The following is a 110287-nucleotide window of genomic DNA, read 5'->3' as shown; positions in this document are numbered from 1 at the left end:
TGTAGGGTCATACAAATTAAAGTATAACGTTTATAGACAATTGAATGCATTGTCAGACTGGATATTTGCCAAACAGAAACATAGAAAAAGGAGTACCTCAAGGATCCCATGGCCAAAGCTGCTTTCTCTGAAAGCACTGTAATCCGGTTGCCGATCCTAACAAAATTTACCTGCTGCTGGGCCGGAGGTAAAGTTCTCTGCACAAAAGGCACCATCACCTAGGTGTTGATCAGAAGTAATTGATGGCTCTGGGCAATGACCAGGTTCGTCAGCATCTTGAACTGCCATCTTCTCCCGATTACCCTCGTCTCCAACGGTGAGATATACAGGACCACAGTGATCTAAGTTGTAATCATAAACTCGATTCGATCGCTCGTAGGCATGAACCTATTGTTTTATTCAAGAAAACAGAAGAACATTCAGTGCACTTTAAAGCGAGAAGATATTTAGTTACAATGAGGAAAATTGTCATCATTCATAGACACTAAGGACAACTTAATAAAATCATGCTTGGGATCGGAACCAAATGGTAGTGCTGTGATAAGAGTTTCAAGATAAGGTCATTGTTTCTGATAGCGTTTCAAATAAGTTTGTGTTATGTGTTTTAGCAATAAGGGAACCAAGTACCAATTAATTTCATATTAAATTTGTTTTCTCAAAAGTTTAAAGCATAAACTGCAGTTCCTTCTAGCTTTCTATCACTATCTGGTTACTGGTATGAAAGAAAGCCTCAGTCGAATGACCCTTATACCACTTCTTCCACATAGTTTCTGGCTATAAGAAAGAAACCTGTTACCTATCAAAGATTGTGACAATCATTGGTGGTTATCGTTACTTACATGTCCATTGAACACTATATCAACGCCATAAGAGTACAGTAGCTCTTCCATTTCCAACCTCATACATTCTGCCTCTCTGTAATGGACCTCATAGGTACTATACCAGGGATGATGCCAAGTATCTAGCAACCAGGGAGTTGTGGATCTTGTTGGTATTTAGACAATCTTTCATCATTAATAAAACTTGAATAAAATGATAAAGATTGAAAATCAAAGAAACAGAGTGCAAAGAGTTTTTTGGAAACAGATGGCTGATGCTTTTTACTTAAAATAGAGATCTGATATTTTCATTCAGATATTTCTGATATATATGGCTCAATACATAAGCCGACTGAAGTAATTGGGTCGACTGATAAAGAGAATGGGTCGACTGATAAAGGCAACAGTCAGCCTTTTTACACAGAATCAGTTTCAGTAAAGCAGAATCAGTTTAAGTAAAGCATTAACTTTTAACACTCCCTCTTAATGCTTTGCTGCTTCACTCCCAAAAGTTCTCTTAGGTAGATGAATCTGTCCTTTGGTAATGCCTTGGTGAAGATATCAGCAACTTGATCTTCTGTCTTGCAGTAGACCACATCCACTTCCTTGTCTTCCACAGCACCTCTGATGTAGTGATGCTTCAGAGCAATATGCTTTGATTTACCATGACAGACAAGATTCTTGCTCATGGCAATAGCTGACTTATTGTCACAAAGGATATGAGTTGCTGATTCTTGTTTCTCACCAAAATCTTGCATAATTCTTCTCAGCCACACTACTTGAGAAGTTGCAATTGAAGCCGACACATACTCAGCCTCTGCCGTTGATAGTGCAACTGATTTCTGTTTCTTAGATGCCCAAGAGAATACACCAGTCCCTAATGTAAAAGTATAGCCAGATGTGCTCTTCAAGTCATCCACACTACCTCCCCAGTCACTATCACAGAACCCATACAATTTGGGCTTAACATTCCTTTCATACATAATACCAAAGTCAAGTGTACCTTGTATGTATCTTAGGATCCTCTTTGCAGCTCCATAGTGAATGCAAGTAGGCTTGTGCATAAATCTGGACAACAAGCTTGCAGCATACATAATATCGGGTCTAGTCGTTGTTAAATACAACAAACTCCCAACCAGGCTTCTATACACAGATTCATCAGCATCACCACTACCATCTTCTCTTTGAAACTTTTCATTCACAACTAGAGGTGTTGCAACAGGCTTGCAACCAACCATTTTGAACTTTTCTAGAAGTGTTTTTGCATATTTCTTTTGAGTAATAAAGATACCATCATTTGATTGAATGATACTAATTCCCAAAAAATAATGCAACATGCCTAGATTACTCATCTCATATTTCCTCATCATGTCATTCTTGAAATTCAAGATCATATTACGACTACTTCCAGTATAAACCAAATCATCAACATATAAGGAAACAATAAGGATATCTGAAATACCTTCTGTTTTGACATAGAGGGCAGGTTCATTCTCACTTCTTTGAAAACCTCTTTCATTGAAATATGAGTCGATCTCTCCATACCATGCTCTCGGAGCTTGTTTCAGGCCATAAAGTGCCTTCTTAAGCTTATACACCTTGTGCTCTTGTCCTTTAAGAACAAATCCTTGAGGTTGGTCAACGAACACCTCTTCTTTTAGGACTCCATTTAGGAAAGCCGACTTGACATCAAGTTGGTGTAGAAACCACCCCTTCTGAGCAGCTACGGAAATAAGGCCTCTGATTGTTTCATGCCTAGCTACCGGTGCAAATGTTTCTTGGAAATCAATCCCGGGTTTCTGAGAATAACCCTTTGCTACCATTCTAGCTTTGTTCCTTTGAACGGAACCATCTTGATTGAGCTTAGTCTTATAAATCCACTTCACTCCAATGACGGAGTTGCCACAAGGTCTGTCCACTAGTTCCCATGTCTTGTTTTTCACAATGACATTGATCTCCTCTTGCATTACAGCCTTCCAAGTCTCTTCTTTCACTGCATCATCAATGTTTTCTGGTTCTTCAACACAAAAATTGCAGCTTTCAAAGACTTCATTTAAGCTCCTTAACCGAACCGGCGTTGAACTTGGACTTGAAAGTGTAGGAGAGTGAGCTTGAGGACTGTTTTCAGGTGATAATTGTGGAATTTCTGGCTCAATTTCCTCTTCATTTGGTTGATTTTCTTCTTCAATTCTGATTTGTGCAGATTCCTCTCGGATGGTTGCTTGATTCCAATCCCACGAAGATTTCTCACTAAAAATAACATCTCTACAAACCACAACTTTCTTCCTTTTTAAATTGTAGAGTCTGTACCCTTTTGTGTATGAAGCATAGCCTATGAAAATGCATCTTTCACTTGACTCATCAAGTTTTTGTCTTAGTTCTTTCGGAACATAAGCAAAGCAGATTGACCCAAACACTCTCAAATGATTCACGGAAGGCTTTCTTCCACTCCATGCCTCAAATGGTGTCTTATCTTCAACTGCCACTGTTGGATACCTATTCATCAAGTAGACCGCTGTATTAACTGCCTCACCCCACAAATATTGAGGTATTCCCTTGTCATGTAACATTGCCTTAGCCATTTCGACTATGGTTCTGTTTATTTCTCTCAGCTACTCCATTTTGTTGTGGAGTGTAGCTGACAGTAAGTTGTCTTTCCAAGCCAATATCTTGACAAAACTTATCAAATTCTATGGATGTATACTCTCCTCCTCTGTCACTTCTAAGAACTTTGATTAGATACCCAGATTGTCGCTCAACCATAGCTTGAAACTTCTTGAAGATTGAGAACACTTCTTATTTCTGTCTTAGAAAGTATACCCAAGTCATTCTGGAATAATCATCCACGAAGATTAGGAAATACTTGTTTCCCACTTGAGTAGAGGTCTTCATGGGTCCACAAACATCTGTATGAATCAATTCCAATGGAACTTTTGCTCTCCAAGCTTTACCATGTGGAAATGAATCTCTATGATGCTTCCTAAGTGCACACCCACCCTTCACAGATTTCTTCATTTTCTTGGATACTCGGCAACCCATGCACCATTTCTTTTTCTTGTAGCTTCTTGAGACTTTGAAAATTCAAGTGGCCAAGCCTTTTATGCCATAGCTTTGAATCTTCTTGCACTTCCATCTTGAATGCAGATTGAGTTGCATACTCAATTGTGAGAGGAAAACTTCTACTCTTCCTCATCTCAATCTTAGCCACGAGTTGTTGACGATTCCTCCTATCATATATCTTGCAAGTATTGTCTCCAAAATATAAGTAGTAGCCATGCTCAATGAGTTGTCCAAGACTTAGCAAATTTTGCTTCAAATCAGGAACTAACATGACATCCTTGATGAACATCTTTCCATTCTTCGTATGCACGGCAATAGTACCTCTTCCCAATGTATCGACTAGCTGCCCATTTCCCATCTTCACTCGGGTTAGGTTTGTAGTGTCAACATTATGGAGAATGTTCTTATTCGCCGTCATATGATTGCTACAGCCGCTGTCCACAAACCAAACTTTAGCTTCTTCTTGGACGGTTGTATCATGACCAACATAAAACATATTGGTCTCTTCATCTTCTGCTTTGGTGTAGTGAGCTAGCTGATTATCTTTGTAGGTACAATCCTTTTGCATATGCCCGAATTTGCTACACTTGTGGCATTTCACTTTTCCTTTGAACCAACATTCACCGGAATGAGCTTTGTCACAAATTTTGCACTTCGAAACATACAAACTCTTCTCAACCTTTTTCTTGTCTTCAAAATTACCCTTTCCTTCCCACGCTTTGTTTTTGCCTTTCCAATTCTTGTTGGAGTTGGCTTTGCTTTGACTTGAACTAGCTTGAGTTTTTGGATTCACTGTAAGTGTTTGGAAAGCATTTTCTACATCATTGTTGTCATGCCTAGATAATCTTTGAGCAAAACCTTTGAGAGAACCAATCAATTCTTCAACACTCAAAGTTGACAAATCCTTAGTCTCCTCTATGATTGAAACTATGTTGTCATACTTTCTTGGCAAGCTAATTAGATACTTCTGAACTATTCTCTCATCAGACAAGATTTCACCATAGCTTTTCATTTGATTAATAATCTCAGACAATCTACTCAGGTAATCATCTAGCAATTCATCATCTTTCATTCTTATATACTCAAAATCTCTTCTCAAAGATTGAAGTTTGACAGCCCTTACCTTAGTAGAACCTCTGTAGACTTTCTCCAGCACATCCCAAGCTGATTTGGCACTTGTCTCATTTGAGATTCTCGGAAAAATTTCATCTGAGATAGCATTTTGGATGACCCCAAAAGCTTTTGCATCTCTCTTGATGTTTACCTTCAACTCCCTTGTTTGAGTCTCTGTCAAAACCACATTGCTTGGAGGTACAACATAGCCATCTTCAATCAAGCTCCACAAATCATGAGATACAAAAATTGTTCTCAACTTTGTCCTCCAGAAGTCGTAGTTTACTCCACTGAAGATAGGAGTTCGAATCTCACCACTGCTGCTTGAACCAGCCATGAATTTGAAAAATTTTGATTCTAGGGTTTCACTTGGAATTTTCCCCTTTTATGAGAATAAAAAAAAATGCCCCACTCTTTGATCAGATTGGCTCTGATACCATGTTGGTATTTAGACAATCTTTCATCATTAATAAAACTTGAATAAAATGATAAAGATTGAAAATCAAAGAAACAGAGTGCACAGAGCTTTTTTGGAAACAGAGGGTTGATGCTTTTTACTTAAAACTGAGATCTGATATTTTCATTCAGATATTTCTGATATATATGGCTCAATACATAAGCCGACTGAAGTAATTGGGTCGACTGATAAAGAGAATGGGTCGACTGATAAAGGCAACAGTCAGCCCTTTTACACAGAATCAGTTTCAGTAAAGCATTAACTTTTAACAGATATGTCCACATTAGCCAAATCTTGCTCCAGCCACTTGTATTGTTTCCCTGTAGGCAAAGAAATCACTGATTAATGGGGATAGAAACAATAACGAAACCATTTGTAAAGAAAAAGAAATGCAAAAATACGAATATTTAGGCAAGGAATGAGCTCAAAAATTAGGCAAACTTTAATTACCTGATTTGCTAAAGTCGGTGTAGGCTCCAAGCATGATAAAATGAATCCCCCCTGCATTAAATGAGTAGTAGAATGTGGACGAAGATCCGCTTTCTTCATATTGGAATGCAAACCGAGAACTATAAGCCTCAAAAGTCTTATTTTCAGTCTGTTCTTCTATTTCATGGTTCCCTTCAACAACCATTATTGGAACTTTGGACACTAAACTCTGCATATACCTACACAAATTACCCAGCAATGACAACATAAGAAAATAAGTTCTATGCCATAATTTACAACAGCCATTGCCTGCGATAGAAATAAAGCAATTTATATTTTAACTTTCCCCAGTAATCCCATCGAGGCTGATAGGTCTCATGTATCGGAGAGTTTGGAAATTGGCAACACAAATTCATCGTAATCCTTTTTCAAATTCGAGTTATACTCTTTCCACACCTTCAATCACGATCCAGAATATCGGATCCATGGTGCCGATCAAGCTGACTCCGACCAATTATCTCACCTTGAGTGCATTGTTTGCTCCGATCTTCCTTCACTATAATCTCACTAGAATTCTTGATGGATCGATGCCTCCTCCATCTTAATTCATCCCTGATGCTGTTGGAAATCAAATTCTGAATCCGGCATATGTTTATTGGTTCGAGAACGATAAGAACATCCTCATTTGGATCAATTCCACATTCTCTAAATCGATCATCCTTACACTGTTAGAGTTACTACATCCAGAGAGCTTTAGGCAAGATTGGAGTCACGCCTTGCGACGACGTCTCAATTGTACATCCACGAGCTCTGATCATGTCTGCACAGCATTTCGAATGGTGATTCCACAGCTGCCCAATATCTTCAACAAATTGAAGAGATCACTGATGCTTTTGCTAGTGTCGGTGCTCCAGTTGAGGATTCTGAATTAACCTCTGTCACACATCATGAGTTACCACCAGAGTACGAATCTTTTGTTGATGCGATACAATTCTGACTTGGTTCCACCACACTTGATGCTGCATGGTCTCCTTCTCAATAAAGAGATTCAGCTAACAAATCGGAAGAAAACTACTTCGACAATGTCAATTCAGGCATACAACTCCACCGCCGGCGTTCTTCCTACTTCGCCTTCTCAGGCTTTTGTTGCTTAACATAATCCTCCAGGTCGTGGTGGTGATCATAATTTCTCTCAAGGTCGTGGTGGCGATCGTGGTTTCTCCAACCCTAGAAACTTTCAGGGACGAAGCAACTTCCGTTCTAACAACAATTGTCCAAATTCTTATCGCAACAATTCTCAGCACTACAACCGTGGTGGTTGATCATCCTTCAATTTCTCAGGAATGAGGATTCCATGCCAAATTTGTCGCTAGTTTGAACATGATGCAATCGAGTGTCCCCAGCGCATGAATCCACATTATTCCAGCAATGTTTCTCATTCTGCTATGGCTGCAAGCACACATTCTCCTCAACCTACTTGGATTGTTGACTCCGGTGCTAGTATTCACATGACCAATTCTTACAACACTCTTTAAAGGTTTGCCTATTCTCCACTCTAGTTTTTCTACATTAAATACTCCTCATCATAATTTTCAACTTCTAAATATGTTACATGTTCCTGATTTGAAACAAAATTTGCTTTCTGCAAATCCGTTTCTTGTTGACAATTGGTGTTCTATGCATCTTTATCATTTTCATTTCACTGTGAAGGATATTTCTTCGGGGAAGATGCTCTTTAAAGGTCCTGTGAGAGATGGCTTCTATCCATTTCAACCACAGCCTTCCAGTTTTGTGATCCATAATCACAATGTGTTTGCTGCTTCTGTTAACACATCCAAAAATATTTGGCACCAAAGACTTGGCCATCATTTGGTGAAGATTCGCAATAAGTTGGTTACTAAGTCTTTTATTTCTTTTTCTAGTGGTTCCAATAAGTCTTTCTGTAATGGTTGTGCCTTAAGCAAAAGTTCTAGATTGCCATTTGCTTATGTAACTTGTCATACCAGTAAGCCTTTGAAGCTACTTCACACAAATGTTTGGGGGCCAACATCTGTCACTTCTATGAACAATTTCAGATACTTTTCATACCAGTAAACCTTTGGAGCTACTTCACACAGATGTTTGGGGGCAAACATCTATCATTTCTGCGAACAATTTCAGATACTATGTCATATTTGTAGATGATTTTACAAAATATTGTTGGCTTTGTCTTTGCAATATAAATCTGATGTGTTTCCTACTTTTGTTAAGTTCAAAAGTCTTGTTGAGAACTTGCTGCATACTAAAATTGTTGCTCTTAGATCATATTATGGTGGGGAATATCTTAGCACTCAATGCTCTAATTTCTTTATTGAGAATGGTATCAATCATTGACTAAGTTATCTATACACCCCTCAACAGAATAGTTGTGCTGAACCTAAGCACATATACATAGTTGAGACTGCCAGAACACTTTTAACAGTTTCTAAGGTCCCTCACACCTATTGGGATCATGTTTTTTCCACTGCTGTGTTTCTCATAAACAAATTACCTACTGTATCCAGATTGTCTCCATAGGAACGTCTCTTCCACATATCACCTAACTATGCCACCTTGAAGGTTTTTGGGGGTAGTTGTTTTCCATGGTTGCAACCTTACTATGAGTCTAAATTGGATCCCAAAAGCAAGCTCTGTGTATTCCTTGGTTACAGCCTCAACCACAAAGGTTACAAATGTTTGGATCTCACTACCAACAAGTTATACATCTCACGAAATGTGATCTTTGATAAAGGCAATTTTCCCTTTCACACTATTGCAGCTTCACAGTGCTCTATTTCCTCAGTAGCAGCTTCATCTCTCAATACCATTCCCATGCACCTCACATTCACTTAACCACAGATCTATTCCCCTATACCATCATCTTCATCTCCTATATTCTCCAACAACCTTTATACCTATATCTCTTATACCTACATCTCACTCGGTTCATACTAATACTCACCTTATGCAAACCAGGTCCAAATCTGGTATTTACAAACCAAAAGCCTTTTCTGCAACCAAACATCCTCTCCTTTCTTATCTTTCCAATGAATTTGTTCCCACTACATATCTCCAAGCTTCCAAATATCCACATTGGGTTAAGGCAATGCAGGAGGAGTTTCTTGCCTTACAACAAAATGGTACTTGGTCCTTAGTACCCAAAACTGCTCATCAAAACATTGTAGGATGTAAGTGGGTTTTCAGGATTAAAAGAAAACCTGATGGTACCATAGATAGGTACAAAGCTTGCTTAGTTGCCAAAGGTTTTCATCAGCAAGAATGACTTGATTATACTGAGACTTTTAGTCCAGTAGCCCAGCCTGTGACAATTCGACTCCTACTCACTCTTGCTGCCCAATTTGATTGGAGTCTCAATTAACTAGATGAAAGCAATGCTTTTCTGCGTAAGACATTGTCTGAATCTGTTTATATGCAACAGCCGCCTGGTTTTGAAGATGTTATTCATCCTACTCATGTTTGTCAATTGCATAAATCCCTATATGGTCTTAAACAGGCTCCCCGAGCCTTGTATGAAAAACTCCATGGAGCATTACACACTTTTGGCTTCACTGGTTCCAAATTAGATCATTCATTGTTTGTCAAAAGGGATCTTATGGTCTTTGTTCTGATATATGTTGATGACATTACTGTCACAGGGCCATCTGCAGCAGCTTGCAAGCATGTTATTTCTCAACTTAGCTATCTCTTTCTTATTAAAGACCTTGGTGCACTTCATTATTTTCTGGGAATTGAAGTCAAGCGATCCTCCAAAGGCATCTTCATTTCACAAACAAAGTATATCTTGGATCTATTAAAGAAGGCTAACATGGCTGGAGCAAAACCATGTGCTACCCCACTCAGTACATCCAAGATGGATCTTTCTTCTCCATTGCTTGATAATCCTGCAGATATCGACCTTTGGTTGGTTCATTACAATATCTTACTTGGACTCGGCCAAATTTATCATTTACAGTCAATTCATGGATAGTCTAAGGCAGTCTCATTTTCAAGCTATCAAAAGGATCATTCGATATCTTAAGGGTTCCATTGACATTGGTCTTTGGTTTACAAAATCTGTCTCTATTCCATCTCTCAAAGCCTTATCAGATGCTGACTGGGCAGGTTGCACACTTCATCGAAGATCAACTAGCGCTTATTGTATTTTTCTGGGTTCATCTATCATCAGTTGGAATGCTAAGAAGCAATCAACAGTGGTTCGTTCTTCAACAGAGGCAGAGTATCGATCTTTAGCTAATACTATAGACGAAATTACATGGATATGTCAGTTACTTGTTGATATTGGTTTCCATCTTCCATGTTGACATGCCCGACCTTGATATTCCCCAAACATCAGGGTAGGAACGTGCTGGCCGATACCTGAAGGTGACAAAGCCATATTAGAATGCATGAGAACCCGAAATATATAAGACTTATAAATTTAATTATATTTAATATGCAAATGATGAACGTGTTCGGAGCATACAACTAATCTAAAACACTAAAAAGAAAATAATATAACATTGAAGGAGCAAAGGAATGGGTTCTACACTAAGAGGACTCGAAGCTGCCGAAGCGGAAATGCCTTGACGTCGAGATTGTACGCCGCGATTCTAAGTCCTGATGGGGCACAAAACAAACATGGGTGGACCAAGTTGATATATATATATACACACACACTTACTAAAACTTTTATCAACATACTAACCACCAAAGTTTTATGGAAATTCAATAGTATAATATGTAATAGGTTTTCCGAAAACCGTAGCATGTCATAAAACCTTCATAAAACATATCTCATATATAGTGTGATACATAGTGGTATCCAATAATAATATCTCCTGACCCAATGCCTGCTTTTATGTCTATGCACTGGTAGCCAGAGATTATTTCTCTTAGCCAGCAGCCAACAGCTATAATCCTCACCCGTGGCGGTATAGTGACCACTAGATAAGCACACAACCATTGAACATAGTCCTCCGAGGTGTTTCTTCGTATTTTGATGTCCAAAACATAACAACGTGGTTAGAAAAGAACTATAGGGACGAAAAGATAAGCATTTGGAGTGTTTTGAGGCTTACCCAAACCAAAAAAGTTACAAAATCATTCAAAGTCGCGTCGGGGAACTTTGTTCTCGTCGAAGCTTGGAGTTAGAGTCTCACGGCTCGGTTTTTCCTACGTAACAGGGCTCGAGTTCGAGCTCATAAGGTCTATAGGGTGAAATGGGTGGTTTCTCTGGTGGTGCTTTCCCCCATGGCACCCTTCGATACTTGCTGAGAGAGAAGGGAGAGAAGTAAGAGTGATAGAGATAAAGTGAAAAAGATAGTGAGACTCATAGGAGGGAAGAAAGAGAGATAGAGAGAGAGAGACAAGGGAGAGGGTCGCGAACAAACTCCATAGGTGGGCCCCTTGGGCACACCTATTAAGGCCCTCAAAAATAATATTTTAAACCAATATCCCAACCCAAAATGAAATTACAACATTACCCTTCCGTTCCGTAAAAATTTAGGACGGGTTGTTACACATGTACTCCTCAACTCTAGTGTGATAATCAATCAACTATCTCTCTTGCCAAAAATCCTTTGTTTCATGCTAGAACAAAGCATGTAGAGATCAACTACCACAACATTCAAGAAAAGTTGTTATCGAAGGCCATCTCAGTCCATTTTATCTGCACTCAAAATCAAATTTCATATATATGCACAAAATCTCTTTCCAAAGACCGGTTTCAGCTCTTAAGATCCAAACTGTCCCTTTGAACTCCTCAGTTTAGTTTGAAGGGGGATGTTTTGGATAGTATTGTTAAAGATTCAATTGGTGATAAAACTTAGAGCTAGTTTGTTTGTTTTGGTTGTTGTATTAGATTAGTAATTAGTTGAGATTGTTGTATAGGTCGCAAGGTGTTTAGAAGGTTAAAGTTATGTGAGAGTGTGTGTGTATATATATATACACATACCACAACATTGTAATTTTATTCTCTTAATCAATGAAATTCATTTTCTCAAACAAAATGCAGCCTCATCGACGAAAGGTTAAGGTGCTCGTCAAGGTAAACGGCGCGGACGTTGCGGAATTAGTAGTGAAGAGGCCGACGACGAGGTCTGAGCTGCCGGTGGCGCCAATGCAGAGGGCGGTGCTGCTGAGGCGCTTGAGGGCGAGCTAGCGCTTGCAGACGAGGGAGCATGCATCACAGCTGGGCTTGGAGTCGAGCCGCCGGAAGACCTCAACGATCTACATAAACTATCCTCCGAATACTCTATCACCACGGAGACTATTAATCTGATTTACAAATTGAGGGCCAGGAGTCTGATGTCCATAAACTAGTGTCTTCGCCATGTCTTCTTTCTAACTTAGTGACACATGCTTCAACACCGTTAAATTAAACAGTGATAACACCAATTAAATAGTGTAATTGGGTAGTTGGAGAGTTAGGCACCTTTTGTTTTTCTTTTATTTCTTTTTATTTGTTATATTAGTCTTTTGAAAAGATAGCACTGTTAAATTAAAAGTTAAGTTTATAGACCGCTGTTAAAAAGTTAGAGAGCAAACACAAATGAGACACTGAATTGGCGACAGCAAACTACAGCCGAATTTGACACGCCCCGACCCTGATATTCCCCGAATACCAGGATAGACACGTGATGGCCGACACCCGAGGGTGACGAAAGCCATTAATTGATACAAAAGCTAAGAATAAGAAATAAATACGGGTTAGAAATTTAAAATACTAAGAGTTAAAAGGTTTAGGAACATGCTCAGAGCATACAACTAAACCTAATCACTAAGAAGAATTAAGATAAAATTTAATGAATAAAGGAGTGAGTCCTACATTCGAGAGGATCCGAAGATGCTGCTGGGGAAGTGCCTTCACGCCGGGATTAGGTACCTTGATCCTAAGTCCTGAATGGGGGCGCAAAACAAAGGTGAGTGGACCAAGTTTATATATACAATAATAATAAAATAGTTATAAACATACTAACCCCCAAAGTTTATATAAATGAAAACTACTAGCATAATAAGTGATGAATTTAATAAAAATCCTAGCATGCCAAATATCTCAAAAATCACATCGCGGAATATCATCGCAGAAATCAAAACAGTAAACGCATCATAAATCATCTCGTAAACGCGGTGTGCTGCTAGAAAGATCACTAAATAAATATAACTCCCGACCCAATACCTGTTCCGTGGTCTCTGCGCCCGTAGCCAGAGATTACCAACTCCCGGCCCAATGCTTGCTCCATGTCCCTCAGCCGGTAGCTAGGGATTATTTCTCCTGGCCTAAATGCCAACACCAGTTCCTCGCCCCAGACGGCATAGTGTCTACTAGGTACGCACAAATAGTTACGCCTCTCATAAATAACCACTTCATAGTATAAAGTCATCCATTGTCTATACTATAAAGAGGGGTTTCTAAAACATGTTCTATCATCCTATCGTCATCCATCGAATAGTCTACCAGTTCATGGTTTTTATAGAAAATACGATATATTAAAATATAGCTCAAACTAGGCTAGCAATTTATTTCCTCACCAAAACACGAGACGAAATCAATAAATTCCAAAAACAGGCTTAACATAAATCAGTTCGTAAATCCGTAGGCATGCTAATCATTTATGCAATTAAATTATAAAATCATGTAATTTTAGAAAGGGTCCACTCACAAATATTCTTTAGCAGAAGAATCGCACGAATAAGGATATAGAATTTCTCCACTAGCAACTTTACCTAAGCACAAAAATGTAATAGATAAATAAAAGGATTTTCTAAAAGATTGGGTTTGAATTAAATAAAATAGGGGATTTGGGATTGGATGAGTTTAGGGTTTTAAACGGGTTTTAGAAACCTAGGGTTTTTGGGTTAAAAGGGTATTAAGGTGAGAATTGGGGTTTGGGCTTAAGCCCAAACATATACACTCCACAAACACACACACACCACCAAAACACAAAGGCCTTAAGGCCTTATTAAAAAGGACAGGGCTTTAAGCCCTTTAATATATAACCTGCCCAAGGCCAAATTATATAAGGCCCGAGCCATTTTTGGGTTTTAAAAACCAATTAACAAAGCTTAAAAAAAACTAAAGGGGGCTAGGGTTTTGGGCTTAAGACAACACGGGCCTAAGGCCCGAGGGGAGGAAATGGGAAAGGCCGGATGGCCTGGTTTGCCGAGAGAGAAGGCCGGAGCTGCTACAGCTCCGGTCACTTGAAAACGAAAGCTTCGAGCTCCGATCTAGGTACAAACATGAAGAACCAAGAGATAGAGAGAGATTTCTACCTTCCAAACACCGTAACTCGGTCGGAGGTGACCGGAAAAGCCTCCAAAGTCCATGGGTTCGCCGGAAAATGGGTGTGCTCACCCACAATGATTTCCGAAGCAAAATCTACGTAAAAATAGAAGGTTCAAGCTTCTAAATCATAACCAAACATTAAGCTAGGTACGAGAATGAGGGATTCGAGACTTACCCCCACTTAAAAAGGAAGAAAGCTCATCGGAGCTTTGCTCCGTGTCTTCGATCTCGCGGGCAGAGGGATCCTGGGCTTGCTACAAGCCTCTCCTGAAGGTGCTAAGGTTCTAGTAAGTCCAGGGAGAGAAAGAGATGCGAGAGGTTGAGAGAGAGAGCTACAGGGAGAGTTGAGAGAGCTTCGGGAGAGAGAGACGAAGAAGAAGAAGGTCACGAGGGTGAGGGGACATAGAGAGGGAAACGAGGGGAGGTTTAATGATTGACACGTGGCAGCTGGGGGTGGAAATAACAAATGGTGTAATTATTTGGGGGTGGTTGTAACAATCTACCCCCCTTAAAATAATTTCGTCCTCGAAATTTAAAATCACTTACTAGACTGAAAATATTCGAAAATAGGAAGAAGAATAATATACATATATGTAACGAAGATATTAGGTAAGAGCGGTTACACAAAAGGGAAAATACCACGCCGTCGCAATCAGCTGCAATGATTCCATCTTTCGTGCCCCCAGGCTCATACTTTCTTTCCCCATCAGTGTAAAAGTAGAAAACATACTTTAATAAAATATAAAGTCGAAAACACAAAATAATTTAAGGCCAGATAACGTCAAAATAGATATGTACTAACATATAGATCAAAAGCTCGAATCAACTTAAAAATGAAAACAGAAATACTTTTCCAAAAACATTTATAACGACAAAAACAAATAACTAGAGGAAATGAAGTTAAAATACTTATACTGAAAACCAAAGCTGAAAAATAAGAGTGGGTCTCGTCCAAGCACACAAAACGTCACGCACTTCGAGAACAGATGTGTCTTTGGGTCGAGTCCCAAGAATAACAATTCTGAATCTGCATCAGCTACTGTAGGCGAATCTTCTTGCCCACTTGCCCAACGAACCCAGCAAATAAGCTATCGATATACCGGTCGGCCGCCAATGCAAAGGGCGGTGCTGCTGAGGCGCTCGAGGGCGAGCTAGCGCTTGCAAACGAGGGAGTAGGCGTCACGGCTGGGCTTGGAGTAGAGCCGCTGGAAGAGCTCGGCAATCTTTTTACTACATAGACTTTCCTCCGAATACTCTATCACCACGGAGACTATTAATCTGATTTACAAATTAAGGCCCAGGAGTCTAATGTCCATAAACTAGTGTTTTCGTCATGTCTTCTTTCTAACTTAGTGACACATGCTTCAACTTAATACCAATTCAACAGTGTTAACATTTAAAAAAAATTAAAAATTAAAGAAAAACAACAGCATCCCCTTAAAAGATAACATCGTTAAATTAAACAGTGATAACACCAATTAAATAGCATAATTGGGTAGGTGGAGAGTTAGGCACCTTTTGTTTTTCTTTTATTTCTTTTTATTTGTTATATTAGTCTTTTGAAAAGATAGCACCGTTAAATTAAAAGTTAAGTTTATAGACATCTGTTAAAAAGTTAAGAGAACATACACAATTAAGACACGGAATTGAAGACTGCAAACCGCGGCCGAATTTGGGAGCGTAAGTTCGTAAATTTGGGAGGGTGTGGAAATCGGTCGCACAAGAATCAAAATAAAAACCCCTCTCTGCCATCGCATTATCGCACGCAGCTGCACGAACAAAACGCAGAAAATACATTTTCTGCGCCGAGTCTGCCCCTTTCCCTCTCACTCACAGCGCTGCTTCTGCTTCGGTCTCTTCCTCTTCCTACTGCCTAGTCTACAACAAGGTAACCTCATTTCTAACTTTTTATTATTCAATTTCAGTTTTTATATATTTTTTTAAATGAAAGAAGGATACTTTTTTTGCTTCAATTCTTATTTCGCTTTTGAATTTCAATTGGCATTTTCAGTAGGGCTAAATTTTTGAATGTATCCATGAGTTTTTTTTTTTTTTAAACAAGAAATAGCAATGCCAGATGATGATGAGCTTTTGAGAATATGCTTAATTAGAGAGAATGTGTAATTGTGGAATCTTCTGATCTTGTTGTGTTGGTCTTTGTGTGTATCGTAGAACAAGGGTGAGGTCCATAATTGACATTGCACAAATGACGAACAAAACATCCAAAATCGGACAAGATTTGTTGGTGAATATTCTGTCAACTCTGCCTCCGAAATCTCTGATGCGATTCAAGTGCGTCGCTAAATGGTGGCATGCTCTCATCAACGACCCCAGGTTCGTCGACAAGCACCTCTCCCATTCCTTGCTGGACGATCAGTCCACTCGTGTCCTTCTGAAGCGAATGTTAGTCCCTTCTACGGAGGACCCAAATGGGGACAAATTTCAATCCGTATTCTCAGTACTTACTTTTGACAATGTCATTGTTGATGATGACGATGATGGTGTGCACAAGTGTAGCACTCTTTCTGGGATCGAGGACGTCAATATTCCTCTTTCTATGAGTCTGGAGATTGGAGATGATCAATCATTTCATGTTATAGGTCATTGTGATGGGATCATTTGTCTAGCTCGTCCTAATTCTACTAAGGTGCTTTTGTGGAATCCGGCAATTCAGGAATTCAGGGTCCTTCCTTCGGAGACATACAGTCCAGATTGGTTCGACGAAGCATCCTTTAGGGATCCTCATCCTTGGTGGTTGGATATGCCTTACATGCCACTAACAAATCGGTTCAACGATGTTTTGGGATTAGGCTATGATCCTAAATCTAAAGATTACAAAGTTGTCAAAATTGGATTTTCTGGTTCAGAATTGCATGGCGGCACAGAACATTTGATTATTCATCCTCCCAAGGTAGTAGTGTATACCCTAGGAACTAATTCTTGGAGGGAGATCGAGCCTTATTCTTTAGAAACGGAAACTACTTTCCTTTGGCCTGAAACTTTTCAGGTGTACTTCAAGGGGATGTGTTATTGGATAGGAAGTGAGCAACAAAAGGAATTTGCCGATAGCTATGATGTCACCTATCCCGAGCAAGAAAAAATTAGGCGAGTGATCGTTTGGTTTGACATGAGTCGTGAGGTGTTTCATGACATACTGTTACCACATGAGATGGTAGAGTTCAACAATTTCGAAGGATTTGGTATTGAAATGCGTCTTAAGGTGTGGAATGAATCCATCGCTCTCTTTCGCTTGAATTGTAATACCTTTGAAGATGGTGATACACCACCCTTTGAAATGTGGCTAATGGATGATGATTCTGGTGGTGGTCCGAAAAATGCGGGTGGTGTTTGGACAAAACACTTTGCTGCCAAGATCCCATCATTCTCAAGGTCCCTCTTGCCCCTGTACTCCACATTGGCAATGTGGAAAAGCGACGAGGTTCTTACAGTAGAGGGAAATGGAGGCTTGCCAATGTGGAAAAGCGAAGAGGTTCTTACAGTAGAGGAAAATGGAGGCATAGTCTGCTATAACTTCCGTACTAAGAAGCTTAAAAATCTTCCCATTCAAAGTGCTGTAAGGATCAATCCCATTTTTCCTCCGCAACCGTATTATTTGCCACTGTGCAAAGCAAATCATTCGCCCGTTGTATATGTGAAGAGTATGGTTTCGGTCACGGAAGGCAACAACAAGTACATGTGTACGTAGATATCGAAAGTAATGAAATCCTTTTGTTGTCCAAATTATGGATGTCTTTAAGAAACTTGGAGTCGATAAAAATTTACGAGTATATTTGATAATGTTTGATTAATGAATTAACTAAACGGAAAAGGCATGTGGTATCAACAATCTGCAAATATGAAGCAATACAACCAAGAAACGAAATGATGGCTACCTGCAGATATCCACCCTGCGGTGTTGCCTTTCAACGAAGAAGATGAGATACACATACAATGTTCGAAATTAAGTGTATTGTAAGTTGTACGTTTTTACAAGATGAGATACGCAAGCAATGCCTAAATCGTTTCTGTATTTTTTCGTTCGGAACCATTTTTAGCTAGCGTTGTCCTGAATGGATTTTTGAAACAGAATTATAATCTAAAATTTGGACTACTAGCTAGCTTAGGGTTTGAATCTGATATATGATGAACCACTTTATATAATTGGGTTGATGATGAATCGTCCACTACACAGTTACTACCCTTTATAGCATGAGAACGCATTGCCGTGGGCAACAAGAAAGATGCATTCCCTAATTCCTAATGTGTTCACACTCACTTGACCTTAATTATTATCACCTTTGCTAGCTAGCTTCAACTTAATCTTTCTCTACACTCTACACTTGACCTCAATTCTAACAATTTGTATGTTGTATATTTGATCATGTTTGATTAATGAATTAACTAAACAGAAGGCATGTTGTGTTAACAATCTGCAAATGTGAAGCAATACAACCATGAAATGAAATGATGAGTACCCGCAGATATCCACCCTGCGGTGTCGCCTTGCAGCGACGAAGCGGGTGTCTATAGGACAATATGATTTCCCCGGTCCGAAGGCTAGCTCCAGGGTGAGTAGCAGCAAATTGAAATAGCTATTTACTTAATCCACAAGTTAATTAATTATCTGCAACCGGGATAAGTAAGTTGAATAGAAACCATGAAGAGGAGAGGAGAGCTCCAAAATTTCAAAGATAAGAATTACCACTGCTAGAAGGTAGTGGTTGAAACTTCAATTTACAAGATAAGATACATAAACAATGTCCAAATCGTTTCTGTTTATATTCGATTGGAACCATATTTAGCTAGCGTGGTCCTGAATGGCTTTCTGAAATAGAATTATAATCTAAAAATTGAGACTATTAGCTTGCTTGGGGTCTGAATCTGATATATGAGGAACCGCTATAATTGGGTTGATTGGGTTGTTGATGAATCAACCACTACACGGTTACCACCCTTTATAGCATGCATATGAGAATGCAAAGCCTTGCATAACAAGAAAGAGGCATTCCCTAGTTCAGGATCTGTTCACACTTACTTGACCTTAATTATTATCATCTTTGCTAGTTAGCTTCACCTTAATTAATTTCTCCAAACCCTACCCTTAACCTCAACTCTAACTATTTAAACACCTCTTCATTTCTTTGAAAATTCACACTTCATTCACTCTTTAGCTTTCCTTATTATTTCTCATCCCATCCTCCCTCCCTCCCTTTGTTCTTTTGATAATTGCTTGACAACCATGCACTTCTTCAAGATTGTTCTGTTGGATTTTGTGGCTCAATACTTCTTGGGCCTTTAGTTTTTTGTTTCAAGCCCAAATAGGTTTGGCCTTTTGTTACCCATTTGAAAGCCACATTGCAGCTAGGGTTTAATTAAAAGGCACCAGCCTTATATAAGGCAATTCATGCCTTTTGGTCAGTAAAGAGAGCAGAAACTCAGCGGCAGCAGATAGCAGAAAAAAGAGAACAGAAACTCAGCGGCAGCAGATAGCAGAAAACAGAGAGCAGCCGATAGAGAAGAAAATTGAGTGCTGCTATTTTACTGTTCTCCATTTGTGCAATCATTCATTCAAAGATATATTGCTACATTTTGTGGCTTTTGGGAGAGAAGGATTTGGTATGTGTTTCTTCTTCTCCATTTGTTCTTTGTATGAGTGAAAGCTATTGGGTGTATGTCGGATTTGGGTTTGAGTGTTGAACTCTATTTGTAATCTCCTTTTATATTAGTGGAATTTCCTCGCCGTCTCGAAACTGGACGTAGGATTACGCCGAACCAGTATAAATCCTTGTGTCATTTGGATTATTTGTCTTATCATATTTTACCGTTGTAGTTTATTGGTTTCATATTTGACGCTTCCGCACAACATGTTCTCGTTGTCATCGCTCTTTGCTTCGTCACTTATGTCGGAAAGAGCAATGCTGCCACACCATATGATATCTTCCAATACGTCTTCTGCCTTGGGAATGGAATTTGTGGAAACCAACCAGTTCTGCGGCATACCTTTACGACACACGGCCTCTGGCCGAGCAACTTTACCGATCCATCTGCACCTATACTCTGCGCTTGGACCCTATTCGACAGAAGTCAGGTACACATTGAATATATATACTCATTTCAGTTTGTTTTTTTTCTCCTGCAGCTCTCTGAAATGCTTGTAACTTCTCGTCTTTGTGCTTCAGATGATTGCTGATCATAATCTGCAATTACTTTTGTCCAATTCCTGGCCCAGCTTCAACATTAGACGGACAAATATGGATTTCTGGGCGCATGAGTACAACAAGCACGGCAGGTGCTCGGACAATAAATTTTCCCAGACACAATACTTCCACGAAGCTCATAGATTATGGTTGACCTACAATGCACAATATCTATTTTCTCAAACAACTGGGATTGTACCAGGATATCAATATCATTACATCGACCTTGAATCGGCCATTCGACAGACTATAGGAGGGAAAACACCTCTTCTTATGTGCAAGTATGACGGGCGGATCGCGTATCTGCTGGACGTCGTCATCTGTTTTGACTACAACGCAGCGAATCCGGTCGATTGTGTCAGGACAACAAATTGTGGGGCATTGGTATCGTATTCACTCTAATAGGTATATATAGTGGCTACATATATCTATATTAATGTAATAAGAACAACAATATAATGATGATTTCGAATTTATCGATCTCACCATTTCATATCCTAAGTAAATGTTATGTAGTACGTACATGACCTGATGAATTCTGATTATGGTAATTTGCAGTGCAATTTGTTTGGGGTAGTAAATTCGAAAGTTTGATTCTAATTTGTTTTAAAAGCCTTTCAAAATCCGTCAAAATTAACTAGACCATGAAATTCCGAAGTTAAAACATGATCAAATATGCGGCAGACAAAGTTTTACTGACACCAAATTGCTATGCATCCTGCAAATATATAATATAATTGGCACAATATTACAAATGTTTTGGTAAGAAATTTACATTATTCACAGAAACAACAGGTGATGATAATCTCTATGAGATGGAGGTGGAACCCCTGCAAATATATAATAGAATTCGATATCCGAAATTGCTCCAGGAACCAATCTTACACGTTTGTTGTTGTATAAATTGGTTGAGAGAGTATATATTCAAGTTACAAAGGAGACGTATAAATGAGATTTTATCATTTACATACAACAACAGCGGAGTTGCTCTTCTTCTGCTCTCTCTCTCTCTCCCCGCCCCCTCCCCCACCCCCCACCCCCCCAACCCCCCTCCTCTTATATATATAGTGTGTATACATAGGTGAAACCCCATCTTCCTACTCTTTCTGCAACCTTCCATCCTATTCCTATCTAGATAAGAATGGTCAATTGATTTGGGATCTTAATAATAAATTTTTCCCAGCAAGCAGCAGTGAGAATTAGAGGTCAGCAAGCCAACTTTCGAACACATGGCGGATGCGGCATTTATCAGGCTGCCTCACTATATAAATTTGATCTCCAATTTTATTGTCGGAGTCCTGGTTCCGGTACCATGTCCACAAAGCCCAAGTCTCATTCTTCACCTGCAAGTTATGCACATCAAAATGCACGCTTAGTGTATAATCCAGGTAGCCTACTAGCCTACATCTATATGTTTGCTACTCAATAACCGATCAAGGGTATTCAAGTCAGTCACAGGATTTTCGCACTCCGTATAAACAGATATTGGTGCTAAGTGATTTTCTCTTGACATTGCAGTGGAATGGTAAAAATGATTTAAACTGGTTCCATAACATTTACCCATGTGTGGTCTTTCTATGCACATTGACAGTCAAGCACATGCTCATCTTTCCATCAATCATTTTCAAGTTGTATCATATGTAGTGTAGGGTCATACAAATTAAAGTATAACGTTTATAGACAATTGAATGCATTGTCAGACTGGATATTTGCCAAACAGAAACACAGAAAAAGGAGTACCTCAAGGATCCCATGGCCAAAGCTGCTTTCTCTGAAAGCACTGTAATCCGGTTGCCGATCCCAACAAAATTTACCTGCTGCTGGGCCGGAGGTAAAGTTCTCTGCACAAAAGGCACCATCACCTAGGTGTTGATCAGGAGTAGTTGATGGCTCTGGGCAACGACCAGGTTCGTCAGCATGTTGAACTGCCATCTTCTCCCGATTACCCCCGTCACCAACGGTGAGATATACAGGACCACAGGGATCTAAGTTGTAATCATAAACTCGATTCGATCGCTCGTAGGCATGAACCTATTGTTTTATTCAAGAAAACAGAAGAACATTCAGTGCATTTTAAAGCGAAAAGATATTTAGTTACAATGAGGAAAATTGTCATCATTCATAGACACTAAGGACAACTTAATAAAATCATGCTTGGGATCGGAACCAAATGGTACTGCTGTGATACGAGTTTCAAGATAAGGTCATTGTTTCTGATAGCGTTTCAAATAAGTTTGTGTTATGTGTTTTAGCAATAAGGGAACCAAGTACCAATTAATTTCATGTTAAATTTGTTTTCTCAAAAGTTTAAAGCATAAACTGCAGTTCCTTCTAGCTTTCTACCACTATCTGGTTACTGGTATGAAAGAAAGCCTCAGTCGAAGGACCCTTATACCACTTCTTCCACATAGTTTCTGGCTATAAGAAAGAAACCTGTTACCTATCAAAGATTGTGACAATCATTGGTGGTTATCGTTACTTACATGTCCATTGAACACTATATCAACGCCATAAGAGTACAGTAGCTCTTCCATTTCCAACCTCATACATTCTGCCTCTCTGTAATGGGCCTCGTAGGTACTATACCAGGGAGGATGCCAAGTAGCTGCCAACCAGGGAGTTGTGGATCTGTCCACATTAGCCAAATCTTGCTCCAGCCACTTGTATTGTTTCCCTGTAGGCAAAGAAATCACTGATTAATGGGGATAGAAACAATAACGAAATCATTTGTAAAGAAAAAGAAATGCAAAAATACGAATATTTAGGCAAGGAATGAGCTAATTAGGCAAACTTTAATTACCTGATTTGCTAAAGTCAGTGTAGGCTCCAAGCATGATAAAATGAATCCCCCCTGCATTAAATGAGTAGTAGAATGTGGACGAAGATCCGCTTTCTTCAGATGGGAATGCAAACCGAGAACTATAAGCCTCAAAAGTCTTATTTTCAGCCTGTTCTTCTATTTCATGGTTCCCTTCAACAACCATTATTGGAACCTTGGACACTAAACTCTGCATATACCTACACAAATTACCCAGCAATGACAACATAAGAAAACAAGTTCTATGCCATAATTTACAGCAGCCATTGCATGCGATAGAAATAAAGCAATTTATGTTTTAACCTTCCCCAGTAATCCCATCGAGGCTGATAGGTCTCATGTATCGGAGAGTTTGGAAATGAGCAAGAATAGCAGTCAGAGCCAGTTCCATTTGTGAGGTAGAGGTTTGCATAAGTAACATCACCAATCAATAGAACAAGATCAGGATTGTTACTTGTCAAGTGACTTATTGTGGTAGTTGTGTTGTAAGTAAGGCCAAGGTCTCCCACAACTGCTATTCTCTCCGGGTAGCTCCGAGGACCAGAAACTGGCATGGTCCTGTAATGGTGGATTTTGCTCATTGCAGGTATAGAAGGATCCCCACATCGATAAAAGTACAGTGTATTCGGTTTCAACCCTACATCAAAACAACAACTAGATCACCAACTTAACAGAAGAACCACATCTCCATCACAACTTATGTTTGGGGCATTTAAACGTTCAGTCATTTCAGCCAAACCCAACTTTGTAATTCTCCATAAAAAACTTTGAAGCAAAATAAGAAGCGAACGAAATCAAACCTGTGAGACGAACATGGTGGATAATTCCGGAAGTGTAATTTTGGAGGCCTTCAAAAGGGTAGAGCTGATTATAAACCAGAGAATACCCTGTGGCTTCATGCGTTGGTGGATATCTCAGCTTCCCATAACGAACAACGCTTGCCACACTTTTCGGGTCCAATGGCTTTATCTTGTCTCCAATCTGATACTCCCCTGCAACAACAATCCATGAAAAATCAAACTCAATTGGCCAAACCCAAAAATACTAAAATCCCATTCTCAAATGCCATAAAAGCTTTTACTAACAAACCCGGGCCCTGTATGCGAGTGCTTCTATAGGAAGTACTTCTGCTCATAAGTGCTTTTATTAAAAACACAACAACCCAGAAAAGCGATTCTATCATCCAAAAAGAATTCAAGTTTTTATGTCAAAGGTTATCGGAAGCACTTTTAATTGCCAGAAAGTGCTTTCTACCAGAAGCAGTTTCAAACAGCCCCAATTAACCAAACCCAAAAAATGAAAAATCCCAATTCTCAAATCCTGAAATTGCATTTCCAGAAAAAGCATACCGCTTTAAACACCAGCACCCAAAAAAAAATATATCAAAACCTGTAATCCAGGAGATCCAAACGGAGTCGTAATCAGCGGATAGCGAGACGGAAATCTGCTCGGGCTCAAACCCTTTAACCCGGCGACGGACCCGCTGATCATCATCCGGCAAATCGACGGCGTTGCCGCGCAGACTGGGATCAAAGGGGACGGTGAGGGGCTCGAACGGGCCGTCCAAGGTGGTGGGAATTCGGGCCTCAACGGGCGAATAACAACCCACGACAACCGCAATCAAACACGTTATCGCAGCAACTGCAGGAACGGAGGAGCACGAAGAAAATGCCATTTCTATTGGGGAAGAAAACGCATTGCTTTAGTTCTCGTCCGCCATTGGAGCACGAAGATATACAGGGGAAGATATGAAGATATGGAATAAACGAATATTTCTGGATTCTGATGGTGACGTGGTATGGAGGTTTATGTGTTTTTGGAGGCAAAAGTTGCCGCTTTTTATCCTGTCCCGTAACTTCTGTCCCGCGCAATCCCATATGTCCTGGTTCGGACAAAATAGGGCGGCGGTTTTTAACTGGGACCCGCCAATGAAAGCACGCCTTCGGCCATGTTAAGTTTTGATAGGACATATTGAGATGGGTCCAAGTTGAGAAGGAAATTTCGGTATTTGAGCTGTTTTCATGTTGAATTGATTCGAACGATCGGAAATTTTTCATTTTACATATTTCTTAAGAATGTACAATTGAAATTTAATTCAATCTCGTTTAATTCAATCTTAAAAAGTCTTATTATATTAACATCTTACAAATTGTTGAATAATTTCTACATACTTAATACATCTCATATTTGTTTTTTCACTTAAAAATTATCTTAATACACCTCATATACTTCCCCATAATACCCCGCACCCCACATTCCCAATATACACCTTATATTTTCTACGTACACCCCACATTTTTTTATACACTCCACATTTCTCAAATCTTTTAACACTCGTTTTTAACTTTCAAGAACTAAATCTAAACATTTGAACGTTTAGTTTGACGAATGATTTCAAATCATCTGAACGTTTAGTTTGCCGAATGATTTGAAAAATGTTTAGATTCATTTGAACTTTTTCAATAATGGAGAGAAAAAAGGTAAGAGTTTTATGGGACTAATGCAATGGTAATGTTCTGGATGGTTTGTCTAGAAATAAATACTAGGATGTTTAAGCATAAATTTGGAGAGTGAATTAAAAAATAAAGGATAAGTATTGGGAATTGTTTTGGGTCTCGGTTTCTAATGACTTAAAGAATGCCTTTTCTTGTTGAATGTGAACATTTTCTTCGATTTCTCTTGGCTAGAGGGTTATGTGTCTTTTAACTGCATTTCGCATTCTTTGACACTGTCTAACATTCAATTGAAATAGATTCCTATTGTGAAATCTCGTTCCTGGATTTCACTGTTATAATCTATGTATTGGTATTATTGAGATTTTATATTATTTTTTTAGGAATTTATATTAATTTATTTGAATTTAGATTTTAATTAAACTAGTTACAAAGAGTGAAGTTTGGAAATTGTTTATTTAAAATCCGTAGGCCTATCGAGGTCACAATTTATATTTTCGAATAGAACTCGATCTCACGAACGCTTAGGCACAAACCGTTCATGAAACAGAGTCAATGAAGGAATTATTAACGTTTAAAGTAATTTTCTTCAATTTGGAAGGCTCCAAATTATGGAGCAAAGATCTGTGAAGCCACGTATGTGGCTGAAAAAAAAAATTGAAAAAAAAAAGGCTTTTGGAAGGGGGAGGAGGAGAAAAAGAAAAAAAGGGGGGAGATGGCGTTGAAAAAATGGAAGGGGGGATTACAAGGAATCCCACTGCCCCAAACTATAAATCAGAAAAGGGGGACGAGGACGGAAACTATATCTGGATCTTTGAGAGAAGTTGAAGGAAACATGGAAGAAGATGCAAGGGGAAACAAAGAGGAATAAGGAATTAAGATGTTAACTAGGAACTGAGAGGAAAGGTGTACAAGCATGTTGTCTGAATCATAACAGAAATATGATTGCTTTTGCCAAGCTGCAGCATAGGTAACGAGTCCCATCTCTCTTTATTCCTTCCATGGCTGCTTTGTATCAATCTTTCGTATTGCTTTTAATTTTATACTTTGGGTGTTTTGATCAAAATATCTGGTCCTAGAATTTGGATTAAAATGTCAATTCTTGTTAATTGTTGAATATAATTGAAATAGAAGTTATAGACATGAATTCAAAATTGTGTGGAAGCATTCTAGAAATGTAATTTGAATAAAAAGAGTATAGGTTCTAGGTTGCAGAAAAACTATGTTTCAAGTAGCCTACTTTGACTCTTGAGTTCCTTGTCCTTATGAATTCCTTTTGAGCGTATAGTACGTGGTTTAAAACTAGACATCTTAGTGATCTAAACCCATCTAATTTCACATAATTCCATTGAGTATTGATATGTCAAAATCATATTCAAACTTGAGTCTCGAGACTACTAGATAGTAGCAAATACAGCGTTTTTTAGACTCTATTTTGTAACTTGCATAACTTTCAAATTAGAATCCCGTTATCTACAAATCTTTTATGCTTTTAAAGTACACAAAATAAGTTTTGAAACCCATGTAAGTTTGCATCAATCGGTATAGTTATGGGTGTTCGAAATTAGGTTTAATCTTGATTGACTGAAACTGCTTTTCTGCAGTTTTTGTGGGGAAGAGGTTGCTACTTTTGCAATATTCGTTCTTCTCTCAGTTTTAATTCTAAATTACTCATCCATATTGAGTTTGTGACTAAACCACTTTATATGGTTATGTTTTGGGTTTCAAAGAACCATTTTCATATACAATTATAAGCTTAATGACTTAATGTATTGGTGCTTTTATACCTATTGAAACGCATAAATCACTTATGGTCTAGAATTATTTCCATTCATACGTACTGGCAGTGATGAAGTTATTATATATCAACCAAAAAGGGCATGTGAATTGGGTGCTATTAAATTAGTAATTCCAAGTACTTTGACTAGAATTAAAGTTCATGTCATGCATTTAGTAATGTCTTATATTCGTGGAAATGGAATTGGCCATGTTGAAGGATCCGTGTATTAGTAACTAAGAGCAAGGCTTAGGAGTCTAGTTAGGAGAAATACTACGGACATTTACGGAGTTTGATTATACTAAACTTCGTGGATTGTTATATTATTGTTTATCTCATTGGTTAACTACTCTTGTTGGGTGTTACTTGATCGTGTGCATAATTTGATGACTTGGATGGCAATTGAATTATTGCTTTTGTTGGATGTCTATTGGTGTGATTATGGCTTGCTTTGATATGAGATGAAATTCTCATCAAACTTTGTAATAACGTGAGGTATGTAAGGAACTACGAATGACTTGATCCATTCTTAGGGTACGTAGGCAGTTTAACGAGGATGTTAGATGCAGCCATAAAGTATATGAAAATTACTATGTGAACTGATGCTCGAGTTTTGCTTTGCCATATTCCGGAGGTGAGGTATGTTAGATATACGGAGACTTGAGGACGTCACGTGTCGATCCTGGATGTATGTCGAGATCGGGGCGTGACACCTATAATTGCTACCCTTCTTGTCAAGGGTGGCCATAGAAAATGTTGCCTTTCTTAATCGCTAAACTTTTCTCTTTGGGATGACAAGGCTGGTTTTCCTAGACATATGCTGTCATTCATATATTTAAGAACTAGGTCTCCATCTTTCTAATACAAATAACATAAAAGAACCAACAAATTTGATGGGGATTGGCACCAAATGATTCCATTAGACTTTCAAAATTATCTTCTCTCAATACATGTGGAAGGTACATTGATTCCGTTTTCCATTTGTCAAAAATAATTGTTCTCAATCAATATGTCTGTAGTTTCATTGGTTAGGGTTTTGTTCAACAATAGAGAGTAGAAAGGGTTTTGATAGTTGAATAAGATAAATAATACGCTACAAGTGATTTGGGGTGCATTTAGAAATTTTTTATTTTTTTAAACCTAATAAGGTCAAAATTGTCATTGCATAGTGGGGTAAATAAATTATTTAATATTAAATTTTAAAGTGGGGTGCATTCAACATTTTTTAGGATGCTAATATAAAAAGCCAATAAAAAACATTTTAGTGCCAACTTTTCTTTTTCGTTGGGAGAAAATGTTTTCTAAAATTTGACTAAACTTAAACAGGTTGAAACTTAGGCTGCGATTTAGTGGTATTCCTCTTCACTTGTAAGTGAAAGGTCTTAGGTTCAATTCTTATCAAAGACGAATTTGAACCACAATATTGTTAGCTCCTTATGAGGCTAAGTTTACCCCTCATCTTTAATGTAGATAATATCGTTTTTTTTTTTTGGAAAACTGTAGATAATATCGTTTGATAAACAAAAAAAGTTGACAATGAGCATGTGATATGGGGGTTGGGTTTGGAGGCTGGTTTATTAAGATAGGTTGGAATTTATGTTACATTTATTTTTTGTTGGGCTAGATTGGGTCACAGTTCCTATTAAACAGCTTATACAAGAATTTTTTTTTTCCAGTACAGATGATATCGTTTGATAAACAAAAAAACAAAAAAAAAATTGTCAATAACCATGTGATATGGGGGTTGGGTTTGGAGGCTGGTTATTAACATAGGTTGGAATTTATGTTACATTTATTTTTTGTTGGGCTAGATTGGGTTACGGTTCCTATTAAACAGCTTATACAAGAAATTTTTTTTTTAATACAATGATATATTTTACACTAAGGGAAGAGGGAGTTCGAATAAGCCATATAATGAGCAACCTAATTTGGTATCGAATTCGCCATCCATGAGATTTGAACTTAATACCTCTCAGTTACAACTAAGGGGAGAGGGAGTTCGAATAAGCCATATAATGAGCAACCTAATTTGGTGTCGAATTCAACATCTACGAGATTCGAACCTAAAACCTCTTAGTAACAAGTGAAGAGGAATATCACTAAGTCATAGTAGTGAGTGACTATACAAGATATTAAGAGAGAATAAAATCAGACACATACACGTTTATTCGACAGCAATGTAAATACTCTTTATAACCAAGCTAGGGTGTCAAAATGTACTAGCCAATCACCCATTTAGTTAAATTTGGCTTAATTTTTCATACTAGATTATTAAGAGATGCCAACATCAATGCATTTCCAAATGATTTGAGGTAGATCTTAGCATGCCTTTGGATCCAAGCTAGATCTAAATCTAATGGTAATTGGTTTAGTGAACGATATTTATAGACTGAAATGTTATTTTAATAGACTTAACCACTCAGTTACGTGGGACAAAAGACAAAATCTAAAGGACAAGATGGGACAACAATTTTCATGAGACTCGAAAACACATCAAAGGGCAACTGAGTAATTAGCCATTTTAATATTGACTGGTTTGGTAAAAAATAGGCAGAATTTCACTCTCATTTCAAAAAAATACCCAAAAATATTCTCTGTCACCAAGCGGGAGCCAAACCACTTCTCTTCTATTTATTCTCCCATTATCCTTTTAATTTTGGCTAATTAAGTAGAGCAGTGAGTCCTAATTGTAAAGTTAATCACCTGAACCTTTTTAACCCATTTAAATTTTAAAGCATGTGAAGTTGATACAGAATACCAGAGTGGGTGGATGTCTGCTTTTCTGTTTCAACAATGCTTTGCCTTTTCCCCTTCCCCTTTAAAAGCCTGCCACAAGCAAGCATGCTCTACCCTCTTTGTTTTAATTCCCCAAGGAGACCAAGTGAAATGTCTCTGTGGCCCTTGTTAGCGCGGATGTATATCTCCGTCTGTCTATCTCTCTTATGCAAAGGGAGAGAACTAAGCACAGAGATATGCAAAGAGGGACCGCTAAGAATCTCCGCCAGTATACACAAGGCGTGAATACTATACAAACTACAAAGAGAGGTTTAGGCGAAATGAAGTTAATGAACATGCAAACCAGATAAAGTCTACACTTGTCATTTCATCTTAACACCTTTCAGATTCAGACATAAATCGAAATACACAATGTTATGAGTATTATGTTCCTGAAAGGATTACCAAGGTTTTTGAGAAACCGAAATCAACGAGTACCTAGTAGACTTTTGAGATTCTCAGTCATACAATGTATAGAACCGCTACTATTTGACAGCTAGAGACACTTGGAAACATGAACACTTTGCCGTGACTTATGATTTCCGAAAACAACCCAAAAGAAAGAAAAACAAATGAAGTTAACTTCTGTACCTGACTGCCCATGAATATTACAGGGAAAAATCATCCCAAAAAAATAGGGAAAGCAGAAGGGCAGCAAGATGGGAAGTTGGGAGTACCGCTTCTCTACTGCCTCTTAGCCTTTGGTTCTCATAATTGTAATGCTGCCTTTCCCTCCTTCAGTGTGGATTTTAGTTTTTCCAACCACAGGCTTCCCTGAAAAGGCCGAAGTGGGGTAAGCAGCAGGGTCTTCCTGTTTTTGCTTTGATTTTGAAGGTGGTGGAGTGCGGATCCGCTGGTTTATGTCCTTCAGAGTTACATCTCCATGGGCGCCAGAGGGTTTAATGAAGGCAAATGGATATGCCACACAAGTAGCTAGCTTAGTGGGAGTCCGAATGTAAGACTTCCTACCTATGAACGCAAACAGAGAACGTTGAGGATTAATTTTCATTTCAACATATATATATATATATATATATATATGAATGACCTAAGAAAGGACAGGGAGCTGATAACAAGTACATTCGAAACAGGAAACAAACAATGTCAATAACATGACAGTACCTTTAAAAATAACATTTCGAGGTGTTTGGGTAACTCGTTGTTGAACCACATTCACTTCATGCTCAGGTTGGAGATCACAGAGCTCTGCAATAGGGAATTGAACTTGTAGACTTAGAACTAATTGACGGATAAGGGTATAAAGGAACAAAGGCTAAAGTACAAATTTAATGGAAAGAAGCAATGTAATTTACTTGTGATGTCAAGTTGAACATCCGATGCCCCTGAGAAATTCCTGAGTATCAAATGATAAAGCAATCAGATTATAGTAAATTACTAAATGATTTTTACAAAACTCAAAAATAGAGAGCCCCCAAAAGCATACAACTCATCCGGGCTGAAATGCATATCGGTATCGTTGAAGCATTCAGCAATCCACTCATCAGGTGACGGATCCAGGCCCTCAAAGCCAGATGAAGATGGATTTCCTAACATAAACAATATGATTATCGGGAAAACCCTAGGCATAAACGTTCAAGTAAATTTAGTAAAACATATTCTGGAAGAGACAAACCTGCAAACCCTGATACCCATTGCGACGCTTCAGAAAAAGCCTCTTCAATTGAATCTGCCCTCTCCTATATATAGAGCAGAAAAATTAGTATACAATAAATACATGGCACATGTCATATGCTGTTTATGTACTGAAATCCTGTCTCCAAGGAAAAACTCAAGTTCTGAGTCTTCCGACTTCTTACTGCAGACAATACAACTTGAAACTCCCTTATCAAAGTAAAACCCAAAGCTAGACTACTAGAGAAACCGCAGCCCTGTCAACATTGTTACTCAAGGCTGGCATAAGAAATAACATATGAAACACGCCAATTTGAATTGCCTACTTCAAATGAGTAGCAGATATAATGCAAAAGTCATCTTCCTACTGAACACCCATATCACCATTACAATGCAGTAGCATTGAGATAGAAAAGATTATGCACTAACTGATTCGTGCTGCAAATTCAAAAGTAGTTCGTCAAGCAGCCGTTGAATAATACAGCGTTCCTTATAGATGTGATAATTCAGACAAGAAAGAACTACCCAGCACATACACTTGTATTCAAGAATGAAGATGACAACTCGTCACATGAAAGGGAAGGATCTAAATCATGAGTGTCAAATTGTAGCATCCGGCGCCTCTTTATTTGTGAGAAAGACTGTTCTTCTGGTTCTGGTTCCTGGGTCCTATTATCTGAAATCCACATCTTTGATATCAAAACACAAACATAAAAGCAATGTTTCTGAATTGCGCATGCAACAAAAGCAAGAAAATGCCAAGAACAATGAGGAGGGAAGATAACAAGGAAGCCTAACCTCTAAAGTTAACATGATATGCCAAATCCCCACAAGCCTTAACTGGTGTTGTTTCATCATCGAACATGTAGGAAATGTCTTCTTCGTTCTGTGGCACTCCATTCCACATGCATTCAGACATGTCTGCTCAAAATAATAGTACCAAGCAAGAAATCACTAACTTCATCCTCGTATAGCAATATATTAGCAAATTACGAACTGTGGTGAGAACATACCATGATTTGAGTCCTTTTGGGCACGCTGATTATTCCTTTTCCAATTCCAGTGCTCACTATTATCATTTCACACAATAGAAAGGAAAGCAAAATGATGTCAGAAATAAGTACTTGTATCTTCAACTTACTGAACCGAAAACCACAAACTGCAACCATCTCAAAGGATGAGCCACAGTGGAACGTTTGCACAATGTACACAATAAGCTCGGGCTCCAAGACTACAAAAGCAGCATATTTAGTTAATGTCTTGTAGAATCTACATTTTGAATCAGTCCTTATTTTTTACTTTCTGTCAATGCTGGTAGATTCAACGTAGTTGGAATGAAACAAATCAATAGCTAAAAGAGCAATGTAATCAGTGAAACTGCCGATTGAAAACAATGCTAAAAGGAAATGTGACCAAACAATAAGCAGAAACCAAACAAATGAACTTCACTCCAAATCAGAAAGTGACAGTAAACCCGAAAAAGAAGACTACTAAAGAAACATATGATCCACTGCTAGGATGCTAAACATGTATCGATAGAGGGATTCTTCTGCAATAAGGATCTGGAAGTATAAACATAGATATACTAGCAGGATATGATAATCTACATTTGGGCATTCTGCTTAAGCCATACAGTACAAAAATTAAGCTAAAGCACAAAACAATGACCCACCAAGTAAAATCAGAGAGCCCACATCATCCTCGTATCAGCCTTAAAGTCCCAAATAAATCACAATCATCTCCAAATAATTAAAAACCCCAAAAATTGAAGCAAACCCAATTCACAGAACCATCATCCAATCCCCCAAATCAATATTCCAGCTACATTGCCACAACAATCCCAAAACCCACAAAAAATCAACACTTTTATCACCAAAAATAAAAAATAAAAAATAAAAAATCCGAGAAACCCAGAAGCCAGAACGACAGAAAGAGGGGGTCTTTATATTTACTTGTCAATATTGTAATCCATTTATGAAGCAGCAGCAGCAACTCAACCGTCGTCGCCCAAATGCCAGAGCCTCTTTGCTATCTCTCTCAACTTCTCTCACCAAAAGTAGCCGTTACACAGAGACCGATTTGCTGAGTATATATAATAGCATTTTTCACTCCCTGTGACTGCTTAGGATGCGTGCTATCTATCTATGGAGACGAAGTAAAAAGCAACCAACCCTCTCTCTCCAGAGACTGCCTTTCTCTCTCCTGCTCTCTCTCTTGTATATGGAAGTTTTGATATATAGTCGGATGAGTGATCCTCTCGGATCCTTTTGTGTCGTTCATAGTATATACCACTCTCTTGCAGATGCTATTTGTATTTAATTTTAAATAAAAAATTTAAAATAATTTATAACTATATAATAACTGATAAATAAACACGATAAAATTATTCTTAAAATCTAATAAGATCCGTATAGCATCCCAAGTGGACCCGTCAAGTCCGTTACTCCTAGGATTAGCCTCACTAAATATTAACTTTAGTTTTTTTTTTCTTTCTTCTTTAAACTTGTCTCATTGACTAATATTTTTAAGTCTTTGTTTAAAATTCTTATGGTCATCCGCCCTAAGATTTGACGTTGAAATTTAGTTTTATGCCGTGATACTCGATTTCCATTTTCTTGTATAGATATGACAGTTGATGACTGCGCTGCATTTGCATAGTACTAGAAAGCATGTGGTCGAGACTCTTTTTTTGTTCTGTTACATTTGCTTATAGATTTAATCACATAATAACTAGCATGCTGGTTTAATAGGGTTGTTTTTTCACATGACTCTTTGGACGCACGTGGGAGGACTTCGTCTTTGTGATGAAATTATTTACTTGGTAATTGACATTGTGCAAATGAGACTCGTCATTTTGTTATATGTACTTATGAATTTCATACCATATAACATGTAAAGTTATTAGATTTTTCATTTACGTGCCTCTTATGGTGCATGTTAGGAGGATGATAGACCAAAAATGGAGAAAAAATGTGCCATGTTTGTGTTGGGATAAAAAAAGGCACATGAGTGCCATTGAATTTCGTTATGAAGTTTCAAATATCTTTTATTGTGAAATGAAATAAAGAGAATCAAACTATTATCGTGGCGTATAAATTTTATGTGTTGGTTTGATCATAAATGATTTTTCTCTGTCTTTTCCATATATGTTATTAAATTATTGACATTGCATGTGTGACATGTCATTTGGTGACCTAGATATTAATACATAAAATACATCTACATCCTATTTTTTTTTGGTGTTAATTGGGTGTTTAGACAATTATTCTTTCATTATATAACATGGTAAATGCCAAGGTATTGAAGCTTCCCACTTTTGTCCTTATTGTGTGCCCCAATTTTTCACACTTTTGTCTTTATTGTGTGTCCAATCTTTCACTTTGTCCAACTCATGGACTTCATTTATTTATTTTTTCTTTCAATTCTTTTTAATAGTTTGGTTTGATTGTTGACAATACATCATTTGATAACATTTTCATGGGATTTGGATCCTCTCCTAAGCTAATGGAGAGGATTCTCCTGACCAGTTATCATGGGCCGTTGGATTTTTATCTAACGGCTATAATTATTATAACTTTAAAGGGATCCCCCTGTTTGTAGCCATTGGATTTATCCAACGGCCCATGATGACTGGTCAGGAGGATCCTCTTCATTAGCTCAGGAGAGGATCCAAATCCATTTTCATGGATCTCGGTTTACACTTTCTATCGTTTTAATAGTATAATATTCGAAAAGGCATAAGGGTCGGTTAGAATTTGGATTAATTTATACATTTACAGTTAAAAGATGTAAGTTAGTTTTTTCATAAGAATTATTTGGAGGAAGTTGATTGATTAGTATAGATACAGAATGGGAGCATACTAGAAATATGTGATTTGTAATGATCCTATCATTATCGCTAACAAAACGTATTGCATTTTGTTGATTAATTTACTTACTTTTTATTTTTATTTTTTTTGTCAGAGGTGGAGGGGGGGGGGTTTGGAAAAAAAGGGCCCAAAGTAGTCATAAGACCCATGACTGTAGCAAAAGCCCGTTTAGGACATAGGAGGCCCAAATTCACGACTGAAGCAGAAGGAAGTCGTGCAAACAGATCTACCCGCTGAGATTTCGTCACTGGAAACCAGAAGCTCAAAAAAACCCAGAGGAAAAGATTGAACGCAGCTGCTGTATCTCTCTGTGCCTTTCGACACCGATTGGCAGAGAAGCAAACAGTAAACCCATTTCATTTCACAAGCTAAACCAGAGAGATCCGAAGACAAACGCTTCACTCGGATCCAGCAAAAATGAATATATTCAGATTAGCAGGCGACATGACCCACCTGGCCAGCGTCCTCGTCTTGCTCCTCAAGATCCACACTATCAAATCGTGCGCCGGTACCGCCATTTCCCCCTTTTTTTTACCTCTCTGCATTTTTGTGTATAATTTAAATGCTTTGCAAGCAATGTAATTTCGTGTTAGCTGCATTTAAATTCTGTTTTGAATTGAACCCAGTTGAGAAGTGAAGTTTTTATTGCGTTAATCGTGTATGAAATTGCGTTAATCGTGTATTTTATGCCTTTGAAGTTTTGATTTTTTTGCTTAAAAGAGCATTTGGGTTCTGAGTTCTAACTTGTATAATCCAGCTGACAGTGGAAAAATTCCAGATTGTTGTGCTTTTTGATAATTTAGAATGAGGGCTTAACTTGAACTTTTATTAGCATTGAGTATTTGGGTTATAGGGGATTGGTTGCTGTTGCATTTTTCTCGATCTGAGATATTCAGAAATGGCCCTTTTTTCGGGTTGTTTATTTGGTTATTAGTACTAGCTACATTATTTGTTGATGTGTTTCATTGTGTTTAGGTATTTCTTTGAAGACTCAAGAACTCTATGCCATTGTTTTTGCTGCTCGCTACCTGGACATTTTCACCGATTTTATATCTCTGTATAATACCGTCATGAAGTTGATATTCCTGGGGAGTTCATTTTCAATTGTTTGGTACATTAGGGAGCACAAGATTGTTCGTAGGTCCTATGATAAAGACCAAGACACCTTCCGCCATGTTTTTCTTTTGCTGCCATGTGTGTTCTTTGCCCTAATAATCAATGAGAAATTCACCTTTATGGAGGTTCGTTTGCATAGTTTTTTAGTTTCTTTTTATTCGTATTTGGTACCCCTCACTGCTAAGTACAAATTCAAACTGTTCAACTGTCTTTACATCTTTCCGCTTCATCTTTCATTATTTTCTTATATGCTATATGATAATGTGGATCAGGTCTTGTGGACATTTTCATTATATTTAGAAGCCGTTGCTATACTTCCTCAGCTTGTGCTGTTGCAGAGAACAAGAAACATTGACAACTTGACCGGCCATTATGTGTTACTTCTTGGGTATATATTTTCTAAACAAACTTTTGATTCACCATGCCATTTCAAATTTTTTTGTTTCTTTAGTTGCCTAATACATAGCCACGCAAATTGGCATTTATTTCTTAGGTAAGGATTCTTTATACAAGTTTATTCCCTTTTCTTTTATTTTTGGGATATTTTGCCCAGAAATCCTCTGCAGTGGTGTCATCCAAAACTGTTTTCTAATGCCACATGTTACGTATAATATTTTATCAATGCTAATGGTGTTTTATGATATATTGGTTGGTGTTTCTATTGACGTGCTCAACTATTTCTGCAGTGCATACCGAGCTTTATACATTCTCAACTGGATTTACCGCTACTTCACTGAACCACACTATATCCATTGGATACGTATGACTCTCTCTCTCTCTCTCTCTCTCTCTCTCTCTCTCTCTCTGTGGGATGCATCTATGCCCTTTGTTGTGTATGTGTTCCTGTATGCATGCACTTGCATATTTATGTTTCCATATTTTACAAGGATCGAGGTATTAGGTAGAGATGTTGTGATGCACAGGTATTGTACTTGGTGATATGCTCAGTGCAGGCAAAATTATGACATACAATAAGTTTTCTTGTATGATGTTTGCACTCATCTAGGCATCATTTTATTTTTCGTTGCTGGTGAATCCACATTCATGTATTGAATTATTGTGATATGAATAACATTCAAATTCTTTATATTTATACTCGTATTTTGAGACCTTTTCTCATTGTATTCATTTTAAATTAGGGGGATTCATGGACCTACTGCTTCGATAAGTAGTGTCTCTGTTTACAACTTTACACCAATATGCACGTATATGTTACTTATATTAGCAACTGTATTCTCTTTAATTCGAAAGCACTTGTTTCCTATGTTTCTTCTACTTTTGCATGGTATATTGAATCGTCAGATTGTAAACTTAATTTTTGTTCGTTAGTTCTTCTCAAAGAAAACTTAATTTTTGTTCATTAGTGAATTTCGATAATTTCCATGTTTGAATGTGGAAATAGTTGACAACTCTCGAGCATAAGCCTTCACAATCTGAGTTCCCATTCCACATATTGAAACCATAGTTGAGTTCATCAGCATCTTTGAGACACCACATCCTCAGTATCCTGGCACATTTTCCCCTTCTTGTTTGCCTAGTAGACTTCTTCTTTCGACCATAAACTATATGCTTACGTTCTTCTTTGGCTGTTGCAGCATGGATTTCCGGGCTTGTTCAAACACTGCTGTATGCCGATTTCTTCTACTACTATTTCCACAGGTAAATATTTGTAAATGTTACAAATAATTTGCATTCATCGGAGCCTTCCCTCATATATATGTGTACAATTGTGGTTTGCAGCTGGAAAAACAACAAAAAGCTCCAGTTACCGGCTTGAGTTCAGCCGCCCTTTACTCAGTGTTTAGTTTTCCATTCATTGCCTTAGAATACTACGCAAAAGGATCAAATATGTTGCTCGGTAAATGCTCATTGTTGGGACTGTCAAAACGGTGTATTTTTTTCCGTCTTACCCTGTTTTGCTCAGTCACACATGGCTTCTCAAACCAACACTGTTTTCGGTATTTAGGAAACGTATACTTCGCAGAATTATCATTTTTTTGAGTTATGATTATATTATACTTGTCAAAATGTCATATGTGTTGAGTCATGATATTCAATCTTTAACTCCAATTTGTGAACATTTTGAAGACTTGTATAACGCATGAGTTTCTCTCTCTCTCTCTCTCTCTCTCTCTCTCTCTCTCTCTCTCTCTCTCTCTCTCAAGATAAAGAATTTTCCCCAGGAAAACATTTATTTCAATATTCATCTCATCAGAACTCCATTACAATTATCATGAACATACAGAAACTTAAAATTTCATAATTTTCTATTAAATATAAAAATTATAAGAAAAAAAAGGGGTTCAACAACTCTCATGCTCACCCTCCGGTTTGGTGCAGCATTGCATCAATCTCATCACCATCTTCCATCTCAAGCTAACAAACACCAACAACAAAAATGAGCTGCAAATTCAATTTAAATAGCCAAATACTGAGTTCAGATCTGAGAAACAACTCAATATCTAACCTCCTCTGGAGTCTGCTCAGGCCGGAGTCTCCGGCCATCGAACAAGAAGGCGATCGAGTTCATGTCCACTGACTGCCGATCACAGTATGCAGTCATGAGCTTCTTCAGTTGGGTGGTATGTTTAATTCTAAAAAACACCTCGTTACCATCCTGTAAATTTAACAAAAAATAAGAAAAATTATTGTCAAAATTAGGATTGTTAATGGTTATTAAGGATTGTACTTAATTAATCTATAGCTGTGTAAACAAACACGACCCAAATTGGGAATATTAAGAATAAAAGAAACCAACCAGAATTTCAAAAATCACTAGCAACAATCATGAAAATATGAAACATACAAACATGTGAATAAGTCGAAAGAACTTGTCTACAACATGATTTGACTACAGCGATATTCCAAGTAAACTACAAACGTGTGACAAAGCGTAATTGGTTTGAGATATCGATGCAAATGTATACCTGGCCCTTGACTTTGAGGTTAATGTGGGCAGGCTGATCCAGGGGTTTCTTCTCTTCCTCCCTCCCATCACCACCTCTACCTCCATCTGTTGCTGACATCTTCCTACAATCTCTCTCTCACTACGGAAATTACTCTTTGACATACAGACACAAACTTCTGATGCTTCAAACTTAAAAAGGAGAGGAGTTGCCCAAGCGTAAAATAAACGCTACAGAGACACCGGGGGGGGGGGGGGGAGGGAGAGGTAGAGAGAGAGAGGGAATCGTTGTACGTACGACGGCTGAAAACAATTGAGAGGGAATCTGACGTGTGAGATTGCGCATGTGTAGGACTTTTTGCGGTAGGAGTGGAATCAAGTTATTTTCTTACTTTCTCTTCCCTCCTTCTGGTGATGTGTACTTTCTATTAAAAAGAAGTTTTGGGGAATTCTGATTCTTTGTAAATCTTATTCACTTATAAGTATAAAAGTCAACTAAACCTTGACTGTGCTAGTTGGTTTGGAGAAGTTCTTCAGTCTGGACGCTCAAAACATTTAATTATTTGACCGAAGCTTCGTTGATAGGACCATGAGGAGTTGGGTGAGCTCGAAATCTAGGGGCGGTTGGTTGACATGGAATGTTTTTGTATCTCGGGTGGATGTGTTAGGCGACAGGGCAACTTGCACCTCAAGAATTTCTCGTTGGAGTATTTCTTGAACAAGCTTGAACTATAAGAATGATCATTTAGAGATCGGTCCTCGATTGATGAGATTACTGAAGTTTTTAATTATCTTTTGGCCATACCCTAATCACTTGGATTGTTTTGATAAACACATAAGCCAACTGATATTTTCTTTTTGCTTATTTATCAAATTGTCACCAGAACAATATTCGAAGTATCATCCTTACTCCAAGTCTTTTAAACCGAAATCACTTTCTTCTCTGGATTGTCAGTTTGTGTCTCACATTACCTCAGTTCCTCAACTATGTCTATTCGGTCATTAACTTTTGATTACGAAGTGATCAAGAAAATGACATCCATACTACTAATTTATCAATAAGAAAATTTACGGTCAATAGTTGACTGACTGGAGTAACGTGAGATATGGAATGAAATTATGAAACTCCCTAGGGGAAGATATAGTTGCAATTCTTTTTTATTTGTTTTTGCAAATAGCTTTTTTCTTTCCTTCTTCTTCACTCAATATGCTGATATGCCTCATAAGCTTTAAATATAAAATCTTCGACACAGCTACTAAATTTGCAAACAAATATTTGCTTGTGGTTGCGGAAGCTTCTGTTTTTTGTGTGATTGCCTGCAGCCTCCGTCTTTGACATGTTTTGTCTAGGTGTTTCTAATTAACCCTAATTATATATTCTGTGGCATATGTTAAACATAAATAACATCAATCGACTGGAGCAAGAAAACTTTATTTCCGATCTGACTTAACATTTCAAAAGCTTGATTTAAACAAAATAATAATGATATATAATTACAACATTTTTCTTAACCAATACTCATGATAACCTGGTTTTCTATGCTAACTTTGCTAGCACTAGTTGTCACAAAGCATGATTTAGGTGAAGCAGCTGAGGACAATGTTAGTTTTGACCAACATTACGTCGTCAGATATGAAAATTGATTGTTTCGTGAAATTAACCGTGGAAGAGATGTTCGGCCTTCTTTTGACCAAACTTCAGATTCTAATTTTAATTCTTTCACATTTTGCGGTAAATATTATATATTTTTTCATGTTTTTTGGTCAAATTTACATGGTTGGGTAATTGTAATATTAGACAGCATACTTTTTGTTTCTTGTAGCAACTCAACCTCTGAACTTGCAATCAATATATCATCTTCGTAAAAAAGAAGAAAATGGTCAATCTTGAGTTTATCATCTTCATGTAGACACAATTGTCAATTTTATTCATGACAAAATCAAATGAGGTTACTACTTCATCAAGCTTTTGATTCCCTTGTTTAAGACCTTAGATAGATTTGTTTAACTTGCATACCATGTTCTTCTTTCCTCTTTCAATAAATCCTGGTGGTTGAACCATGTAAATAAATGTCTTCATCTAAACTCTAACTGAGAAAATCATTTTTTAACTTTTTACATCCATTTGATGTAGTTCAAGATAGGACTGGGGAAAAGGTCTCGTGATAACCCAATCCTTCCTTTTGAGTGAATCTCTTAGCAAACAAGAGTTTCTAAATCCAAACATTGTTACTGGTCCATTTTCAACAAAGAAAATATGTGGTAATCTCTACTCTTTTCTATTTATTGATGACTTTTCACAATTCACTTATCTTTATTTAATTTCCGAAAAGTCCCAAGTTTGCAATTGTTTTAAAGCCTTTAAACTGAAAGTTGAAAAACAATTAGAAAAGACTAGCTCGGGAATGACGAATTCTTCAAGTAAGCTGAAAAACAATTTGAAAGAGTTGGTGTGGTATTCGAAATTCAAGTAGCTTTGGTACCGGGTAGAGAAAGGAACCTCTTTTCCTTCTGCCCAGCTCCATTTAAATTTTAAGTTTGTTCCAAAACTAAGATTGAACGAACATTATGAGTGATGTCTCAACGAAAAAAACTAAAGGGAGAACTTAAACATAGGTCCCTTAGACCATCTCCAACCCTGGGCTAAAAGCCAAATTACCCCCCAAATTACCCCTCCAACCACTCTCCAACCCATGCTAAAATTTTAGGCTAAATGCCAAATGCTATTTCTGGGCCAAATACCCCCCCCCCCAGCTTTCCCCCCGGGCTAAATGCGAAATGTTTATCGGAATTTAAATTTTTTTAAATTAAAATGTTCATAAAATTAATTTACAATAATCTACATATTTATTTAAAAAAAAAAATTGATTTAAGAAAAAGATTTAGGCTAATTTCATTCTTTAATAATTCCGGGCTAAAATTTTAGGGTAGAAGGGTTGGAGCAGAAAAGATGTTTCTGGGCTAAAAGCTAAATTTTCCGGGCTAAAAAATTTGGCTTTTAGCCCAAGGGTTGGAGATGGTCTTACATTGGGCCATCACAACCTCCAACTCCTGCCACCCGCACTTGCCTAGGTTTACATAATTGGCTGTCGGTGTCGTCGTAGGGAGAAATTGGGCAATCCTTGTCCCAGTGAAGACCATCTTCCAAACAATGAAAGCAATATTTTTCCTCAGCACGTCCTTCCCAGTTATCGCGGCCAGGGTGCCCACCAATCTTACCACACATCGTACAAACTATTCCATAGCGAGGGCCAATGGTAGTGCCGTCTGGGACATGCTTCAGGTACGGGCATTTGTCACTCCAGTGCGCATCCTCCTTCAGGCAAACTGCACAGCGACCGAAAGTAGGACGTTCATTCCGAGTTGCGCCACCTGTGTTTTCCGGTTTGAGTTGAAGTTTAGCCAATGACTCTCCAAGTTCCTGCTTTTCTGTAAGGTGTACATCGCTACGGCTACCTGTTTTCATTGCAGCGGAATAATCACTACTTTGCTGATGCTAACTAATGAAACGGAATAATCAGAAAAGCCTTATACCAACGTCTAAAGCTTACAAAAAATTGGAAATTAAGCATATATAAACCGAGAACAAAACATTAGGTTTCTCTATTTCTTGATTTCCACCTTAATTACCCGCTCGCTTACTCACCCGCCCGCTCGCTCACTCACTCACTCACTCACTCACCCCCGGGGGTACTGTAACCTGTCTCTGGAAGTGGGTTTCCATACTGATAAATCTTTGGGAAAACCATTCCCTCTCTCTCAAATAAAATCAAAAGGAGGTCTCCGTAATATAACACAATAAAACCCATCCAGTTGCAGATTTTCACCAAAACAATAAAAAAAAGAAAATTATAAAGCGAAACGAAAAAAAGAAAAGATTATCTTATTCCCCTCCCCGGCGGTCACGAATTAGGCCTAAACCCTAAAAATGAAAATCATACCTTCAGAATTCTCACCTTCTCCAAGAATTTCTTTCGTCTTCCGATTTCCCATCTTCGGTATTACGCTCTCCATCTTCGTCAAAGAGAAAGAGGGAGAGATCACAGAGAGAGATTGCTTTTAGGGTTTCGGCGTTATTTGGGTTGAGACCGTGAAAGGCAGAGTGTGTCCGGTATTGTGGTTTATGTGTTTATATAGATGAGACATAAACCGACGTCGCAAGTGATCTGGATCCTGTGCCAACTCACCCCTTTTTTCTTAAAAAAAAAAAAAAAAGAAGAGAAGAACGGGTGGTAAGTTACTGTTATCCACCGTTTTCGGGCCCAAAAAGATTATGGAAAATTTCCCCCTGCTCATGACCAGGATCAAGCAGACTCATCAGTTTGAAGCATTAAACCCGGACCTCCCATATTTTTTTGTTTATTAGGGAGCCGTTGTCCGCGCCGGAATGTGGTTCTACCAACCAAGGTCTAAAATATCGATGATATCAGAAATATCGGTAATCCAAAAACACGAAAATTTCGATGGAAATATCAGGATATTATCGATATCGATAAAAATCGAATAAAAACCACGGAAATTGTAAGAAAAACTTGGAAATTTTTATTGAAATTTTGCAGGATGTTTATTTAGTCAACTATCTATTAGTTTATACAAAAAATTGGAAGGAAATGCATTGCATGATGGATTTAACTGATTTAAGTTGATTATATAGTGAGCTGGCAAACATTGTGAGTGTAGAAAATATGTAGTAATTAATGAAAGAAGTTTAAACACATCATAATCATTTATATATAATGAATTAGTACAATATTTTACACTTTATAGAAATTTATCCTAGATAATAAATATTAGCCTGCAAGCCTTATAGACATCTTAACGACCATATAAATATTACAGGCTGAATATGTAATTACAAACACATCTGTAGCGAGTTGGATAAGGCCCAGGTGCATGGTTGACAAAGGGAGGGGTTCGAATCGTCCTCTAAAAAAACGATATTATCGGCGAAATATCGATATTTTAGACCTTGGTTCCAACTAATGGTTCAAAAATTTGAGGCAAAACCCTTGATATCACTGACAATTTGGTTAACATGCCCCAAATATTGTGAAAACATAATTGCAAGCGAGGCCCAAAAGATTGCACAGAAGGGCCCAAAAAAGCAAGGTAGGAAACGTCGGCCTCGCCTTCTATTGACTTCTCTGAGGCATGGACGCGAAACGCGTGTATCGAAATCCAAAAACGCACAAAGCTCAGATCTTTCTTTCTCCGATTAGAAAACCAAAACCCTTAGAGAATCAAATTCCCCCAAAAAAAAATCCCCAAATTTGTCCAAACACCGAGAAGCTGATGAACCAGATCATGGAGCTTAAATTCACCTCCAAGTCGCTCCAGCGCCAGTCCAGGAAGTGCGAGAATGAGGAGAAAGCCGAGAAGCTCAAGATCAAGAAGGCAATGGAGAAGGGAAACGTCGACGGCGCCCGGATCTACGTTGAGAACGCGATCCGGAAGCGCACTAAGCAGATGAACTACCTCCGCCTCGCCTCGCGGCTCGATGCCATGGTGGCGTGGCTTGACACCCAAGCCAAGATGTTCACCATCAACAAGCCAATGGGCAATATCTTCAAATCGCTCGAGTCGTCGCTGGCCACTGGAAACCTCCAGAAGATGTGGGAGACCATGGACTTGTTCGAGAAGCAGTTTGTGAACATGGAGGTCCAGGCCGAGTTCATGGAGATTGCCATGGCTGGCTCCACCTCGCTTTCGACACCGGAAGGTGAGGTCAATAGCTTGATGCAACAGGTTGCGGATGATTTGGGTTTCATCTCGCGATATTATCAAAAGTATCGATATTATCGATAATATTGCGATATATTGCCCAAATAATGCATTAAAATGTTGAAAATATCGATAAGTGTGAAAATATCGTTCTCTAAAAAAAATGATATTATCGGTGAAATATCGCCGATAATAGCGATATTTTAGACCTTACTACCAACTTACCTCCTTAGTTATATATAATGTGACAATATACACCTTACCATCTGTTAAAAAAATTGCTTTTAACGAATTTTTCTTTAATTAAAAAAAAAATCACTGAATGCCCATTTTCTGAGAAAAACTTATGTAAAGCTCTGTTATAAATTTATCAAGACATGCTTGATGCTTCAAACTTAAAAGGCAGTAGAGGAGTTGCCCAAGCGCATGTGTAGGACTTTTGCGGTAGGATTGGATTCAATTCAAGAGTCATTTTCTTGCTTTTTCTTCCCTCATTCCGGTGATGTGTACTTTCTATCAAAAAGAAGTTTTTGGGGAATTCTGATTGGATTTGATTCTTTGTAAATCTTATCCACTAATAAGTATAAGAGTCAACCAAACTTTGACTGTGCGGGTTGGTTTGAGAAGTTCTTCAGTCCGGACGGCAAAAACATTTAATTGTTCGACCGAAGCCCCATCGGATAGGACCATGAGGAGTTGGGTGAACTTGAAATCTAGGGGCAGTTGGTTCACATGGAATGTTTTTGTGTCTCAAGTGGATGTGTGAGGCAAGCTTGTACTATAAGGATGATCGTTTAGGGATCATTTCTTGATGGATGAGATTACGGAAGTTTTTAATTATCTTTTGGCGAGACCTTAATTATTTGGATTGTTTGGTGCTTACATATTCGGTGCAAATTCAAAAATTACATGAGGAGAAAAAAGAAAGACATGAAATGAAAATGGAACTTATTAATAAGAAAGTTAAGCACGATAAAAAGAAATTTTGACTTAAGCCACTAGTAGAAATAACAACTTGCGCGACGAAGAGATTTTCGTCGCGCAAGACTCACTTGTGTGATGAAACACATATTTCGTCGTGCAAATAGAAAAGATAGGAAAAAAAATTGCGTGACGAAATTATTCATCGCGCAAGAACACTTAGCGTGACGAATAATTGTTGGCGTCGCGTAAAGTCAGCAACAAAATGCGGGGAAATTTTGTTTGGCGCTAAAACTTGCGCGGCGAACAGTTGGTTGTGCAAGTTCCTGTCAATTTTGACCATTTACTGTAGGTGAATCAGAGGAATTAATACGGCATTTAATACTGGTGTTTGCGTGACAAAGTCTTCATCGTGCGAAGGTCCTAATCTTCCTATAAATGTGTGCTTCTGCTGCCTTGATTCTTCACAATTCTACTCTTCTTATTCTTCAAAATTATGTTCGTGCTGGGATGGCAGATAAAAACAAGGATGAGAATGTACGCGACGCCAACCCACATGATTTGAGGGAACATTTTGAGTTTGCGCATGCGATCGCTGTAGCCATGGGGAATAATTGTCCCACTACTGAGTGACATTCTTGGAAAGATATAGCCGGGAATGTGAAGAAGGTTGTGATGGATGAACTATTAGTAAGTATATTGTTGATAGATTAATAATTAAGTTAGTGAAATTTTTAGTTATATGTTGGAATTAATTATTTTGGATACATGTGTAACAGTGTAAGTACACTCTTGATGATGATACGAACGAGCAATTGATGGAGTTGATGGATAATGCGTTGGAGGCATGTTACAATCAATGGCGTTATGAAGTCTTGCGGAATGGACCAGGACCATCCAAATAGTAGTTTTAAATTTATATTTTGCATGACAATATTTAAATTTAAGATTTTAAAAAAAAAAATATATAAGTTATGTATTTGGACTTAATTAGGTTTCAATTCCTGTTGGGTTTTTTTTATTGAAACCTAATGTAAGCACCCTATCCTTGGTTTATGTGTGTTTTCAATCTTCAATAAATATCGTACTTATGTTGAAAATAATTGTATGGATTAAGGCATTAATTATATATAGAATAAATATTTAAGGTATGAATTATTTATAGAATAATATTTTAGGTATTAATTATTTATAGAATAAATATTTAAAGTATTAATTATTTTTAGAATAAATATTGAAGGTATTAAATATTTTCTGAATATTTGTTTGTAATTATTTTATTCGTCAAGCAATAGATTGAGCAATGGAACCTTCGTCGCGTAAGACATCTTTGCGCGATGAAACCCTTTGTTTGTCGCGCAAAGCACGGTCAAACCTTCCTATTTATTACGCATTTATGATGCATTTTGCGAGACAAACTGAGTGATTTGCGCGACCAATTTGTTCATCACGCAAAGTTGTCCTAGTGTTATATAAACACAGTTTCAGAGCCTTAGTTTTCAAATTTTTTTTGTTTAAAAAAGAATGGCTGATTCTGGAGAAGGTTATGGCAAAAAGAAACTTGTAGTTAGGGGTGGGCACTTGGAACCGAAAACTGAAACCTAAACACGAATCGAATCAAACCGCACCGAACAAGGGAGGGAGGGAGGGAGAGAGAGAGAGATAGGGATTTGGTGAGAGGAAGGCATGCAGCTTGCAGGCAGACAGAGTCACAGGGGGTGTACGATTCGAGGGAAAGAAAGAGAGGGGATTCTGTGATGATGTTTGATTTGGGAAGAGAGAGAGAGAGGGAGAGTGCGATTTTGGGCATTTTTCTACAGCTCCTCTCGAAGCCAAAGTCATTTTATGCAAGAGGCTTGAAAGTCGTCTTTCAATTATGGTTAAATTCCAAATGCAAATTTGACAAAACAAACTCATTAATATTATGGCATTGAAATTCAAAGTTAGGACATTATTTTAGTAATTAGTATTAATATTAATCAAAGTTAGGACATTACTTTATTAATTAGTATTAATATTAGATTGTACATTATTTTCTCAAAAACCAAACCGAAACCGTTTGAAACTGCACCAACCGAACCAAACGGTTTGGTTTCATTTCGGTTTTGGCTTCAAAACTGCACCGGACCGTAAAAAGTTTCGGTTTCACTCAAAACCGCACAGCACCGAACCACACCGCACCCACCTTTACTTGTAGTGCGATTAGAGAGGTATCAACAGAAGCAAGTGCCGTACTTTGAAGGCAAAAATATGGCTGAGGCGTACAACGAATTTAAGTATGACATTCGGAATTTGGTGCGCAGGAATTGTTCTGCTGAGTTTGAGTCTTGGAAAAAGGTCCTTAAAGAGTTGAAGAAGGCCATGCTGGGAGAGTTATCAGTAAGTTTATGGAAAATAATGAACAATTATTTTTGTTAAAATGTAATATTTTTTAAATTACTAATTTATTGTTATTGGCATTAATGTAGGTTCATTGGGATGTTGATGAAACCGATGAGAAGCAACGGATTTATGTGGATGGGCTTTTCAAGCAAAGTTTCCAGCAATGGAAGTTTGATGTGTTGCGGGCGATGGAAGATTGAAGTTGATGAAGGTTGTTTTTTTTTTTTAATTTTTTTTAATTTTTTAATTTTTAATTTTTAAAAAATAAGATTTGGTGGACTTTATATTTAATTTAAGGAATAAATATACGTTATGTGGATGAGTATTAATATTTGCATTAATTATAATTTCTATTTGGGATAGTAAATTAGTTTTGTTAATTAATTTAATGTTTAATTAGGTTTGAGTTTTTGATTTATAATAAAAAAAAATGTACAATACATACAAATAAAAAAGAAAAACATAAAAAAATTAAAAAATATGCATTGCGCGACGATACATTCTTTCGTCGCGGAATGTGATGAAAAGAATAAATTGTAAAGTAAAGGAAATAAAATAAAAAAATGGTACAATTGCGTGACGAAGATCATCTTAGTCGCTTAATGTGTGTTTGCGCGACGAATACCTTGTTCGTCGTGCAAAATCGTTGTCATTTTTAATCTCAATTCAGCCATGTGTAGAGGCAAACTACAAATTTTTTTTTTGCAGATTGTGCCTCTGCACTCATCCCTTCGATTTTGCTCAATTCAGCATCCGTCAATTCCATTTTGTCTCAATTTCATCATCTAATACTCCTTCCATCTTCTTCTCTAGGTTGATCGAGCTATCTCGGTGTGTCTGGTAAGCGTTTTTTGTCGTTAGGATAAAAGTATTAACGTAAATTCATACTAATGCCATTAATTTCGTTGTCTATAGGGATATTGTGTGTGATTAGCGATTGGTGGAGAATGATTGAGATGGTATTTTCTTCGTTTTGTATTGGACATATAAAATTAATTAAATTATGTTGAACTTTGTTATGTTTATATTGTGTTGTGAAATTATATTTATATTATGTTGTTAAATTTGTACGTGACGTACAAATATGTGTTGTGATGTACGAAGTTAATTGAAATTAACTTCGTACTTGTTTTTTTATTTTTAGTAAAACTTAGTTTCCCGTTCGAGGATTAGTTGGATTTGGCGCATGGATGCGAAAGCATGACTGCGATCCAATTAATTCTTGAATTGTCCCATTATTTGGACAGTTAGGGAATGCACAGTTATGATGCGTAGTTTATGGTTGAAGGATTAGATTTTGGTTGTGGAGATTTCGGTGTCATCTCTGTGCATTCTTTGGGTCGTATACTTGAAGAACTGTATTGAGATTGTGAAGCCTAAAATAATCCCAAAAATTCTAAAGGCGACGCGTGAACTTTTATTCAAGAAGGACAAGATTGCCCTCAATAAATGGGCAGGCTTCTTAGATTCTCCCACGCGCAGCTTACATCCCTGAAGAACTCAGCAGCTAAGCACAACTGCCCACAGCTCATCTGCCCATGGCAAGGAATTAAAGATAAGGATTAATTATCTAAATCCTATCTTTAATACTTTCCTACTTGAAGAATAACTCCAATCAAGTAATATCATTATCTCAAGATATTATTTCCTATTTAATATCTTGGGAATATTTAGAGAATATCTCTCCATTAAACGCCATATGGCTGGCCCTAGCCCTAAATACCCCATATTCTACCAAATTGAGAGAGCTTTTGCAACCCTAAAAAGCCTTAAACACTTTACTCTCTCAGAGAAACTAACTTAGGCATTGGAGATCCGTTGACCTAACCCCCCCACCTCGTGGGAGCATGAGGCTTAGGTCTTTGATCAAAGGTGTTGATTGTTTTGCAAGTGCATTTTTGTCAAGACTGAAGACGGCGGAAATTTACATCGACAAATTGGTGCTTTCATTGAGAGCTGATTCAAAATACTCGAAGAAGCCTCTCGTATTAGTTTCTTGAATTTTCTATTACGTTGAATTTCTCACACATTGTATCAATTAATTTTTCCTAGAAAAGTTTCCTGGAGAAATGATACAATGGTAGGAAATTCAGAAATAATGACGAATGGAACCCCATACGTGGAAGGATTTAGACCGGAGAGTGGAGACGGGGATGCAGTCCCAAGACGGAGATCCTCAAGGCTTAACACGACAGCAGGAGGAACCCTACCACCGTGGAGCCGCGTCACCATCATCGCCACCGTGACCCAACAGCCATGGCAAGGCCATCAGGGCATGACACCACTCCCACCAAACCTTAGGCAGGAGGCTTAGGTCCACTTCCAAGCCCATGGGCAGAAGGCCTAGAACTTAGCAACTGCCAAAGCAAGCCCTGGGTAGGAGGCCCAGCCCAATGCAGCATCAGGCCTTGTTACACAGCAGGCCCGACCCGAGCCCAGAATTCAGCAGCTGCTGCCAGCTAAACATCTCAACGAGCCCAAGCCCAAGCCACTCAGTCAGCAGGCCAAGATGTGGCAGCCCAACGGCCAGAAGGGCCTACAACCATTTAGATCCAAGGCAAGCAGGCGCTGGTCCAACGCTCCCAGCGACCCCCTCCGACAATTCGGTCCAGACCCAATCTATTCTGAGGCCACCTCTAGCGATCCAGATTCTGACCATGGGTCCCGCGATCGATTCAGGGTTATTTACACTACATTTTTCTATAGGACTGCCCGCTTTGGGCTCAAGCTTTGTACCTGCAGTCTACTATACAAACGCCCTCGCGCAGCAGACCACCTTGGTGAATCGACTTTTTGAGTGCATCGAGATACAGTGCGCCTCAGATGAAGTGTCCTGAAGCAGGAGAAGGGTGGAAGAACTTGACTCATTCCAGCAACGTCCCAACGAAGAGCTGCTCAGCCCACCACGAACCGTGCGTTCGGGTAATGTGCACTCTCGTTTGGGCCCTCGGGGAAACGTCTTCTTTTGCCCAAATGCACAGAGAAACGTTCATTCCAGACTCACTCACGAGTCACTGTGCATTTGAGGTTGGGTCCACACTTCGATGAGCACTTAGGACATTACAGGTGAAACATCCACACGAGGTTAGGCCCACAAGGAGATCCTCATACGAGGCAACAGAGTAGGCAGCCGCATGAAACCTAGAGAAAAACACGTGAGCAGTTCAGCTTAAGTTCCACTTGCAGCTCTCGCCCAGAGAGACGACAAGCAACACAAGGCGAACCACGTGCACCGCAACTGCGGTACAAACGAACAAGACTCGACGAAGAGTAACATGGACCGACGGGTCAACACCAGGGGCAGTTGGAGGCTCCACTACCCCACTAGGCGTAAATCCAAAAGGAAGTACAAAGGCTTGTAACAGAGCAGCTGTGCGGATTCCTGCACATTGACACTACTGACGATGCCCTCCGTAGAAACTTGGCTAACCTGAGTAGGTCACCCTTTACAGACGAGATCGAGTAGACGGAGCCACTACGGAAGTTCAACCCACCACATTTCACCTTGTTCAAAGGAGATGAAGATCTAGATAGACACTTGATGCACTACTGAAGTTCCATGACCCTCTATGCCAACAATGACGGGCTCATGTGCAAAATCTTTGCTGCGACACCCTAAGGCGAGGTGCAAGAATGGTTCCACACCTTACTGCCACGTTCAATTCAGAACTTCAGCAAACTTTCCTTGGTTTTCACTAAGGAATATTTGATAAAAAATAAGTCTAACCACTTCTTCAACATGAAGAAAGACCTGAAGGAGTCACTCCGCACATACGTTAAAAAATTCAAGGGGGAAAAGACGAAGATTATCGAATGCGATAACAGCATCACATGCTCAACAATCCAAAAAGGGCTCTTAGCAGATTACTCATTTTTCAGAAAATTGATCATGGATGAGAACCCGACCCTGGCAAACTCTTACGCTTTGGCAGACAAGCACGTACTGTGGGATGAGGCCAAGCAGTCATGCGAGAATGAACAAAAAAAAAAAGAGCACAGGGACCATTCTCCAAACATAGATGACTCAGCACCTAAGGCATTTACCAAGTTCACAGTTCCAATTGGCCAGATTATTTGTCAGCTCAAGAATGAACCATGGTTCGAACTGTCGCCACCCATGAAGGGTGATCTTACCAAAATGGATCATACAAAGTATTGCGCATTCCACCAAGGGTCGGGTCACATTACCAACGGCTGCCTGAAATGGAAATAGTACCTTGAGGAGCTGACGAAGGAAGATTGGTGCGACGAATACCTCGACAAGCCAGCTGCACGGCTTAGGCAAGTAGCAGAAGTTGACATTGAACCCCCATCGACGACGATGCGAATTAATGGCATTTTTGCTAGGTCAAAGCACTATTGGTCCATTACCTCCTGAACTCTGTTTATATCCATCCTCATAAGTTCGAAGTCTCAAGCAGTTCGACGAACAAGACCTCGCATGCCAAGAATTGTCAGTTATTATGCCATTACTGCTTACGAGCAAAGTTAATAAAAGCCTCTATTTTCAATGAAGATTGAAGGATTTATTCACAAGCTTGGGCTAAATGCATGAACAAACTGACCAACCCTGTGACAAGCAGAAGATGCCTGCTGCCCAGCAGACATGACATAAGCTCTCCAGCGCAAGAGGGTAAACTAATCCCATCAGGGTTAACTCTCCAGCGTGAGAGGGTAAACTAATTCCCCGACACCCATTTGGGTAAGCTCTCCAGCACGAGAGGGTAAACTAATTCCCCGACACCCATCAAGGTTAGCTCTCTAGCGCGAGAGGGTAAACTAATTCCCGGACACCATCAGGGTAAGCTCTCCAACGCAAGAGGGTAAACTAATTCTCCGATACCCTTCAGGGTAAGCTCTCTAGCGCAAGAGGGTAAACTAATTTCCTGACACCCATCAAGGTAAGCTCTCCAGTGCAAAAGAGTAAACTAATTCCCCGACACCCTTCAAGGTAAGTTCTTCAGTGCGAGAGGGTAAGCCACTCTGGAATATCTAGATGTGGATTGGTTGTACGACAGGTCCCCCTGAATGCATCAGCAACCTGTGCCGGGCGACTCCCAAAATTGGCCACGATAGTCATTCCACCAGAATAGACTTAGCCAACTGAAGGATTCAATTATGTAGGATCCTGAGTCTTTAACCGGAAGAGACACTAAGTGCAGGACCTCTGCCTATGAAAGAATTCGCGTGACAAGATGGTCCATCCTCGACGTATAAATCTTCGTGAGTAGCTTGATTTCGAAGTGTTGCAATACTAGTTAAGCGACCTGCGGGATTAAAGCTGCGACTTGGAAGGATATGGTATATGATGAGCGACTTCGCCTACACTTCATGCCAAAGAATGCCTCCAAGAGCCTGGGATGACACCTGAAGTGGTCACGTGGGTTGTCTACTTCTGTAAGTAAGATGGCCGGCTGATGACCCTACGGCTATAAGCCTAAGGTAGCCCGTAAATTGAAACTTACACCTGTTATGACTACGCAGACTTGCATGCTTACTTACAAGCAACACTTCCGCCCGACGGTCTATGGTTTAAGTTTTGCTGGGACAAAGTTGAGTGTCATGACTATAGCAGCTACGCGGACCTCCTCTGCTTCCTATGAGAAACATGAGTCCAGCCGATGGCTCTATAAGTCAAAAATCTCGCAACGCCCTGGGAGGGCCAAAGCTTAAAAAGCCACTAAAATCGAGTGTCATGACTATAACAGCTACGCGGACCTCCTCTGCTTCATACGAGAAACACGAGTCAGGCCAATGGCTCTATAAGTCAAAAATCTCGCAACACCCCGGGAGGGCAAGAGCTCAAGAAGCCATTAAAATCGAGTGTCACGACTATAGTAGCTACGCGGACCTCCTCTGCTTTCCACGAGAAGCACTAGTCTGGCTGACAGCTCTATAAGTAAAAAATTTAGTAACATACCCTGGGAGGGCAAAAGCTCTAGAAGCCCCAAGGCCAAAACTGAAGCTTAAAAACGTGAGTCAACTGCTCCATCAAAGTAGCCAACTCAACTGTCTGTCCTACGACAAAGTTTTACAAGATGCCTCAAGCAGGCAAGGTTCCTGAAACCCCAAAGCTGAAACTAAAACCTAAGTGACGATGTGGGATCAAATGCTTCGTTCAAGCAGCTCACCCAGTTGCCCGTCCTACAGGAAAGTTTTACAAAAGACATGGCGAAATAGAAGGATGAAGCAAAAACAAGGAAATCTGTTTATTAAATTTCTAGCAAATTGATAAACCGGCTTTAAGGCCAACAAAGTTCAAGCAAAGCATAATAAAAAGGAAAAAGAAAAAACTCCTAAGTCTAAGAAAAAAGACTACTCCTTGGCAGCCTGTGCAATCACTGGTTCCTTGACTGCCGTGCCTTCAACAGCTAAAGCTTCCATTAACTTATCCTCAGCCGCCCATGCTTGGACTGCCTGACCCTCAGCTGCTCCACAAAAGGCAGCCTCAAATGAGAAATTAAGCAGATCATCTGGAGAAATGGAAAAAGTCTCGAATTCCTTCTCGGAAAACTCATAATCCGATAGCCTGCCCTGAAGATGGTCTACATAGCCAAGCTTGTAGAAATCGGCCTGACAAGAAGCAAGTGCCACTTTGTGACCAACTTTCTCATTCTTCAGATGCGCATTCTCCTCAACAAGCTAGTGTGAGCACCTTGCAGCTTATCCAACTCATTTTTCAGGTTTTCCCTAGCAGACAGCGCACCTTACAGATCCATTTCCTTGGACTCAAGTTTACTGGTAATCTCCTTGAGATGAGACACTTCAGTATGCATGAAGATATGCTCATCGTCCTTGGCAAAACAAGCAGATTGTAGCTTTGAATTGACACGTTCAAGGTCCTCGACCACCGAAGAAACACGACTGATTTCCTTCATTGCAGCTTCCAAAATCGCCTGAGTTGCTCTAAGCCTAGCATTCAAATGGGTGGCATCCTCATGAGTGATCTCCAACTGTAAAGAAGTAGGAGCAGAGACATCATACCCCTTCAAAAAGGCGAGTTTAGATTCGAGCTTCTCGATATTTCCTACAGCTGAGCGAAGCTGAGCCACAAATGCTACTTCGACCTCCTTAGCACACTTGACAGCATCCTGATCAACGCGCATAGACTCAACTACCAAGATCAAAGTCTTATATTTGTAGCAATCAGGGAGGACCTTATCGAGTAGGCAGAACACTTCGCAAAAGAATTTGAGCAGATGACAACTTTCCCAACACTGTCAACAAACTTGGCACATGCATCAACATCCTCAAGCAGGTCAGCCTTCAGCAGCGCATAAACCTCAGGAAACTCTCCAGCCTCAAATTCGGTGGATCTCTCACAACTGCCCGTGCGAACAGATTTCCCCTTCTCAGCAGATGAGTTAATCATGACAGAAGGAGGAGCAGGCCCACACGCTGCTTTAGCAGTAGAATCCACCTTCTTTCTTTTTATAGCGGCAAGCCTATCAGAAGCTGATCCAGACTTAGCTCCCGACGGATGCTTCGATACAAACCTGGACACTAGAGGCACCACCGAACTCTTCCGCTGGGCAAGTCTCTCAGCAATGGATGTGGTTACCTTCGGAGTAGCAGGTTTACAAGCTCAGGCTCAACGGTCATCTTCTCCCCTTTGGGGGAAGTTAGATCAATGACAAGCTTCTCGGTAGCAGAAGAATTTATTGGCTTCTTTTCAACCGAAGGCTCACAAGAAGGTGAGGAAGACTTCTTTTTTCCACCACCATTGGCAGTAGGCCCTACAACAGCGATCGAGCGAGCCAACACCTCGTCATCTATCCACTTAATTTCTTCCTTCGGGGGCAGGCCATTTTTTCCTCGACGAAGAGGGCTGAGCAGCCAGCATCATTCACGGTACTCCGCAGGAATGCCCCAAGGCGACATGCACTTTCTTTATATTTGCCAAAGTCCTTGGAGTTGAGCCAAACTCTGAATCTACACAAAGTAATAAAAATGATCAATAAATTGAAGTCATGGAGCAACTCAACAAAAATTCAAGTAGGACAAGAATGAAGCAGTTCACTTACCACTAATAAAGGTAGTCGGGACACGCAGCTTAGGTGAAGATTCAAACTCCCACTATCCGCTCACCTTCAAGGTATTTCTCACCCACTTATGGTCATCTTTGCTAGAAACATCTAGCAACCTATGACGAGACCTCAACTGTCCTACACCTTCCTTGTGGCAAATCTTAAAGAAGTACCATAACTCATTTATGGTTAAGTCAAGATCAAAGAACCTGCTCAAGTTCGTGAACCCCACCATCACACGAACTGCATTTAGGGAACACTGAGTAAGTGCGCATTTCATGAAGCATATCACCTCTTGGATAAGATGCAGCATGGGGGAAGGCCCGCGCCTCCTTCCCCTTTTTTTTCGTACCCAGCAACCTTGGAGACCCAGCCCAAGCTGGTTTCCCCGCTCCCTAGCACGCCGATCCCCTCGTCCCGAGCCAAGCCATAATCCTGGCCTACGTTCCGACCCGTGCTCCGCCACCAAGCAGCCCCGAGGCTCCTATGCCGTGTGTTACCCACACCCACAATCCCCACCAAACCAATATTTCAAGTCCCAAGACTCCCAAAAAAATTCAAAAAGAAGAAAATTCAAAATTTTCTTACCTTGGTGTGGCACAGAAAAAAAAAGAACAACGAGAAATGACTCTTTGCAAGGGCAAGAAAAGAAGAACGCTAGGGGAGGGGGAAGAAAAAAATATCCTCTGGCTTCTCTTTCTTGTTGGAATAATGATTGTTCTCCAAATTTATTTAATCCCTTGCTTAAGGTAAAGTCAAATAGGTATTGGGGGCAATTATTTTCCTTTTCCTAGAAGAAGCCTATCTCCAAATCAAGAAAGAAGATCAAGTTCAAATTGGGAAACAACTCTACAAACCCAAGTAGCTTGGGATTTCTACACCTACTGCACTTTCCATGCGAGCAGCACAGTAGGTGTGGGGGCATTTGTGGAGCCTAAAATAATCCCAAAAATTATGGAGGCGACACGTGGACTTTTAATTAAGAAGGATAAGATTGCCCTCAATAAATGTGTAGGCTTATCAGATTCTCCCACACACAGCTCACATCCTTAAAGGACTCAACAACTGAGCATAACTGCCCATAGCTCACATGCCCATGACAAGGAATTAAAGATAAGGATTAATTACCCAAATCCTATCTTTAATACATTCATACTTGAAGAATAACTCCAATCAAGTAAGTAATCCTAATTTATTTAAATTAGGATAATTACACCATTATCTCAAGATATTATTTCCTATTTAATATCTCGGGAATATTTAGAGAATATCTCTCCATTAAACACTATATGGCCGGCCCTAGCCCTATAAATACCCCATATTCTACCAAATTAGGAGAGCTTTTGCAACCCTAAAAATCATTAAACACTTTACCCTCTCAGAGAAACTAACTTAGGCATTGGAAATCCGTTGACCTAACCCCTCCCCCACCTCGTGGGCGCATGAGGCTTAAGTCTTTGATCAAAGGTGTTGATTGTTTTGCTGGTGCATTTTCGTCAAGACTGAAGACGGCGGAAATTTGCATCGACAGAGATGCTGCCGAAATTCATCCACGTTGAAATCTAATCTGATGTAGCTGTAAATTACGTGACATAACTATGCATTCCCGAATGGGATAGAGCCCTTACCGGAGGGATAAGCTGACATTATCATTTTGAATGAAGTTGTTGTTATTGTTGTATTGTTATTGTGGTTACAGGAATTACGGACAAGACGTGGATACAGAACCCGAATAAAGATGCGCGGACGAATACTTGGATGGAATCGAGGATTTTATTGACTTTGCACGTATACACAACCCAAGTGCAACTAGAATCTGGTGTCCTTGTAGAAGGTCTAACAACACGTTAAGGGAGACAATTGAAAATATTCGATTTCATTTAGTAAGGAATGGGATGATTGAGACATATAATACTTGGAACCATCATGGGGAACAATTAGACAATGCTTTGTCTTCAAACGCCACAAGAGTGGACAATGTTGAACCTATTGTGGATCTTAATGAACAAGTCATGGATATTATAAATGATGCTTTTCCATTTGCATCGATAAACACCAATCAGGAAGGGGAAGATGATGTGCCTACACCAATGGTTATACTCGAGGTACGAGAGCTTTTCCGTTCTCACGGCCATTGTCGAACTAGTGTTTCGATTACTTTTTGAGGGTTTTCAAGAGGACAATTATTTGCCGAAAGACCATATACATGCACAAAAGGTGTTGAATGGTCTTGGATTGGATTATGAAAAAATTCACGCTTGCAAAAATAATTGTATTTTATTCTACAAAAAGAATAAAGCATTGGATAAATGCCCTGTATGCAAGGAGTCGAGGTTCAAAATGACATCTCAGAATAGAATGATTACGATCCCACAAGAGGTCATGCGTTATTTGCCCCTGAAACCTAGGTTGTAGCGATTTTTATGTTAACGCATACTGCCACGGACATGAGATGGCATAAGGAAAAACGGGTTAATGAAGATGTCCTAAGGCATCATGCAGATGGAGAGGCATGGAAAGAGTTCGATCGAACGTTCCCTGATTTTGTTGCTGATTTTCATAATGTTAGATTGGGACTTGCCACTAACGGATTTAATCCATTTGGGGTTTTAAACCAACACCACAGTACTTGGCCAATTTTCGTATTTCCGTATAATTTGCTGCCATGGAAATGTATGAAAAAAGAATACATGATGATGACTCTATTGATAACTAAGGATCCTGGTAGGTCAATTGATGTATACTTATGACCGTTGGTGGATGAGCTAAAAGATTTATGGACACACAGAGTGTGCACATACCATAAATGTACTGGAAATATGTTCAGTTTGTGGGCTACAACGATGTGGATTGTGAATGATTTCCCTGCATATGCAATGGTTTCCGGGTGGAGCACTAGGGGTTATATGGCATGCCTTGTATGCAAGGAAGACATAACTTCTAGTTGGCACGCTGGAAAAGTTTGTTACCTTGGTCATCGGAGATGGTTGCCTTAGGACCACGAGTGGCAAGAGAAGGATAAAGAGTTTGACGGGGAGAAAGAGCATCGCCTCATATTTTGGAACAACTTAACTGTTTGGATTTTGCTCATTTCGGGACCAATATCAAGAGGACCAAACCTTCTACACATATGAATTGGATACATAAGTCTATGTTTTTTGAACTTCTGTATTGGTCCAAGCTAAAATTGAGACACAACCTTGATGTTATGCATGTTGAGAAAAATGTATTTGACACATTGGTCGGCATAATTCTAGATATTGAGGGCAAGACAAAGGACACGATCAAAGCTCGTCTTGATTTGGAACGAATGGGAATACGACAGGGTTTATGGATGAATAGGGACAATGATAAAGGTAGAAGGGATCTTGCATTTCTAGCCTAAAGAGTCATGATTGCCATGTGGTTCTGCAACGCCTACTTCCTATAGGTATTTGACATCTCTTGCCATTTGATGTAGTGAAACCAATAATGTTGTTGTCCAATTTTTTTTTCCGCAATTGACGTCAAGAACATTACGAAAAATTGACGTTAATCAGTTGTGCCATAACATTGTGCAAGTTCTATGCAAGTTTGAGATGATATTTCCTCTAGCTTTCTTCACAAGTATGATACACGTGACGGTTCACTTACTAGAGAACGCATTGCTTGTTGGACCAGTCAACTTTCGATGGATGTATCCAATAGAAAGGTATATATTCCTCGTCTATTTTATTAATCAATATTAAATATATTATGATTAATAATATGTGTATCGTATTATTTTATTTTGGCAGGCTTCTCGGAGACTTGAAGAAAAGTGTACAAAACAAAGCGAAGCCAGAAGTATCCATTATACAAGCGTGGGTGGCATATGAGGCGCTTACATTTTGTGGAATGTATTTAAAGGATGTTGAGACAACTTTCAATCATCCTCCTTGCAATAATGACGAGGGTGTGAGAAAGGAGAAACTTTCAGTTTTAATCGCTATACCATTCGAAGATCTGATTTGTGGCGAGTCATTTTCCAAGAAGGACATGGAGCTAGCGCATTGGTTCGTACTCAACAATTGTGATGAGACATTGTCATACCTAGACGAGCATGAAAATATGATGAAGTAAGCACATCCTTCACATTTGTATGCCAAGAAACACAGTGAATTGTTTCCGCAGTGGTTTCTCGAATATATAAGTTTGAAGTGTTTTGTATTGGACATATATATTGTACCAATTAATTTGGTCGAACTAACAAATTTAAATGTTTGTCTAATATTAGGTAAATCAACTGAAAGCATCGAATTCCCCGACATACAGTGAAGAGTTATATAACTTGGCGTTCAGACTAATTCACGTTGAATTGTACTTGGGTTGCCATGTCAATGACGTCAAGTTCTTAGCAAGTGCACAAGATGATAAGTTGTGTACGTAAAACAATAGTATTCATGTCCCTGAGGGAGGCGAAAGTATAAACATTGAATTCTATGGCAAACTAACAAGTGTCGTGCAATTGCTTTACAAAGACCGGTACCAAGTGATCCTATTTAAGTGTCGATGGTTTGATACAAACCCTAATAGGCAGGGAAGTGTGAAAATAGATCATGGATTATTATCAGTGAACATTACCAAAACTTGGTACGATGACAACCCTTACATCTTAGCAACCATGGCAAAACAAATTGTGTATCTAGATGACCCTAAAGTCGGGAGGGGTTGGAAAGTTGTTTAGAAGATGAATCATAGGAACGTGTATGCTATACCAGAACAAGACCGTATTGACGACGATATCAACAATGTTGCTGACCAACGTCTTGAATCTTCGATGGAAAGTGGTGCGGAAACACTTTGAGATACTAATCTTATCCAAGAACTATTTCAGATAGAAGGAGTATCTTTAATCGAAATACCGATTTAGTCCATCACAATTGACCTCAATGATCTTCCACAATATGATGGTCCAGTGTGCACAAACGACGATGGTGACATACCTATCAATGGTGAGGAATGGGACACTAAAAATGATGATAGTGACGAAAGTGAAAGTTATTATAGTTCGGATGAAAATTAAGGCAATTTATTTGTAACTTTTTTGTAAAACACATGAAATGGTTAATGCATTATATAGAGTGATGAAAAAAAAAATGGTATGAATGATTCCCATTTTATATGTGAATTACTTTGTAAATAAATTTGTTTTATTTGTATTTTGTAATAAATTGTAAACAAAATAAAAAAAAACCAATTTAAAACATAATGCGTGATGCATTAAAAAATTTTGGTCACGCAAGCATTTTAATTTTACGTGGGATTATTGAATTTTCAGACACTTGCATGACGAATACATATATTTCATCACGCAATCGCGGAAGTGTTTGAAAGTTCAATTAAGGCGCTTTTTTTTTTGCGAAAATTAAAAAAAACTTGCACGACGATTGTTTAGCCTTGCGAGACAAAGCCTCCGTTGAGCAAGATTCTATATTATTAACCCCATGCATCTAGTTCCTCCCTCACTTCCCTTTTCTTCCTTTTTTGCCAGCGTGATACCCTATCTTTCCTTCCTCTCTATCTCCATTTGTTTCTCCTTCACTCACCTTGTCTCTCCATCCCTCTCTCAGGCCGTCACCGTTTCTTCTCCAAGAGGTAATTTCCTCTAAGTTTTTTGTTTCAATTTTGTTTATTGACTGGGGGTTAGAATTAGGGTATTTTTTTTTCTTTTCAAATTGACGGCGGTGGGGTTAGATTTAAGGTTCGTAAATTGGAGGTTACATTTAGGTTCTTAAATTAGAGTTTTTAGGGTTCTTAATTGGGGTTAGATTTAGGTCTTAAATTAGGAGAATGATTTTGGGCAGTGAGGTTAGATTAGGTTTTCTTAAATTGGGGGTTAGATTTAGGGTGCTTCACTAGGGGTTAGATTAGAGCATCTCCAAAAGGAGATGTCAAATTTTAAACATAAAATTTAAATTTGATAGCCTATATGGCGTTTTGACATCCTTTAAAGTTTTACTCTCCACCCAATATGTCAAATTAAATCATTATTTTATTATGTTACAAAATAAATGATTAAACAAATAAAAATTTAATGAAAGACATTTAATGCTTACTAAATCATGACCGTTCATGAAATGCACCAAAGATGCATGAATGCACGGGTCAAACCAAGCATTCATTATAATAATGATTAAACTAATAAAAAATTAATAAAAAGCATTAACAATTAATTTTGAAGCTACTGTCAAATTTGACAGCAACTTTCTTACTGCCAATCCATGTCATCGCCACATAGGATTTGACATTTCGGTTGGAGAACATTAATGTGGTCTTTTTTATTGTTATAGCTTATGTGGACATTTTGATATCTCATTTGGAGATGCTCTTAGGGTTCTTAAATTAGGGGTTTTTTAATTTCAAGTACAGGGTTCGAATTAGGGGTTTTTTAATTTAAGTACAGTGTTCTTAAATTAGGGATTTGTTAATGTTTTCTATGTATCCACAACATTGCACTTACACTTTTCGATATGCAACAATCCTTTTATTTATTTATCTTTATATCATATAATTCACCTTTTTAATTCTCTTTTATTAGGATTAGATGAAATATATTTATGTTTGTAGTTTTTATGTTGGAATTTAAGATATTGTAGGATGTGTTCTCTATTGTAGGTTTGAAAGAAAAAAATTGAATTACACTGTACATTTGTGGAATAAGTTTTTAGAGATTTGCATTGTGGACTGCCACGATTTCTTGATATATAATGGGGTATTAGCCTTTGTTGTTGCCTTATTAATATGATAGACTCAGTTCAGTTACTTGTTGAATTCGGCCTCCCAATTTTGAAGTTACATTTTTAGGAATGTCATGAATGGATTCTCTCCTAGGTCTGGCTATACTTAATTCACCAAGGACAAAAAATGGGAAATTTATATGTGAAATATCTTTTCAGCCAAATAGGGTAATGTTATGGTGATTAGGTATAACAAACCAATAGGAACACATTAAATCAAATGATTTTTTTTTGTGAACTCCATTATTATTATTATTATTATTCAAAGATATGGGAACCACATGATATAAGCAAATCTGGATTTTACTAATAAATAATGATATGCTCTCTCTCACATTATTAGTTTGTTGTGAGGTCTTTATTTATACATAAGGTAGTAAGGATAACCAAGGCACCTCACATTTGTTTGATTTTAGGTAGTAAACTTGTAAGGTTGTCCTTTATGCTAGTTTCTTCTTATAAGTTATAATTGTTGGGTCTATATCCTATCTGAATTGATTAGTTTGTGTATGTTATATCATTTTTAAGTTTTGTTTCTGCCAAACTTGAATTGGGTTTAGAATTAGGGTTTTTAAATTCTGTTTTAAATTTAAGTTCAAAGTATTGGCATGTGTACAGTAAGTTAAATCTTTGTGTACGAAACAAATTGATTTCCAATTTTGTAGATGACACACCTCATTAGATCTTGGAGGGCGATGACTTCTACACCTAGTCCGATAGCTACACCTTGTCCGACCACTACACCTACTACAGTCGCCACTGCTCTGGCAGAGATGGACCATGGGTCAGTTCATCCGGTTGACCCAGCTGGTCATCCAGTCCCACAGGTGCAAGCATCGTCGACTTCTTTGGTGGCGTTACCTATTAGCGCTCAACATACTCACAGGTGCTCTCGCACTACGGACCAGATGTTGCCATTGGGATCCACAACCGAAGCCTCGGGTACACGACCATGTATATACAATCATAATTCACTCCCTTATTCCCATATTAACTGAGTTTTGTTATTTTAGGTTCAATTTGATAAGTTATGTCATGTAAGGATTAAAAAGTTGTCATCGTTTTGAACCTTTTATTAAACTGTTTTGATCATTGTGTTGGATACGTATATTGTTTATGTTATTTTTAGGGTTTTGGGAAATGTTTTAATTATAGGGGAGGTTATGCTGAAATTTAAGTAGGATTTTTTATTATTTTTGTGTTAATGATTTTTTTTTCTCATCTATTTGCAACGAAGAAAAACACCCGGGGACCTTGTCGGCAATTGAATAAGGCGAAGGTCACCCGGGTAACCGATGGTTGTATCCCAATCTAATACGATGAGCGACATCGGGCAGCACCAATGGCGAAGCAACATAGTACATTGCAGACAAACTACAATTTGGAGGACATGGACGAGGACATGTTTGCGTACCTCAATCGACTCTTCTCCGAACGCTATAAGCAGTGGAAGAGTGACGTGCACCAATGTTTCCAACAGTTTGATGATCCGTAGGTCGCTCTTGAGGAGGGTTATTTGAAGGAGTTGGAGGACCGATAAGATAGTTGGGTTTGGCTTTGCGGTCATTTTCAGGAGCCGGGCTATGTGGTGCGTTTTTAATTACGACTTCTTTCATTTTATTTTATTTTAATTTTTACTAATGTTTATTATTATTTTTTAATTTTTCTTTAAGTATTACAACTAATACATTTTTTTTGTATAACAGAAGAAGGCGAAGGTGAACAAGATCAATCGGGATAAGAAGACTCTTCTCCACCATTCGGGTTCAAGGCCTTTCTCCTATAGGATGGAGGTACGACGGAAGGTATATATTACAACTTTCATTTCCAATTTTAAAATGTTGCTAATAATTTTTTTTTCGTACTATCATTTTCCTTATCTTTTTTTATTTTATGAGGGTTCAAAATTTTCAAAGATCGACGTCGTTGTTGACGTTTATGTTCGGCCTGAGAATGAGTTAACCGAGTCCCTTCATATAATTAATTTCTTATGCATTAAACATTTATACTAATTATTTCAAATTGTTTTCGATTAATAATCCATGTTTTTTTTCGCAGGCGACTATAGTGGAGAAGAGTCAGTCGGTGCTTAAGGAGTTCGCCTCCCAGCTTCCCTCAAACACGCCGATCGAGTCTGTGGATCCCCCTGAGGATGCAGGGTTTCACAATGTGACAGAGATGTTGGACCAGACTTTCGGTCGGAGGCCAAGGACATATTCTTAGGGGATGAGAAATGCCAAGCGATGGGAGAGTGGAGCTTCGTCATTCTCGCAGTCAAAGGGCCAGGTTACGGCTTTGACGCAGGAAGTCACTGGCTTGAGGAGTGCGCTGACATCGTACAAGTTTCAAATGTCAATGCTTGTACAAGCCCTCAGTTCCTCCGAAATACGTCTCCCCATTTTTTCTGCACCATCACCCTCAAAGCCTTTCCACACCGAGCAAGCACAGCAATTAGGCCCGTCGACCTTTGACCTCGTTCCCAACCAGTAGCAAGATTACCAAGCACCTCCGAACGACATGCCTATAGATTTTTACGCTTTTTTTTCATAGTTTTGTTCCCCATTTCTTTTAAAACTTTATATTTGTACGTACATTTTTATTTATATTATAAATAAAAATTATTTTTTATTCATTAATTTGCTTTTTTTTGTCATTAGTATGAAATCTTGTTTTTTTTTTCATTTTCCTTTTATTCGATTTATAAATTTTTTTATTACAATTTAAGCGCGTCTAATGAATTAATCGCGCATCACCACGCGACTCTTAATTTTTCGTTGCTCAAACTTTTCGAGACAAACTAGTCCAAAACCACTTGTACCCTTTTATATTGTATGACAAAAACCTTCGTCCGTATAACTTTCGCGTGACGAGTACTAAAGCGTCGCGCAATTGTTTAGACGTGCGACGAATTTAAGGTGTTCGTCGTGCAATGTCTTTTTTCATGACCTTTGCGCAACGATTTTTTGGTCGCCATAGTTTTTGTACGACCTAAGAGCAGTGCCACTCGGGCTTGATAGCCCGACATTGAGTCCGAAAAATGGTCTGGCCTCCTTTATTTCTGCTTCACCCTAGCCTAATAGGCTAGCACCTAGCCCAAGCCAGGCCACATGTTGGCCAAGAATCGACAGACCTGTTGATCGGCCCATCTGACGCCAGCGTGGTATCGAAGGTCGTTTGAATTTTTTTTTTTGCACTAGGTGCATGGGAAGCACCAGCGACTGGGCGCGCATCATCGACAAAAATCCAGAGCCAGGGTCCACTTGCGCAGACGCACTTAGCACACTGATAGGGAGGTCACGTGGATTTCCAACGGCTAGTTTTCTGGACCGTTGGATTTCCAACAGTAAAAAAAATTTGAATTTGAATTTTGATCTGGATCAATGGTCCACATTTCCCCCCAAAAATTTAAAAAAAAGGCACAACGGTCATAATTATGACCGTTGGCCATGTGTCAACTTATAGGTTGTTGGATTTGAATATTTTTCAAATCCAATTGTCCAAACTAATTAACTAAATTAAAATTTATAAAAAAATTATGAAAAATTGTTAAAAAATACAGAAAAATTAAATTTTTTTTCTATAAATACCTAACCCTCATCTTCCACCTTACACCACATTTCAATATTTTCTACACTTTCTACACTTTCTACATTTCATTATTTTCTACACTTTGAGAAAAAACGACTACGTGGAAGCTCATCGAAGATCTTACTTTGTGTGAATGCGGGGTTCACACTACTCATGACCCGATTACGGGTAATGAGATGGATAAGCAAAAAATGTGGAGTAAAATTACGAAAACGTTTTGCGATATACATGGAAAAGACACTAGAAGTAGTCAAAGTCTTCAAGGTCGTTGGAAAAAACTCAACGCATCCTTTACTTGTTGAAAATCTTAACGGAAATCTATCCACAAAATAGGACGTTTTGATAATGACACGTGGCATGACAAGATTGGTTGAAAATCTTATCGTAATCTTAATTAAATTATTGTAAATAGATAGTAACACGTGGCGTGTCGGGATTTGTTGAAAATCTTAGCGGAAACCTATTTACAAAATAGTACGTTCGGATAATGACATGTGGTGTGACGAGATTGGTTAAAAATCTTATCCGAAATTAAAACTATTTTATTTATTTATTCTTTTATAAAAAATATAAAGTATTCTAAATGGGTTGGGTGCCAGCGCATTTTGTAGGGGATGAGATCGTTTGTACTAGGGTATTTTTTTAGGGGTGAAGATGCATTTGACTTATTACTGTTCAGTGGGGTCTATTACTGTTCACTGAGTGGATTAAATGGGGTGGGTGCTAGCGCAATTTTTTAGGGGTGGAACTGTTATAAGAATGCTTTGCGCGACAAAATGTCCCTCGTCGCGCAAACTGTTTAATTTAGTAGCGAGCGACTTGATTTTGAGACAAAAATTATGTCTGTGGACACAACTGAGATGGGGGATGAGGAATGACTATATTATACCAATTTAGAATGAAAATTCTTACCGGTGATGATTATTGAGTTAGATTTTTATTTCTTCTATTTTTCAATTAAGAGGTTGTATTTTGTTGGATTATTTGTATTAGTATTTTGTTATTAATATATATATATATATATATATTTTTTTTTAACATGAATATTATATATATATATATATATATATAATTTAAAATATAAAACAGAAATTCAGAAAAGAAAATAATGCAATACAATAATAGTTTAATTTGACATATTGGATAGAGAGCGAAACATTAAAACATGTCAAACTGCCACATAAGCTATCAAATTTGAATTTTAAGTTCAAAATTTGAAACATCTCCAAAGGAGATGTCAAATTTGACATAGGCTAGTAAATAAAGAATATGGATGAAGATTAAACAATTAATTAAACAGATTCCTCTTCACTGTAAGTGAGAGGTCTTAATTAGGTTCGATTCTTGCCTAAGGCGAATTTGAACCACATTATTACTAACTCATTTTGAGACTAAGCCCACCCCTCTCCCTTAGTGTAGATAATATCTTTGGTTCAAAAAAAAAAACAATTAACTGTTTAATCTTCATCTATACATATTCTTTATTTAATTTTCCGTAATCTATCATAATAAGGGTAAACACTAGTACGCGCATACTACATTAGTTTGTTAACCCACTTTTTAAGAGATATGAAATTTACATATAGTTGTGAAGTATATTAGTATGTGAGAGATGTGGTCAATAATAAGGTACGAGTATGATTATTGTATTCGCTGGACTATAAGGTTGTTGTATATCTTCCCTGACATGCTTTTATTTTTGGTTTTTTGTGGATATATAACATCCCAATAGAGTGTTCAAGAACAGTACAATGCTGGGAGCCCTGCGCAAAAGATGTTTGTGGGAGGAAGCATATACATGGAATGGAGAATCTTGGGCATCAAATGGCAAAAAAGTAAATTGGTCCCATTCACCCTTCCAAGCACACATTATCAAAGATTTAATGTAAATGGATGCCAATTTGAAGCCAAATGCTCTTCTCAATCTCGTAACTACTTGTGGAACGACAAAGATGAATTGGAACTGACCCCAGAGCAACAAAGATCCTATGAGAATATGAATCAGAAATATCTGTTATATGATTATTGTTCTCTTAGGGGAGAAAAATTCAAGGAATGACATGTGAAATAATTAAGATGTAAATTGGTCTATTTTTTTTATTTTCAATATTATACTTGTGTAACACGAATTTTAATTTTTTGTACATGCATTCTAAACGCAAGTTTACACTTCTTCCTTATTATACAATATATCTTTTTCTAAATGAAAATAGATAAGTATAATTTTAAAAGTAATGAAGTTTCTGAGGATACTTTAATCTTTTTTAGTCTTAAATCTAATTCAATAAATATATGATCTAATACGAATCCAATACTTATTGAATATTATAATCATGCAAGATAATGTTTGCATCCTCCCTTAGGAGGATGAGCTCATTTCCGACTTACTTATAACGTCTCTTTATTATAAAACTTTCATGGTCGTAATCGTTCAATTTTCTGATCTTTATTTGAAGATTATTCCTACAAAAATTCATTCTTATCGGAAATCATTTAGTAATCTAAATGTATAAGAAAAAAAAGCAATGGTTTAGGTACCAAGTAGCATATTCATGATAAACTGTAGATTTTTTTCATAAATATGCTACTTGTTACCAACACAAGTTCATCATGAATATGCTACTTGATACTTACACCGTTGATTTAGTTTGACACATTTCTATGGTTAAATGATATCTAATACGAATGATGTTTTTTGAAAGGATGATCTTTAAATGAAGATAAAGAGATTGAACGGTTTCGATTATAAAATTCTCACGATAAGGATACGTTATTTGCTAGTGGTTGAATGAGCTCGACCTCTATGAGGGTATTCAATTATTTATTCTTATAATTATTGTAGGAAAACTTCGTATCTTTGTTTGAAATATAATGTGAATGCAAAAGTGGTGCACAATGCATATAATTATTAACTTTTTACTATTAATGAGAGATTACCATTCTATGACTACCTTGCTACATGTATTGTGCCACTCAAACATATTCCCCTTGCCTTTTGGCATTTCTCGTTCATTTAGGCTTCTACCTAGACATATTTAAAGGATCAAAAGTAATTTTCAACCAGTCTAAAAATCTACTATCCCAAAATCTACCTTCCATATTATCTATATTCCTTTTGTTCATACCAGTGAGAGTGAACCAACACCCACTACACGGTATTCTTCCCATTTAACTTAGCCACAAAATTAAAGGATTGGATTTCTCATTCACCTTTAATCAAATAATAAGAAAATGAAAAGTCATTTAGTCACAGATGATGCTTTAATGCAACAGAAGTCACAAAATCCAAATTAGATTATTGGGTTTTATTTTTATTTTTTATTTTAGCCAAAATACCAAAAGATAATCAACACCAAATCCCACGGTGCAAAAGTTGGAATGGGCAGTGGGCCCCCTGACCTTTTAGCCTGGAAACACCAATAGGTAGTCAAAAGCGTGTAAGTAATAAGAAGTAACAAGTTGGTAAGGAGGCAGATTCTCTGCCCCTCACTTTTCGTGTTCTTTCTTGTTTTTCTGTTTATATGATCACGGTTAAATTATATCAATATTTTATATTACTATTTATTTTTGTCTTATTATCTTTATAAAAAAATAATATAAAATATTGATATGACTTAACCGTGATCATACAAAACAGAAAGACACGGAAGGCCTAGATGACCCGTGAGGGGTGTGCAGAGGCTCTGTGAAAGCTGGGTGGGAATTGGCGTGTCTGGGTTCTCCAATGTTTCGTGTTAGGGAGAAAATTAAGCTACAAGGCATCAATTGCTGTAATGGGTCAATCATACAACACTGTCTATTCCGAGTGATATTGTGGAAACGGAAGATAAGCTTAATTCTCTTTTTGGACAACCTTTCAATGAAACCATGATTGCTCAGCGATACGAATTGTATACAAGACTTTATTCTTTATTGGCACAAGAGGAAGCATATTGGCATCAAAGATCCCGGGACAATTGGATGAAGTTGGGCGACCATAATACTCGTTTTTTTCATCAAAAACCTAGTAGAAGACAAAAGAAAAATGGGCTATGTGGTTTATTTGATGATGAAGGCGTTTGGCATGAGGACAAGAGAGGCATGGAATCCATTATTGTATCTTATTTCACCAAACTTTTTCACTCCCAGAGCCATGGAATCCATTATTGAAAACCTGGGCAATGTTTTTATCGAAGCCCATTGTTTGCACCCTATTATCTCTTTTGTACGTTTTCTTCCAAATAAATTAATATTGTACTTCTTCTCAAAAAAAAAAAAAAAAAAAAACCTCCGCATCATGGCCTCTTTAATATTAGGGAAATTTTATTAAACCCATGCAACCTCTTTTTACACCCAACTTAAAATTTTGAATGTTAATTGTCTATTTTACCCTATTGCATAATTACTATAAAGTACAAAATAAAATTAATAATAAAACTCAAATTTATCAATAAACCCTCTCTCTCTCTCTCTCTAAGATCACGATTCACAATCTCACTATGTTCTTCAGTAGTGTTATTAAACCCTAAAATTCTTTTCCTATTCTGGTTTCTATTTAGCTGAAATCTCAATAGGGTTTTCTCGTACTAGGATTTGGATCAACTTTTGACTCTTGTAAAATTCAGGTTTCTTTTCCTCCTTGCAGATAAATCTGAGAGCTGAGAGAGAAGCTTTTATTTTAAGGAAAACTAATGAAAAGGGCTTGAAAACTTTGAGTTTTAATGATAAGGACAAAATAAAGGGTAAAGTGAATAGTACCAGGATTGACTTTTTAGTGTAAAAATATAGTTTTTCGTTAAAGTAAACAGTACCAGGTGCTTTTCGTTAAAGTTCCCTTTATTTTATAGGCTGGGGTTCGTAGATGATTGTGTTTTCTGGGGCAGTGTAAGCTTTGGTCAGAGACCCGTCAGGACAGAGCTGGTAAGTGGGCATAGAAAAACAAAAGAGAGGACCTTGACTGGTAGATGAGAGAGAGATGTAATCAAAACCCTAGAAAATGAAAATTTTGTACCCTACACATCAACGGAAAAACAGATTTTCAAAGTTAAACACAAATGTGGGCGCGAGATAAAAAAAAGAACTCTATCTTTGGCCTTTCTTTTTCCACAAGTCACCGAACATTTTTTTGCCAGAGCCCTTTCTTTTACCACTACCGAATCCATCAACCAAGTCATCAGCTGGTGACCCCACAAAGCCGATGTAGTCACCAGTTGATGGCTCAATTACTCTACCATTCATCTCCACACCCCCGGCAAATGCAGCAACAGCAGCATCTGCTGCCTTTCTCCACTGCTCTGTCTGCACTCTCATCTTCTTCATCTCCGCTTCCAGTGCTTCCTTTGCTCTTTCCGTTGCTTGCAGCTTCTCGTTCAACTGACCTGCATTTCCCTTACTTACTTCTAGCTCTTCTTCAAGCTGATTTAACTTCAAGGACATTTCCATTTCCTTTACTTGGGCAGATAAAATATTTAAGGCCGCTTCGTTTAGTTGATTCTTTATACCCTGACTTTCTTCACCAAACACTTCTACTGCTTTGCCATCTCTTCCAACTCAGCTCTTAGCATGTCTATCTCATCATTCTTCAAAGCTAGGTCAGGTAAGGCTGAAAGTTTCTCTGCTTCCAAAATCGATGTTGCTTCATCTAATTTATCAACTTGTTTGGTTTCATCTTCCACCTGATCAGTCTCACTAGGTTCAACCTTCACAAGCCATAATTTGAGTTTGATGCAGTTCGTCTGGAGTTGGAACTGTTTAGCCCTAAAATTGCCGAAAAGCCTTATGTAGTTGCATTTAACAAATGGACCTTCCAGATGCATATGAAAACTGGTCATCATTCAAATAAAATTTAGAAGCTCGTGGGATTCGTGTTTTTGCATGACTGCAGTGAAAAGAAAGGGTAGCCATGAAGTGAGCTCTGCTGCTTATGAGCTTCTACGAGAAAATAAAGTGGCCAAGGACGAGTTCCCAGGTCTATTTAGCTTCTAAAAATTAAATGGGTGTAAAAATAAATTCAACATATTGAATTGGATTTATTAGGGTATATTAGGTATTAAATTTGGGTTTAAAGAGATATTAATAGTTTAGTTAAAAATCAAATGGGTGAAAAGAGTAAGTTAGGTGTAGAAATAGGTTAAATGGGTTTAAATAAAATTTCCCTTAATATTATCTAACATTTATCATTTTTATGATTTTAATATTGCTTGTGATTTCGTTCCCTTATTACTTTTAAATTTTCAATTTAATATTCATTTAAGTAAATATGAAAATCGATATATACTAGAAGTGAAATCTGCTCGGTTGTCGACAAATATTAGAAGTAGGCCTTGGCAAGGGCAAACAAATATTAAAATGTTTTAAAAGAAAGAGTGGGAGGTAAAATAGTGTTTAAAACTTTTTCGAATCTCCGTACTTTAACATTTTGCCCGTATTACAAATCATCACCCAATATTTTTCTGGTTTGCAATATTGTCAACTTATTATGTGCTTTGTCCAGCTGTTGTAATTGACCGATTCAATTGATTCTGAAATTATGAAGACAATTAGTGCTGAAAACGTGTAGCTTAATTAAGTGAATACGTCTCTCTTAGTTTGTTGTGTTGGGAAGAAAAACAAATGTATAGCTAATAGCACCGAGATGAATAATTATACACTAAAGAGAATGGCAGAGTTTATAAGATTGAGTAAACTGTCGATTTGCCCCCTGAACTATCACCCAACTTTTGATTTGCCCCCTGAACTTTTTAATTGGAAAATTGAGGACTTAAACTAATTTTTTTGGCCGATTTGCCCCCTGCTGTTAATTTTTCATTCATTCAATCCAAATTTCTGTTAAATGGAAGCATATGCACAACATGTGTGGGTAGTTCGGTCACTTCATTCTTTAAAATAATTGAAAACCTTAGATTTCTAAAATATAAACCTATGCAAATATGTGTGATTCTATAGCTTTTCTGTCTGAATGTCTAGTGAAATGACGCTTTTGTCCACAAATGAGAGTTACGTGGTTTGCACATGATAAGAGTTAACGTTAATTTGGATGAAATTTATGAAAAACTAACGGTAGGGGGGAAATTGGCCAAAAAAATTAGTTTAAGTCCTTAATTTTCCAATTAAAAAGTTCAGGGGGCAAATCGAAAGTTGGGTGATAGTTTAGGGGGCAAATCGACAGTTTACTCTATAAGATTAAAGGGGGGATCTAAGTTAACAAGACACCACACTTTAAAAGGATGGAGAACATCTTCGATAGGGACAATCATCGTATAAAATAAGTATAAAACAAATATAGGGACAAAATGAATTTCAAATTGATCTGAAAGTGAGTCTCTAAAGTATAGAGACTCACCGGATATATAGTGTATGTCTTCACATATATTGTTAATATAAACAAAAAAATGTGTACCTTGAGTTGAGTGAAAAACCGTAACCACAATCCTGATTGAAGATTTTTCTTATAATGCTTCTAATTAATTAAAAAAGGTTAACATAAGTAAAAAAAATTTGCATCTAATCAAACTATAACGTAAAATCATAAAAACTTCAAATTAAGAATTCTACTATAAGGACTCTACTATTAAAGGCAATATTTCTTTAGGGCCACAAAGATTCCTTTTAAGTCCTAAAGAATAAGAGTAAATTGTAGCTATGGTCCCTTAACTTTAACTCAATTGGAGCAATGGTCCCTCAACTAAAAATCCATTACCTTTGGTCCCTCAACTTATCAAAACGTGCAGTTATGGTCCCTCAACTAAAAATCCATTACCATTGGTCCCTGAACTTTAATTCAAGTGGAGAAATGGTCCTTTAACTTTAATCCAATTGTAGCAATGGTCCTTACAATATAACTCGTTTTGACAAATTTTTTGACATAGTTGACGAAAAGAACCATAATTATACACTTTGATGAGTTGAGGGACCCTAATTATATAAATGGTCATTCCAACATAGCTTATTTTGACAAAATTTTGACAAAATTGATGAAAAGGACTATAGCTACACATTTTGATAAGTTGAGGGACCAATGGTAATGGATTGACCATTGCTCCAATTTGATTAAAGTTGAGGGACCATTTGTACAATTTACTCAAAGAATAATTTCATGTTGCAAAACATTATTTTGAGATGACAGAACCATGTTAATTGTCCAGTTGACTTGTATGATTCCAATAAATTGGTTTTGTTATAAAATGAGGTCCATTATTTGTGTGCTGCTTGCTTATTGTATAATTTTCTCTACATTAATCTTATAAGCTCAAACGTACTATTTAGTTTATAATTATTCATCTTAGTCCTATTGGTAGTTAGTAGCCACCCACAAGGTTAAGGTGGCATGTAGCCTAGGGAGGTTTTCTGTTAGAGTAGTGCTATTCATGCACTCACTTTTACTTCTCATACATCTCTCTTAATTTTCGGTTGTCGAATCAAATGAATTGAAGATGATCAATGACAAAAATTTAATAAGGGGGCGTGTTTTGGAGATAAAAATGGGTGTGTGAATAGAACTATTCAATGCAAGTTATTATTTAATGTATATTTAGTAGATGTTAGGTAATAAATGATATGTTTTATGCTAAAAATGACAAATTAGTTCTATCCCCCAGCCCCTTTTGATCCTATTTGTAAAAGAAAGTGGCCATTTATCCTATGCGATTTAGCCTCTATGCTTCTTTCAAGAAAAGAAAATTAACTTTTTTTTTTAAATATCCACAATTAAATCCCTATCTCCGCAATTCTTTACTTTTTGAAAATCAAGAAAAGGTGTCTAGACCTGCTGAGGTGCCCGCCTAAACCGTCTAGATATCCGCCTAGCCCGTCTAGGCCCGCCTAGGTTGCGACTCACTTAGATAGACAATAGATAACTTTCATTTTGCATTTTATTTTTTTAACAAACTGTAAAAGACTTGTTGAATACTTAAATAAACCCACATTATATGCTTGTTCCCCATATTTTCATTATGTTCCAATACTTCATAATATATATATCATTCTATTTTGTAGTTTATGATGAAATTGTATATGTTTTAATTATAAATAGATACTTATATACACAAAATATAATAGATTTACTTAAATCCGCTTGGTCCGCCTAGGCGTTAGGCCCCATCCCACCGCCCGACTAACTCCTAGCGTCTTTTAGAACCTTGAAAAACTGAGACTCTTCATAATATAGCGCCTAGCGTCTTTCTATCACATCATGGTTTTTGCACAACTTATGTGTTAGCATTATAAAATATTGTGCCAATAACATGAGGTGGGGAGAGTCCATGAAGATAAGAGAGTCTCCTTAGCATTTCACAAGCACATAATAAGTTGACAATTGCAAACCAGTAAAAACATTGGGTGAAGATTTGTAATACGGGCAAAATGCTAAAGTACGGAGATTTGTGAATTTTTGAAACACCATTTTACCTCCCACTCTTTTCAAAAGTTTTATTATTTGTTTGCTCTTTTTCAAGGCTTACTTCTAATACTTGAAAATGATAACCTTATTTTTATCTTCAACAGAAGACAAACCAAGAACTTCCCGACCAGAAACAAACCTACTCACTACCAGAAAATAGTCCTTGCCCTACCACTTTTGGCCCAATCGACCACATTTCATCGTGTTAAGCAATTTTACTCGACGATTTTGCAGTTGTAGGATAAAGGTCAACATTTAGAGTTTAAAGTCTTTAGGCGACGCAAATATTTCGTAGGCAAGGACAAAATCATTTGACAAAGTTTTGGTGGCAAAAGAAAAAAAAATGGCGCGTAAATTGTAAATGTTTGCCCGACAAAATATAAGTTCGTTAACCAGAGGACCTTTACCCGACGACACATTTTGTCGAGTCAAGTGTTCATGCCGTTGTGCAAAGGCACACAGTGACATGTAAAAAAAATCTACTGACAAATACTTTGCTTGATGCCTTCCTTGTGTTTGCCCAACAAAATTGAGAGATTTTTCAGTATGACCGGCACATGAGGTGGTACACCACGTGCCACTATACAAATTGTGGGATATGTGTGTTAAAAAGTTAATAACTTAAAAATTGAAATCTCTCACAACTTACATAAGAACAAGTGATGTACCACTCGTATTCCCATCACAATAAAAAGTTTATCAAGAAAATGGTTTGTCAAGCAAACTCTTATTCATTAAAGAGATTCGTGCCTTCTTCTTTCTCCCCTCTTCTTTCTTTTCTTTCCCACTCCCTGCTGCCTTCAACCTACAACTCTGTCTCTCTCACACTCACACCCTCTTCTCCGTCTCTTTCTCAATTGAGTTTGTGTGTTATTAAAATATATGTAGCTTAGGCAAATTTACTTGTGCAACATTAGTGTTGGAAATCATGGTGTAAATTTGTTAAAATTTTCTAACTGTTTATATGAAGTTAATTATGTTGATTAACTTCGTGTATAAATTCGAAAGAACTTTAGACCCGTTTGAGAGTCTGTTGGATGCACGTTTAGACATAGCGGCTATGCAATCTAACTAATTCTTGAATTGTTCAATTCGGACAGTTCGGGAGTGCACTAGTATATGTGTACGGTTTGCGATGAACGTGGCAAAGTTTAATCGTAAAAAAATCGAAAGCTTCCCCCTAATGTTTTTGTGAACTTGGGAACCCCTAGGGAGATGCTGCCAAATTTTTACAATCGGAAATAGTCGTGTGAATCGTAAATCACAACACAAAAAGTACACTTTTGAATGAAATAAGATCATTCCCGAGACATAAAGAGGCGATGAAGCGAATATGAAATTCTAATGATGATTAAATGAATGTTCTTAATCAGTAACATGTAATGCATTTTCAGGCCATCTTAACCCTTGCTATAAGTTTTAATCTAAGGAAAACTAATGAAAATAACTTGAAAATTTTGAGTTTTAATGATAAGGACAAAATAAAGGGTAAAATGAATAGTATTATGTTTGACTTTTTAATGTAAAAATATAATTTTTCATTAAAGTGGACAGTACCGTAGATTTTTCGTTAAAACTTCCTTTAATCTAATGAATGAGCCATAATCAATGGAGAAAATATATGATTTTATGAAATCGTCATTACAATTATAAATTAGTAAATTAAAGAATATAATTTCATAAAGTGACATTATTTTGAGATGACAGAGCATGTTAACCATCCAGTTGACTTGTTTGATTCCAATAAATTTGTTTTGTTATAAAATGAGATCCATTATGTAGTGCGCTGCATGCGTATTGTATAATTTTCTGTAATTAATTTTATAAGCTCTATACTACTGCAAATTGGGAGCCTATTGGGTTGAGATCGCCTTTATAATTTTATAAGCTCCACCATTCTCTATAGTTGTGCTATTTAGCCACTCCACCACCATTTTTGATAGTACTCATTTAAAGATTTAAAGGAAATTTTTGTGTCCTTAAAGGAATATTGCTTCTAATTGTAAAGTCTTTATAGTAGAATCCCTAAATTTGAAGTTTTTATTATTTTATATGATAATTTGATTAGGTGCACATTTTTTTGTTTATGTTAACATTTTTTTGCCACTTAGTACTACGGTCTAGTGGTATTCTTTTTTACTTGTAAGTGAGAGGTCTTAGGTTCAATTATCACCAAAGATGAATTTGAACCACATTATTGCTAGCCCATTGTGAAGCTAAGCTCATCCCTTTTTTTTAGAGTAGATAATATTGTTTGTTCAAAAAAAAAAAAAAAAAAACCTTTTCTTAATTAATTGAAAGTATTAAAATTAAAGGCCAAATTGGATTCATGGTACTCGTGGTGATAAGGTATTCATAAAATTGCCCCTGTGGTAAAAAAATTAGGATTTAAACCCTTATGATGAAGGTTATTCGCAAATTTAACTCAAATGTGAGATTTATGTTAAACCTTAGTTAAATGTAGGGATAAAAGTGTCCAACCACTCTTTCTTTTTAGCCTTCTTCTCTCTTCCCTCTTTCTGTCTGTGTTATTGTACCTCCTCTCAGCTCACTCTCCAGGCTCTCACACATTTATTCTCTGTTAGCCATTTTCTTTCTGTCTCTATAATCTTAAAAATGTAGGAATAACATTATTTGAATGCTTACAAAAAAAAAAAATTACACCTTTAATGAAAGCAAGATTGCAACACATTACCCCAAAAGAAACCCATTTAGGAATGTACCAGTAATTTCCAGTTAAGTATTCAAACGAAGAATTGCAGACTTCAAGCATTAAAATTCAACTCTAGCAAAGCAATAATAGAAGAGATTAAAAGCCAATTAAGCAAACACTCACCTGCAAATCCAATGATTTCAACAATTTACACTTATCAACAAATTAGATTGATACTGGAGGCATTGGAGCACCAGATTAAGCTCAGCTTTTCGAGCCTGGGTAATCTGTCGCTGATAGCAGTCATACCAGCGTCCAATAAGCTGTTCAAATCAAGCACGATGTCATCGGAGCCATTGATAGAATGCAGCCTCACTAACGAAAGGTTAAGGCACTTATCAGTGTGAATGGTGCAGATGTTGCGGAATTGGCAACGAGGAGGCCAACGATGAGGTCAGGGCTGCCGGTGGTGCCGATGTAGAGGGCGGTGCTATTAAGGTGCTCGAGGGCGAGCTAGCACTTGCAAATGAGGGAGCAAGCATCACAGCTGGGCTTGGAGTCAAGCCGCCAGAATACCTCGATGATCAGCTCACCAGGAGACACGTGTTGATCCGATCATGGCCTTACATTGCACCGTGAAGGTATAATTACACAGACACAGGGAGAGGAAGAGAAGGCTGGTAGAAATAAAGAGTGTGGATGGACATTTTTATCCTTATATTTAACTGAGTTTAATAGAAGTTTGTTTTTTGGGTTAATTTTGCTAATAATCTTCACCACAAAGGTTTAAATCCTAATTTTTTTTAACACATGGGCAATTCTCCAAATACCCTATCACCACAGGGACTATTAATCTGATTTGGCCAAAATTAAAAGCATTAAAAACATTAAAATCTTTAAACAAGATTGTGGACCCCTTTTTTACTCAAGGTGCACATTTTTTAGTATATGTTAACCATTTTTTAATTAGTTAAAAGCATTAAAAGCTTCAAGTAAGATTGTGAATCCATTTTCCACTCAAGGTTGTCCTTATACAGTTCCTATATGTGAGGACATACATCATGTATCCAGTGAGTCCATCTACTTTAAGGACTCTTTCTAATCCACTGGAAATTCATTTTGTCCATATATTTGTTTTTTCCACTTTCCGATTCATTGGAGATTAATTTTGTTATTATAATATATTGAAGTACGCTTCTTTGGCTCTTTAGACCATCATCTTTAATGGAGATATCAAATTTCAAATATAAAATTTAAATTTGAAATGTGACACTTTGATCATTTTTTTTTAATTTTCTTCACCCGATATGTTAAATTTAAACCATGATTTATTACATTATTTATTTTCCATAATTGTAATAAGTGTTTTCAGAACAAAAAAATAATAATAATGTTGTGGCAAATATAACTGAAATGGAATAGAGGGTTGCGGCAAGAGAATGATAATGGAGAAATTATAGGGATTTCTTGTGTGTGCTATTCCTCCTACCCAATGCTTTTATTTATAGCAGAGAATGAGGAGATGATTAATTTGTCCTCCAAGTAAATAGGATCCTATAGGGAAAGAATAACTACAAGCAAAATCTATCTAGGATTTACACAATCACAATCCAAGAATATCTATAACATTCCCCACTTAAGTATCTAAATACTCAAGTAGATTCATCATTAGGAAATGTTGAGGAAGTCGACTCGTCAGCACTAAACTAGGAACACGCTAATCTCAAAGAGGAGGAACTTGCATATAGAAATAATTCTCACAAAATCTAGCTATGGTAAAACCTAATGTGGGACAAAAAACCAATAGTCAAAGTGAAGCGGTGAGTTAATGCAAAGCCAATTTAAACGTCTACGGGATGTACACAAAGGTATAATCATCCCTGGATGGGTGCCTCATTAAAACCTTGCTAGGTAGCAAAAACCCAAAGGGAAAAATGCTCCTAATTGTAGGAAAAGTAGTACATTAAGATCAAGCAAGCAAGATTTTAAAATACGCTAGGCACTAGTCGGACAGTAGGTTGGGGCCCTAGCGCCTAGGTGAACTAGGGGATTTAATTAAATTTATTATACATTGCGTAAATAAGTGCCTATTTAAACTTAAAAAATAACACATAATTGTATTGGAATACATAAAATGCAAAATAAAAGGACATAGATTATAAAGTATCAAAACATATTGAAAACGTGAGGAACACGCATATAATGAGTTTCATCCAAGTATTCAACAAGTCTCTTACATTTTATTGACAAAATAAAATGGAAAATGAAAGTTATCCAATTTTTTTTATCTAAGTGATAGTCACAACCTAGATGGGTCCTCATACGAGTTTAGGGGAGCTAGGCGGGCACCAACGTGACTAGGCAAACGCATAAGCAAGTCTAGTACACTTTCTTAATTTTCAAACACCTAGGGACTAATCGAGACGGCGGCCAACTGCCTAACGCCTAGGCGGGACCTAGGTGGCGCTAGGCAGGGATCTTTAGAACAGTGCAAGCAAGTATACTTTAGAATAATTTCCCTGAATGTGACATAATTCCAAAGAGAGCTAACAATGTTACAATTCATAAAGTTTACACATACCAATTCCTTGAACAAATTTCTGAAACATCGTATTTGGAAAAGATTTGGTGAAGAGGCTAGCCAAGTTGTCTTGGGAACGGATTTTCTTGACTTCAATCTTCTGAAGCTCTTGTTGCTGAAGAGAGAAAAAAAACTTGGTGTTGTCTCCTTTGATGTATCATTTCTTAAGATATTTAGTACATGCTGCGTTATCTCCAAAGGTCTTTGTAGGTATGTCAACAACGAAAGAAAGTATGCAGGTGCTTCGAATATGTTCCACAATTGCTCTTAGCCAGAAACATTCCCGAGTAGTTTCATGTAGGGTGAAAACCTCAGCATGGGTCAAAGAAGTGACAACTAAGGTCTGTTTGGTTGACCTTCTAAATATTACGATACCTCCAACGATAAAGACGTAACCCGTTTAAGAGCGTGTCTTATGTGAGTCAGATAAGTACCCTGCATTAGCATAACCAACAAGGCAGGAATCAACACAAAAACCGAAGGGGTTTTGACACCACTCAAGGAAGATGTCTTTAACACCTATCCATTGTTTGCATGAGATCGCGTGGCTATATCTTGCCAAAAGATTGACAACGAAAGAGATGTCTGGTCTAGTGCACCAATCGCACTTAGATATAGAACTTCAGGTTCCATAATCTTTTCCTCATCTTCCTTAGGACAGAAAGAATCTCATTTTGCATTTAGTTATTAAGTGACCGTAGAAGTACTCGAAGGATTCGCTTTATCCTCATTAAAACAACGCAACATCTTCTGTTTTCCCAACAATGCTTGATTCCAGGCTAAGACAGTATTGCATTTTCCCAAAGATCTTTCATCTCAAATTCCAACTTCAGGTGCACGACAATTTTCTCAAGCTTTTTAAGAGTCTCAATGAGATTTATGTCATCGACATAAACTGCAACAATTGCATATTCAGAATTTGACTTCTTAATAAAACATGTAAGGGCATAGTTTATTGTTTAGATATCCTTAACTGATCAAATACTCATTTAGACAGTTATACCACATCCTTCCTGATTGCTTCAGTTCATGAAGTGAACGTTTTCGTGGTCTAGAACTATTTGATCCAGTCAATGTAAGCCCTTCAGGAACTTTCATGTAGATTCGTATCAAGATCCTCATAGAGATACTCAGTTATCATGTCCATGAGCTGCAGATCCAGTTTTTCAAAAACTACCAAACTGATAAAAGAACGAAATGTAGTCACATCCATTATAGGAGAATAAATTTCATCATAATCAATCCTAGGGCGTAAAGAGAAGCTTTGCGCCATAAAATGTGCCTTATATCGTACTATTTCATTCCTCTCATTACGCTTCCTTATGAAAACCCATTTGTAGCTAACAGGTTTCACATGGGACGGTGTAGGAACTACGGGCCCAAACACCTTGCGTTGAGTACAACCTAGATTGCTCGTTTCCAGTTTAACTAATCAATTTCTACATTGACATTCATCAAGAGAACATGGTTTAATGTTATCACTCATCACAATCTTAGTATCTACGGCATATGTTAATGCATCATCAATTATCATCTCATTTCTATACCTAACATCATTCAAGCTAGCATAAGGGATCGAGATCTCTCGATTCTTGGGATGTGGCTTCGTTTCTTCCAGGACACTTCCATAGTCTAGAATTTCCTCGTGCATTGGGTATAATGAATAGGCGATAGTCGGATTCATGCTAGGCTCAATAGCCTGTGTCATGGTTTTCTTATTTCAGGGTTATGAATCCTTTGAACCAACAGGTTTGCGAAGCTTCTAGCTAAGACCAGATGATTGGCTAGCTGCCAATGTAAGGGGATCGACTACAAGGGTGGCATCCCGGCCTTCTAGGATGAAGGTTTGGCGTACATTTGGTACATTCATCTTTGCATGTACGTTTGCAGCTAATATAGGTGATCTCATCACTCTTGCTAGATCGGTGAAAGCATCTAGCATGCTCTGAATATCTAAGATACATTGAACTTGAGTCTCACTGTGCGGTGCAAAGATCTAAATGAGACAAAGTGGGAGTCGTCCACGATAATTCGCGTCGTTCTTCTGGATCAGTGACATTTTTCTGGAACAATGACGTTTGACGTTTTTATCCCTTCCTAACAAAGGAAAGACGATCTCATAGAAGTGAAAATTTAAGTAATGAATGATAGAAGGAAAATCATAACCGACATAGATTCTCATCCTTTTATGAGAACCCATTTTAGTACCTAAAGGTGGTATAATTGGCAGATAGATTGCATAACTAAAGACACGTAGATGTGAGATGTCGGGCTCGTATCTGGTAACTAACTAAAGCGTAGAACAGCGATGGGTCGCGATGGGCCTTAGGCGGACAAACAAAGCCCAGATGGGTTGGTGTGCACGGGCCAAGCAAAGAAAGTAGTGGGTCGCTGTCGGTGAGACAAGAACGAGAAAAAAAAATGTCTCTCTATAAGCCGAGGATGACCAAAGCCCAAGGTGGGCTTGAGCTGAGATCTAAAACACCCTAGCAGTTGCTGAGTGTATTTGCCAAAAAAGAAGTCTAGCGCCACTACTTCAAGTGGTTGTGTTTTAGGACAAAAAACCTCAGTGCGAGCTCATGGTTTGACAATAACAACGCATATGATGGAGAAGGGTGATTTATCAAAATTCAAAACTAAAAACCCTAGAAATTTCAAGTCAAAATTTTGAAAAAAATTCCAATAAGATTCAAAGGAATCTTGGCCAAATAACTCGTTGGCGATGACAACTAAGGCAGTGGAGCTTGGATGTAGGCCATGCTTCGATGGTTTAACAATGGCGATGCCAACGATGGGTCACGTTTTTTGGGTTTCCAGACCTGGAGCTACCAGCTCCGTGGCATGAGGTTGGCTCACGGATCACTCAACGACTCAGGCACATAGCCTAGTGTTAGTGGCTCAGGTTAGCGACTTGACAACTTGAAGCCATGTCAAGCCTGGGTTCGGCAAAACCCTAATTTTTTTTTTAACAATTCCATTTCATAATATCAATTCACATAACCACAATATTATAAGTAGTATAATGCATAAACAATTTATGTAAAATCTAAAATTCGTAGACGTAAAGTTAGGTCATACATTATGGTGAAGGTTCATGCAATCAAGGTTGAAAAATATCGAAAATAAAACTGTTGTGTTGGAAAAACCTGGATTGCGTAATGATATTGATGAACTGGCTTGTAGCTGAAATTTCCATCAAATTCCTTAATGCAATGGAAGAGTGTGCTAAGGAATTGGCATTTTTGTTGAAATACACTACCAATAGATTTGAAGTTGCTGTCAAATTTGACAATAACTGCCTTTGCTGTCAATCTACACATGCCACATAAAAATTGCCATTTTGGTTGGAAAACACTAAAACTGTTCTTTTTACTATTATTGCTTGTGCACTTTTTTAGCCCTTTTTTGGAGATGCTCGTATGTCTTCGGTAATGATTTTATCTCATTTGAAAGTGCACTTTATATGTTGCGGTTTGCGATTGACGCGACTATTTCTAATGGTAAAAAAGTTGGCAGCATATCCCTAAGGTTCTACAAGTTCACGACATAGATATTGTAAACAAATGTCTAGTATGCACTCGAAGAACATTAGGAGGATACAATCAAATTTTTCGCAATCGAAACTTAGCCAGTACACCGCAAATCCTGAACACATACTAGTGCACTTCCAAACTGGACAATTTTAGAATCAGTTAGATCGTGGAGCCACATACTGCATTAAGCGCACATCCAATATATTCTTAGACAGGTCTAGTTAAGGTCTTTTTCCAATTTATTATAGGAAGTTAATCAACATAATAAACATCATGTAAACGGCTATGAAATTTTAACAAATTCACACCATGTTTTCCTAGGCTGCACAATTAAATTCGTCTAAGCTACATACATTTCTATAACACACAAACTCAATTGGGAGAGAGAAAGAGAGAGATAGAAGAGGGTGTGAGTGTGAGTTTGAGAAAGAGAAAGAGTTGCAGGTTGAAGAGCAATAGCGTGGTGGCGGCTGCCGTATGGGGTGGGGTGGAAGAAAACGGACCATTTCGTTGAGCACACATAAGGTAAGGAAGACGTCGAGCAAAGTATTTTTCGGTGGATTGTTTTTATAGGTCATTGTGTGCCTCTGCCTAACGGCATGAACACTTGACCCGACAAAATGTGTCGTCGATAAAGGTCCTCAAGCCAACGAACTTATATTTCGTGGGGCAAACATTTACGGATATGCGCCATTTTTTTCCTTTTGGCGTAAAAAGGTTTGCTCGATGATTTTATCCTCGGTCTGCGGAATATTTCTGTCCCCTAAAGACTTTAAGAAAACTTTAAATGTTAACCTTTTCCTGACCAACTGCAAAATCTGTCGAAGAAAATTACCTAACACGACGAGATGTGGTTTGTCGGGCCAAAGTTTGTAGGACAATGAATAGGTTTGTTTATGGTCGAGAAGTTCTTGGTTGGTCTTTTATAGAAGGGAAAAATAAGGGTATCATTTTCTAAGTATTTTAATTAGGTTTGTGAAAAATGAAAAATCATATATACTAGAAGTGAAATCGGCTTGGTTACCATTAAATATTAGAAGTAGGCCTTGAAAAAAAAAAAAAAAAAAGCAAACAAATAATAAAACTTTCGAAAAGAGTGGGAGGTAAAATGAGACGACTCTCTTTTTAGCATTTATGGTCTAAAAAGTGAAGAACCTAAAGGTCAGTTTGGAATTGTGTACTTTAAGAATAATTAGCTGCAAAATAAAGCAGTTAAGCGTTTGATAAACTGAATTTTTAAAAGGGTTGTGAGTATGAAAATCAGTGTAAAAATAGTGTCTAAAAGGATAAATAATTTCATTGTTTTAAATTAATGAACTTATTACAGGAATTAAAAATATCAGAAAGTCTCAACTCCGTTTTTCATTAAAGCAGCTTTTAAAAGCAACCTACATGTTGTTTTTTAAAGTTACTGTCTGGAGGCTATTGTTTTTAAAATAAGTAGCATATTTTATTTTTACCAAACATTTTTTATTGCTTAACTTCAAAGTGGAGCACTTTTTGGTAAAAAAATCAATATCAAACTGGAGAAAAACTTATGTGGAGCTTGGTTTGCCACTAGATTATGTTGATTGGCACTACCCACACCATTCATAGCTTGCCATGTGTTAAGCATTGTTGCTGGGAAATTGTGTAATTAATGGTTCAAAGGTTCATGAATCCATCTTAAATGAATTAGGTTTTTGACTAACCTCATTATTTTTATAAATTATCGAAGAATTATCATGGACATATGAATTATGGTTAAGAACCCAATTATCAAAGCCACCTTCTTTCACCACTTTTCAAATACTATGGACTATTGATGTGAAATTGAATTAAATTATAAGCAATCATGAGATAGAAAGATGAGAGATGGGGGAATCAGGGAAAGGGGATGCTGAGTAGTAAGGGAGGAGAATTGACGGCGTTGGGGACACCGACCGACGAGAGAGAATAGTCTATGGGCGGGTTTGCAGGTGGGAGGAAGGTTGAACTGGGGTTGTGAGTTTTATTTTAACAATTTTAGTTTCTTGAAGAAATAATGCTTTAAGTTTTAAATTTTATTTTTGTTGCAGTCATATTTAGAATAGAAATGTGATTGTGTAAATCTTAGTGTATCTAGGGATATCTTGAAATATTCTCTAAGTTGAATATTATCCTATTAAAGTTGTAATCCTATTAGGATACGGATTTAACCTATCCTACTACTATAAATAAAGGCACAATGGGTGATACAACACACACCTCACAATAAATCTCTCTCTTCTCTCTCTTATTGCCGCCGGCTTCTCCCTCTCTATTCCCCTAGAATAGTTCAGTAAATTAGGCCTATAACACGTTATCAGCACGCTCTTGCCAGAATCTAAAGAACTGAAGGATTGTAGGAAGAGGCTTTCTTTTACAAAATTCAAAGGCTTGTATTTGTTTTCTGTCAATCAGGTAATATTTGAAACGTCCACGAAGCATGAAAGCATTCCCCATGATACATGAACCCCCTGTATTTATATTTTCCTTCCGATACACACACACACACACGTTTCACGCATTACACAATTATTATTTTGCTATGTGGCATTTGTGAGTTAAAGCATATAAATAAATTAAAAGCAATTAGGGTTTTACAAACCCTAGACAAAGTAAAAAAAAAAATTGAATTTTTTTTGGGATTTTACAACATAACTGTGGCTCATCACCGCTGGCACCACTGCTTACCACCGTAAATGGCCTGCAGCCCAACCATGTGGAGCACATATGGGAACGGCGTTGTTTAACACACTGGACCACATAGCAGCAGCCTTTTAGGCTTTGCTGTTCACGCACAACAACGCATGCGTCTGGCCTGGTAGGGTTACACCAGTTGGCAGCCCCATCCCAATTCCTAGAGGCCGGCTAACTTTCTTGGACTTGTCTACGTGTACCCGGCCCAACCTGCCAGCAGTGTTATGCTGCTGGACTTTGTCCGGTGCCCCAGGCTCACCTGCAGTAAGCCCCAATGCTTGCTAGGCTTCACCCATGCCCCAACCTAAACTCAAAAGCCAGCTTCGATTGTGCTTTCAATGCTAACCCGCAAGCCAGCCATCGGCTAGACCTGCTCTTGTGCCTCGTTTTGGACCAAAGCAGTGGCTTTTACTTCTGGACTTTATCTCATACTCGATCGAATGGCCTGTAGTTATATCTGGGCTACATTCATAACCCTTTCGATAAGGTTGGTCGCGATATTTTTTCGACCCAATGCCAATTTTTTGCATACCTGCGTTATAAATCATACCCAAATATTTTATTTAGGGTACTTTGGTTTACACTAATTAATTTAATTTAATTATCACTTGGCTTATCGCCAACCAAAGCTAATATGACCCGTTTGTCATTATTTTTGCTTCCACGATCAACCTTTTTTGGTCTCGATCTATTGAATTAATTAAAATTGACTAGCAGTCCAATACTCTGATAATTAATCTAAAATTATTGACCTGAAGATCACTTTTGGACATTAACAATTCAATAATTTATTTTTGTACTTTGAACAGTTGACATCCTTTAATAGTCCTGAGGCTCTCACAATTGAGTTCCCGAAGCAACTTAAATCCACTACACTTAAATTAGCATATTGCATTCTGTGTTTTTGCAGGAACCTCTCCTTTATGAACTAATCGTTCATAAAACTAAATTGAACCTTTAGTTTCTTATTTAGTGCCATTGAAACCCGAAGCTTTCATTCAAAACTTACCACATGAAACCTGTAGATTTCATGCTTAAATTAAACCAATACATATTTATAGAACCCGAATGTACTACGATGTATGTCTATGGATTACCATATGACTAACCACGTTTTATTGTACCTTCCATTTTAGGGACATGTCGAACTTGAACAAGCTTGATTTTATTGCTCTGTAAGTATCTGGAAGAAACTACCTGAAGTGGGTTCAAGACATGAAACTCCATCTTATTACAAAGGGTATTAGAGCCACCATCAAGGAACCTACCGATGACAACCCCGTTGATGAAGCTGAGAAAGCCACTACAATAATCTTCATTTGAAGACACATCCATAATGCATTACAGACCGAGTACCTTGTTAAGAAGGCCCAGGCACCCTCTGGCTTGCTCTAGTCGATTGTTTCGATCACTAGAAAAACATTAACTTGCCCGAAGCAAGACACGACTGGCAACATTTACGCTTCCAAGAGTCTATGAATGAATACAACTCTAAAGTTTGTAGAATCTGATCACTGCTTAAGTTATGTAAAGTGAACTTAACAGACGAGGATCTCCTGGAGAAGACCTACTCGACCTTCAATGCCACCAATATTGTCCTACAACAACAATATAGGGCACAAAAGTTTACCAAATTTTTGGATTTGATCTCTATTTTACTTCTCGTTAAAAAGCAAAACCAGCTTTGATGAGAAATCATCAAGCTCGACCCATTAGCTTGAACGCTTTGCTTGAAGTGCATGCGACCAATTATGGCAGCCACAAACAACGAAAGAATCATCGTGGCCGTGGTAATGGGCAGCAAGCCCACCCACGGGCCCAAGGTCAACAGAGTCAAGACCCGCCTAAGGGATGAAATTTAACCCAGAAGTGCCAACCCTTTGCCTTTAAGGGCCCAAACGACAAGGGAAAAGCTACCATTCAATCAGCTTCCATTAAATTGGACATGTGATATCGCTGTGGATCAAAGGATCATTGATCACGCGTATGCTGAGCTACCCCCGAGACCATTGCCAAGTATCATTCACGTCGTAAGTCTAAATTTACCAATGTGGAACATCCTAAAGGTGCTACTACATCTATGGAGATATTAGATTTTCAAGTGGCATCAGCTCTTATGGATGAATAAGTTTTATTCTTCTAGACATGTTTTTTGGGCGTTTTACCTCTAGTGGCTGAATGACGGTTTTTCTAGGTCTTTGGAATGACTTGTTTGGTTTGGTTTTGAATTATGGATAATTATTTTTTATGGATATTATTTCTAGATTGATTAGTTGAATAAATGGAATTATATATATGCATGTGATTGATTCAATTAATTTATTTCTAGGTATGATTAGTGGGGAAGTTAGTTGCCTGGCTGTTAGTGCTACCACACACATCATCTTGCATGAGCGACACTATTTTACTAACTTCATGCCTAAGAATGGACCTCTGACAACCCTCTCAAGCTCTGAAGGATATATTTGTGAAAACTACTTCATTTGAGCAATATCTATGCATGTAATTAATAATTAAAAGGTGGAATCATGCTTGTATGCACTCAAAAATAAAACTTTACCCATGAAATTCAAGGCCTAGTAATTGTGGTGAACCAAAACTCAACTCAAATTTTAACGAAAAGAGTTGAGAAACTTGTATACCTTTGAAGCACCTCTTTCCTAAGCAAAGGATATTCACCCATGTGAGGGGCTTCTTTCCTTAGTCTCCTCGCTCCTTAACTCCATGGATGTGGATGGAGGAACTTTGCTTCTTGGCTCCATGACTTCTTGGATGGATGAAAGAATGAATTCTCCAAGTTCCCAAAATAGGGAACCTCTAAGTCTCCACACCAAGGAGAGCACTAAAGAAGAGATGAGTGACCTAAAGGAGGAAAGATAGCTAGCTATTTTCCTCTAGGGTGGCCGTCCTCCTTTGTGTTCTCATCTTTTCACTCTAAAAAACCCTTAATGAACTTTTAGCTATAAAGTCCTTTATATAATCACTTCACTTAAGTGACAAAAAAACCAAAACCCATTCATTTACAATATGGTCGGCCTTCTTAAGGGTTTGGGCTGTTTGGGCCTTTTTGAGTCTTTAGTCATTAAGTTGTCATACAACTTAAGTTAATGAGCTTCACGGCTCTAAGCCTAGTGGGCCTTAAGGTCCAATAATTACTCAAAAGCTAAAACGAACTTATTCGTTTGATTAATTAACATATTAATCAATCCTAGCCATAAATAATTAAACCATTTAATTATCCTTACTCATCCCCGTTGTTTCTTCAATCTCCACCTTACAAGGTGTAGGATCTATTAGGTTCCTTTTAGTAAGGCAGTGGGCGATTAGAACTCTTCAAATTGACTGTGAATTGAAACATACTTTCAATTCTCCCTTTAGTGATTATACACCTGTAGGGCTTCTACAAACCATGAGTGACACCTAACAGTATATCATGGCTACCCAAGCTAATCAGAAGAGGTGGAGAACCTATTGGGTTTAGGATTACAATGCAATACGGTCTTTCTCTAATACAATACTCCTGATCACATTGTTTAGTTTGATAGTTTATTCATGTCTATTATCCAATATGATTCTTTTACTTATATAATTACCTTGAATGTGATTTGGAACGATTTCCTAAATCTCATTCATACTCTAGCCATAGATTCTTAATTATATCACAGAGTATTCTCCCTCAAACTGTTTGAAGGTTAAAGATCCCTTGTTGTGGATTCACTTGCCTCCATGGCTAAGTAGCTTAACCCCAACTATGTTTTGGACACCCTTTGACGGAGTGACTTTGACATAGTCAAAGATCAAAGACCTAACCACAAGACAACTATGATGTCTCAGGTCAAATGACAACTTTGCATTATCCCAACCATGAGTTCTCATGTGACATAAGTATAAGAACTCCTTGTTGATCGCGGTCAATGGACTCATTCTCTATTGAGCACCTACATGTTTGTCTTGGTATCAGTCACACCAATGACTCGAGACCAGTCACTCTCTCTAAGAGAAGACATAGCATGTACTGATCTTAACGAACTGTTAATGCCTAATTGGCAATCCTATGATCATGAATGTTTAGGATATGTATACGAAAGAGAATGGCCTCATGAATCTAACTTCTTTAGATCATATTCTCTCAATTACATATTCTTTGGACTTATCGTCTAAGCATATAACATTTATATGAGACAACTTAAACAATAATCTTTGCCCTTTATATATATTAAACTAGATTAGTTTAATATGTGAAATGTTTGTAAAGTATTATCATATGATTGGCTTTTAGGGCACATTTCCAACAGGCTCATCCAACCTGATAGAATGATACAGAAAAGCTCGTATAATGTTGTTTAATAGTGTTGTCTTAACCATTAAAGAGACCCTATATTCTCCACGTTCTGAAAGAACATTGCTGAGTTTTAGAGATATTCTAGATAATCAATATCATGTTGAAACCACTTAAGAGAATGGTTTTGAATTTCTTTGTATCACTTCTTACGAGTATGGCCAGAAGCTTATTCACAAGAAGTTGGAATGTCTCCCAAGTGGGTTGTACATCACAACCATTCGTGTCATAAAGACCTACCATGTGGCCGGCCTTGAGCCTGGGTTCTAGAGCACTCTACTGTTTTGGCATGACCATATGGGACATCTCGAATGTGACATGATGCGCCATATCCTCAAATCATCACATGGGTATCATTTACCTCCCTACGTTGGATTCCCGCCATGCAAAGCTTGTTCTTTGAGGAAGTTGAATACTCAACTCTCCATTAAAAAGATTATTCACAACCCTCCTAAGTTTCTTCAGAGGAATCAAGGGGATATTTGTGGACCTATCTAGCCAACATGCAAACCATTTAGATACTTTATAGGGGAAATGTTTTGAAATGTCATATGAACTTATTTGCATTTTTTAATTTGTCATTTAAACTAAAATTTTAAGTAATTTGTCATACCAACTTTTTGAAATCATTAATTTATCATCTCTCCCTAACTATGTTAAGTTTTTCATCAATATATGTCATGTGCCTCGCACATGACTTGTGTTTAGGGTTATTTCAATCATTCTAATACCTTACTTCCCTTTTATTAAGTTGTATTTGACAAAAAAAACTGTAGGGTTTCTAGGTAATGGAACAATATTTTCTATATGATAGCAATGAAATGATCATGCAATGCACTCTCTTCTGGTTATTCTAAATATGTAATGATACACAAGTGAGAGTTTGCATTTTAGGATGTCACGAAGACATAATCTCATACGAGCTCTATAAATGAGAAAAAAATTTAACGTTTTGTGTCATAAATGGAGTTGTAGATGCATATGTGCTAAAGAAAAGTAAACAAAATTAAGGGTTTGTTCTAAATAAAAGTAAAAAAAAAAAAAAAAACTAGTGAAAAGATGTTAAAATGACCTAAATAACCTTGAACAATTGGATGGAAAGCTTAACAGAGTTGGGGTGAGATGATAAATTAATGATTTTGTAAAGTTGGTATGACAAATTGCTTAAAATTTTAGTTTATATGAAAAATTGAAAAATATGAACAAGTTCAAATGACATTTCAAAAAGCATTCCTACTTTATGGTGTTGGTTGATGCATCGTCACGTTGGTCACATATCTACTTATTGTCCACACACAATGCAACATTTGCAAAACTCCTAGCACAAATAGTTAAACTTAGGACTCACCACCTTAATTATCCAATCAAGTCAATTCGACTGGATAATGTTGGAGAGTTTACGTCACAAACTTTTGACGATTATTGCATGTCATTTGGGATTGAAGTTGAACATCCTATACCCCATGTTCACACCCAAAATGGCATGGGAGAAGTTTTCATAAGCGCATTCAATTGATAGCTTAGACTTTGGTTATGCTAACCAAATTGTCGGTATCTGTATGGGGTTATGCAATATTGTATGCAGCTATGTTGGTTCGCCTGAGGTCCACCACTACCCAACCTCATTCACCCTTATAGTTGGTCATTAGATATGAGACTGACGTCTCATATTTACGTGTGTTTGGGTGTGCAATCTATGTGCCAATAGCGCCACCACTACGTACCAAAATGGGTCCTCAGAGAAGAATGAGAATCTATGTCGGTTATGATTCGCCATCAATTATTCACTACTTAGAGCCCTTGACAGGAGATCTCTTTACCACATGTTTTACGGATTGTCACTTCGAAGAGACAGCCTTCCCGTTGTTAGGGGGAGATAAGAATGCTGACATTCTTATAAAACGCCATGAATTGTCATGGTATACTCCCACTATATCTTATTTAGATCCCCGCACTGCCCAGTTTGAAAGTATAATGTGTCGTATTCTAGATCTTCAAAGCATGTTAGATGTTTTTACTAATCTAGAAAAGGTAGTGAAATCACATATACCCGCTACAAATGCACCTACAAGGATCGATGTACTCTAGGTACGTCGTAATACCACTTTGGAAGGCCAAACTGTCCCCGAAGGTGGGGTGGCCACACCATCCACCCGGCATGGTACATTGGCAGCTAACCAATCATCTGCTCCTACCCTAAAGCGTGGCAGACCCTTTGGATTAAAATATGCACAACCTTGGAAGAGGAAAACGACACAAGCTAGTGATCCTAGTCTGAATTCGACCATCACTTACTCATATATTACAACGCATGAGGTTATTCTAGATTACGGTGATGTTTTAGATGAGACATACCGACCTCCCGATAATCGCAAGATTTCGGTCCATTAAGCAATATTGGATGAGGTTTGGAATCATAATGAGATGATCGTCGTTGATGCATTTGCGTACACAGTATCTACTGACATCATGTTTAGCAATGATATTGAACCATGTTCCTTTGATGAATGTCGACGTAGAACGAATTAGTCAAACTGGAAACAAGCAATCCAGGTCGAACTCGATTCGCTTGCAAAACGTAATGTGTTTGGGCCCGTAGCTCATACTCCACCACATGTGAAGCCCGTGGGCTACAAGTGGATTTTCATAAGGAAACGTAATGAGAAGAATGAAATAGTGCAATACAAAGCACATCTCGTAACGCAAGGCTTCTTTCAACGTCTTGGGATTGATTACGAGGAAATGTATTCCCCCGTAATGGATGTCATAACATTTCGTTACCTTATCAGTTTGGTAGTTTCTGAAAAACTGAATGTGCAGCCTATGGACATGGTAATCGCTTATCTCCAGGAGATCTAGATACGGAAATCTACATGGAAGTTCCATAATGACTTCCATTGACTGGTTCAAATGGTTCTAGACCACGGAGCACTCTCTTGATTAGATTGAGGAGATCATTCTACAGATTAAAATAATCCGGGCAGATGTGGTATAACCGTCTGAGTGAATATTTGATAAGTCAGGGTTATGTGAATAACAAATTATGCCCATGCGTGTTCATCAAGATGTCACATTTTGGATTTGCGATCGTTGCAGTTTATGTCGATGATATGAACCTCATCGGAACTTCTACAAAGCTTGAAGAAATTGTCATTCACTTGAAATCAGAATTTGAGATGAAGGATCTTGGGAAAACTCGATGTTGTCTCAATCTGGAGATCGAGCACTGTTCGGATGGAATCCTAGTACATTAATTGAACTACACCCAAAAGGTGTTGCAACATTTTAATAATGATAAAACAAAGCCTTCGAGTACTCATATGGTTATTTGGACTCTATATGTTAAATGAGATGCATTCTATCCCAAGGGGGATGAGGAAGAGATTTTGGAGCCTGAAGTTCCATACCTAATTGCAATTGGTGCTTTATTGTACTTGGCTCAATGCACTAGACCTAACATCTTCTTCATTGTTAACCTTTTGGCTAGATACAGCAATGCGCCTACACACAAACACTGAAATGGTGTTAAAGACATTTTTTGCTACCTCAAAGGTACGATGGATTTTGGCTTGTTATACACCCATGAATCCTCGAGAGGAGCTGTTGCCCCCCTCAGTCCTCTGGTTAATTCTCGCCTCGTTGGTTACGCAAATGCTGGTTATCTGTCTGACTCACATAGGGCACATTCTCAAACGTACTATGTCTTTACTATTAGAGACACTGCAATATCTTGGAGGTCTATCAAGAAAACGCTAGTGGTGACTTCTTCGAACCATGATGAGATTCTCGCCTTGCATAAAGCCTCGAGTGAGTGCCTTTGGTTGAGAGCAGTTATGGAACATATTCAAAGCACTAGTGGTCTTACTACCATCGTTGACCTTCCTACAACAATCTTTGAAGACAATGTAGCATGTATCGAGCAGTTAAAGAAGGGATACATTAAGGGAGACAACACCAAGCATATAGCACCGAAATTCTTATATTCTCACCGGCAACAACAGCATCAGAACATCGAAGTCAAGCAAATATGTTCCCAAGACAACCTGGCCGATCTCTTCACCAAATCATTGCCTAAGTCTACTTTTCAGAAGCTCGTCCAATGAATCAATATGCATAAATTATCTGAGTTGAATTGCTTGTAGTTCTATTATTTGGAAGTTATGTCTAACTCAGGGAGAAGTATCCCGAAGTATACTTACTTTATCCTTACGTACTCTTTTTCCTACAATTAGGAGCATTTTTCCCACTAGTTTTTGCTACCTAACGAGGTTTTGATGAGGCACCCATCATGGGATGATCATAATCAGTTGAGTTCACTACCTTCGTCCCCTATGACATTTGTTTTAGACATTATACATACTTCTCATTTTTCTCCTTAGTCTATGGGTTTTTACCTGCATTAGGTTTTACCATAGCGAGGTTTTCTGAGTTTTACTACCAATGCATACCTTCTTTAATTTGAGACTTGCATTCGCCCATTTTGTCGACAACTTCATCAACTGTTCTACCTCAACTGCTGAAGACTTGATGTGATGTTTTGTTTGAGTATTTACACACTTAAATGGGAGTGTTGCAATCATATTTAGAATAGGAATATAATTGTGTAAATCCTAGTGTATCTAGGGATATCTTGGAATATTCCCTAAGTTAGATATTATCCTATTAGAGTTGTAATCCTATTAGGGTAAGGATTTAACTTATCCTACTACTATAAATAAAGACACAATGGAGTGATACAACACACACCTCACAATTAAATCTCTCTCTTATTACCGCCGGCCTCCCCCTCTCTATTCTCCTAGAATAGTTCAGTAAATTAGGCTTACAACAATTTTGATATAAAACAAAAAAATAAGAAATCATATTTATGTTTAACACCTGGCAAGTTATAAGTAGTGTGTAGTGCCACTCAATATAGTCTAGTAGCAAGTTAAGTACCACAAAAAATTTTCTCATCAAAGGCTAACACTGTCCTTACTTATTTCATGCTGATTATAAATCTCCCTACTTTTGGCATTTTGCCAGTATTACCAATCATCACCCAATATTATGTGCTTCATCCAGCTGTTATAGTTGACCAATTCAATTAATTCAGAAATCAGGAAGACAATGTGTGCTGATAAAAAAAATACTTCCTCTCTGAGTCTATTGTGGTGTGTCTATATATTCGGACACATCAAAGTGAAAACCACACAACCAATTAGCTACAGATGATGAACGTTGAAGTAGAAGTAATCTCCACGGAGATTATCAAACCATCTTCTCCAACCCCAAACCATCTTCGTCGTTACCAGTTCTCCTTTCTTGATCAAATAACTCCTCCAATTTATACCTCTTTGGTCCTCTTCTATGAATTCAATGGTGAGACGCCACCCCCCACCGTGGCTGATATATCCAAACACCTAAAGAAGTCCTTATCTGAGGTGTTAACCCTTTTCTACCCACTAGCCGGGCGAGTCAAAATCGACAACCATTTTGCAGACTGCAACGACGAGGGTATACCCTACTTTGAGGCTCAAGTAACCAACTGCCGACTTTGTGATTTTCAACAAAGTCCAATGTCTGGTGAACTCCACAAACTCACCCCGTTTGAACTACGTGATCATGACAATAGTGAGTTTGCCTTAGGCGTCCAGCTCAATATCTTTGAATGTGGAGGATTTGCCATTGGTCTATGCATTTCCCACAAGTTGGCAGATGGGTTATCTATGGTCATGTTCGCCAATACTTGGGCTGCCATAACCCGTGGAGAAAATGAAACCAAAATAGAGCGTCCAAAGTTTGTTTCCGCCACACTCTTCCCACCCGCCAATGATGTCACTGGCTATGGTATGTTCGGTGATATCCCAACGAATAAAGTAACAAAGAGGTTTGTGTTCAATGCCCCTACCATAGAAGATCTCAGAGAAAAATATACAGGCTTAGCGGAAGGTGATCGCGAAAAACGTCCTTCGCGTGTTGAAGCCGTATCCACTTTCATATGGAGGCGATTTGCAGAAGCTACCAAGGTTGATTATTCTATTGATGAGAATAGGTTTCATGGGGCTGTCTATACTGTGAACATGCGTTCCAGAATGGATCCACCATTGCCACGCTGTTCATTTGGAAATTTTTATCAAATTTTCCTTACAACCCCCGTCATCAGCAGCAGCGGAGTCGATGATCACGAATCTTGTCATGACATGGTAAAGCAGGTACGAGAAGAAGCAAGCAAGATTGACAAGGACCATGTGAAAAGGCTACAAAAGGGTGAGCACCGGAGTTACATCAACCGATTTCTTCAAAAGTTTGCCAGACAAGGAACGCTTGTTCCGTTGTCCTACAGTAGTCTGTGCAGATTTCCTCTCTATGATATTGATTTCGGTTGGGGGAGACCTACATGGGTGGCCGTACCGCCGCTGCCCTATATGAACCTAATATGTTTAGCTGACACGAAAGAGGCTGGCGGAATAGAGGCATACGTTAGCCTCCCAGATGATGCCATGACAAAATTCGAAAGTGATGCCTTCATCCAAAGACGGATGAGCATGAGTTGGGTTGGTTCTGCAGGATCAAACATAACAGGCCACCGGGCTTGCGGGCCAGACTCTAATCAAGCTGAAAATTTTAGCACCCGAATCCTACCAAAGTACCAAACTAAACCAATTAAACTCAGGTCGAGTTCGGTTTTATTCGGTATACTTCGAAAGCTTTTGAAAAAATAAAAGGGTTTGCAATAATAAGTTGTAGAGGCTTGTGGCTCAAGTGGTTAATAGAACATTTACACATTCACAAGTCGCATATGTCATGTTTGACAACAACAATCTATTGCAGCTCCCTTCGATCTTCTTCAAGATCCTGTGGTGTGGGATTCTTCTCCGTTTTGTTATGTTTGTGCTCTGTTTGAATGTGGTTGAATTGCAATTTCTTTTTTATTAATTAGCTTCCCAGTCATCCTTGTTTTCTTGACACTTCTTTTGCATGGAAATAGTCAAGTTTATAGGAAACCAGACATCACGTACTGCATTTCCCGCAAAAAAGGGCCTTCGTACAAGATAGTGGTGGAGCCAGAAAGCCATATGTAGAAGGGGCATTTTAAGCCATATGAAAGAAATTAAATAAAGGGACACTTTGGATGCGATCTCTAACTATCAATATTCTTTGATTGAAACCTTGTTAGTTTTTAGTTTTTTATTGAGGTCCCTGACATTAATGCAATAATGTAAGTTACTATATTTTTTAATTAAAAAATAAAAATTGAAATTTGTAATTGTTTATATTAATGAGATTTTAAATAAAACCCATAATTTATGGGATTAAAAATAATAAAATATAAATTATACTCTATATTATATTGTGTGTGTACATATATGTATGGGTACATTAACCAAAATTAACAAAAAAAGTTATTGTACCAAAACATGGATACATTCTCAAATCAACGAAAAATAATGTACCCATATAAGTTTAAACATGAATTAAAAATTTTGAATGGATTTTATATTACATTTTACATATAACAAATTGATATATTTGAGAATGGGTACATTTAAGATTAAAAAATTTGAAAAATTATATGAATGGGTACATTTAAGATTAAAACATTGAGAATATTTTTATACATAAAAAAAACTAATAGGTACAAACTTAATTTAATTTAATTTAATTTTTTATTATTTTGAAAATGTTTGAATTGAAAATTAATTAGAAGTTTAATAGAGGTGTGAGTATTAAACCCTAAATTAATTACTAATTTTTATATTAAAAAATTATATAATAAACATGTAAATTCATTATCACATTAATGCTAGGGACTTGAATCAAAATTTGAAAACTAATAAGGTCTTAGTAAAAACTAGGGACCGGATACTAATTTTTCCTTAAATAAAATATGGTAAATATAATCAAATACGATGATACAACTTTAAAAAGTGTTTGAAAAAGTTAGTATTGAGATGATTATATAATAAGAACATAACTTATTTAAGAGTTTTGATATTAAAAAAAAAAGATTTAACACATTAAATTCAATCACAAAATTAGGATCATAACTCAAAATTATTATGTACTGTGCGATAAGATAAGTGAATATGTCTTGCATAGACCTTGTTTTATATGAACTAACAAAAATGGATTGGTTTTTGGGACGTTTTGAATTAGACGCCTCATTTTTAAATATCATAGACTAAACATCTATTCCTTTTCCAAATTTGATTAAACATTTTCCCTACAATTTTGGTATTTTAATTTTATTTCATTAGAAGTCTATTCATGTTAGCATTCCCTTTTTTCCTCCTATTTTTATGCATCTCTTATTATGATGATTTAAGATTTATTTTTTTATTTTTTATTAAAATATTTATTTTAGTAAATTAAATAGAATGTAACAAAACTCGTTGTTAGGTACGTTTGATTATAATGGTACATTTAGTTACTTGTTACATTTGAATTTTTGGTCCATTTGGCTTCTTAGTACATTTAAATTTTTGGTACATTTAGTTTTGGGTACATTTGAATTTTTGGTATGTTTGTTTTCAAAACATAAGTTTTATTACTTTTTGTCCTAATAATGAGGAATTACTTTAATTAATTATTTTTTTTATAGAAATAGTCGTAACAATGTAAAAGTTTAAATTACTTTAATTAATTTTTTTTTCTAGAAAGGGTCATTAATCAACGGATAATAACCTTTTTGTTAATTCAAAATTATATGATTTATCGTTATTATTTAGCATTATCTACAATAATAATGATTTATCTCTAATCAACTAAAAGTTGTTCCAGAAACTTATCTACCAAAAAACAAGACTATCTAGAGCATTGTGTATGAATGAAACATATTTTTAAACATTCCAAAAAGATGAATATTCATTTTAAGATAGTTTATAATTGGGTACATTTTAATTCGGGGTTGGTACGTTTTCGTTTGATGTTGGTACATTTTCATTTAATATTGGTATGTTTCCATTTGGCGTGGATGTACGTTTAGATTTAAAAAGTTTACATTTTTAGACTTAAATATAGTTTAAATTATTTAAAATATATAGCAGATATTTAAATGTAAATTAATTTCAATTAATCTGAAGTAGTTCAAGTCTGAGTAACTTAATCAAATGTTTCAAAAGCTTAATCAAAAACTCAAAAAGCATAAATGTTTAGTCTGCAAAAGTCTAAAATGAGGCATCTAATTCTAATTTTCTCTTGGTTTTTATATGGGAAAGCTGATTATACGGTTTACTTTTGGTTCGTGGTGTTTTAAAAAATCAACATAATAGTTGGCATCAGCAAGAATCGAACCCATAATTGTAGGATCTCTCACTCAAGTTGCCAATAGGCCACATGCTCATTGGCGTTATACCTTTTAGACAATTATATAAATACAATATAGGATGGGCCTGTACCCACCCCAGTCTCTATGTGGGCATTAAAATCTTCCAATAAAACAGACGACTTTTACTTAAATATCCCTTATTGCCTCAATAGAAAATCCTTACCACTAACATGATCTCTTTCCCTGATTACTTGTAAATTGCACCAACCAAATTGAATTAGAGACATCAATCCATAGGACCCGCAAATATCTTATTTCCTAGTATCTTGCTAATTGCATATTCCCCCGCCAAATCCCAATCTGATCATTGAATGACATTACTATATTCATCTTTTGTTTTTTTTTTTTTTAAGAGAAACGATAGTAGTTTTATTTCAACTCTCAAGAAAGCTTACAATCCTCAATGAGAACATCTTGGATGAAATTCCACCCCCGCACGGGAGTGGGGTTCAAACCATTAGAAATTAAAATTTGAAACTAAGGCAAACTTAGCCAATCAGTGTGCCGCAGTATTGGTGGAACGACGGATGTGACCGACCTTGGAGCCATCAAAGCATCTCAAACTAGCTTGAATATCTTCGATCAACAGATCAGTTAGAGAGGAACCCCCCCTGAAAGCTGCCAAGTCCTTGAACAGCCTGGAAACTTTCCAGAATAACCTGCTTCCAATTCTATTATACAGCCAAGCAAATTCCTTCTTGAGCAGCAAAAATTTCAACCAACTTGGGAGCAGTGGCGTGAGATATTTTACGAACGAAACCTCTAGCATAGCTACTGGCGAATGGACAAGTAGTAAAAACATGTAGCGCCGACTCCAAAGAGGAACTACAAAAAACACAAGTATTGTCCACTACCACACCTTTTTCTCCAAATTTGAAAGGGTGGGAAGAATTTTTCAAGAAGCTTCCACACATACAACTGCACTTTACCAGGGACATCGGCCTTCCAAACATAGTTTCCACAAAGTTTGATCAGAACTACTTTGAACAGACGAAGATATCACGCAAAGCAAAGGCAACTTCATAAGCACTCTTCACCGAGAATTCACCCTTAGAGTCATAATGCCACATCAAATGGTCCGGAGGCAGTCTAGCACTCAATGGAATAGAAAGAAAGAAAAAGAATTAAGCTTTGAATGGAAGGAATAACGCATGAATTAACTCATAGTTCCAAGATGTTGTCTCGGAATTAATCAGAGAGAAGACCAACTCTACATCACATCCAATAGGAGGAGGAGTGAATGGACGAAAGAGGTGGGGGCAATCCAGCCACCAATCATGCCAAATACATAAGGTCGAACCGTTATCCACCAGTCAGCGTGACCCTCTTCCTAATACTGACCAAGCTTCAGAAATCCCTTTCCAGCACGCTAATGAGGCAGTGCCTAAAGTCGAGTCCCAAAATGAATTATGCGGGAAATACTTAGCTTTGAGGAGCCGAGATGAAAAAGAACCGGTGTTCATTAGGAAACGCCAGCCTTGTTTTGCAAGTAGAGCCTGGATAAATTCATATAACGAACGAAAGCCAAGGCCCCATTTGTAATACCCCATCCTTATTTTCTTAACGTCAAGTGTATTTCGGTATTTTCACGTTTCGTCTTTTGTGGTCTTATTTTGAGAGCAACTGGGACCCACCTTTTCCCCTTCCTTTTTTCCCCTTTTCCCTGTGACATCCCCATTTACCTCTCTCATTTCTACCACTTTCACTCTCTCTCTAAACTCTATTTCTCTCACCTATCTAAACTCTCTCTGTCTCAACCCTCCCCGAGAGCAGCACCCACACACACACAATACACAACACACAACAAACAACAACAACCATGGCACAACCACCATCGCCCAAACCAAGAGCACCATGTGATTTGTCTCGTCCTCACAAGCCCAGAACACCCAAACTCACCTCGAACTTCCTTCTGAATCATCAGGATCGAAACCCAAGTCAGGTCGCGACCTTCCAGGCCATTTTCTAGCCAAACCACAGTGAGTTAGGCGTCGCGAAATGTACAATTCTCTTCGTCTCATCGAGAAGTATGATCTTCGTTTTTGAATCACTCGATTTCATGGAGTATTGAAGAAGTTATGAACGTTTAAAGCCTATCCAGAAATTAGGCGAAACCCCCAGTTTTCCGGCGAACCCGCGAATTTTCAGGCCATTTTCTAGCCATCTTCGGTAACTAATAGGCTTCCAAATAGATATATTCTTGTTCTACACTTTCCTAGCTTCGTTGTGATGTATTATGGGTTGAATTTGGTTAAGAAACGAAGAAGTTTCAAAGCTTTGAAAATTGCCCAGATTTCAGCCCAAAAACCCAGTTTCCAATGGGTTTTCCAGCGACCGGGTTGACCCGACCCATTGACTTCTCGATCAACGTTGACGTTTTTAGGTTTCGGCCGGGACCCCTCATAGATTAATTTCAACATCGTAATTTCAAATCCCAAATTCAATCATTTTATTAAAGTTTTACTAATTGGTCCTCTTATATGCTTAGGTGCGTTTGTTAGTGGCAACCCCATCCTCTCTAGTTCGAACAGCTCTTCGGCGACGGAGTATCTGTGAGTGGACCCTTCTAAAATGCTTGATTTTACTGCTATAAATTCATACATGAAAAGCATGATTTTATGACTACGTTTTATGAAACGTTTATTGAGTTATCGGATTTACGCTTTATGAAATATCATGCTTCATCAACTTTACATTCTTCAAAATATTTATGATTATATATACTTGAAACTGGTTAATGATGATGATTTGAGTTAGAACACTCCTATGATTTATGATATGATGTTTAAGCTATTGAGCTCTGATGAGATATATTTGGGAAAGATTATGTTTATGTTTTTCTGTGCTTACTTAGTGGATATTCTTATATATGTGCCTTCAGGCGAATGATACTATATGCCTTCGGGCGGGTGATGTAAGGCCTACTGGCGGAAGATTATATATTGCCTTTGGGCGGGTGATGTAGGGCCTACGGGCGGAAGATTCATATATTGTGTTAGGGCCTACGGGCGGAAGATTCATATATTGCCTTCAGGGTGGGTGATGTAGGGCCTACGGGCGGAAGATTATATATTGCCTTTGGGTGGGTGATGTAGGGCCTCCAGGCAAAAGATTTATATATTGCCTTCGGGCGGGCGATGTAGGGCCTTCGGGCATTTATGATATCACTACTAAGCACTATATACGATATATGTTTTATGAAAGGTTTTATGGCATGCTAGGGTTTTCGGAAAACTTACTATTTATTAGCTATACGAGTTTTACTAAAACTTGGGGGCTAATACGTTTGAAGAGTAATTGCTTTAGTATTACACATATATAAACTTGGTCCATTCATGTTTTGTTTTACGCCCCCTTCAGGACTTAGAAATGAGGAATGTGATCGATCCCGGCATTGAGGCATTCCCGTATCAGTATCTTCAAGTCTTTTCGATGTAGGACCCCTTTCTTTGTAATCTTAATTAGTAGTATGCTCTGAACATGTCATGCATTATCACTTTTAAATTGTCGGCAGTTGAATATTCTATTTTGGTCCAGTGACCCATACCTTATTACTATTATTTTTGTTAAGGTTTATATTTGGATATTATATTGCATGGTTGCATGCAAAAAAAATAAAAATTTATATGCACGTTTCACATGTTCTCGGCATATGCATTTATTAAATAGCTTGCGTCACCCTCAGGTGTCAACCATCACGTTGTCCTTCAGACATCGGGATCAGGGTGTGTCACCCTTTGTTTTTCAGGCTACACATTTTTTCCCACGACAGCTAGTGAATATGCCGGCAATCCTTACCACCACCCCTCCAGAAATGACAAAGAATGCTTTGTAGTTCATCACATAACGTTTTAGGTAGAAGAAAACAATTCATAGAATAGATGGGCAAAGACTGCCCAAATACTTTGATCAAGATTTCTTTTTTGGCCACAATAAGAAGCTTCTCTTTCCAACACTTCAATTTTTTCCATAAACGGTCCTTAATGTGAGTGAATTTAATAGAGCGATTTCTGCTAAGAATCATCAGAAGGCCCAAAAAAGGTCTTGAACATCAACTCGTGTGACACCCAAGCAAGCAACAACAAAATTTCTTTAAGATACCAACATTCCTTGAACAAGGCTCTAAGAAACAAGAAGCTGTCATCAGCAAAAAGCAAATGTGAAATGCTAGGAACACCCTGACAGATGGAAACACCATGAATATGTCCTTGTTGTTCATTTCTAGCAATTAGGCTCGTTAAACCTTCGGCACATAGCAAAAACAAGTAGGGGAAAGAGGATCCCTTTGCTTGAGTCCACAAGACTGGGAAATATACCCAGTGATTTCACCATTGACGAAAAAGGAATAAAAGACAAAGCTAACACAACTCATTATAGTTTCAGTCCAATTCGGATCAAAACCTAATTTTAGAAGCATCATCCACAGAAAGCCCCATTCCATTATGTCATATGCCTTGCTTATGTCAGGCTCCAAAGCTAAATAGCCTCGCTTACCCCTCTAAAGATTATGCAAATAGTGGCCCACTTTCGATGCTATTATGGGGTTATCTGAAATTAGCCAACCAGGGACGAAAGAACCCTGTTAAGTAGAAATAATCAAGTTCATGATTCCCTTCAGGCGGTTTACAATAACTTTAGCCCTAATTTTGTGCACTATATTCATCTTCTTACTCGACTAGTTGACTCCAATTCGATCAAGAAGAACAATTTGTAGTTCTTCAGTTGATCTCATACCTTTAATAGAAAAACAATCTGCCTTGCCGCCCCATCTACTTACAAGATCACCGACTGAAATTAGTTGTACGAGTGTGATTTAGCTATCTAGCTTCTTGTTACTATTGTTTTCTTCTTAATGTTAAGAATCTTAAAGGATATGTCCAAGAAGATAGGCCCCACTGCCAAACAAAACCAAAAGTTAATTAACATCCAATTTACCAAAAGTAAGTCTGACATGATACGAAAAGATATTAACTTCTTAGCAGTTTATTGGCATTGTCTTAATACTAGCCTTCGTGAACGCACTCACTCATGTTCAGAAGGCATTTTTTGAATCACGACGTGCTATGCGCGACTTATATATTTTAAATGAATAATATTATACTATGCTAGAAGAAACCCCTCATAAACCAATCAAAGCAGTTGAATCCACATAATAAAATCGGTCTTTCAATTTCGATTTACATTCTATTGAATTTATATTAAGAATAGAGAAAATAATATTTAATAAACAACTGATTGAACCACATTATTGCTAACCCATTGTGAGGTACTAATTATAAAATATAAAAAAACACGATACAGGAAAAAGTTAAATATTAAAAACACTGCTTATCACTGTACAGACACTGTTTGTCACTGTTTATCTGATAAAAATACCCCTACCACATTTGATGCATTATTTTGGGCTGCTATTGAAGTTTTTTGTTTGAGGGCATTTCTGTCCACTTTTTTTTTTGTGAAGCCTGCGACCCTAAAAACCCTTCTTCAAAAGCCATGCCGGCTTTATATATAGATATCACTCTTGGCCAATATTGCATCCACATGCCAAATTATTAAAGAATTAAGAAAAACACTCTAATTAGCTCAAAAACAACACACTATCGCACTAACGAATATAAATTTAAGAGTAATAAAGGTAATTATTATGCGTCTATCAATTGCCAACTCACAACCCTATCTCTAAATGTGCTAGATGACAAAGTTGTACTATGAATTCACCTAACTATTTTCTAGATTAAATCCTAGTCTTCCATTGAGGTTTTAAGTGATCTAACCTAGATTGTACACTCAACATTTGATTAGATAGCTTCACCATTTAAAACAAAAATTAGTCGCTAGACTATAAAATAATTTTTATCTTCTTCTCGAGCCTGCAATCCAATTGCTTCCTCTTCAATCCTTCACTATATCCTTCAATTCCAAAACTAGGTTCAATTTAGGTTCCAACACTCCCCTCTAAATTGGTTCTGGTTGTAACTCCAAGCAAGCTTCTCATGTAAGTGAATCTCTCTTTTGGAAGTGCCTTGGTGAATATATCAACAATTTGCTCTTCTATTTTGCAATAGTGTAATTTGATGATGTTCTCCTGCAATGTCTATCTGATAAAACTATATCTCCTTTTGATGTGATTTGCTTTCTGATGGAATACCTGATTTTTTTGTCATGGCAATTGCTAAGGTGTTGTCACATAGAAGAGGTGCGGCCATCAACCTGCAATTAATGTTTAAAATGTCTTTGATACAATCAATATTTTCATAGAAATATCCAAAAACCAGAGAAAGATATGGAAATGGGAAGTGAGGTCTAAAATGCACCTCATATCGGATAAACTCTTAAGTTTTGGCTAAAATTGACAAATATCGTCGATATTTCCAACACTTCTATTAAATATTGGAGAAACTCTTATATTTCGTCCAAACCAATGTTTCACAATCCCTAAAGTTTTATTTTAAACTTCCACCTTTCCATCGAAAGAACTAATATCGATATTTGATATATCCGTTGATGTTTCCACAAATTTGCATATCAATATATCCACCAATACTGATATTTTAAACATTGCCTGCAATTCCCCAAAATCCTTGAGTATAAATCTCGCTAAATAGCTTGAGATGTTGCCGCTAAGGCGCTCACAAACTCAACCTCATAGTGCAACACTATGTTGCTTTACTAAGGCCCAAGAAAATACACCTAGCCAAAAGTAAAAGCATTTCCTAATGTGCTTTTGCAATCATCTTCACTACCACTCCACCAGTTAATGTCACAAAAACTAATTAGGATAGTTAACTTCCCCATTTCTGGCACATATCTAATCACCCTTTTAGCTGTTCTCATGTGGATTTTGGTAGAATTATGCATAAACCTTAAGAGTAAACTAGCAGAGAACATTAAATCAGGCCTTGTTACAGTCAAGTACAAATGTACAAGAGACTGGCAATGATGCTTCTATAAAGATTTGAATCAATAGGTTTACTCTCATCTTCCTTCATGAGCTTCTTATTTGCAATTAGAGGGGTGGACATAAGTTTACATCCCTTCAATCCAAACTTCTCAAGTAGAGTTTGAGCATACTTCTTATGAGGAATGAAGATGCTATTTGATTCCTATATTATCCAAATGGCAAGAAAGTGGTGCAAGAGGCCTAGATCAGTCATTTTATACCTCTTCAAAATTTCTTCCTTGAATCCTGCAATCATTGCTACATCATTTCACATATAGACTACATCATCCATAGAGATTCACACAATGAGAGTTCTAGAGTTATATTATGATCTGGTGTAGAGTGTGGCTTTACTTGGACTCTTTTGAAATCCTTTCTCAGTGAAATAAAAGTCAATATAAGCTCTTAGAGCTTCCTTTTAGACCATAAAGTGTCTTTTTCAACTTACAGACCTTATCTAGGAATTCTTCACTTGTGAAGCCTTAAGGTTGTTCCACAAACACCTCATTCTTTAGCACTTAATTTAAAAATGTTGACTTTACATCTAATTTGTGCAGCTTCTATCCCTTTTGAGCTACCAATGCTATCAAGGTGATTATCCAACCTTGCTACTGGAGTAAAGGTTTCATTAAAATCCATACCAGATTTCTGTGAGTGCCTTTAGCTACTAATCTAGCCTTGTTCTTTTGCTCAGAACCATCTAGGTTCATTTTGGTTTTGTAAATCCATTTTACTCTAATCACTGGCTTGTCACTTTGTCTATGAACCATTTCCTATGTCTCATTTTTCTCTATCTTTGCAAGCTCATCTTCCATTGCCTTTTTCCAAGACTTGTCCTTCTCAACCTCTTCGTAGGTTTCAGGTTTTACTTCACAATAGTTGCAGGTAGCATATCTCTTCTCCAAGCTTTTCAATTTCACTGGAGTTAAGTTTGGGATTACACTATGTGAATCATTGGATTGTGTAATCATGTTTGTTGGTTGTGATGTTATATGTGATTCACTAACTTCTTTAAATTCGTCTTGATTTGCATATCTTCTAACTTGACTAGGTTCCATGCTATTAAGATCAAGTTGTAGAGAGACACTATCTTTCTCCTCCACATTTGCTTCCCAATTCCATGTTTCTTCTTCATTAAACATTTTGTGTCATCAAGTTGAAAACTCTGTAACCTTTTTCACTTGTCCCGTATCCAACAAAAATGCATTTGTTGCTAGACTTCTCCAATTTGTGTCTAAGTTGTTGTTGAGGCCTAAAAATGTCACATTCAAGCCGAACCAAGTCTCAAAGCCCAATTGTTATACAAGCCTCAAGCTAAGCCCAAATACATGCCAAAGTGTGAAATCAAGAAAGGATTATATTTGTAACATGTCATGCTACGTTAATTCAGCCATGCATTTGTGTAAATTACACAGTGCTCATACAAATCTATGCATATACGTCACGCCAAGTCTTATCATGCTAAACTACTATTCACGCTAAAGTAAGCCCAAGTCACATGCCCGAGGCTTGTCAAGTGAATTGTCGTGTGGATGATTACGGATGTTCATTGCACCTACATAACGTCAAGATTATATAATACTTTGGGTTTCTTGAGAGCTCAAAGATCCAAGCCCAAAACCTTTATAGTCCATGTGGGTAAGTTTGAGAGAGAACCAGCTTAGTTTCCTCTTTTCCCTTAGTAAGCTAACCAACTTAGTTAGGAATGAACTAAACCTTAAGTCTTAAAGTCATGTG

General features: G+C 37.6%; 8 protein-coding genes across 8 annotated transcripts; 4 read left to right on the top strand and 4 right to left on the bottom strand.

Moving 5' to 3' along the window:
* The first annotated feature begins 15926 nt into the window (after nt 1-15926).
* Nucleotides 15927-17920, top strand: LOC114827676 (F-box/kelch-repeat protein At3g06240-like). The gene is made up of 2 exons (XM_070807167.1): nt 15927-16067; nt 16352-17920. The coding sequence occupies exon 2, from the start codon at nt 16386-16388 to the stop codon at nt 17883-17885; it is 1500 nt and encodes a 499-aa protein (XP_070663268.1). The 5' UTR covers nt 15927-16067; nt 16352-16385; the 3' UTR covers nt 17886-17920.
* A 3319-nt stretch (nt 17921-21239) lies between these two features.
* On the bottom strand, nt 21240-25055 carry LOC103422198 (purple acid phosphatase 15-like). Its single transcript, XM_070805741.1, has 7 exons — nt 24584-25055; nt 23995-24186; nt 23498-23831; nt 23177-23394; nt 22860-23050; nt 22117-22407; nt 21240-21719 (listed from the first exon to the last, which is right to left on the bottom strand). Exons 1-7 carry the CDS (start codon nt 24867-24869, stop codon nt 21576-21578), a joined length of 1656 nt encoding a protein of 551 aa, XP_070661842.1. The 5' UTR covers nt 24870-25055; the 3' UTR covers nt 21240-21575.
* Nucleotides 25056-30525: 5470 nt separating this feature from the next.
* Nucleotides 30526-34102, bottom strand: LOC103422197 (protein XRI1-like). Its single transcript, XM_008360233.4, has 9 exons — nt 33784-34102; nt 32845-32900; nt 32630-32752; nt 32368-32507; nt 31833-31896; nt 31644-31746; nt 31513-31553; nt 31322-31405; nt 30526-31168 (listed from the first exon to the last, which is right to left on the bottom strand). The coding sequence occupies exons 1-9, from the start codon at nt 33801-33803 to the stop codon at nt 30894-30896; spliced, it is 906 nt and encodes a 301-aa protein (XP_008358455.3). The 5' UTR covers nt 33804-34102; the 3' UTR covers nt 30526-30893.
* A 1796-nt stretch (nt 34103-35898) lies between these two features.
* LOC103412163 (ER lumen protein-retaining receptor-like) lies at nt 35899-38934 on the top strand. Its single transcript, XM_008350757.4, has 6 exons — nt 35899-36208; nt 36676-36941; nt 37089-37204; nt 37503-37576; nt 38412-38475; nt 38557-38934. The coding sequence occupies exons 1-6, from the start codon at nt 36118-36120 to the stop codon at nt 38591-38593; spliced, it is 648 nt and encodes a 215-aa protein (XP_008348979.1). The 5' UTR covers nt 35899-36117; the 3' UTR covers nt 38594-38934.
* Nucleotides 38935-38989: 55 nt separating this feature from the next.
* Nucleotides 38990-40045, bottom strand: LOC103412164 (small ubiquitin-related modifier 1-like). The gene is made up of 3 exons (XM_008350758.4): nt 39744-40045; nt 39284-39433; nt 38990-39192 (listed from the first exon to the last, which is right to left on the bottom strand). Exons 1-3 carry the CDS (start codon nt 39840-39842, stop codon nt 39136-39138), a joined length of 306 nt encoding a protein of 101 aa, XP_008348980.3. The 5' UTR covers nt 39843-40045; the 3' UTR covers nt 38990-39135.
* A 4827-nt stretch (nt 40046-44872) lies between these two features.
* Nucleotides 44873-45526, top strand: LOC103445538 (ESCRT-related protein CHMP1B-like). The gene has a single exon (XM_008384556.4). The coding sequence runs from the start codon at nt 44873-44875 to the stop codon at nt 45524-45526; it is 654 nt and encodes a 217-aa protein (XP_008382778.4).
* Nucleotides 45527-72179: 26653 nt separating this feature from the next.
* Nucleotides 72180-72539, bottom strand: LOC139188651 (interactor of constitutive active ROPs 4-like). Its single transcript, XM_070806295.1, has one exon. It carries the CDS (start codon nt 72537-72539, stop codon nt 72180-72182), a length of 360 nt encoding a protein of 119 aa, XP_070662396.1.
* A 24971-nt stretch (nt 72540-97510) lies between these two features.
* LOC103411531 (stemmadenine O-acetyltransferase-like) lies at nt 97511-99364 on the top strand. The gene is made up of 2 exons (XM_070806294.1): nt 97511-98928; nt 99223-99364. The coding sequence occupies exons 1-2, from the start codon at nt 97511-97513 to the stop codon at nt 99362-99364; spliced, it is 1560 nt and encodes a 519-aa protein (XP_070662395.1).
* Nucleotides 99365-110287: the final 10923 nt, after the last annotated feature.

The sequence above is a fragment of the Malus domestica genome, chromosome 10 (genome assembly GCF_042453785.1).
Source record: "Malus domestica chromosome 10, GDT2T_hap1".
Classification (NCBI taxonomy): domain Eukaryota; kingdom Viridiplantae; phylum Streptophyta; class Magnoliopsida; order Rosales; family Rosaceae; genus Malus; species Malus domestica.
Note: the sequence above shows the minus strand (reverse complement) of the source record. Positions and strands in the feature narration are given on the sequence as shown.

What these genes read in the sequence shown, in the direction of transcription:
- LOC103422198 (XM_070805741.1), bottom strand. Translation starts at nt 24,869, where the DNA reads ATGGCATTTTCTTCGTGCTCCTCCGTTCCTGCAGTTGCTGCGATAACG. An exon ending in ATATAGTGTTCAATGGACAT is followed by an intron (nt 22,408 to 22,859) that starts GTAAGTAACGAT and finishes ATAAAACAATAG; the next exon opens with GTTCATGCCTACGAGCGATC. An exon ending in TTGGCCATGGGATCCTTGAG is followed by an intron (nt 21,720 to 22,116) that starts GTACTCCTTTTT and finishes CATAACTTGCAG; the next exon opens with GTGAAGAATGAGACTTGGGC.
- LOC103412164 (XM_008350758.4), bottom strand. Translation starts at nt 39,842, where the DNA reads ATGTCAGCAACAGATGGAGGTAGAGGTGGTGATGGGAGGGAGGAAGAG. An exon ending in ACCTCAAAGTCAAGGGCCAG is followed by an intron (nt 39,434 to 39,743) that starts GTATACATTTGC and finishes TTAAATTTACAG; the next exon opens with GATGGTAACGAGGTGTTTTT. An exon ending in CTGAGCAGACTCCAGAGGAG is followed by an intron (nt 39,193 to 39,283) that starts GTTAGATATTGA and finishes GGTGTTTGTTAG; the next exon opens with CTTGAGATGGAAGATGGTGA.
- LOC103445538 (XM_008384556.4), top strand. Translation starts at nt 44,873, where the DNA reads ATGGACGCGAAACGCGTGTATCGAAATCCAAAAACGCACAAAGCTCAG.
- LOC139188651 (XM_070806295.1), bottom strand. Translation starts at nt 72,539, where the DNA reads ATGGAAATGTCCTTGAAGTTAAATCAGCTTGAAGAAGAGCTAGAAGTA.
- LOC103422197 (XM_008360233.4), bottom strand. Translation starts at nt 33,803, where the DNA reads ATGGATTACAATATTGACAA. An exon ending in ATGGATTACAATATTGACAA is followed by an intron (nt 32,901 to 33,783) that starts GTAAATATAAAG and finishes AAATGATAATAG; the next exon opens with TGAGCACTGGAATTGGAAAA. An exon ending in ATGGGTATCAGGGTTTGCAG is followed by an intron (nt 31,747 to 31,832) that starts GTTTGTCTCTTC and finishes TGTTTATGTTAG; the next exon opens with GAAATCCATCTTCATCTGGC.
- LOC103412163 (XM_008350757.4), top strand. Translation starts at nt 36,118, where the DNA reads ATGAATATATTCAGATTAGCAGGCGACATGACCCACCTGGCCAGCGTC. An exon ending in CACTATCAAATCGTGCGCCG is followed by an intron (nt 36,209 to 36,675) that starts GTACCGCCATTT and finishes CATTGTGTTTAG; the next exon opens with GTATTTCTTTGAAGACTCAA. An exon ending in ACACTATATCCATTGGATAC is followed by an intron (nt 37,577 to 38,411) that starts GTATGACTCTCT and finishes TGGCTGTTGCAG; the next exon opens with CATGGATTTCCGGGCTTGTT.
- LOC103411531 (XM_070806294.1), top strand. Translation starts at nt 97,511, where the DNA reads ATGATGAACGTTGAAGTAGAAGTAATCTCCACGGAGATTATCAAACCA. An exon ending in AGCACCCGAATCCTACCAAA is followed by an intron (nt 98,929 to 99,222) that starts GTACCAAACTAA and finishes TTTATTAATTAG; the next exon opens with CTTCCCAGTCATCCTTGTTT.
- LOC114827676 (XM_070807167.1), top strand. Translation starts at nt 16,386, where the DNA reads ATGACGAACAAAACATCCAAAATCGGACAAGATTTGTTGGTGAATATT.